Source organism: Mesoplodon densirostris, chromosome X, assembly GCF_025265405.1.
Source record: "Mesoplodon densirostris isolate mMesDen1 chromosome X, mMesDen1 primary haplotype, whole genome shotgun sequence".
In the NCBI taxonomy this organism is placed as follows: Eukaryota; Metazoa; Chordata; class Mammalia; order Artiodactyla; family Ziphiidae; genus Mesoplodon; species Mesoplodon densirostris.
This window is the reverse complement of record NC_082681.1, coordinates 40264052-40408230: the sequence shown is the minus strand read 5'-3', so window position 1 is coordinate 40408230 and position 144179 is coordinate 40264052. Positions and strand designations below refer to the sequence as shown.

The following is a 144179-nucleotide window of genomic DNA, read 5'->3' as shown; positions in this document are numbered from 1 at the left end:
ACACAGACAACAAAAGAAAAAATGAATTTGACTTCATCAAAATTAAAAAAAGTTTTACTACAAAGAACAGAGTGAAAGGGCAACCCATGAAATAAGAGAAAATATTTGCAAATCATATATCTCATAAGGGGTTAATATTCAGAATATATAAAGAACTCCAACAACTTAACAACAAACAACCCAATTCAAAAATGGGCAAAAGATGTCAATAGATATTTCTCTAAAGAAATTATAACGATGGCCAATGAACACATGAAAAGATGCTCAACACCCCTAATTATTAGAGTAATGGAAATCAAATCATGAGTTTCCACTTCACACCCATTAGAAAAGCTCTTTAAAAAAAAAACAAAATTAGAAAAAAAACACAAAACAGGTGTTGGCAAGTTTGTGGAGAGATTGGAACCGTTGTGCCTTGCTGGTGGGGATGTAAAATGGTGCAGCCATTGTGGAAAATAGTATAGTGGCTCCTCAAAAAAATTAAATATAGAATTACCATAGGATGCAGCAATTCCACTTCTAAGCATATACCTAAAATAATTGAAAGCAAGGACTCAAACAGATATTTGTACATTAATGTTCTTAGTAGCATTATTCACAATAGCCAAAAGGTAGAAGCCACCTACATGTCCAGCAATGGATGAATGGCTAAACAAAATGTAGTATATACATACAATGGAGTATTATTCATATAGTCTGAAAAAGGAATGAAAGTCTGATAATGCTACAACATGGATGAACCCTAAAGACATTATGCTAAGTGAAATAAGCCAAACACAGAAGAACAAATAATGTATGATTCCACTTATATAAGATACCTAGAATAGTCAAATTCATAGAGACAGAAAGTAGAATAGTGGGTGCCAGGGTCTAGCGGGAGGGGTAATGAGGAGTTGTTGTTTAACGGATACAGAGTTTCAGTTTAGGATAATGAAGTAATTCTGGAGATGGCTATTAGTGATGGTTGCTTAGCAATGTGAATGTACTTAATACCACTGAACTGTACATTTTAAAGTGTTTAGAATGGTAAATTTTATGTTATATATATTTTACCACAATAAAAAACAAATTTAAAAATGCTTTCTGTCTACAAAAATGTTTCCCAGCCTGCCACATTTACACTGGCCTCATCCCAATTTCCCACTGCCCAGGATTAAGCAGCCTTCCTCCAAATCCCCCACCCCTGGCCCAAATCAACTAAATCGCCATGACACCAACCCACTGGAAATAATTTCTTTGTTGGGATAAGTTTCCCAGAGATTGGAATGTCCCTGGTGATGCCACTGTGAATCAGACAGAGCTCTGCAGTTGCTCTGCAGGCCAAATAAGTCCTGAATGTCCCCGGACAAATCTCCCCTCCTCCCTACATCCATTTTGTTCCCCACGAAAATATTTATTATTACCATTTATTTGGCATTTTAAAATTTACATCATACCTTCTCACGTAAACTCTTACTTTTGATAAAACCATCTTGACTTGCCCAAATTCTCATAGCTACTAAGTGGTAGAACTGGGACTTCCTGAACCCAGACCTCTCTCATGAGACTCCTCCCTCCTTGACTGTCTCACAGTTATGTGGCAACATGTTCGAAACTGAGCTCATCAGCTCCTCCTCCAACCTGCTTCTCCTCCTGTGCTTCCCATCTTAGTGAATGGTACCACCATTTTGTCCAAGGCAGAAACCTTGGAGAGTCATCATTGATATCTTCCTCTGCCTCTTTAAATATATATATATATAATAATCTTTAAATATATATTCACTCTCTCCACCCCACTGCCATCTCCCTAGTCCAATTCACCATCTTCTCTCATCTGGACTCCTGCAATAGCATCCTAAATGAGCTCCTTGCCTCTTCACAATTCATTTTCCAAAGAGTATCCAGAGCAATCTTTCTCAAGTCAAGTCTGATCATGATTCATCTGGGCGTTTTGTTCATTTCTGCTATTGTTGGCAGTGGAGCTTTTTAAAAAAAGAAATATTTAAATAAACCCAGATAGATTGATAGATAGATAACAGATAGATAGATAATAGATAGATAGATGATAGATAGATATAGATAGATAGATGATAGATAGATAGATAGATAAAAGCAGAAGTATCTTGTTGAAGTGAAGGTCAGAGGCCTGAATCCCTGAATATTTTATGTCTCCTACCTTCCCTGAGGCACCAAGGATTCTGCAGAGCAGGAGTTAACAACCACTAAACCACTAATTCTACAGGTTAAAGAAGCTCATCAGATGAAGCTGTTGTTTACCTAGTTTCATTACTCATTTCTGCTACTCTTCTCTTCTGTTTTAATTAGGATAGGCTAGGTTATGCCACATAACAAACAAACCCCAAATCTTAGTGGTATATAAAATAACAAAAGATATATCTCACTCATCCTACTTGTCTGATGCAGGTCATCATGGACTCTGCTCCACCTCATCTTTATTCTGGGAGAAACGCTGATGGAGCCTCCACCACCTGGAGCATTGCCTGTCACCATGGTAAAGGGAAGATAGCCTGGTGGCTCTTACTCTGGCAATTAAATGCTCAACCTGGAAATGACAGGCATCACTTCTGCTCACAATTCATTGGTCATCCCTGGACACAAGGGGGGCTAGGAAGTGCTATCTTACCATGTACTCATGAGAATAGGGCAGGAGATAATTGTATTATTTGGCAAAAAGCACCAATGTCTACCCCACCTTCATACCCTTACTCTAAGTCAGAGTGGGATATCTAAAAGTTTTTAGAATGTATACATGCTGTTCTTTTTGACCTCCTCCCCCCAGTCCTTCTGGGAAGAATCTACTTGATCTTGTAGTTTCAGTTCACACAATATGCCTCTGAGGAGCCTTCTTTCTGTCTTATCTGCTTCTGTTTCTCCCTTCCCAGTCCAGGGCAAGTGCCCTTTGGTTGTGCTCTCCAAAGCTCCTTGTTTCCTTCCAGCATAAATCTTATCACATTCTCTGAATGTGACTGTTTATATAATGTGGTTTTTTACCCACAAAATTGTATATTGCCTGATGTCAAGAACTGTATTCCCAGTGCCTAGAGTGCTTTCTGGCACATTGTAGTTTCTCAATAAAGGTGGAATGAATGAATGTTTAGAGCTTTATCTCCTTGGTCCTAAGCCTTTGCCCATTTGGCACACCAAGCTGCCTGGATCAGAGGAGGAGTTGAAGCTGAAAACTGCTTTCCACTGTGAGTTGAGCAGATCTGGAACTGGCGTAGAAAGTAAGGGTATGGCATTTGAAACTTGAGCTTCATTTATGAGCTAATCCTGGGACACACACTTCCTTGGGTGTAACTGGGGTTAATGAGGAAAAATTGGCTATTCAGACAATTTTATGTTCACTAAGTGAAGAGTGTCATGGAATTTAGACTTCTTCCACAACAGACTCTGTCAAGGAGTTTCTAGCAGCCAAAAGATACATGATTTGGGAGGTAGAGTTGAAGCTGATGTTCTGAACTCTTGTTGTTTTGGGTTTTAGAGTTTTCTTTGCAAATTAGACGTTAGACATCTTGACTGTGCTTGCTCTTACCTAGGGATATGGATGTGCAGCTCAGGTCATTTGTCTGAAAATCTTTACTAGAACTCGACTGGCCTCTTTAGTAACAAAGAGCTCACCTCCAAGGGCAGTACTTAGATAAAATAAAGTCTTTGAAGACATGCTCAAACTCATAGTAATTAGAGAAATACAAGTTTAACTAAGCAGCTCTCAGACTGGCAAACATTAAAAAGCTGATAATGTGTTGATGAAGATATGGGGTTATAAGAGCCCTTACGTTCTGCGTAATGTAGGTTGGTTCGGCTGTTCTGGCAAAACACCTCTCACTCAATGAATATTTACTGAGCACCATCCATGTGTCAAGTGCTGTTCCAAGTGCTTAGGATATAAGCAGTGAACAAAACAGACAAAAATCTGTTAAAATCTTATGATAATCACTATTTTTTATAAGATAATAAAATAATGCATAAATTATTTTATTTATTAGATAGTTATAAGTGATAAGCTGAGAAGTTAAAGCAGGAATGAGGGATATGAAATGCTACATGGGGATTGAAATTGAAGAAAAGGTGGCCAAGAGAGGCCTCACTGGCTTGGGGTGGGTCATATAGCTAAACTAACTTAGTCATATTAAATATACACATTTACTATGACCCAACAATTCTGCTCCTGAGTATATATATCTAGGAAAATCCCCACACAAGCCCATAGGGGGATATATATGAAGATGTTTGTGGAAGTGTTATTTGTGGTGGTGGAAGGTTAGCAGAATCGTAGTGGGAGCCCTTGACTGAGAGAGTGGATAGGTAAAATACGGTGGATGCATGCCATGAAATATTAGGCAACAGTTTAAGTAACAGGATAATATATGCTTGGCAACATAGATTGATCGAGAGCATGATGCTGAATGAAAAAAGTAAGAAAGAGAATGAGGTATATAACATAGGATCGCTTATGTAGATGAAGAATCCATGCACACAATACAATACACAGTTTGAAAGAATAGATTCAAACAAAAAAACGACATGTTAAACGTATTAGAATGGCTATGGGGATGAGGAGAAAAGGGGAATGGAAATGGGTTATGGGGTCTAAAAATAAGATAAAATGAACACAACTCAATATGTTGATTTGGTGTTTAGAGAACCCATATTTCTACAACCTGAGAGTCAGGTGTCTAATTCACTTGCCTCATGTGAGCTTTCATTTCCTCAGCTATACGGGAACAGTATTTCCAGTCTAAGCTACTTTCTGGGGTTGTTGCAAGACCAGTTTGTTGATGTAGGCAGGGACTTAGACAAGTTTAAAGTGAGCACACTTATCTCACACAAACAATCATTATTGTTGTATGGAATGAGCATTTGTTGTTTGCCTTCCTATCATGCATTTCTACTTTGTCCCTTCCCACCAATCCTGATTCCTATTTGGGGAATACATGTAGTTTTGAGGCAGCTGACTATTCCCAGGTGGAACACATGGCTTAGGATAAGCCAGTCACTCATTCCATCCCCTGGCCACAGTGATTGATTTGGGGTGGGCACTTGACCCAAGCTATTGAAATCCCATTGAATCTCAAGACTTTGGCTGGGAATACTGGGCGTCTTCCTTGTTTGGCATGAATGGGGTAGTATGGGGCTCTGGAAGTAGCAGCTTGGACACAAAACTTCTTCAAATACTGCAAAGCACAAAGAAAACTGGATGTGTCCTGAGGTTGGGTTGGTACATATCTCTACACCAGATGGAAATGTTCCCCAGAAAGTGCCCTGAAATGGATTGTTCAAGGTTTTCAGCAGTTCCACACTGCAAATGATGTCAGCTGCTCCTACTTGGAATGAGGAAAAAAGATATCCGCTTTCATACATTTGTTTCCTGATCTGTAGTTGACAAGAGAAAGAATCCTGGAAATAAAATTGTTGCAGGTACCTGATGATTCCAATCCTTTTGCCACATGTGATGAAATAGAGACCTTGGTTTGTAAAGAATGCCCCTCCAGAGGGGCGTGGGCTTCCGAACTGAATGCCGCAAGGGAGCACATGAGGAGCCTCAGTCTGGAGTGTCCTCTGCTCAGCACAGCTTCTTAAGATTCTCAAGGCTGAGTCTATGGAGCAAATGCTTTGGAAATGATACAGCAGCCAAAATGCTAACGAAGAGTGTTACATTCATCATCCAAACTGCTGCTTCCCTTCGGTGGCCTTGCCTTCTAGACAGAGGACTTTGACACCCCCAAGCATTCTTCGTACAGTTGGTTTCCCAGATTTGGGGTAGCCAGGCAGGAAAAGGGAAGAATAAGTCTCCAGAATGGCAGCTCTTGCTTGTCACACATAACATCAGACTTGTCCAGGACACCGATCATGCTTACAGGGCATGATGGAGAATACAGAAGTTTGAGACATGGGTTATGCCCTCATTCAACAGTGTGCTTAGTTAGCAAGACAGGAAATACAGAGTCACTCATCATGCTTCTTCCAAAAACATAGATTATTTTTTGCCTAATTTACTCCTACTTATCCTCAGCTCAAATATCACTTCCTCAGAGATGCTTTCTCTGGTCAAATCCCTGTAATAAAAACTCTCATAGCTCCATGTAAATCTCCTTTGTAGCACTGATCACACTTACATTTTACATTTACTTGTTTTTACAGTTGCTTTTGTTTTTTTTTAAGATTAAAGGCAGTCTCTCTCACTAGACTCTAAGTTTCTTAAGGGCAGAGATGGTCTAAGTCTTTGTTGTTTAACAAGCACATATACAACTTTTACTATGTGTCAGGCAATTTTCTCAATAGTTTACAAATGTTAATTTATTTAACTCTCGTAGTAAGTCCATCAGGCATTATTATTGTTATACATACGGAGGAAACTGAGACCCAGAGAGGCAGGGTAGCTTGCCCAAGCTCACAAAACTAAGAAATAACAGAGCCAGGATTCAAACCCAGGGAGGCTGGTTCCAGAGTCAATGCTCTTAACCAGCAGTCCCCAACCTTTTTGGCACCAGGGACTGGTTTCATGGAAGACAATTTTTCCATGGATGGGGTGGGGGTGGGGTGCTTCAGGCGGTAACGCGAGCAATGGGGAGCGACGGGGAGCGGCAGATGAAGCTTCGCTCGCTCACCCACCGCTCACCTCCTGCTGTAGCCCGGTTCCTAACAGGCTTCAGACGGGTACTGGTCCTTGGCCCGGTGGTTGGAGACCCCAGCTCTTAACCATTATGCTCTAGCCATTTTGCTCATCATTGTATCTCCAGTACCTAGTGCAATGCCTGACTCATATATGCTCAATAAACATTTGTTGGATGAATCAATGGATCTTGTCCTTTGTAACCCTAAGTCAGGCAACCCCCAAAATTAGCCTAATAATCACACATTGATCTATAACTCATATACGTCAAACTTACATTTCAGTATGACAACATGATACAGCCCCCTTTGTGATTTTTCGGCATTAGTTTGGGTTTTTTTTTTTCTTCTTTAAATTTTATTAACCTGAATTTCTTTCTATTTAGCCAATTAACATGGAGTATCTGAAAATTAATTAACTAAAACAGAAAATATTACATAAAGAAGTTTCAACTACTGGTATGGTCAAGTAAGCTCCTATTAGACTTGGCCCTCTTGCAAATTACAGACTAGGGTTTGGCAAACTATGGCCCATAGATCAAATACAGTCTACCACTTGTCTTTGTAGATGTAGTTTTATTGGGACACAACCACATCCATTGGTTTATATATATTCTGTCTCTGCTTTCATGCTGTAATGGCAGAACTGATTAGTTGTGATAGACTATATGGCCCACAAAGCTTAAAATATTTATTATCTGGCCCTTTATAGAAAAAGTTTGTCATCACCTGCTCTGGAAAAAATACAACAAATAATGACAGGAAGGCACTGAAGAGTAAGCAAAATGTTTTGACCCTTGGAAAGAGGGAAGGTAGGGAGCATATTTCCCATTTTTTTTACTCCTTTTAACCTGAGGGTGGACTAAAGGTGGGATTGTGAGTAAGTTAACACTCTAATAGAAGGCCAGCAGCCTTTCTGGTATGAAGAATTGAAGGACAGAGTGCTGGGCAACCATAACCATTGGAAAGTGAGGGGGAAATTCCAGAAAGGACAGAGCCAGAGATGAGGAGCACCAAATTATGCCCAAGTCTCTGACTTACCTCTGAAGCATGCGTGTGTAGGACAGATGCAAAACAGCCCAGCTAAATAACCTGAGTTGGCAGTTTGAGTTAATTTACTGCCAACACAAAAGTATCCATACTCTTCAGGGAAATATATCAGAATCTCAGAGCCTCCATAACTTAGCATTCAGAATCTTGAGGTTATAATACAAAACTGCTTGACATACATATGAAGAAACAGGAAAATGTGATCCAATCTCAAAAAAAAAAAAAAAAAAAGACAACAGTGGAAACCAGCCAAGAGATAACCACAATATTGGAACTAGTGGACAAGGATTATAAAACAACTATTATAACTATGCTTAATGAAGTGAAGAAAAATATGCTTGCAATCAATGAAATGTTACAAAATATCGGCAGGAAATTGATATTATCATTTTTTAAAGAACAAAAAGGAAATTCTAGAATTGAAAAATACAATATATGAAATAAAAACTCACTGGAGGGGCTTAACAGCAGAATGGAGATGACGGGGAAAGAATCTGTAAACTTGAAGATAGAATAATAAGAATTATTTAATCTGAAGAGAGGAGAGAAATAAGATTGAAAAAACTCTACAGAGTTTTAGAGAACTATAGAGCAATACCTGAAAGGTCTAACACAAATGTAATTGGGGTCCTAGGAAGAGAGAAGAGAATGGAGTGTCCTACATTTTTAGTATCCATTTCCATACATGATCCTCAGATATTTGTCTGTACTAATTAGAAGAAACTCAAGTAGTTCTTTTGGAGTGTAGTATATCTCCACATGGGTCACACATTGTACCTGTGTTTACAGACCCAGAACTCCTTGAGGAAGAACCCCAGTATACTACCGAAAATGTATACTGCTAATTTTTCTCCCAACCTTGTGCAAAGGGACCTATGACTTTTTACCAGGGTAACTATACCTTGAAGAAAGGAAACAATCAGACTTTTCAGAGACTACTAGATACTAGTTCTGAACTGACACTAATTCCGGGAGAACCAAAACATCATTGTGGTTCACCAGTCAGAGTAGAGGCTTATAGAAGTCTGGTGGTCAATGGAGTTTTAGCTCCAGTCCATCTCGCAGTGAGTCCAGTGGGTCCCTGAATCCATCCTGTGGTTAGTTCTCTCATTCCAGAATGAATAATTGGAATAGTCATTTTAAGCAGCTGGCAGAATCTCTCCCATTGTTTCCTTGAGGGCTATTATGGTGGGAAAGGCCAAGTAGAAGCCACTAGAACTGCCTATAGATAGTTTTGGGAAAATAGTAAATCAAAATCAATATCACATTCCTGGAGGAACTGAAGAGATTAGTGCCACCATCAAGGACTTGAAAGATGCAGGGGTGATGATTCCCACCACATCTCCATTCAACTCTCCTAGTTGGCTTATGCAGATGACAGATAGATCTTTGAGAATGGCAGTGGATTATCGTAGGCTTAACCAGGTGGTGACTCCAATTACATCTGCTGTACCAGATATGGTTTCTTTGCTTGAGTAAATCAACACATCTCCTGGTGCCTGGTATGCAGCTATTGACTGACAAATGCCGTTTTCTCCATCCCTGTCAATAAGGCCCACCAGAAGTAGTTTGCTCTCAGCTGGCAAGGCCAGCAGTACACCCTCATTGTCCTACCTCAGGGGTATATCAACTCTTCAGCCTTATTTAATAATTTACTGCATAGGGATCTTGATCAATTTTCATGAGATATCACATTGGTCCGTTACATTGATATTATGCTGATTGTACCTAATGAGCAAGAAGTGGCAACTACTTTAGCCTTATTGGTAAGACATTTGCATGTCAGAGGGTGGGAAATAAATTGATTAAAATTCAGTGCCTTCTACCTCAGTGAAATTCCTAAGGGTCCAGTGATAGGGAGCATTTTGAGATATTCCTTCCAAGGTGAAGGATAAGTTGTGGCGTCTGGCTCCTCCTACAATCAAGAAAGAGATATGATGCCTAGTCCTCTTCAGATTTTTGAAGAAACGTGTTTCTCATTTGTAGATTACTCTGTCCCACTTGCCGAGTGCCCCCAAAAGCTGGTAGTTTTGAATGAGGGGCCCAGAACAAGAGAAGGCTCTGCAACAGGTCCAGAGTGCTAGGCACACTGCTCTACCACTTGGACCATATGCTCCAGCAAATCCAGTGGTGCTTGAAGGGGCAGTGGTAAGTAGGGACGCTGTTGGGAGCCTTTGACAGGTCCCTATATGTGAATGGCAGTGCAGGTCCTTAGGATTTTGAAGCAAAGCCTTTCCATCCTGCAGATAACTGCTCCTCTTTTGAGAAACAGCTCGTGGCCTGCTACTGGGCCTTAGTAGAGACTGAATGATTAACCATGAGCCACCAAGTCCCCATGCGAACTGAGATGCCAATAATGAGTTGGGTGTTGTCTGACCCACCAAGCCATAAAGCTGGGCATGCACAGCAGCACTTTACACAGAAGTGATACATGCATGATCAGGTCCAAGCAGGCCCTGAAGGCACAAGTAAATTACACAAAGAAGTAGCCCAAATGCCAAGGGTCCTACTGCTGCTACTCTGCCTTTTCTTCCCAGCCTGCACCTATGATCTCATGGGGAAAAGAAGACTTGGGCTTGGTTTACAGATGGTTCTGTATGATGTGCAAGCACCACCCAAAAGTGGACAGCTGTAGCACTACAGTCCCTCTCTGGGACATCCCTGAAGGACAGTGGTGAAGAGGAATCCACCCAGTGGGCAGAACGTCAAGCAGTGCATCTGGTTGTTCACTTTGCCTGGAAAGAGAAATGGCCAGACAAGCGATTATACACCAATTAATGGGCTGTGGTCAATGGTTTAGCTGGATAGTCAGGGACTTGGAAGGAACATGATCAGAAACTTAATAAGAAAGAAATTTGGGGAAGAGGTATATAGATAGATCACTCTGAATGGGCAAAAATCATTAAGATATTTGTGCCCCATGTGAATGCTCACCAGTGACCTCAACAGTGAAGGATTTTAATAATCAAGTAAATAGAATGACCTGTTCTGTGGACACCAGTCAGCCTCTTTCCCCAGTTACTTTTTCCATGGCCATTTGGGCTCATGAACAAAGTGGCTATAGTAGCAGGGATGGAGGTTATGCCCAGGGTCCACAACATGGACTTCTACACACCAAGGTCAATCTGTTTATGACCACAGCTGAGTGCCCCATCTGCTAGCAGTAGAGATCAACCCTAAGCCCCCAGTATGGCATCATTCTCTGGGGTGATCAGCCAGCTACCTGGCAGCAAGTTGATGACATTGGACCACTTCCATCATGGAAAGGGGAGCATTTTGTTTTTACTGGAATAGACACTTACTCTGGATACAGATTTGCTTCCCCTGCATGCAGTGCTTCCACCAAGACTACCATCCGTGGACTTATGAAATGCCTTATGCACCATGATGGTATGCCACACAGCATTGCTTCTGATCCAGGAACTCACTTCACAGCAAAAGAAGTACAGCAATGGGCCCATGCTTATGAAATTCACTGGTCTTAGCATGTCCCTCCTCCCCCATCCTGAAGCAGCTGGCTTGATAGAACAGTGGAATGGCCTTTTGTCCACGCAGATACAGTGCCAGCTAGGTGGCAATATCTTTCAGGGCTGTGACAAGGTTCTCCAGAAGGCTGTATATGCTCTGAATCAGCATCCAATATATGGTGCAATTTTTCTGATAGCTAGGATTCACAGGTTCAGGAATCAGGGGGTAGAAATGGGAGTGGCACTGTTTACTATTACCCCTAGTGATCCACTAGCAAAATTTTTGCTTCCTGTTCCCAAAATTTTATGCTCTGCTAGCCTAGAGGACTTAGTTCCAGAGGTAAATGCTTCCACCAGGAGACACAACAATGAATCCATTGAACAGAAAGTGAAGACTGCTGCCCTACCACTTTGGGTTCCTCGTGCCTCTGGGTCAACAGGCAAAGAAAAGAGTTATGGTGTTGGCTGAGGTGACTGATCCTGACTACCAGGGCAAAATTGGACTACTACTCCACAATGGAGGTAAGGAAGAGTATGTCTGGAATATAGGAGATCCCTTAGGGTGTCTCTTAGTATAACCATGCCTTGTGATTAAGGTCAATGGAAAACTACAACTCAGTCCAGGCAGGACTACAGTACTAACGGTCTGAACACTTCAGGAATGAAGGTTTGGGTCACCTCATGATGTAAAGAACCACGACCAACTGAGGTGCTTGCTGAAGGCAAAGGTACAGAATGGGTAGTGGGAGGAGGTAGTTATAAGTACAAGCTAGGACCACATGGCTAATTACAGAAACGAGGGCTGTAACTGTCATGAGTATTTCCTCCTTATATCAAGGAGAAGAGCTAACATCACTCAAGGACTTTACCTTCTCTTCTGGGGAAGGAATTAGTGTATCTTCAGTTGTGTGCAGGATGGTTGTTTCATGTTAGGCAGAATTATGACTTTGTTATTGTCTTTATTTGGAGATTAAGTATGGTTAAAGGAGATGCATATGGATACCAAGTTGACAAAAGGTAGACTTGCGATTAAAGGTTAATTTTATGCATTAGCCTGACTGGTCATTGGTGCTCAGATTAAACATTATTTCTGGGTGTGTCTGTGAGGGTGTTTCCACATGTGGTTAGTGTTTGAATCAGTGGACTCAGTAAACTGCCCTTCCCAATGTAAATGTGCATCATCCCATGTGGAGAAGGCCTGAATGAAACAAAAGGTGAGGGAAGGAGGAGAAATTTGCCCCTTTTTTCTTGCCTCACTGTTTGAGCTGGGTCATTTCATCTCATCTTCTCTGGCCCTTGGACTGGGTTATACATAATCAGCTCTCCTGGTTTTCAGGCCTTCAAGCTCAGACTGAATTATACCACCAGCTTTCCTGGGTCTCCAGTTTGCAGATACGGATTCTGGGATTCCTCCGCCTCCATAATTTCATGAGCCAATTCCTCATAATAGATACATATTATTTTATATATAATATAAATTATATAATACTTAACATGTGTATTAAATATATATTAAATATAATGCCTGCCTATCACCTATCTATCTATCTATCATCTCTCTATCTATCTATATCTGTCTATCTATCTCTATATCCTATTGGTTTTATTTCCCTGGAGAAGCCTGACTAATATATCAACTATATGCTGGCTATTTGAAACCCACTTTAAGTATAAAGGCACACATAGGTTAAAGAGTTAAAGGATGGAAAATGATATACCATGAAAACACTAAATGAAAGAAAGCTGGAATAGCTATATTAATATCAGATAAAGTAGACTTCAGAACAAGGAATATTACCAGAGATACTGAAAGACATTCTATAATTATAAAGGAGTCAATTCTCCATGAACATATAACATTTAAAAATATGTATGTGTCTAAGAACAGAGCTTCAAAAATTTGAGGAAAAATTGATAGAAGTAATGAGAAATAGACAAACTAACAATTATCGTTGGAGCCTTCAACACTTCTCTCATAGAACAAGTATATAGAAAATCATTAAGGACACAGAAGACCAGAATAACATTATCAACAACTTGACCCAATTTCCATTTATAAAACACTTTACCCAACAACAGGAAAATAAAAATTCTTTTCGATTGCATAAAGAACATACACCAAAAGAGAGCATATTCTGGGCCACAACACAAACCTTAAGAAATTTAAAAGAAAAGAAATAATGCAATGATGATTCTAACAGAACCAATCTAAAATTCAATAGCAAAGATATCTAGAAAATCTCCAAATACTTGGAAATGAGAGAACATACTTGTACATAACCCATGGGTCAAAGAGGAAGTTTCAAGGGAAATTTTTAAAAATATTCTGAACTGAATGAACAAAAATAAAAATACAACATGGCATAGCTGTGGGATGCAATTAAAGCAATCTTGGAGGTAAATTTACAGCAATTAATGTTTATATTAGAAATAGATAAGACCTAAAATCAGTAATCTGAACTTCTTTGTGAAACTAGAAAAAAAGAGCAAATTAAACCAAAGCAAGCAGAAGAAGGAAATAATAAAAACAAGAGCAGCAAGAGGGAAGAGATATGGGGATATATGTATACATATAACTGATTCACTTTGTTATAAAGCAGAAACTAACACACCATTGTAAAGCAATTATCCTCCAACAAAGATGTTAAAAAAAAGGAAAGTAGACAGGAGGTGAAAAGTTGTTAACAAGTATAGGAAAAGTAATTAATGGAATTTATGAACACTATTTTTATTTGCACTTCTGTCCATATATAATAAATAACTTACACTCACCTTCAAAAAAAAAAAACAAGAGCAGAAATCAATGAAACGAAAAGCAAGAGAAAAATCAGTGAAACCAAATTCTGGTTCTTTTAAAAGACCAATAGAATTGACAAAACTCTGGACAGGTTGACCAATACAAAAAAAGACATAAATTACCAATATCAGTAATGAAAGAGGGGATATCACTACAGAACCCACAGGCATGAAAAAGAAAATAAAGGAATACCACAAAGAACTTTCTGCTCATAATTCTGCAATGTAGAGAGAATGGACCTTGAAGGGTTCTGTATGTGTTAAACAACTGAGTATACAGTTAAGAGTGCACAGACCAGAGTGGCCAGAGATAATTTATTCAAAAGGATTACACTACAGAGGTAACAACTAAAAGCCATTAGTCCTTCTATTGATATCTCACTCAAGAACTGACATTTTGCTAACTAGCAGATTGCATGTCAAACCTTTTCTATTGGTGAAACTAATGTTCTAGTATGATGAATGTTAGAAATGGGCTCTTCTTTGTAAAGTGAAATGTATTCAATATATGTGGATTAGGTATAATAAATTGAAGACACTCCCTATCTTTGCACGAACAGAGTATAAGAATCCACCAAGGCTTTTACCCTATTAAAACCTCCATAGGCTGACATGAATGACTTAATCTCAAATGCGTCCTGCGCTCAGCCATTAGGTGAGGAGGATTTCTGACTGCATGGTGTCAACTAGAGGATATGTGCTGTGTCTTTCATAAGGATGTGCTCAGAGCACTTAAAAGGACAGAGACCTGGGGCTTCATCAAGTTTATGGAACAGGTTTCATGATGTGTTGTGCCTACTGTGCTAATAAATAAGGTCTGTATGAGGCAGAATTTTATCTAAGCCCTTGTTTTATTAAAATCTGGCATGGAGAGCGTAGAGGAATAGTTCGACTTCTCTGCCTCAAACTGCTTTGCCAGCTATCACTATTTACCAAATAATAGTTGTGCATTACCAAGCGACATAGGTCAGTTTGCATCAGCTAGCTAGTATTCTAACCATTTTGTGTTCATTAACTCATTTATTTCTCAAAGCAATGTTAGGAGACGGGAGCAAATAATATGATAAAACAGTAAGATGAGATGCAGAGAGATGAAATGATTTACCCAAGGTCATACAGCAAGGCCAGGGACCCAGGCTGTCTGATTTCAGTGCTGGTGTTTGAACCACTTCATTCCACTTCACTACCTGCTGTTTTTTATCATCATCTTGTAAGAATATACCAAGTCAGATAAATGATATCAATAGGAATCAGCTTTCTGTGGAGCTGAGGACAGCTTAAATTCATAGGCTCTGGGTATTGGAGGTATAAGGGGTTCAGATATGGGGAGCTTAATATGGCAACTGTATTGACCTCAATACTCCTGATGACATTTGTGGTTGTTTTTTTTCAAATAACACCTTTATTGAGACATAATTCGCATACCATAAAATTCACCTCTTAAAGTGTACAATTAAGTAGTTTCTAGTGTGTTCTGAGTTGTGTGTCTCTTTTCTGTTAGCTCTGTTTGGGGAATTTGGTTCTTTTGTGTTTGTGACAGTAGTCAAACTTTGATCCACAGCCTATTGTTTGGCCATCTTCGCTCCCCAAAGTCAAACCCTGGGTGTTCCACCAGCTTCCTCAAGCATGGATCTTTGCGGAAGTCATCCAAATGAGCATTTAGGGTGACTCCCTGAAACATGCACATTTAAATTTTTTTTCTTTTGTCAGCTATTAACTAGCCCTACCCAGACCTCCTACGGAAAATACACCTGTGAGGTAGATGGGAGAAGCTCCACCCTACCTTACTGGCCCCAAAATATCTTTGGTATGAAACTTTTAAAGAGATTAAACTTCCTGTTTCAATCATTTCTTCTGGTTCAGACAGTGGTTCTTAATCTGAGGCCACAATCCTTAAGTGAACCAGAGAGTTACCATGAGGGACCTGAAAATCTACCTGTGGATGAGGCATTGTCTTTATTTTGGAAAAATATGTCTTACACGTATATTTACTACTTATTTATAAAATATACATGGCTGCTGTTGTGATTAATAAAGCACAGAACCTTCTAAACATGTAGCTGAATTCCTAGTAACTTTTCATTGTATAGTTTCTCAATCAGCAGATATGAAAGTACAACCACCATCATGAGATAATCAGAGAGTTTTGAGCCACAGAAGAAGTCACGTAGACTCAAAAGAGTTGAGGAATTACTGAGTTAAATAATGAACCTACTTCATAGAATATAAGGTTTTCACTTAGTAGGACATCAACTTATCTGCAGTCATTAGTACGGTAGTCTGAATTCATTGGATTTCTTCAGGGTAGGCAACTGAACAACTCCACCCTAAAATCAGAGTGGGGATCAAAAAACACCCCAAGCAAGTCTAGTGGGCTAAAAAGGTCAGCCTTCGGGGTGCCATGTGTGCTTGGGGAAATTGATTCTTTTTGTATTTGTGACAGCAGTCAAACTTTGATGGATTATTGTTTGGCTGGTACCACTCTAAAAAGCCAAACCCCAAATGTTCTCCAGCTTCTTCCAGTGTTGGAAGACACTCAAGGGGAAACAAAAGGATGCTGAGCACCAAGGGTGGAAGCTAAAAGGGAGGAGGGAGCTGCCAAATACGTGACCAAGACCAAATCTGCTCACTTAGTTTGTTGGGAGTGCCAGGAGATAGTAGTGTCTATCCCAAAACCTTAGCAGACTACTTGAGACTTCTTTTGAACTTCTCCTTTCCCTTTTCTTTCCCAGGATCTCCTTCCCCTATACTTGCTTACAAACCTTTCCCATCCCATCCAACGCAGAGTCCCACTTTCTCTCCAAAGCTGTTTAGTGAGCTCGAATTGTCTCGTGTTTTTCTGGAGGGGTTCCCTCTTCAACATTGCCAGAGTGTCTCAATATTCTTGGAGCTTGTCCTCAGTTTCCAAAACTTCAGGGCATCCCACAGGCCACAGCTCTGACTTCAAATGCACACTGACCTTTTCCTTTCAACCAAACATCCTTCTCCTTCCCCGTTGCATTGCATTAAAGCCTCCTCAAGCCTGATGTCTTGCTCCAGGCATCCCCCTGCCTGCGGCTTGGGGTTAATATCTGGTCCTTTCCAATCCCACCCCATGTGAGTGTGTCTTTGTTTCAGATCCAGGAGAGTAATCATACTCAGACTGGGTCTCCACTAGCCAAAGCAAAAGAGACATTTGAGGAAACAGTTGGCCAGTTCCTGCAGAAGGGGGTTTTGGGTTGCCTGACAACCAACTGATTGCCTCAGTTCTCCTTTCTGCCTCACATGACCTCAGGGCCATAAATGGCTACTTTCCTTGGTGCTAACAAGGCAAGTGTACAAACGACTTTAGTTGCTTGAGAAGAGGCTGTATCCCAAGAGGTACTCCTGAGAACTTATTTTCTTAGAATTGCAGAGTAAAAGGTTCCTGAGAACTGGGTTGAAAACTTTGTGTCTGCCTCTCTCCAACCTCTGTCTGACTGCCACCTAGTGGCATATGAGGGCGGGGGGGGGAGTGAGGGGGTAGAAGTGGGAGTGGTCCACAGGGTGCAGTCAATAAGTGGGTGTTTTGTCTCTGGAGAATTTGAAAACAATAATAGAATCGACTAAAAATTAGACTTATTATCACCATGCTCCAGCAATTCTAAACAATGTCAGTGATAAAATACTTCTCACTTCGGTATGTCACTTCCCCCACTCCAGCACCTAAGCAGTCCCCTTCTCCCCGCTGGAGAGCCGTACTTAATGCTGACTTTTCAGGTAATCCTTCAGATTCACATCTATTCCCTTCATCCAAATTTCCCTGTCTTGATGAAGGGAATAGATGTGAATCTGAAGGATTACCTGAAAAGTCAGCATTACATATAAAACTAACACAACATTGTAAATCAACTATACTTCAATAAAAATAAATGAATAAAAATTAAAAAAAAAAATTCCCGTCTCTTGTGTTCCATCCCTTTAGGGCTCTGCTATCTACTTTCCTTGGTGGAATTGCTTTTTAGGGGAGGACTTCCAGTGGCTACCCCGCTCTCCCTACCAGGAGCGCCTATATGAAAACAGGAGTCACCTGAAGAATCAGTGCTTTAGTTCAATGCTTATTCAAATTCTTTTAAAGCAGTGAAACCTTGTTTGCAAACAAAATACTGTGTGGAACTCCAACTCCTAAGTCTTCTTTAAGCCTGTCCTTTAATGTCATTTCCTCAGGGAAATTTTCTTTGCTCCTCCATGATAAGGTCAAGCCCCCATGATCTACATTCTTGTAGCACCTTGGACTGATTCTTTCATCCCACCTGGAATCACGTGTTCTCAGGTAGACCTTGACCTCAGTGTGTGCAAATGCCAGGTTTCTCTTGTTCACTGTTGAAACCCCAGAACCAAGCATAGCACCTGGCCCTCTGCAGGTGTTCCATAAAGAGCTGATGAAAGAAGGAAGTCTACCTATTACTATAGCCTGTAAGTAAATGAACACTGGATGGCCAAGTCGCATGTCACACTGTGGCTTTTATTGACATCATGGTCAACAACAACCTCCAGATCATTTTTCAGAACCGAAAAAGTGGTCAACCACGTTTTCCTAACTTGTAGTCATGTGATGACATTTTAAAACTAAATGCAGCAGCCCCAGCTCTCAGTTTCTAGTGGGTAAATTTATTCCTCCCCTCCTTGGCATTAAAATCAGGTTCTTGCTCTTACTGAGTCCTGGCTGAAGTCCTGTGGGGACATGCCCTCTCCTTTTCTATACCAGGACCTTTTAGCAATCCCAGGTTGGCATTTCCTTTAAAACCAGGCTCCGATTCCACTTTCTGCCTGACCTAGACTGTTTTCCCCTTTCTCTGAACTACTAGAGTTCAAGAACAAATGGTTCATCTAACTTTAAAAAAACCCTGGAATTTACTGTGCACTTGTTACATGCCGGTCACCATCATGAGCACTTTACATGATCTCATTCAAATGTCACCACAACCCTATGAGGTGAGGATTATTCTTCTCCCCATTGTACAGATAAGGAAACTGAGAGTAAGAGGTGTAGGAAGCAAGGAGAAAGGGAAAGAAATGTGAAGCGTTTGCATGTATTAGCTCCCTGTCTCCTCCTGGTTTCCTGATAGGAGTGGGCTCCCTGCAAGGTTTGACTCCAAAATTCTTATTTTATCTTTCATTTTGCTGAGCCTTTAAACAGAAGTGAACATCTTGATCACAGGACTGAAAATGGCTAAAGCCCTTCTGCAGTGTTTCCTCGGGCAGCTATTCGGACAGGAACAGTAGGAATGCCTTGCTTACTCGGTGCCGCCTACTTCCTCCAGCCCCCCCAAATATCAACCCTCCCAACACACACACCCCTCCCTCCTACTGTCTCCATTGTCAGAAGGTTTTCGCTCACCCCAGCCCTCTGCCTGTCATCTTGTAATTGGGGAATTCATTTCAGGGTAATAAAGAGTAGTAGTCTTTAGAAGTGAAAAGGTACCTGAGGGTTAAGCAACTCTCCTTCACGTCACTGAGCCTGCTTCCTTCATGAAGGCCCAGACAGCTGCCCTGAAGGAAATCAGGTTCTGATTGTTGAGTGAGGTAGCTAATGGTGGAGTCCAAGGTTCTCTGAGGAGCGAGGCAAGCCTGGGTCTAGGACGGCGGGATGTGAAGAGGGGATGACAGCACGGGGGACCCGGAGAGCATGTGTGATGAAATGGAGAGACGAGGTTGGCAAGTACAAGCTTTGCCTTCTTTGAGATTTTTGCCTGGAGCCTGCTCTTCACCCCCCTCTCACCCGCCCCACCCAGAAAAGTGAAAGGAAACTCCCTGCTTGCTCATCTCTCCACCCCTCTGCCTGTGCCCCCAGGACAGAGCTTAAGCAGGTACTAATTAGTGCTCTATATAATTTGGCTACGTTCAAAGTTCAAGAGGCTTGTGTGGACTGGCCTGGAGATCCGAGCATCAGATAGAATGTTTCTATAAGAAAAGGCACGCTGGATTCCAAATTTTGGGCCAATATTTCATTCCTAGATTGGGGACTGCTTATACTTGGAGGCAACTCAGAACGCCTCTTGTCTACATTAACTTGAAGCCAGGCCTTGGGTTTTCTGTACTGTCCATTTTGTGAAGGCTCTAGATACACCATGTGGGAGTCTAAGTATTCACTCATACACATATAGACATGAAAGTTTTGTAATATGTACTGTAGCTATTCTAAATCTTGCACTACGATATAGATAGTATATATAGAAATATAGACACTATACTTATCCACAATATTGAAGTCTAAGCAAGAATCCTTCACAGCTGTGAGGCTGATACCATAAATGCAGGGACATCTTGCTTTAAGCACCAAAAAATAACCTCTATGTGTAAATCCAATATTTATCAGTGATTTTAAAAGACACCTTATGCCATAATGGAAAATAATATAAAAAAATATATATATATACCTGAATCACTTTGCTGTACAGCAGAAATTAACACAACATTGTAAATCCACTATACTTCAATAAAAAATATATATACAGATGAAATAAATAAAAGACACCTTATGGAAAATCATTTTTCAAGGCAAACAAACACTTTTTCATTTGTATTTGTTAACCCAGATTTTATTCGTTTTCCTTAGGTACAGAGAAAATGTCCTGAAGGCTGGCCTCACCCTTGGATATTTAAGTAATCCCTGGACTGCTTTCTTTCCCAGCTGGAGAAAGAATCTCATCACATTGACTATTCACTTGGCAAATATTTATTGAATGTCTGGAAGTGCTGGGCACTGAGTCCCTGCCCTCTCAGAGCTTTCCAGACTTATCAGGGAGACTGTGGCTGGGCAAATGCTTTAAATTTTAACACATGAAGGCATGTGAAAGGTGAATGCACTCAATGTCCTCATCTCTAAAATAGGTCAATAATGGGACCTATCACATTGGGCTGTGGTGAGGATTAACTGGGAAAACATACATGTCAATCGATGACTACAGTGGCTGGCACAGGGTAAGTGTTTTGGTTGTTATTTCCTAGGAGAAGAACGAACTGTGCCTGAAAGAGGTGGACAGTCTGAGATGAGCAACGTGAGTCTTAAAAATTGAGTATGTGTTCGTGAAGGAGAGACATCAGAGGATGAATGTTCCAGGCAAATGGAGCTGTGTGCCAAGGCACAGAAGTACTAAGGACACAGTAGGTACCTGGAGAATGGATTTGGCATGTTGGAGGATAGAGTACATAGGGAGAAATGGAAAATGGTGGCAAACTCTGGGGAGGAGCAGGCAAGGCTCCAGAGAGGAGGTGACATTTGGACCGGGTCTTGAAGGATGAGTAGGAGTTTGCCAGGCAAAGAAGAGGGAAGAACATACTAGTGGTGGGAAAACATACACAAAGGCACAAACTTGTAAATGTGTATGAAATATTTGGGAGACTTCATGCTGTAGCTGGGGCTCTGCATTCAAGGACTTCTCTCTTCCGCTTGGAGGTTTCAGAGGTATCTGAACTTGTTTGGCAGACTGGTGGGGTTGGGCCCCCTGAAGTCAATTTGCACGAGGGATTCATTGGGGAATAAAAGCAGTACATGTGCACCAAAGGAAAGAGGGATGAGGGGAACAGACTCACATCTGTCTTACAGGCTTATACGTGCAGACCTCAGAGATATTGCAGGTTCAGTTCCAGACCACTGCAATAAAGCAAATATGGCAATAAAGCATATTACACAAATTTTTTGCTTCCCTAGTGCATATGAAAGTTATGTTTACACTATACTGTACTCTATTAAGTGTGCAACACCATTATGTCTAATAAAACAATGTGCATACATTAATTTAAAAAGACTTTATCGCTAAAAATGCTAACGACCCTCTGAGCCTTTGGTGAGTTGTAATCTTTTTACAATAGTAACATCAAAGATCACTGATCACAGATCACCATCACATATAGAATAATAATGAAAAAGCTTGAAATATTGCGAGAATTACCAAAATGTGACACAGAGACAAGGCATGAGCAAACGCTGTTGGAAAAGTGGCACTGAGAGACATGCTTGAGGCAGGGTGGCCACAAACCTTTAATTTATAAAATACGCAATAGCTGCAAAATAAATAAAATGAGGGTGGCTGTGTTCAGCAGAACCTCTCCATATTGGCAACTGAGAATAGCTGAAAGGGGAACCTAAAGGGCTTGTTAAAGGCTTGTTTCCTTGAGAAACTCCAGGAGACTCTGAAGCACAAGAAGACTGTGCTTTGGTCCATATAATATGTACTCATCAACTACATGTTAGCTGTTTAATGTAAGGTGGCAAAGGTTAACATCGCAGGGGGAGGGAGGAGGGCCTTCTCTCCACTTGTGCACGGGATACGGTGCCACTGTGGAACACTGAGGACTCCAGAGCAGGACCAATGTGGTGGCACTTCTAGGCCAGCAGAAGGAGCACCCTCGGGCAATATCACAGTTGGCGGCTGTGGTGACCATCACGAGACGTGTTCTGATGGAGGCAGCGGATGGCCATTTTTTCCAGCAGTACCTCTCACAGAGGATGACCAAAGCAAGAATGAACCAAAAGGGTGGGTAATGTGGTCGCAGGCAGGACTTGTCCTTGTGCCCTTATGAGATGATCTTGAGGGCTTTCTGGGAATTCCTTGCGGGGGTGGGTAAAGACTATATAGGGAGGAAAAACCCTGTGAGAGGAAGATAAGAGCAAAAAGCAAGAAACATGGGCTACATTTAGGAGACCAAATTGATAGGACTTGCTGAAATTTGGATGTGGGCGATCAGGAAACGGGAAGCCTGCCAGATGGAGCCAAGGTGTCTGGTTTGCATGGGGTTCCCCCAACGGAGGCGGAGCAGTATTGGGACTTACAGCCCATCATTCCAGAAGAAAGTATGTCAGGTATAAAGAGAGACCAAGCCAACAGAGATGACAGGAACGAGGTGTAGCTAATTCACAGTAAGGGGATGGCAACCAAAGGCTAAAAAGCTGTCCAGGCTGTGGGTCAGGAATTGAGTTTCGAGGGCTCCTCATGGGGGCGTGGCTTCTCATGTAACCCACACAGCAGGCTCACCCTCCTTTCCCATCACCTTCCACCTTTTTCTCTCTATAGGACCCCTCCCTGCAGTATTCACACATGGCCAAATATCTCCCATATTTAAGACAAAGCTTTCCTTTGACCTCATATCCTTCTCCAGCTACTTCCTTCACCTTTTCTCTCCACTCTCTGTAATTGAGCATCTCTAACTTGTGACCTTGAGCTGCTGTCTCCAATTCCTCATCTCCCCACTCACTTCTGGCCTCTGCTCCTCTCACTTCTCCAATATTTCACCACCAATGACTTCTGTGTTGCTAACACCAATGCGCCCTTTTCTGTCCTTACATTGTTTGACACTGCAGCTCTCTTATATCTTGGCTTCTGTGATAGCAGAGATTTAGCTGGTGTTAGGGGTTTGAGGGACTTTAGTTTGGATCAACATATGCGACAACACTTTTACCCTGCTCCCTATGCAAATTTGCCACTGAGCAGCAGACCCATAATGAGGCCCTCCTGAAGCCCAAGTCAATGACCTTCTGTCCCCAAGCTCTTAAAGTCTTAACCTAAATAGAAGCCATAAATCAATGGCTGTTTTCAGTGCCATGCCATTTCTGAACACCCACGGTCATGAATGAATGCTCACTACGCACAAGACACTGGTCTAATCACTTCACATGAACTGACCAAATTAAATTTCACTGCAAGATTGAAGGCAAAGGGTGACAGTGCTACTATTATCCCCATTTTATAGTTGGGGAGACTGACACAGCTGCTAAGTGCAGAGCTGGGATTAAAAACCAAGGTCGGCTGACTGCAAAGTTCTCACTCCTAACCACAAGGCGGTAGTGTGAGAGGGGCGTCAAGCTGAGCGTGCAAAAGCCGGGCCTGGGCTTCCCTGGTGGCGCAGTGGTTGAGAGTCCGCCTGCCGATGCAGGGGACATGGATTTGTGCCCCGGTCCGGGAAGATCCCACATGCCGTGGAGCGGCTGGGCCCGTGAGCCATGGCCACTGAGCCTGCGCATCCAGAGCCTGTGCTCCGCAACAGGAGAGGCCACAACAGTGAGAGGCCCGCGTACGGCAAACCAAAAAAAAAAAAAAAAAAGCCGGGCCTGCCCCTCACCTGTTACCCAGTCCAAGGTCAGTACTGCCCAGACTCAATCACTCACACAACACTCCTGCACAGGATTTTTCCAAATTAAGTTTTTTATTAATTTAAAAATCCAGAAATACAGTGACTACATAAATAAGTACCATATTTAGGTACATGTCCTGTGAGAAGAGTGAAAGGGTAATACTGGTATGTTACTCTCGTTTACATGTTACTTGTTAACTAGAAAATGGCTACAACTGCTAAATGGTGCTTATGGGCTTTGTTGTTCCAAGTGTTTATGGTATAAATAAATACACAAGAAGAACCACATCCATTCCTCTCTACTAACTGCAGGCGGCTTGGCCTCTTCTCTCTCGGTCCTACTCTGTAGGCAACACTGAACACTGGAGCTTGGCAAAGGTGTGTCCCAGTGCCTGGGGGAAGGAGTCTATCTAGGGAAGCTCCCTGGGTGTTCCCTTAAGGTTGAGCTTTCAGAGAACACCTGGGTGGGAAGGCTTTGCGGTGAGTCATCCGCAAGGGGAAATCACTGCTTTGCTTCAGGATCCGGTGACTCGTTTCCACACTACGGGGATATTGCCACCTCTGGGAGGGAGGCAGCAGCTACTTAACCACGCCCCCAACCCCCTCTCCCACCAATAATGCTCTGTGGCCTTTCAGCCCTGGATGTCCTCCTTCCTTCCCTCCCCTCCCCAGCCCCAGAAGAATGTGTCTAAGAGGCTCGTCCCCTGAAGGCCTGACCACCAGGTCCCTGTGTCTCTTTTATGAGAATAGACTCCTTTATGCCAGCTTGCCATAAAGACTGGACCTTTTACACTTTTCCCTATTGGTGTCAAATAAGGAAAAAAATGTTCCTCTTACCTATGGTCACAAAGTAGGAAACATGGGATTTCTCAGTCCTTAATATTTAAGTAATCACTAGAGTTCATCCATGGCCCTTCAGAGGAGATAAATCTAGAAGGCAGGCTTGAGATCCCTGCTGTGGAGAATTTATAGTTTTCCCACAAAGATGATTTCTAAAGCCAGGCCTCAGAATGGATCATCTGGGCTCTGGTATTAGGCTGCAAAGAGACATTTTCGGAGCAGCCTTCTCTGGGATCCATGATTCAGATCCATGCTTGGTGCATGAGAGGAGAATGGTAGGAAGGTTTAGATCATTATCAGAATCCCCATTCCCCAAATGAGCAATAATTCTCCTAACTGAAGCTCATGAGGACAGAAACCCTTTGCCAAGTAAAAACCAACTCCCATAACTGGAGAAGAAGGGAAACCACCCTCTTAAGAAGCTTCTAGAATTTTATCATCTAACCAAAATTTGTGGACTAGAGAACTATGACTTCAAGAGAATAAGCGAGGATTGAGCTGTTAATTGGTGAGTTTTGTTGACTTGAAAACATACGGCTGGCCTTGCTGACTTCTATCAACTCCTTTGCTCAATAACTCTTTTGTCTTATATGGATTCAGTTTCTGAAAATTTTACCCAATTCTCACTCCTTTATGGAGGTTCGGGGAGAAAAGAGAAGTGTGTCATTATGGAAAAGTTCTTTCCCCCCTCAAAGTGAAGGCAGCCAGGAAATGGTGTTCCTGTTCCTTCCCAGGGTTGGTGCCATCAACAACCATACCACAGACCCAAGGGCACAGGCTTCTGTTCACAATTCCTTATTCATCCTCCTGGGTACCAACCGCCTCCAAGCTACTTGAGAGCCAGGCGAGGGAAAGAAGGGGAGAGTCTACACTGGCCTTGCCTCAGAATGAAGGCTGTAGTTCACTGTGCATGTGTGTGTGTGCGCATGTGTGTGTACACGTGTGTGTGAAGATGGGGAGTTAATTTTTTTAAAACACGAGACATTCTAAAATTTGAAGAGCAGAATTTCATACAAATATTTTCTCTGTACTAAAAGACTCCTACTAAGCAATTCCCTTCTCTTTCTTTCACTGGAATAACTTTCTAGATAGAAACCCGGGGGTTTTGTTTACTCTTTAACCCGTAAAGAAATGCGATTCTCCCAGAAACTAGAGCAGGGTTGCGGCGTTCTAGCCCTCTTCCTACCACAGAGAACTCAAGACTCTTCTAGTCTCTTTGGAGGAGACGTTTAAGGGCTGACACACCACTCCAATAAAGGAGCAAGTTATGCTGTGCATGGCGTGAATAACTGACTGCATTTGAGTTTGGGGTTTTAGGGCACTGTTGACTTAAGCAAAGTAAGCCTGCAGTCCAGCCGCAGCTTGAGTTTTCTTGCTATACTCTATCCAATACTGTCTGTCTCATCTAACAGTGGCCCTTTTCAGACCTTTCCAGGTACAAAACCTTGACCAAATCTTCAAGCTCCGTTCGGCACACACGACTTGAACACATCTGGCTGATCTGGGCTTCTCCTTCAGTGAAGATCTTCCACTGGCCTAAAAGGCAAACGCAGAGTGGCCCAGAGACGTGAGAGGAGGGCAGAGCCAATGAGGTGTAGAACCGATATACCCCACCCTTCCCCACGCACTCACGGACCTGCCAGGGGAGCTGGAAGATGAGCATCCCGTGATTTCAGCAAAACAGCCCCTGAAACACTTTTCTGGTGACAGATACGGAAAATGGGCCAGGGAGTCTTCATTTCAACACACAGCGTTTGTAAGAATCCCAAGAATAATACAGAACTGCCTCCTCAGGAGTAAAACCTGAGTATTGGGTTGGCCAAAAAGTTTGTTCGGGTTTTCATAAGATGTTACGGAAAAACCCAAACAAACTTTTTCGATGACCCAGTATGGTTCTTGGGATTTTTACAGTTTACTTAGCATTTGCGAATTGCTCCACTATCACGTCGTTAGCTATTAGGTGGCTCACTTGGCAGCAGGTCAGATAAGGCACTTTGGAGACCAGTACTTGGTGCATTACTGGGGCTTTGCTTACTCTTTGAGGCCCGAATACTAGTTTGGGTTGCTTGATTATTTACTGCTCTTTTCTCCATTCCTGCCGCCCTCTGTTAAAAACTGCTCCCCTCTGCTTTGTCTTATGCCCACACGCTGGCCTCACACCACCTTCAGCAGCCCTTCCAGCCTCCTATGGCTCCGCAGAGAGTTCCAGCCTCACATCCGCCACGTGATCCCTCTCTGCTCTGGGTGAACACGGCCGCATCCCTTCCGTTCCTTGCCATCCCTGCTCCTGTCCCCCTCCACTCCCTGTTGTCTCTTCCCCCACCCCCTGGAACTGTCCATACTTCCAGCGTGTCCTCACCAACTTCTCTATTCCCCCTTCTGCCATGCTAACTGAGCAAGCGCTTTTGACTACACACCCGTGCTGAGCACTGGAAACCACCCGATGCCTCTGGACCATCCCTTTCTAACTTTCCTGGTCCCTCAGTGGTAGGATTTTCCTTCCCCTGCTATCATCTTGCTCTGTCGAATAGCGTTCCTAACAAAATGTCTACCCCAGATGCCCTCTTCAGCCTTTTCAATCCTGTGCTCATGGTGTTGCAACCTGGAGAATTCCGCGAGTCCAAGGTCGGCAAGCACCTCTTAATCCAGAACCGTTGTTGAAACTCTTTTCTTTCTCTCGCCACAGGAGACCATGCCCCACTTCCTTACGGCCTCCATTTCTCTGCTCCTTTCTCCCTGGGATTCTTCACTTTTCCCTATTCTCTCGGATTCGATGGGAAAGGAGAGATGGATCAGGCAAGGAAGCAGCTTCTACCAAAGCCCTACGGTGTGCCAGGATCTGACAGGCACACTATATACAGGAGTCAGGCTTGCTCTGCTCTGTCCCCAGGTGACCCTGCGGGATCATCTCATTACCTACGTCCTTCAGAGGCACACATCATCTACCTCCATTATGCACCCTAAATCCTAACTGTGACGGGAAGACTTTGTTTAAATCATCTTTCAAGTGCCCCAATGCCTAGCACAGTGCCTGGCCCACAGTATGAACAAAAATATGTTCTTTGAAATTAATTGGTAATTTCATAAGTCACATTATTGATCCTATAGACTCTGCCTCTTTATTCCTTACAAGAACTCCCAGCTCCTCCATTTGAATTCTCCTACTGTCCAGTTGTCTACCTGTCTCCTGCAGAATGAACAATTGACCTCATCGACCCTATGTCCAGCTGCCTATTGGATAATGCTGCTCATATGGACTTCAAGCATCTTAATCTAAACGTGCTTCAAGTAAAACTCATTTTTGTCACCAATGCCTGCTCATTCTCCAGAGTTTCCCACTGGTGAACGGTATAACTATTCACCCAGTCCATAAAGTTGTTAATATTGGAGTCATTCTAAACTCATTTCTCTCTTTGATCCTGATCTTGATGGTTTAACCTCAGCCCCTCACAGGGACCCCTCCTCCCCTGTCTAACCGACTTAATACAGTCTAATAGCTTCCTACAGACTATCACCAGCTCTCTCACTAAAAGCCCATCTGCCACTCCATTCAGCAAGTACCACTTTCTAAAAAACAGACCTGAATGCATCGTTCGCTTGCTTAAAACCCCCCACTGGGGCTCTCTGGTCTGGAGACCGAGTTCAACTTCTCAGCATGGCATACTGGGCTCTTTAGAGTATGGCTTCTCAAAGTAGGTACTTAATAAATGCATCTGACAGCCGAGAGACATCTTTCCAAAGCCCTATTTTAACACCACTACACTGTGTGTAAGTTTGCAGCAAGCACCCACGCTCCTTCCAGGCTCTCTAACTACTTCCTACCTCCAACTCTTCTCAGCTTTCTGTGCACCCTATGTGGCCTTTGTAATTCTTCCTCACCCACACCCACCCACCCACCTCCACATTTCTTGTTTGCTCCTGTCAGAGTCTTCTCTTAGGTTGCACCTTCTCCCTAGACTGATTCCCTGACCTGTTGCCCAGTCACACCCTTCTCTTTCAAAACCCACCTCCTCCCTGAAGCCTTCCCGACTAAGCCCACCTGGCTCTCATCTCATTGTTCTTTGCAGATTCCCCTGAGCACTTAGGTATTTAACTCTTTAGAAGTATACTAATTCATAATGAAGGCATTTTCATGTTCTGTCTCGCCCATTAGAATTCCCTGTGGATAGAAATTCTGTGGCTTTTATTCCTTCGGAAGTGCTTACCCCCCCCCCGCCCCTCCCCACGCAGTGCCTAGCAGGATCTAGTCCCAGGCTCCATCTAGCGTAGAAAGTGGGAGAGCTGCAAGTATGCTTGAGTGTCTGAGTGCTTTGAAAGAAACACGACCAACCGGGGCAGTTCCAAACAGTCAAACAGAGCTTTGATACAACACAAGAATCGATATGCAGGCATCTTCTCTCTTTCTCTCTTGTCCCCACCACTGAGGACATAGCCTTCCAGATGTGAAGTCTCCACAGATAAGACCAGACCTCCCACCCTCCTGAGACTCTGGGTTTAGTCACCCACAGGAGAGGGAGACAATATCCTCTGATGCTGACATGGACCATGGCTCCTGTTCAGTGAGAGCACTGAAAACTAGATGTGTTTTCCAGGGAGGAGTAAAGAGAGTCACAACTTACTCAGTGTTGTCCTGGTCACCAGCTTGAAGTGATGGAGCTCCTCAAACATCCTCTTGGAGATCTTCTCAATATGGAAGTGCTGGAGGATGCCTGGGGCCAAGCACAAAGTGGGGCAGGTGGTCAGGCGCTCTCTATCTGGAACCACCAACCCCTTTTTCTGGTTGGGCTGAGCATATCATCTCACTACTGGGGCTTAGGAGTCTCGAGCGGGGCTGTGTGGTCTGCTTAACCAGGAACTTGGACGGCTTGAGGGTTATAATTGACTCCATTGGTTTCATTGGCTCACTGACCCCTCCCCTGGTTCTCCAGCGGACAGAGAGAAGGGAGACAGAGCTGCTGACTGTGGGACCCACTCCTGGGGAAAGCCACAGAGAATCAAGCATGGATGCTGGATGGAGTTTCTGCAGCCAAAGGCAGTATTAGACATTCTGCCCTTGCCCCTGGTCTGGGTAGACTATGTCCCTGCCAAGCCACTGGGCTACCCTCCTGGCTTGGCAGCAAGAACCAGCAGTGGGTCTTGCAGACAGGTTGTTTGTGTAAATGCAGAAGCCATCCTTATTCCTGAACTCACTAGAAAGCATATATTCCTTTGGGGAACAGTCACAGCTCCTTTCACTTTCCCTTATAAAAACGGGCAGAGCGAGAATAAGGGGGCTCCCACAGTCTCAACCTTGCCTGAATAGCTTTTATCAGAATAACACGTGAACAACTGAAAACTGCCTTGCAGTTAAGGAGCAATGTTACCAGCCCACTTAAATAATCCTCAAGAGGTCTACAGGGAGCAACGGACATGGAGCCTGGGTTTTCCTCTGTCCACTATGCACAGATCTTGATTACCCAGTGCTGAGAACAAGAGCTTATTTAGAGGCGCCACTAGCAAGTTGAAAAGCATCCATGCATTTCTGTGAGGCGAGAGATGTGGGGCGATGGATGCATAGTGAGGTCATCGCTAGGGAAGCCAACAGAACAGTGCTGAGTCCTGGTGACCAGTTACAGAGGAGTTAGGGAGTTAGAGATGGCAAATCAACATTCCTGGGTCTAGAGCAAATATAAACAGGGATGGGCTTCCCTGGTGGCGCAGTGGTTGAGAGTCTGCCTGCCGATGCAGGGGACATGGGTTTGTGCCCCAGTCCAGGAAGATCCCACATGCCGCGGAGCGGCTAGGTCCGGGAAGATCTCACATGCCGCGGAGCGGCTAGGCCCGTGAGCCATGGCCACTGTGCCTGTGCGTCCAGAGCCTGTGCTCCGCAACGGGAGAGGCCACAACAGTGAGAGGCCCACGTACCTCAAAAATAAATAAATAAATAAATAAATAAATAAATAAACAGGGATGAGCCTTATATGTGTGTTGTAGCATATTTTTAAAGGGGTAGAGAGGAACTTGTTCTTTTGAAAAAGAAAGAAGGGAGAGAAAAAAGGCCCACAAAAGCTAGAGCAGTTGTTTCTCAAAGGATGGGTCCAAGTGCCACTTGTATCAGCATCACCTGGCTATTTGTCCATACTGGGGGCTGACTGAATTCACACTTCTTGGACGGGGCCAGGTAACTGGGTTTTTTTTTTAATAAATTTATTTATTTATCTTGGTTGTGTTGGATCTTCACTGCTGTGCGTGGGCTTTCTCTAGCTGCGGTGAGCGGGGGCTACTCTTTGTTGCAGTGTGTGGGCTTCTCATTGTGGTGGCTTCTCTTGTTGCGGAGCATGGGCTCCAGGCATGTGGGCTTCAGTAGTTGTGGCACAGCGGGCTCTAGAGCACAGGTTCAGTAGTTGTGGCGCATGGGCTTAGTTGCTCCATGGCATGTGGGTTCCTCCCGGACCAGGGATCAAACCCACGTCCCCTGCACTGGCAGGCGGATTCTTAACCACTGTGCCACCAGGGAAGTCCCGGTAACTGTGTTTTAAACCAGCTCCTTGTGTGATGCTGAAACTTATTCAAGTTCGAGCGCTCTGGAGCCTTATGCGGGAGCCAACTGAAAAAGGATGTGCGTTATTTCCCAATTGAAATCTCACCTCTACACTCGGATTCCTAGAAAACTTGACCAGACTAGATCAGCCCTAGTCTCATAGCTATGGGATGGTTTGAATAGCTGCAGGGATGATGTTTTAAATTTGTCTTACTGCAGAGTACCCAGCATGGTTCGAGAGACTCAGCTGTGCACTGAATGACTGCATTTTCATGCTTGTTGAGCTTCCTCTGGGAAACAATGGTAGACTACAGTTTGGGAGTTTAAAACCCTGGCTGTACATCAGAATCACCTGCGGAGCTTGCAGAACAAACCCTTAAGCCAATCCTTAACCCTTAACCCCACTTGGCCAATTAGTCAGACTCTCTGCAGGTAGGCTCAGGGATTTGGTATTTAAAAACCTTTGCAGATGATTCTGATGTGCAGACAGGGTTAAGCAGCACTCCTCCAGCCTTGGTTGTGTGAGAAAGACAACAAAACCCAAAAGTCAATACTTACTTTTTAGCCCAGGTCCTGGTTAAAGCTAAAGGCCACAACAGCAACGGTGGGAGTCATATGTTAGTTTCTAAACAATCAGGAAATCTTCTGACCCAGAGGAACAGGTTGAAGCAAAATGAAGGTGAGTCTTCCATTCCTTCCCTGTGTCCCCTTTACAAAAATAGTGCCAAGAAATTAATGTCGTCTGGCTCACCCTTTCGAATGGTCCAAACGTGGACCTCTACCTGAGGCGGTCTCTCTGTCTCCAGTGCAATTTTTCTGGTGGTCTCCCCATCTTCCATGAACACAGACTCATACACGGGCATGGTTTCTTCTCCACAAAAGTAGCCTTTGCTGTCAAAGCTTTGGCCAGGAAGTTCTTCTGGAATCAGGAGGCAAGTAGAGATTTGTCATGGTTTTCCAAAACTAGGAGCAAACCTCTGTATTTATGCATCTCTTTGTTCATAGCACCACACAAGCATCAAAAGTGGACAATCTACAAGAACATTCCTACAGAGATAGAAATCCCACCCATATTTCACTGGCTCAGCTGTGGCTGCCCCTGTAACAGCCACGAAATCACAAAGAAGCACGTGACTTTCAAGTCCGCGTGATGACAGAACACTGGCCCCAAAGCTACACTGGATCCACCACCACCACATGAGAAGTGGATCTTCGCAAAGAGGAAGAATGTGACGAGGTACAAACCTGCTGGGCGCTTAAGGGAACACAGGATTTTCGATGCTGGGTCAGGATCATGGTTGGGCTAGCTCAGTGTTGCCAACAGAGACCCAAGGAATGGGCTGACAGAAGGCCTCGGTTAGCTTCCCTGACGTCAATTAGGTATACTTAGAAAACATTTATGACACTCATTTATGTGCATATACTTGCCCAAAGGATCTATCCAAATTGGCTTGACATTTCTGAACGCTCTTTTGATTTGTTTGTAAGCGGAATGCTAATACCGGATCAACACCAGTGCCAAAACCTAGATGTCAGATTAGTCATATGTATGCTATGCCAAATAAATGGTTGGAAGACACAAAAAAATTGGTCAAATCCCTCAACTATGGATCATTTAAAGTATAAACTAACTTGTTGGATTTCAGCTTCCAGGCATAAAGGTAGCAGCCCCCTCTTACTCCCCACTCTGCTCCACCCTCCTCTTTCCTCAGCCGCTACTGAAAGAAGTTTCCCTTGGTTGGTTATCCGTGACTTAACTTGCTTTGCTGGCCTTGTAATCAGCACCCTCTTCAGCTGTGTACTTAAAGTGTAACGCTCAAATCGGGAACAACGAAGACAAGCTGAGGACACCCTGAAAAATTCTGAATATGTGCAGAAGCCATCTGTAAGCACATCTGATGAAAGCGTTGGGTGTTGAGTGCTTTGGGCCCATGACTCTAATTAGGGGGACTCATTGTTAGCCAATCAGAGGCACTCGGACTAGAGGTTGTAATCAAATTGCTATTGCATGTCTCTTGCTGACCTGATTAGCTCTCCCATCCCCACCACCATTTTGGCACTGTAAGGACAAAATCCTAGTCTTCTCTGGATGATTCCAGTTTGGATTACTCAATTCGTAGATTATCCTAGAGTCAAGCTCTCTTTCTCCTTTTGGCTTTCTTTTTAGTTATTTAATTACTCGGTGGGCTGGTCTTTGTTGGCGATGCATTAGGTGATGAAGGGACGTGCACTAGCGTTTTCCAGTAGGTGGAGGGGGGAGGAGGTCATGGAGTATACAGGAACCTCTATGTATTTAATTACCACCTTTAGAATGAGAGCCGGGTTCCTGTGTTAAATCTTGCTCACCAGCTTAATACTAGCTATAGCTATCACAGCCATATGAAATCCATGATGGCACTGGAAGTACCTATCATACACTACAAGTTCTCCCAGTGTCCTGAAGAGTTATCCTGCCCCACCACTCCCCCTCCAAGAACTTAATTTACTCACTAGAAGGGATCTATAAACAACAAAATCCATTAGTGACTCAGCCCTGGCTGGCACATGAAAATATTAAGAGTAAACAGAGCGTGTCTTTCGAACTACCTACTCGGCAACCTCTTCATTCCACATCGTCCACTTCAAGGTGCTTCCTGATCACTGCACGTGAACCTACTTTCATTTCCTTCTGGGGAAGTATGCCATGCCTGAAGTAATTTCTGGGCATTCCCACTTCCCACGAGAATGCTCCTGTCCTGAGCCCTCCAGAACTAAGAAATTGAGAAACCACTCCGTATGGAAGTGGGGATGACTGATGCAGGAGATGTAATATCCCAGCCCAGGAAACAAACTTGAAGTCTTACCAGGGGCTTTTTATGCTGTAACCCAAAAGGAGTGTGTCATTACGGGAATTCCAGGTATATTGGGGTGGTATGGTGGGGTGGAGAGGTGAGTTGGGGAACCTTCAGGGAGTAGAAGTCCTACACAACCCTGCAGATGGCCACTGACACATGAAGCAAGGCCAGCCTCTACCAGAGCAAAGACAAGAGAGAGAGGTGAAACTCACGTCCTTTATTTTGGCCTTAGTTTGTTACTGGAGGGGCCCGCAATCATTTGTTCTAATGAAACTTTTGGCTGGATCATCAGTGAATTTTATTTGTCTCTTTTCCCTTCTCAATGTGAATGACTGAATTTACCTTTCTTTTTGCTGTCGATCTTCTCCTCTCACTCCTTTATTCCTTTTCCTCTGTGTCCTGTGTCATTTTCTAAGAGGCTGAGGATGTCATGATCTTCCCTTTCTGACCCCTTCACATCACTCAGAACTCTACTCAAACATCGTTCTTCAGAGAAGCCAACCCTGACCAGCCTTTTGAAAGCACTTCACCCTGCCTGTGCCGTTCACTATCACCTGATCCTGTCTGTTTTTTTCTTCCCAGTACTCATCACCACTGAACATTACCTTATCAGTTTGTGTTCATTGCCTTTCTTCTCCCACTAGAATGTAAAGAGCATTACTGGCAAGTAGCCTGAGTCTGTCTGCTTTATCTCCCTATTCTCAACACCTACAACAGTGTCTTGCACACAGAAGGCACATAATATGTCTTTCCAGATTGCATGATGCGTGAACAAGTGCATGCCCCTTGAGGATCTGAAGTTGCTGAGTACCCGGGCCTCTGTGGATAGTGACTCGTGCAGGGCAACGTGACTATTGGGAGACTTTCAATTTGCAGATATCCATGTGTGGCTTGCTGAGGGCAGGTGACAGAATGGGACAGACACTCTCTCCTTCCATGTTGCCCAGTAAGTCCTCTATCTCTACACGTCTGAGCAGCACGGGAAAGTGGGAAAAGCCACTCTTCCAGAGAAACACATTGTCAATGAGGCTCTTCAATATACTGCCAATTGGGTTTCTGAGGGCAGTGTTTTAAATAATAGCCTCTATTACTTTTTCTAATTACAAAAGTCATACACATTTATTGTTGAAAATTTAGAAAATACAGATAAACAAAAAGAAGAAAATAAGAACTACCCATCATTCAGTCACCCAAAGATGGCCACTGTTACATTTTGCCATATGCCCTTCCAGTCTTTTTTTTTTGGCTAAGCATATTATCAATGCTTTCTCTATTAAAGAGAAGAAAACTGAGGTGTATAAAGTGAGGTTACTTGCCCAGAGTCACAGAAATAGATAATAAAACCAAGGTTTGGAACCCAGGTCACTTCCAGCCCATTGTTTTTTTCCAGGCCAGCAGAAAATGTTGACTGATTAAAAAAAAAAGGCAAATCAGTTACTTAAGTGTTGGTTTTGACACACGAGCTTGAGAAAAATACAGTCTGTAGTATTGGGGTGACAGAGTACTGGATTGATGATCAAGCATTCTAGCCCTGGCTCCACCACTGGTTTTCTGTGTGACCTAGATCATAATACATATTGTTTTCTAGCTTGCAGATTTTGTACTTAACAGATATATTGCAAATATGTTTCTGTGCCATTAAATCTTGTTCTATAGTGATTTTTAATGGCTATATAATATGCCACAGTACAGATATACCATAATTTATTTAACCATTTCCATACTGGTGGACTTTCAGTTTGTTTCCAATAATTCGCTATTATAAACAGCATTGCAGCAAAAATCCTTGTTTGTATATCTCTGTACGTCTCTGATCACTTTCTCTGGATTTCTAGGAGTAGAACTGCTTAGCCAAAGAGTATGAACATAAAGGTTTTAATAAATGCCACCATCTGAAAGGCAATGCCCTGTCCTGTGTACTGTGCTCACACCTTTTTGATTCCTTCACTCTTATTTGAATCACGTACAGCAATACAATCCTAACCACACAAAGAAATGGGATGCGTTCTGAAGGTGTGAGATTCAAATTGGAATATTATATAGTGGGAGGGTTTATCTTACCTGGGTAGTTTAGGTAACTATTAGTTTGTGTATGAAATTATCTTGTTGTATTACTTTTATGATGATAGGCATTAGACCCTTGACAGGAGAGAAAACTGTGCTGGTAGAACTACTTCCAAGTGACACTAAAAGGCCTGGGGATCCAGTGAGGTGGCAGACTTGGAAGTTACAATAGGTCATCATGGCTGGGTGGCTGCCATGTTCATATCCTCAGAATGTGCTCTCTCCGTGCCCCTAGTGAGTACATTTCCTCAACAATTTTAATGCCCCAATTCTCCACTCCGCATCAGATAGCTCCTGTCCTTCCTACCCACACTCTGCCCCTACTCTGCCCCTACTCTGGAAGATGAAGCTTGTGACATTAAGAAAGATTTTGTTTGTGCCATAAATCAGTGCTTCTCAAACTTTAATGTGCATTGCAATCACCTGGGGGACCTTGTTAAAATGCAGATTCTGATGCAGCAGGTCTGGGGTGGGACCTGAGAGTCTGGTTTTCTCACTAGCTCCCAGGTGCTGCTGGTCCATAAACCACACTTTGATTAGCAAAACCATAAACTACGCTGGGCCTACAGCAGTGGTTCCCAAACTTGTCTGCAAATTAATATTGTGTGGGGATCTTCTAAAATTCCAAACCCCAGGCCACAACTCAAATCAATTAAATCATAATCTCTGGGGATGAGACAGGTATTTTTTGTTTTTTTTTTAGTTTTAAGAGTTTATTTGAGCAAAAATTGGTTCAAATTGGGTAGCATCTAGTCTAACAGATAGAAAGCAGCTCCAAGGAGCTGTACAAAATGAAAGACTTTTACAGGCAGAAGGGAACAGGAACAAGGAAGTTATATTTGGGAAAAAAAGCGGATTGGTTATTGCCAGGGCACTTTCCTTTAAGGGATGGCATGGGTCTATCAGGCAGGCGACCTCACTAGTGTTGATCAGGTGACTCCTGATTGATTGGTGTAGGATTTCATTTCTGGGAGAGTGAAAATTGATTGTCTCGATTTGGTGACATGGGGCTTAGCAAAATTGACTCCATGTTGGGCCTGTTGTCTTGTTTTTAGCAGAAGAGACCACCTGGTCCTAGTTTCCGTCCTCTGTCCATCCTGGCATCCTTCCACACTGCCCTCTGGTCCTTGGTGGTCCAGCCACACTGACGGCCTACTCATCCCCGGGCCTGTCTAGTCCTCAGTTGTTGGTCCAAGAGACACAGGTATTTTTAGAAGCTCTCTGGGGGATTCCAATGTGCAGAGAAGTTTGGGAACCATTGGCCTACATGAAGATGCTCAAAATACATATATACTGAATACACTGACAAAGTTCATGTCTGTCTGCTACTCATGAGGAATTGCCTAAACTGAATAAATGATTTAGCTCTCTGCCTACACTTAAAAACATTTGCTTTTTTAAAAAATATTTATTTATTTATTTATTTGGCTGTGCCGGGTCTTAGATGTGGCACGTGGGATCTAGTTCCCTGACCAGGGATTGAACCCGGGGCCCCTGCCTTGGGAGCGTGGAGTCTTAACCACTGGACCACCAGGGCAGTCCCTAAAAACATTAGGTTTTTCATCTGTGTTTACAACAGTGCTTTGCAGGTAGATATAAGAAATGATAAACTCATGTGCCTGGAAGTGATTAATTCATTCAGTCCTAGAATGTTAGAGCTGGAAAGACCCTAAGAAATCTACTCTAACCCTCTCGTTTTGCAGAGGAGGAAACTGAGGCTCAGAGAGGTGAAGTGACTTGTTCTAGGTCACACAGGAAACCAGTGGCAGAGCCAGGGCTAGAATGCTTGATCATCAATCCAGTACTCTGTCACCACAATACTACGGACTGTATTTTTCTCTAGCTCGTGTGTCAAAACCAACATTTAAGTAACTGATTTGTCTTTTTTTTTTTATCAGTCAACATTTTCTGCTGGCCTGGAAAAAACAATGGGCTGGAAGTGACCTGGGTTCCAAACCTTGGTTTTATTATCTATTTCTTTGACTCTGGGCAAGTCACTTCACTTTATACACCTCCGTTTTCTTGTCTTTAATAGAGAAAGGATAATATCATTATAGCATTTTAGAATTGGAAGGAAGCTTAGATATCAACTATTCCAAACTTTTCATTGTATAGATGAGGATGATGCAGCCTAGAGAAGATCTGGCACATTTCCAAGGTCACCCAGCAAGTTAGTTATTAGGACCAGAACCCACTCTCCTTCCACTATGCCTTTCTCTGAAAGGGAAAATGAAGGCGATTGTGCTTTGATGAGTTAAATGGTGATATAAACAAAGGGTGCTATTGTCCTTCCTAATAACCACGATAACCTAATTTCTCTACTATTTAGAAAAGCAAGGCTTAAGTTCGGCCCTTAGGGCTACGTGGGACCAAAGGTGTGGCAGACACAAGCAAATCCCCAGCCTGTTTCCGAGAAGTCACTTTCTTCCAAGCAACCATCTTATCAGCCCTTCAAGAGAGGAGAGAACTGTAGCTTGTTGTCAGTTATTAGTAGAACTATTACCATTACAATTATATGGCAGGTTGTGGTTATGTTTCTGATACTCAAAGAACATTGAGAATGACTATGTGGGGATCTCAGTCAACCAAAGGCAGGGCTTCCAACCAACGCACCTTTTGCCTTTTTACCTGGACACACCTTGCAGCACTTTCCATCTATTTTTTGAGGATACTTGCAGGGGTATCGACTGGGGCAGTGGATTTTCTTGCACTCTTGCTTGGTGATATTACAGGTGCACAGCACACACTCCACAATGCCAAATGCCCGGAGGTTTGGGTGCCAGGACTCGCCGTGGGAATAGGTCTTTCCATTGGAAACACACACTGGAAGAGAACACAGGACTGGAAATTAAAGGCTAGGGAGCTGAAATGGGCCCTGGTGCTCAGAGCCCAAGACCTGAACCCCTTAAGACATCAAGCATCCTTTGTTCTTGTTGTGCCCGTGGAGATGTGTTTACAGAGCAGCCTCTGTAACCAAAATACAGCTTGTGTCTTGCTCTCCTGTCAGCAACTATTCAGGATCTTCAACAGAGGCCTCTGGATGCCCACAAGGGCCTGACACTTAGTAGGCCATCAAATAGTATGTTTTAAATGGAGGAATGAATGGATGCATGAAAGCAGAGTTCTAGCTGTCCAGGGTGTCTGATAAGGAACCTCTGCTAGAATGTAGTGTTCAGACGTGTAGTTCCATAGAGGATTGGGATGGCCCAAGTGGATGTGCTTCTAGGCATGAAAATCTCCCAGGAAGGTTTGCTGTCCAGGGAGACTAGATGCAAAAACTACTGGTCTTCTCAAAGGGCCAAGTCTTTCCAGATCCTGAAGCAAATCCATTCAGAATGTCAAATGCTATGAGAATCTGATCTACTAACACAGATGGGTACGGAGCTCAGTGGTGCTGACTTACTCTCTGGAGTGGGAAGGAAGGTGCTGAGACAAGACTGAGAAGGAAAGGACCCACCCCTCCCGGGTAAGTGGTGAAAGGTAGCCTTTTACACCTCTAATCTTCTGGCAATGTCCTGTATCCTCATAGTAGCTGCAGAGATTTGGCTACAGCGAATCACTGACTTCTCTAGAGATACCCTTTGGTGGTCTCACATTTGCTGAATGGAAGAGAAGTCACCAGCTCCATGTTTTCGGGGGGGGGGACGGTTTGCAAGAGCAAGCATCTGGGCTGCAGGCTGAGGGGCCTATGAAGGGAAGGAGTCACAGGAACATCCTTCAGTGCAAACCAACCAAAACATATCCGGCTTTGACTGTAAGGCACGGAGCTAAGCTCCAGTATAAGACCTGCACAGAGCCGCAAATAGGGAGGTCTGAGAATGAGTTTTCTCTTTTTTGAAAGTGCTGAGACATTCTGGAGATTTCCAGCCATGACGGGGACTGGGTGTGTTTCTCATTATTCCCATCACCTCATCATGCCCAGGGAGACCTGTCGGTATCCCAATCAACAACATCTCTAGGGTGGGTTGTATCACTTAAGGTGGGGCGAGGGTGGGAAAAGTAGCTCCACTTGGGGCGTTTCTTAGGAACTGACTGATTTGGCTGCAAGACAATGGCCTCAGAAGGATGAATCATTGGGCTATTTCTCTCATCAAATCCACTGGGTCACATTAGGAAATATGGACGATGTCGGCTGCCTTTTCCTGTCCTCTGCAAGAGCTGCTAGAGTACTAGGCGCTCTAACAGGTCAATCCATGTAAAGATTTCCAAGAACCTAAGCCAGAGAAACTCCTAATCGTACAGTGAGATAGAATAGGGGCTTGAAATCTAAACTGTTGATGGAATCACAGGACAAGATGGACCAGATGTGTTGTTCTCTCTCCCGCCAACCCCTCTTCTCTCTCCTCTCCAGACAGTGACACACCCTTCTAGACAACAAGATCATGTGGGTGCAGACTCCGCTTTGAGAAAGTTTAGGCTGGACTCTAGTTAAGAATGGTGGGGTCCTACTGCTTCTCCTCTTGAACTCTAGCAAGGGACAAAATAGATGTGTCTCAGAGGAACACATTGTTAGCAGGAGGGCTAAGGAGCAGGGCAGGCAGGACCCCCAAGGTTATATAGCCAGGTCCCCTCTCCCCTGAACATCTGGACTAAGGGAATAATCCAGACTGGGTAAGAGCCTACACATCAACTCTCTGGGGGGAAACACAGCCTTCTCCCCACGAACAAATTCTCAAGATGATTTCGATCATCCAGCTGGGGCGCTGGGAGTTGGAGATAGGGACAAGTGACTCTCCAATGAACTATAATAGAGAAAGGTCGGGAGAGAACAGCTGCATCCAAATCAATGGGGTCAATGAATAAATGTAAACTAGCTGGGGCCTTTGTAGGACATGGAGAAATCAAGGGATGAGCCTCTGCCCTGAAAATGAAGAGGCCTGTGGAAATTATGGGATTTAGGATTTTCAAAGACCATTTCCCCACACGTTTTTTAAGGCTTTAAAATACTTTCAGAGCAAATGGAATCTATTGAAGGCAATTTAGGATTGAAAATCAAACTGCATCTTTACCTAACTCCTCCTCCTCATTTCATAAATTCATATCAGAATGCCTTGGAATTTAAAAATAATAAATTTCAAATCAAACCCAGATCAATAGTAAATATTTCCAATTCTTCTAATACCTCACCATTTTTTATTAAGAGTTTTATTTTGAATGTTCTTTTTTTAAGTTTCAAAAGCAATTTAATTTTTTTATCTGTAATCTGAAATTTACATCTAACTAGTAACAGATGTGATCAACTGGCTTTGGCCTGACCAGCTTTGTTGAGATTTATAGTAGGAGTTCTTTGTAACGGATTGTTTTTCACCCATGTTATTCAATCATTTGGCTTAATAATTTATTACTTTTAACCCATTCAGAGAGCTGCCTTTGATTTGTTTTTCCTTTAAAGGAAACAAAACATGTTTGTGGTTTCATAAAAAGGAACCAGCTGAGCTTTTGCTCTGACGAGCTGGTTGACAGGATGCCTAAAGGAGTAAGAAGCAGTCAATTGTTTGATCGAATTTCTCCTCCCCCGCCCCCAGACCCCCGCTACTGGCCGGGAGGCGGCGGGGGTGGGGTGCACGCGGTGGCTGGAGAACTCTGTGCAGGAAGGAACGGTCCGTGGATGTGTGTGCTTGGCCGAGTGGGTGCTCAGCCAGGAGGTTTCTGGATTTCTCACTGGGTTACTCACTTCTAAGCATAATCTCCTCCTATGAATTAGAATCTCTGAGTGGGGAGCCAGGAATAAGTGTCTTTAACAAGAGCGCCAGGAGAAGCTGGGGCAATGAGGGGTGAGAATTGCTATCTCTATGGTTCAGATGAGAGCTTTAGAGGCGTTTAGAGCCGACTACCTCTGAATATTGGGTGTCCTGCTGGAAAACAAACCGCCTTTCATTCTGTTAAAGCCCCAGCAAACTTTCCCAAATGACCTTCAACCCACAGAGTCAACGGAGAAAATGCTGGAGGGTGCATCAGGTTCACTGCTTTCTCACCTTTGGTCCTTAATAAGGACAGATACTCCTGAAATATAAACTATGGTCTTTGGACTGTATTTAGGAAAGTCCTAACAGTCCTCTGGAGTCACTTGTCCACACTCGCTTGGTAGACCGGATGGTGAGTGATCCACATGAGAATGTCTGATATGTATGGGAGAAAGGGTCCTTTCCCAGCTCTGCAAAGACCAGGGCTGCTGAAGCCCCGACAGGGTGCAGTACCAAAGAAGCACGTCCCTTACCCTGGCCATGCTTGTGTTTGTTATTGATGACGATCTGCACGATGGTTCCTGACGCTTGCTGCGAATCCATGAGTGCTCCCCGGTGACTTCTGGCCCCGGGAAAGCGGGGCAGACCTCCAGCCTGTCGGCTTGGTGGGGGATCATAGTGCGAGCGGTGGTAAGAATGTCTCTGTGAAATGACAAAGGACAAATTCAGCCCCCCGAATCTACCAATGAGAAGACTGAGATGGACTTAGCTACCTTAGAATCTGTTTGATCGTTTTTAGTGATGAGCTCTGATCTTAACTGCATGTCCACCGAAACCAACAGAGAAATTGGGATGTGGCGGAAGAACAGCACTGGCAGCATGCTGAGATTTCTCTCTCTTCTGGCAGGAGACTGGACTAGATTCACAGACAAGCTCCTGAGGGAGAAAAATAGCCCAAAAGGGTAAAGTATCTTTCCTGCTCCCAAGAATCTCACCTTCAGGTTTAAGAATTTACATAGTCACCTGCAAGGCAAGGCAGAGTGTGACAGAGGCCACAGAAGAAGGATAAAATGCTGTGCAAATTAGGACGAGACAGAGAGCTTCTAGTTGCGGAGGGTTTGTGACCTGGGCCATGAAGCATGAGTAGACTTTTTACAGGCAGACTTGGTGAGGAATATTCCAGGCAGAGATTTCCAAGTTGAGAAGGTGTAGCAGAGAACATAGAGTCCATAAAAGGGAACAGCCGAAGGATAACATTCCAAAAGTGGGTTAGAGCCAGATCATGGAGGACTTGCAATGACAGGCTAAGGGGCGAGGACTTTATTTGGTAGGCAATAGAGGTGAGGGTGTAGAAGCCTTTCAGGGATTTATTTTTTTTAAGTACGTAAAAAAATCAGAACTGTGTTTCAAAAGCATTGAGCCCTGACAATGTGTACGGTGAACTGGATAGGAGGAAGAGGTGGGAGGCGAGTCTGGTCTGGATAACAGATAAAGAGACTCCAAATGCAGGCAGTGGCATGAGGGCACAGAGCAGGGCACAGATACCCCAGACGTTTTATAGACAGAAGAATGGACTGTGCAGGATGGCACTAGAATGTCAGCTCCACAGAGGTGAGGACTTTTGTTGTGTTCACTGCTGTATCTGCAGTGCCTAGAACAGTGTCCAGCATCTAGAAGGTGCTCATCAAAGCCTTGTTGAATGGACGAAGGAAAGCTGCAGCCCCTCATGAAAGTTTAGAGTCTTGTAGTACAGACAACCCCATCATTGCTCTTTCAGCAAGGGTTCAAGACACAAGATGAGCCAACTATTCTGCTGCCCACCCCTCGCCCAGGAGATGAAGTAAAATGGGGTTATAGGAGGATGGAATGGATGATGAATAGAACCTTAAGGCTTGAAGCCCAATAACACTGGGTTTTAGGGGTAATTGTCAGGGGTAAGGGAAGGGGGTGGGTACCACGAAAGAAGCTTTTGCAGGCAATTACAAAGGAATATCCTTACACTCAGTGATAGAAATAGCAAGGAACATTGAGAAGGTAGTTATGGGATCCCCTGACCCCACCATCCCCCAAAACATTTATTTTAGTTATGTTCCATAGACACACATGTTGCAAACTTAGCTTTCGGAATTATTATTGCTCTCCTGGTTAGGGGGTGGGGAGGCATGGGTGAGAGAAGGCGAGAGCAAACAGGAGCTGGAGTAAGAGAAAGAGAACATTATCCTATATCTAAGAAGAGCCCATGCTGGTGCGTTGCTATAAAAACTCACACAAATAAGAGTTTGCACCAATTTATTATCATGCGCAGAGACAGGATTCTCAGTGCAAATATTTTTCATTCCCACAATGGCTCATATGTCTCTTTCTGCCACAATCACTCACATTCCACAAAGGCCATTACAGATTGTTCTGTCCTTTCTGGAGTTTGGCAAAGTTTTCCCAAAGGAACACAGAGAGGACAGTTTGGCTGGTGGGTGTCCTACTGATGCTGAAAGGAGGGGGTTCGATGGGGCTAGAATTTGAAAGGGAAGGTCGCTGACCCAGGATAAGCTGCGAGTACAAGGAGTTCTCTGATTCATGAGGGTGAACACGAATTGAAAAGCTGTTCTTCGGTACCGGGGACTCTGATCCTGGACATATGATAAGGGGAGAAAAATGATTCAAGACACACAAAAAAGGAACACAGGGCTTTTGATCAGAGGCCAACCCAGCCCTCCCCAAACCTCATCTAAGTCTTTTATTTTACAGACAGAGAAACTGAGGCCAAGAAGAAGAGGGGTTTTATTTGGGGTGAGAGTGATAGTTGAGCTTTTGGAGATGGCAAGAGAGTGGGAGAGCAGGAAAGGAGAGAGGAAGAGGAAGAGGAGGAGGATGTGGGAGAGACCACATCTGCTTAAGCTCAGGGATCCCCAAACATTTGCTTAAAAGCTGCTCCAAAGAAAATTCTCTCCCATATAGAAGTCTGCTACAGTGTTCACAATCACACATGCCACTGGTCGCCATCTCGGCTGCACACAGAATCACCTGGGGAGTCGTAAAAACACTAATCCCACCCACAGGGATTCCAATGGAATTGGTCTGGGGTAAGGCCTGGGCATCAGGATTTTATATACTCCTCAGGGGACCCTAATTTGAAGCCAAGGTTGAGAATAACCGACATAAAGGATCTTCTGTTTCAGCCCCGGGGTTGGAGTGGTGATGTGTGATTTTGATTTAGGAGTAATGGCTCTTTCAGAGTTGCTCCCCTGAACAAATGAAAGAGGCTTACCAGGGGCCGCTCTGACCTTGGAACTTATAGCGAAGGAGAAAAAGGCATTAACGCCTTGGAGTTGTAGTGAAATTGGAGGTTATCTTTAAAACCAGCTGTGAATAAGCTGTTTGAGAGAGCAGGTCAAAACCAGTTAGGTAGAAGCGATCACACGTCTAGGCTTTGTTTTCTTCTGCTCAATATTTTGGTATTATTTGATTTACTGACTTGAAGGACTGTCAAATATCTTGGGCTTCTGAGATGGCTGTTACACAGTTCTTTCCTGGTGTTGGAAAATCTCTGCCATTGAAGAAGTTACCCAGGAGTTTCTTCTTTACTTGTTCTAAGGTCTAAGATATAAGGGTTTTATCGGCAGAAACAGGAAAACATGAAAGTTTAGAAATGGCCTCAGAAGTTCCTTCCTAGTTCTGATCCTGTGCTACAGTTTTGCAAGATGTTACCATTGGGGGAAACTGGGTAAAGGGTACAAGCCATCTCTCTGTGTTCTCTCTTACAATTGCAAGTGAATCTACATTTACTCACAAAATTAAAAGTTTAATTTAAAAAATGTCTTCAGAATTCATTATAATCCACACAGCCATGAGCACATTACACCTGAGTCATGAGTAACCTAGGACTATCCCTGTCTCGGAGACACTTAGGCCAGTTTCCTATCCAGAGCATTGTTCTGAAAATGTGAATGAGACATGGATTTTTATGTGTTTCATATTATTTCTATGCCAAATTCTTTCACTTTTCTAATGGTAAATCTCTGAGTAATCTACTGGGGGCAAAATCGGAGTTTGGCCGTTGTCCAAAACAAAATTATGCTTGCTTTCATGTTTTGGCTTTCCACCCTGTGCCTATTTCTCTCTCCTCACATTCCTCCCCCCCCCCACACACACACTTCCCCCGATGGTACAGGGACCAGTTCATATGAAGTTATGATCTGGAAATCAAACAGAAACCATTTCAGGTTTTTACAAAGTAGTCATCATTAAACCACTGGTTCTCCTTTCTGTGCACTTCGTAAAACTTGGTTAAAATGATGGTTTTGAGCCCACTTGGCAAAATAAACCAATCAGCTTTGTTTCTGTTGACCCGAGGTTGTGATGGTTCCCTAGGAATAGGAACAGTCTACTAAAAGGGACACTCTACTGAATCAGAAATGTGTTTTTTTTCTCCCATGTGGAAAGTTGGGCCTGCAAATGCTATTCAGAAGGGATTCTCCAACCTTCTAATAAGTTTGAAGAATTTCTCTCTGGTTTGGGACAAAGTCCTACGCATTAACATTAAGGAAAAGCCCCCCCCCGCCCCCAGCCTTTGCAACACACACACATACACACACATTTCTCTCTACCTTCCACGCCCATTCATTCACCACATATTTATTGGGTGCCAACTATGTGCCAGGTACATACTTTTCTGTTACTACAGATGCTATTTATTATTTAAATCATATCCCGCAATATCTATCCCTTGTAGAACAAAGGAAAATATTTATTTATAATAAAGTGGAACCATCTGGACATTGTGGCCTACCAGGCACAAATGTTCATTTCTAAAGATAAGTCTTGAACTCCTTTGAAAATCTATAACTCTTTCAAGGCCCTGCCTTCTATATCTGACCTCTTTTGCTACGGGAAGTATCAGATTAAGTCCAGCCCTATGACCAGCAGTTTAGGAAGAACAATGAGGCTGAAAGACAATGATGGAGGTGGGGGCAGCATGAGACAAAGTCAAGAAGACTAATTAATGGCATTACCAGCAAGATCACTGAGGGGGCCATAGTGCTTAGTGTTGGGGGCTAAGGCGCCCAGCTTAAGGTGACTGAGACCTAACTTTGGCTTAGAATGGCATCTGGTTGACAGCTACCAATTTAGCCACTCTCGACTTCCTACCATGATTAAAAAAAAAATGGGGGCTGAGGAAAAGAGGAAATTCACAACACAGAACAGGGAGACTGACATCATCTCCCATCAGGATCTGGAAGGAATCTCACTTAGTATAAGGCAGATACACTGCTGGATGGAGAAAGTCTTTCCTTGGGGTCTATGTTAACCCACAAACTGGGAAGCCCACGCTCTCTTGCAGGAGTGCTGCTTTTTTGAGATATCCAGAGTATTATTCTCCACTCCATTCACAAATCCTTCTCCATTCATTTGGAAACAAGAATGTCTAGAAAAGAATATGACTAGACAATAAAACAAATACAGATCCTTTCATCTCCTTGCTGAGGGTGTTGGCGATCTGGGGGCTTGCAGGTCAGAAGTGGCACATGTGATGGCCTTAGCCACACTGTGATGTAGATACTGATCATTTTATTAGGTCCTGGATCAACACCTTCTTCCATACCCTCATGATTCTTGGGCCTGACCTATAATTTCATAGACTCTTGCACTAATATCCAATGTTTGTTGAGAACTAATTTCCAAGGTTTTAAAAATCATTTAAATTTGATTTATTACAAAACTAATACATGCTCATTGAAAAATATCAAATAATACATAAGATACAAAATAAAAAAATCAAACGTTACCTTTCCTCCTGCCCACTTGCACCCCTCTGAGAGTATCACAATTAATATATTGGTATGTGACCTTCTAGATCTTTTCATATGCATTTACTCACATGCATACACAATTTTTACATAAGGCAATGATAGTATAAATTGTATCCTGCACCTTGTTTTGTTTACATACTATATCTTGGCGATTCCTCCACTTTACTACATTTTGACGTACCACATTCTTTTTAACAAATGTATGGTGTCCTATAGATTGGGTGTGTTTAACCAAACCCCTATAGATAGCATTTAGGTTGTCTCCATTTGTCTTGCTTTTATGAAAATAATTCTACGTTGAATGCTCTGTATACTTCTTTTGTATGAGGGTATGATGAATACCCATTTTTTGCAACGAATGCCTTGGTACATTTTGTACTTTTTGTACACTTTTTTTATTGGATGAAAGATTCTTTAAATTCTATAGTGTTTTACCATTTTCAAAAGTTTCACACTCATGATTTCATACAATCCCATATGGACTCATATAAAGTCCTTTAATGTGATAGATCCTTTGAACCGGAACATCTTTTCTGATTTTTAGAGGTTTGAAGTGTTGCTCTACTTAGACATGTATTTCTTGGAGGGATTCTCTTTTGTTAATTATTTCAAAATAAAAAGGAATAAGAGACGCTACTACTATGCACAAAGAGATGCCCACTCCTAAGGCTTATTCTGAGATTAGCACCAAGAATAGAAATGAGAAGATGTTGCAGGTTGAGAAGGGGAATCTGGCTGCTACCTTTCCTTTCTTCCAGCTGTATGACTGAGAGCCTAAGGCCTAGGGGAGGTTTCTATGGCCATGTCCAAGGTACCTGTGCCCAAAGGATGGGCTGACCTACCTTACGATCCCACAGAAGGTCCTCACTGTTGAGGCTGGGGGTGGTGACTTGCCTTCCTTACAGAAGACAAAGATTTGGCAAGTCATCCCGAAAGGGTACCAACTTCTAATCTAGATGAAGGGTGCCTAAGGGCTGGGCTATGATCTCTTCATGTTCATGTCCTTGCCCCAGTTACCAATTATACAATGCACTTAAATGGTTCCAGGTTGGTGATGATGGCATTCACACTTCTGAGGAAAGGGAAGAAAAACGGTGTTAGAGATGGGCCCTTTTATGGCATTGCTGGGACAGTACCCATGGAGGGAGGGAAGTCTGGCCTGATGCTGTGAAGTATTGAATTATTTGAGCTGTTCACACTTACTGCTTCTCTGTTGGCAGGCTGCCTGAAGATATCACCATCAGAATGTTCCCACGACAATTCTCCATCCCCTGTTTATTAAAAAGAAATAAAGAATTATACATACATAGAAGGGGAAATATTAACCTGTGACCCAGTAATATTTTGGGTTCTATGATCCCAAGGTTCTTTACACATTTTAGCTGTTGTGGCTGTCCTTCAAACAGCAATGTTGAAAGATTTCTCCCTGGGTGTGCCTCATTTTTCAAGACAACTCCGAAGAAAGTTGCCACTTTCTAAAACAGACCATCCAGCAATCTTACACAGAATTTGTAAAATAAAAGGGAAAATAATCACTTTCCACTGTAATATAGCCATCATTGTCACATTTGCTTATTTTATTCTGAAGATAGTTAAGTCTTTTACAGGCCATATTCAACTTGTGTTTAAACTACCCTTCAAAAGTGAGAGTTTTGAGGATTTGGTCTGTCATAGTTTGTTAAATTCACCATTATGCCTCTGAGGAGTTATGACTTGATCTTAAAGTTAAGGTAAAACTTGCTGTGGTTAGAGTGTTTACATAACCCATATCTTCTATTTTTGCCTGAGACACCTTTCTCTGGGTCTCCACAACCCACTTTTTGAACAGCGAATCCCTATCATTGCTGTCTTCCAGACTAACTGCTTTTAGGGGGAAGATTTTACTTTCAGCCTTGAGAAAAGCAAACTCACAACAGATATGGATATTACTCAGCTGATTAAATATAAAAAATAAGAGGATAATCTCCAAAAATACTGTCTTATATTATCTATGACCAAACAAGCAGATGGGAAGAGCTCGGTCTTAGAGATATTTGTACCACTCTAAATGAGTACTATTTATGTGTGTGTTTGTGTGTGTGTGTGTGTGTGTGTGTGTGTGTGTACCTGGTTGAGGATAATCCAATATCTACTCAACCATATATTTCATGGGATAACTCGGAATACAAAAATGTATAAACATTAAGAATTTTCTATTCTAATTCATCTCCCAAGCTTTCAAAACCTAACTCTAACTAGTAATGTGTTACTGGTTCAAGTACTGTTACTGGTTTAGGGCTGGAAAAAGACCTCAAGATTAATTTGATACCAATATTATCATCGGGTAGTGACATAAAACATAGCATGGCTTAAACCTCCATGATTCAAAGATCATCTTATGGAAAAAATTATGAATTTTGAAGATTTAACTATGATTGCTACATTCATCTTCCTAAAACATCACTTTGATTATATAATCATATCATTTCCTGATTTAAAAAACCCTCAGTGGGTCCCCATCTAAGACTCTCTATTATCAGCCCCCACCTCATCTTTACTGAGCACCTACCTCTTACCCAACTATCTTAGCTACTCTACAATGGGAACCCTTTGACCTCTTTACTCTTCACTGAAACTGTGGCCCCCATTCTTGGTTCCATGTTTTTGCTCATGTTATTTTTCTTCTGAAATTACTTTCCCAGCTCCCACACTCCGTAGCTCCTGTATGACTATAAAAACCATGAAGGTTTTCCTCCTCTACAAAGTCTTCCTCAAGTTCTCTCACATATTTCTGATTGCCTAAAGGACTTAGCATTCTGTAGCCTTAGAGATGTACAGGACTTCAGGCATAATTTTGTCCAACTGTTCCATGTAACAGGTGGAGAAACCAAGGCTCAGAGAGAGCAAGGAGCTATTTACTCACATAGCGAGTTGATGAGAGCTTACAACCCAAATCTCAGATTTCCTGGCTCCCAAATAAGTATGTCTATTCTATAAGAGCAGGGTTTATTAATTTGTGTTATTAATGGCTCTATCACCATGATCTATAACGGTGCCTGACACATAATAGTCACTCAATAAATACTCATCAAGTGATAGAATTGGGAGGCCTTCTCTTATCACCTATCTAAAATTTCAAATCCCCTCTGATACTTCTTATCCCCCCTCTTTGCTTTTTGATCTTAGGACTCAACAGTATCTTACAGTTTATATATTTTATTTGTTGTCTGCTTTATCCCACTAGAATTCTCCTATGAGATGTTGATGAGACAAGGATCCTGCCTTGTCTCCCTAAAGAGACTGTAAATCCCTTGAAACCAAAGACCATGTCTTAGACCTCCCTCTGTGTCACCTACATCACTGGTTCTCAAAGTGTGGTCTCCGGACCAGCAACATCAGCATAAATTGGGGACTTGTTAGAAATTCAAAATTTTGGACCCCACCCCATACCTAGTAAGTCAGAAACTCTGGGGTGGGGGGTCAGTGATCTGGGTACACATCAGGTGCTCAGTATATGTACTGAGTTGAACTTCAGTAAAAAAATACAGAATTAAGTACTTAGCCAATAGCATACTTGCCTCTTCCTGGTTATTCCATGTCTGAGTAAAGATGGTAGACAAAGATTACACTCAGACTATCTGGAAACCCTGACTAACTTTGTAAGAGTGAAGATGCTTTCACCTTTGTTTATGTCAAAAAATAATGCCCAAGTCATAATGGCCATCATTAAAAAGTCCACAAATCCTAAATGTTGGAGAGGGTGTGGAGAAAAGGGAACCCTTTTACACTGTTGATGGGGAGTGTAAATTGGTGTAGCCACTATGGAGAACAGTATGGAGGTTCCTCAAAAAGCTAAAAATAGAGTTGCCATATGATCCAGCAATCCCACTTCTGGGTATATACCCAGACATCACTATAATTCAAAAAGACACATGCACCCCAATGTTCACAGCAGGACTATTTACAGTAGCCAAGATATGGAAACAAACTAAATGTCCATCAACAGATGAATGGATAAAGAAGATGTGGTACATATATACAATGGAATATTACTCAGCCATAAAAAAGAAGGAAATTTGCAGCAACATGGATGGACCTAGAGATTATCATACTAAGTGAAGTAAGTCAGAAAGAGAAGTCTAGACAAATACCATATGATATCACTTATATGTGGAACCTAAAATACAACACGAAATAGAAACAGACTCACAGACATAGAGAACAGACTTGTGGTTGCCAAGAGGGAGGTGAGGTGGGGGAGGGAAAGATTGGGAGTTTGGGATTAGCAGATGCAAAACAGTATACACAGGATGGATAAACAACAAGGTCCTACTGTATAGCACAGGGAACCATATTCAATATCCTGTGATAAACCATAATGGAAAGGAGTATGAAAAAGAATATATATATATATATATATATATATATATATATATATATATATATATATAACGGAATTGCTTTGCTGCACAGCAGAAATTAACACAACATTGTAAATGAACTATATTTCAATAAAATTTTTTTAAAAGAAAATAATAACACCCAAACGTCAGTTAACATACATTGAACACTTCTTGGGTGGAAAACCTGATACTAAGGCAGAAGGAGAAGAGAAATCAGGGCTGGACCCTTGCCCTCAAGATATTTACAACCTGTCTGGAGGTGACAGGAAATCAATATAGAAAAGAGCCTAAAAACACACAGAGTAGCAACTGGAAACACAAATGGAGTATACATGCTTAGGAGCTATTGAATGTGTGGAGTGAGCAGTCAGATGTAATCGTGGAAAGTATCCCCAAAGAACTGTTAAGTCATGTTTTTAGAAGTAGATACTGTAGGGTATAAACAGTCATATGGGCAGAAGGTATCGCCAACTGGAGGGAACGGCATTTGCAAAGGACCAGAGCTTTGGAAATAGCAAGTCACATAGTGGACACAGCAAGCAAGGTGTGGCTTGAGTGGAAACTTCAGAAGTGAAACAAGAGAAAGGGGGTTGGTGGAGAGATAGAAAGGAAAGGAAGGAGGGTGGGAGGGAGGAAGGGAGGGGGATGGGTTGTTGAGATAACAGGGTGGTAAATAATTCCTGTACGGAGTTCAAAAAGAGACTGAAGAATTCATATTTGATCCCATTACCAATTTTTAGGTAGAGGTGCCTATGGTATAAATGATATTTGTGGAAGCTTATCCCGGGAAGGGAGTGCTGACTGGTTGGGGAGTAATTGGAATCAGGGAGGCCAATCAGGAAGCTATTGTAGTAACATGTGATAGGCCATGAGAATCTAGATGGAGAAGAAGGGGGTGAATCACACTACTGCAGATAACAAGAAAATGATAAGACCCTGATGGAATATTTGATAAAGGAGGAGGAAAGCAAAGGAGAAAGTATAAAATGACTCTAGGTTTGCAATCTGGAGAGCTGGGGAATGGTGCTGCCCTCGACAGTGACTGAGTGGGTATGGACTTGGATTTACTTGCTCCGTTTTAGCTGGCAGTGGTGGGTCTAAGCTATGTCCTGACCCAAATGAAAATATGGGACCAGAGAGAAGATTTGAAACCAGAAAAGATTTGCCAGCAAAATGGCAAAACAAAATGTAAACGCTATAGTGTGTGGTTTCAAGCCTAATCGAAGTAGTCGAAAGAGAACAAATAACAAAAGAAAAATGAGAGAATAGCTCTCCTCATCAAATGCCCTTTTTAAATGTAGATTTAATGATTGGTATTGACATGAAATGTTTATTCAGCATGACCTTCTAAGAAGCTCAATTTATTGCATTTAGACCCTAGAGTCTTAAAATGGCTTTTAAAGAGTATCTTTAAATACTTAATAGTCCAGACAGAATCTTAAAGCAATATAGAATCATACAGTCCCTGTTAAATAAGCAGAGAGGCAAGATAGCAAAGCAACGAGGCAAGTGAGTTACCACACAGACTATTAAATACCCTGTAATACAAGTTCAGATGAATGTGTCATAACCACCTAAACATTTGCAGACAGTTATGTGTACCTAAATTTGAACTATTTCACTTCATCAAAAACTACTGGAGCCATTACTTCCGTGTGTGTGTGTGTGTGTGTGTGTGTATTCTCAAGTAGCATTGCCTTTGAGCTTTCAAAGTCTTCAAAATGGCATTCTCTAAGCTTGCACGTTCTATAAGTAGCCACTAAAGGTTTCAACATTTTAGTTATTTTATACATGAACCATAGTTAAACTTGAATTATCTTCTTAGATGTTCACATTAGTGGTTCTTTAGACTGGGGCAGCGTCTATCTGGAGAGCTGAAAATAGGTTTGTCCATTTACAATCTTATACCTTATACCTTAGATATTATAACTTAGATATACATACATAAAGTACATAAAAGAAAAAAGTAGGCACCAAAGCCCTAGAAAAAAACCTGTTTCTGTGCTGTTTTTCCTGATTCACTGGACAAATTATCTTGAGTGAGAGGAAGCCTCTTTTTTCAGCCAAGTCATTAAAAGAAAAAAAAAAGAAAAACAATGATTCTAATGGAGACAGATGGATTCTAGTGAATTCCGAGAAGCAACAAGATGTAATTTTAACCAATTTTTAAAACCAAAATGAAAAACAACTCTAGTGTACTGTATGTCAAACAATATTCATTTAACCTTAAAAGCCACATGTGTTGTTTATTCAAACCTCAATTATACTCTGAGTGGTACCCTATGGAGATGGAATGGCTTGGCTTTCTGGTAATGGGAGAAATGGAGAACAAGTATTTGAAAAATGGTCAAGAGCTAGGCTAAAATTCAGACTGTTTATAACTCCCATTGCTCCCATTAATCTCTGGTTGGCCGGAGCAGGTCACAGAAGTAAACCCTGTACTCTCAAAAGGACTAAGTGTACAGAGATTATGAGATACCATGAAGATAAACCTCAGACAGCAAAACTACGCCAGCATGTGGCCAGTTCTGAACCATACACAACATCATAAATAGGGTGTCCATAGGTCCTGATTTATCTGGGACAGCCCAGTTTTATGCCTGTTTCTCTGACAGGCATAATTATTAAGATTGCCTCTCTCACTTTCAAAAGTGTCTCAGTTTGGATGATAAATTATATGGTTACTCTAATCATAAGGCAGATAGAAATTTTAAATGAATCCCCAAGACAGGGGGAAGTGATCTCCGTGACAAGGGAAACTGATCTCTGTATTTTCAGAGGAACAAGTTGATATCAGCAGAATCAAGGCAAATGGTTAAGGTTTTTTGAGGAAAAGTGGGAAAGGGCAGAGAGGAAGAAACTGATGGTGAAGTCTCCACCTACTACGTGCCAGGTTCCTTGGTGGGCCACTTTACAGCCAGTACTCAATACCCAAGCTGGAGGCGAAAGAGGGAATGGAAGCAGATGGCTCTGGGGAGGCTTCCATCAAATATCTACTTCTAGAAATTCTGTGGAGAGGGAGCAAGCATGCTGAAATTTGAGGGAAGCTTTAAAGAACACTGGTATAAGGATTCGCCATTGGTAGATATGTGAGCTCCCAATAATGATATATAGTATTGAAGATGCCCTCCAGTGTCTCATAAAGTGGACAGTCATTTTTTTTTTAGAAAAAACCTTGTTGTCAAATAAAGCACTTTATTGCCTGGGCTGCCAACACAAGCTCTTAGCATTTTAAACAAAATATCTGCTTGAGAAATACTAAGACACAGACAAGGGAGGTGGGGGGACTCCTGCCCACAGTGGCAAGCCAAATCCAAAGAAGAGTACTAAAGTATCTAGAAAAATCAGAAATGTGTTTCTGTAAAAGTGCATTGTGAGAGTGCATATGTTTGAAGGAAGGCATCATGGGAGAGGGAATAAAGAAACTTAGACAGTGCCCACGACCTACATTCTGCTCTTTCAATGGAGATGTGGTTAAACAGATCCAAGTTCATGGTTAGAAATGGGGTCTTTGTGTCCCAGAGTGGTCCCAATGAATCTGCTGGAAGTGTTAGCATATCTGGCCCCTGCGAGCACAGTCATCACAAAGTCTGCTCCTCCCGGTAGCCTCAGCGTTAAGAGTGCCGGAGGTTGCTTCACATCCCCAAGCTGAGAGGCATCATAGTAATAACAGCAAAGAAAACAGCCTGGAGCCAGACTGCGTGGGTCCAAATCCTGGCTCTGCCCCTTCTCACCTGTGTGACTCTGGGCAAGTGAATGAACCTCTCTGTGCCTCAGTTGATAAAATGGAGACAATAATATCTATCCCATAGGGTTGTGAAGATAAAATGAATTAGTATATGCAAAGAGCTTAGAACAGCTCCTGGTACACTGTTATGTCAGTGTTAGCTATTATTCCCCCTCCCTCTTCTTCCCATCTTTTCCCTCCACTTCTTCATTCTTCTCAAGAGTAGCTTACATAGGGGAAAACCCAACTTAAGGGACCCTCACAAGGGTACTATGCGTTTAACAAAGGAAAGCGTCTGTATTAAACAAGCAAGTGAAGCCTAGCAGAAAGAGAAAATTTATGCCCACACCTAGAAAAGGAATAATATCATTTCTAAAGTCAGGGTCCTGGAGATACCCCCAAAATTAAAATGGCTGCAGAGATTCCTTCAGCTCATTCCTTCTAAACTAATGATTAGACTTCTCATCATTATGCTAGTCCTCTCCTCCTTTTTATCTTTATTTAGAAAAGGAGTTTGCGTTTTAATTAAACCTCTTTTTCTCTCTTGGCTTTAAGTAATGCTTGAGAGGACAGATATCTGCTTCTTTGGGAGGCAGTGCAATTTACATACTCATAAAGTGGAGTGGTAAAACTCCAAGTACCCAAATAAAGTACAGTCCTGTGCTACCGCATTCATAAATGGAAAATAGCAAGCAGGATGGAAAAGGGAAACTCAGTGATCCACCAATGTTTACTGTCTTGTCAACCTGGAAATGAAAAGCAGTCAGTTTAAGGTCCTTCTTCTTTCCATTTTGGCTTCCTGGCCCCATCCAAAGAGGACTGGACTACTTGGTGGGAGAAGGAGACGTGGGTCTGGTTTTAATAGCCAAAGCTAAGGGAAAAGTGGATGTAGCTATTCCAGCAATTTGCTTAAACCAACTGGATAGTTATATCAATTTTCCACTTTGCCTGTGCCATGGAGACCTGGACTTTGTAAGTTCTTACAGTTATAATGTAGATAATATTCAAATATGACTCCTCTGCCTGACATCACTCTTCTTTCTCATGTTTCTTTTTCCTCTGTTTATACTGTCAGTCAAGAAATCAGATTAATTTCCATAAATGTTGAAGTCTAATTTCATGAAAACTATTCTAATAAGAGTAATGGGCATACCCAGCGGTGTGTTTCTGGGCAGTCATGGCATCCCTTGAAGTAGTTAGAAGGACAAGGCTGAAAGAAGAGTGGCTTTAACCACCCGTGAAGAAATAATTGCTCTGAAATGCTTCACTGGGAATTTCTTATTTTTATTGTAGAGCCAGACTCATATACACATGAAAAACCCTCCAACCCAGCAACAGGATGGGGCATTATTGACCTTGACAGGATATCCCAGATGGCCAGTTAAGAATCATCACTCTTAATTTGTTAAACACAGTATGAAAGTCAATGCTGTCCCATCCACCGTCTGAGGGGTTTTCTGTCCAAGAAGAAACATTCTAGACATAAAAGACATGCCAAGAAGGAACATGATGACCTCAGAGGGGTGGGAGTCCTGTGATAGTCAGCAAGCACGTGGAGGTGAATTCTGAGTACACGGGATGGAAAGAGAACAAAGACCACCTGAAAGTTTCTATAGAAGGAGAAAGCTTCCAGTTGGGGTTTAGAAGAAGAGGAGAGGTAGACAAGGATAGAAAATCCCTAAGATGGTCCCTAAGATGAACATGAATGATTCACTTTTGAAAAGGAATTACTAGTGGTAGTCAGACTTTTCTATAGCTATAAAAAGATTGGAGTGTTTCAATACATTTTGAAGTTTAGGTGACACATACAAAGTAGTGTTTCTCATTAGCAATGTTTCCTTCCTATCATTATGACCAGGAGATGGTAGTGTTTCTGTAGAAAATGTGGGCAAAAACAAAAAGAGCTCTAGACTGATATGTGAGGATCTATATTTGGAGTGTTATTTTCTCTAGTTTCCTGTGATTTTGAAAACTTTGAAAAATTTGGTAGATTTTTGTGATGTTAAAAAAATAAAATATCTCACATACCACTTCCCTTGAGATCTCTGGGTTCCAGCCAAGATGGCGTCTGAGGTGTAATTTTGCTGCTTTTTGGAAAGAGACATCAAGAGTCTTACGTAAAATGGCAGTTATCTTGAACACTGACAAATTGCTTTTAAACAGTTGCTTCCAGTTTCAGTCACCTTGAAGGAGTTAGCAAAAATATCTCAATTTCATAAAAAGAGATTCAATTTTCATGCTGGGCTCACTGGAGATGTTTTGGATAAATGGGCTTGGGATGAGTAAATTGTGAGGTCAGTTATTTCTCCTGCCTCCATCCCTAGCCAGGACTGCACTTGGAGTGCTTGTCAAAAGCTTTTCATAACTGTGGCTCTTTCCTTTTAACAAATCCATCACAAACTATATACTTAATACTATGCTAGGGGAAACAAAGGAAGAAGATGGTCCTTTCCTTATAGAGTTTCCCAGTTGAGGAGCCAAGATCCATAAAACAGTGAACAATACAAGAAATATTTTTAAATGCTGTATTCTACAATCAGACCAAGCCCTGAAAGTGGTCAAACAAGGAGACCAATGAGGACTAGAGTGATCAGGTAAGGCTATTTAGAAGAGGTGCAATGTCAGCTGGGGTCTTGAAAGATGGATAGGATCCTAATTGGTAGAAGAGAGGTGGGAAACTATTCCAAGCTTGTGGGGATTAAGAGTCAAGAGAGGCACATAACAGGACGTAGGATCAAGATGGCAGCATAAGAAGATCCTGAACTCACCTCCTGTGGACATACCAAAATTACAGCTACTTACAGAGCAACCATCTCTGAGAGTGACCTGAAGACTAGCAGAAAAGATTTTCCACAACTAAAGATATCAAGAAGGAACCACAACGAGACAGGTAAGGGGGTGGAGATGCTGTCCAGTTGGGACCCACGCTCCTGGCAAGGTGACCCATAAGTGGGAGGGATATAAACACAAATGTCCTACCCAAGGAGTGAGGGCTCCACATTGGACTCCTCAGCCCAGGGTTCCCACACCAGGAAGACAAGCACTCAAAACATCTGGTTTTGAAAACCAGTGGGGCTTACATTTAGGAGAGCTGGAGGGCTGAAGGAAACTGAGACTCTGCTCTTAAAGGGTGTGTGCAAAAATTCATTCGCTCCAAGTACCAGAACAGAGGCAGCAATTTGAAAGGCACCTGGGTCAGACCAACCTGCTGATCTTGGAGAGCCTCCCAGAGAAGCAAGAGGCAACTGGGACTCCCCTGGAGACAGAGATGCTGGTGGCAGCCCTTACTGTAAGCTCATTCTACTGTGCTGATACTGGCACTGGCAGATACCATTTTGGAACCCTCCCTTTAGCCTCTTAGTGCTGGGGACCACCCAACCCACCAGTGCACCCATAGCAGTCGTGAGCCGCCAGGTTGCACAACCAGCCATGCCTGAGGCCTGCCCTACCCACCAGTGTACCTTCAGCATTAAACACCAGATTGCACAGCCAGCCAGGTCAGGGGCCAACCATGCCTACCAGCGCACCAGTAGCAGTTAGCCTTGCCACAACTGCATGTAGCCCATACAGGGGACACCCGTGGATCATCTGGCTCTGGAGACCAGAGAGAACCATGTTGTTGGGTCTCATAAGACATCTTTTACATAAGGCCATTTCTCCAAGATCAGGAGACATAAAGTCCCTACCTAATACATAGAAATAAACACAGATAATTAGGCAAATTAAGGAGACAAAGGAATATGCTTCAAACAAAAGAACACGACAAAAACTCAGAAAAAGAGTTAAATAAAATAGAGATAAACAATCTACCTGATAAAGAGTTCAAGGTAATAATCATAAAGATGTGCACTGAACTTGGGAAAAGAATGGAAGAACACAGTGAGAACTTCAACAAAGAGTTATAAAATATTAAAAAAAAATCAGAGCTCAAAAATACAATAACTGAAATGAAAAATATGCTAGAGGAAATCAAGGGTAAATTAGATGATACAAAAGGATCAGTGACCTGGAAGAAAGAGCAGTGGTAATCAACCTAGCAAAACAGAAAAAGAAAAAACAATTTTTAAAAATGAGAATAGTTTAAGGGACCTTTATTACAGCTTTAAGTGTACTAAAATTCACATTAGAGGTGTCCCAGAAGGAGAAGAGAGTGAGAAAGGGGCAGAAAACTTATTTGAAGACATAATGGCTGAAAACTTCCCTAACATGGGGAAGGAAACAGATATCCCGGTCCAGGAATCACAGAGAATCCCAAAAAAGATGAATCCAAAGAGATCTACACCAAGACATATCATAATTAAAATGGAAAAAGTTAAAGAGAAAATTTTAAAGGTAGCAAAAGAAAAACAACTAGTCACATACAAGGGAAAGTTATCAGCTGAATTTTTAGCAAAATTTGCAACCCAGAAGTGGGTGGCAAGATATATTTAAAGTGCTGAAAGGAAAAACTTTACCACCAAGAATACTCTTCCTGGCAAGGTTATCATTCAGAATTGAGAGATAAAGCATTTCCCAGACAAGCAAAAACTAAGAGTTCATCATCACTAAACTGGATTTACAAGAAATGTTAAAGAGTCTTCTTTAAGTGGAAAAGAAAAGGCCACAACTAGAAATAAGAAAATACATAAAAGAAAAAAAAATCTCACTGGTAAAAGCAAATATATAGTAAAGACAGTGGATCAGCCACTTAGAAAGCTAGTATGAAGGTTAAAAGACAAAAGTCAACTATAACTAAAAAAAGTAGTTAATGGATACACAAAGTAAAAAGATGTAAAATATGACATCAAGAACATAAAACATGGGGTGGGGGGATAGTAAAAATGTATTGCTTTTAGAATGCATTGAAACTTAAGTGCCTATCAGCTTAAAACAATCTGCTATATATCTAGATCAACATATAAACCTCATAGTAATGACAAACCAAAAACCTACAAGAGATACACAAAAAATAAAGAAAAAGGAACCCAAACACCACACTAAAGAAAATCATCAAAGCAAAAGGGAAGAGATTAAAAGAAGAAAGGAACAGAGATAACTACAAAAACAACCAAAAAACAATTAACAAAATGGCAATTAAGTACATACCTATCGATAATTCTTTTAAATGTAAATGGTTTAAATGCTCCAATCAAAATACATAGGGTGGCTGAATGGATGAGAAAATAGAACTCATCTATATGCTTCGTATAAGAGACTCACTTCAAACCTAAAAACACATAGGCTGAAAATGAAAGAATGGAAAAAAGATATTCCATCCAAATGGAAACAAAAAGAAAGCTGGGGTAGCAATACTCATGTAAGATAAAATAGCCTTTAAAATCAAGACTGTAAGAAAAGACAGAAAAGGCATTACATATTGATAAAGGGGTCAATCCAACAAGAGGATATAACACCCACCAATATTTATGCTCCCAACACAGGAGCATCTGAACATGTAAAACAAATATTAACAGACAAAAAAGGGAGAAATTGACAGTAATACAATAATAGTAGAGGACTTTAACACCCAACTTACATCAATGGATAGATCATCCAGACAGAAAATCAATAATGAAACACTAGTCTTAAATAACACTTTAGTCCAGATGCACCTAACAGATATATACAGAACATTTTATCCCACACCAGCAGAATACACGTTATTTTCAAAGGCACATGGAACATTCTCCAAGAGTGATCACATGCTAGGTCACAAAACAAGTCTCAATAAATTTAAGAAGACTGAAATCATACCAAGCATCTTTTCTGACTAAGTGGTATGAAACTAGAAATCAATTAGACAAAAAAAAGTGGAAAAAAACACGAACATGTTCAGACTATACTACAAAGCTACAGTAATCAAGACAGTATGGTACTGGCACAAAAACAGAAAGATAGATCAATGGAACAGGATAGAAAGCCCAGAGATAAACCCACGGACATATGGTCACCTTATCTTTGATAAAGGAGGCAGGAATGTACAGTGGAGAAAGGACAGTCTCTTCAATAAGTGGTGCTGGGAAAACTGGATAGGGACATGTAAAAGTATGAGATTAGATCACTCCCTAACACCATACACAAAAATAAGCTCAAAATGGATTAAAGACCTAAATGTAAGGCCAGAAACTATCAAACTCTTAGAGGAAAACATAGGCAGAACACTCTATGACATAAATCACAGCAAGATCCTTTTTGACCCACCTCCTAGAGAAATGGAAATAAAGACAAAAATAAACACATGGGACCTAATGAAGCTTAAAAGCTTTTGCACAGCAAAGGAAACCATAAACAAGACCAAAAGACAACCCTCAGAATGGGAGAAAATATTTGCAAATGAAGCAACTGACAAAGGATTAATCTCCAAAATTTATAAGCAGCTCATGAAGCTCAATAACAAAAAAACAAACAACCCAATCCAAAAATGGGCAGAAGACCTAAATAGACATTTCTCCACAGAAGATATACAGACTGCCAACAAACACATGAAAGGATGCTCAACATCTTTACTCATTAGAGAAATGCAAATCAAAACTACAATGAGATATCATCTCACACCAGTCAGAATGGCCATCATCAAGAAATCTAGAAACAATAAATGCTGGAGAGGGTGTGGAAAAAAGGGAACACTCTTGCACTGCTGCTGGGAATGTGAATTGGTACAGCCACTATGGAGAACGGTATGGAGGTTCCTTAAAAAACTACAAATAGAACTACCATATGACCCAGCAATCCCACTACTGGGCATATACCCTGAGAAAACCATAATTCAAAAAGAGACATGTACCAAAATGTTCATAGCAGCCCTATTTACAATAGCCCGGAGATGGAAACAACCTAAGTGTCCATCATCGGATGAATGGATAAAGAAGATGTGGCACATATATACAATGGAATATTACTCAGCCATAAAAAGAAATGAAATTGAGCTATTTGTAATGAGGTGGATGGACCTAGAGTCTGTCATACAGAGTGAAGTAAGTCAGAAAGAGAAAGACAAATACTGTATGCTGACACATATATATGGAATTTAAGAAAAAAATGTCATCAAGAACATAGGGGTAAGACAGGAATAAAGACACAGACCTACTAGAGCATGGACTTGAGGATATGGGGAGGGGGAAGGGTAAGCTGTGACAAAGTGAAAGAGCGGCATGGACATATATACACTACCAAACGTAAGGTAGATAGATAGTGGGAAGCAGCCGCATAGCACAGGGAGATCAGCTCGGTTCTTTGTGACCGCCTGGAGGGGTGGGATAGGGAGGGTGGGAGGGAGACGCAAAAGGGAGGGGATATGGGAACATATGTATATGTATAACTGATTAAATTTGTAAAATTAAAAAAAAATTAAAAAAAAAAAAAAACACGAACATGTCGAGTCTAGACAACATGCTACTAAACAAAGAAAATCAAAGAGGAAATTTAAAAATACCTTGAGACAAATGAAATTGACAACACAACTTTGCAAAATCTATGGGACACTTCAAAAGAAATTCTAATAGGGAACTTTATAGTGATACAGGCCTACCTCAAGAAACAAGAAAAAATGTCAAATAAACAATCTAACCTTACACCTAAAGGAACCAGAAAAAGAGGAACAAAGCCCAAAATTAGTAGAAGGAATGAATAAAGATCGGAGTGGAAATAAATGAAATAGAGACTCAAAAAATAATAGAAAAGACCAATGAAACTAAGAGCTGGGTCCTTGAAAAGATAAACAAAATTAATAAATCTTCAGCCAGACTCATCAAGGAAAAAAAAGAGAGGGCCCAAATAAACAAAATAAGAAAGAAAGAGGCAAAGTTACAATTGACACCACAGAAATACAAAAGATCGTAAGAGATTACTACGATCCAATTTGTCCAGCAAATTGGACAACCTGGAAAACATGGATAAATTCCTAGAGACACAAATCTCCCAAGACTGAATCCGGAAGAAACGGAAAATCTGAACAGACCAATCACTAGCAGTGAAACTGAATCCGTAATCAAAAAACTCCCAACAAACAAAAGTCCAGGACCAGACAGTTTCACAGATGAATTCTACCAAACATGTAAAGAAGACTTAATACCTATCTTCCTCAAACTATTCCAAAAAACAGAAGAGGAAGGAACACTCCCAAATTCATTCTATGAGGCTAGCATTAACCTGACACCAAAACCAGACAAAGACACCACAAAAAAAAGAAAATTACAGGTCAATATCCCTGAAGAGCATAGATACAAAAATCCTCAACAACATACAAAATGCCCACTCTTGCCACTTTTATTCAACATAGTAATGGAAGTCCTAACCACAGCAATAAGACAAGGAAGGGAGACTAAAAACATCCAAATTGGAAGGGAAGAAGTAAAACCATCACTATTTCCAGATGACATGATACTATAAATAGAAAACCTTAAAGACTCCACCCAGAAACTCTTAGAACTATGGCATTTTTCACAGAACTAGAAAAAATAATCCTAAAACTTGTATGGAACCACGAAAGATCCAGTATAACCAAAGCAATCTTGAGAAAGAACAAAGCTGGAGGCACCACACTCCCAGACTTGAGACTATACTACAAAGCTATAAGTAATCAAAATAGTATGGTACTGGCACAAAAACAGACACATAGATCAATGGAAAAAATAAAGAGTGCAGAAATAAACCCACACTTATATGGGCAATTAGTTTATGACAAAGGAGCCAAGAATATACAGTGGGGAAAGACAGTCTCTTCAATAAATGATGTTGGGAAAACTGGACAGCTACATGCATGAGAATGAAACTGGACCACTTTCTTACACCGTATACAAAAGTAAACTCAAAATATATTAAAGACTTAAATGTAAGACCTGACACCATAAAACTCTTAGAAGAAACCATAGGCAGTATGCTCTTTGACATCAGTCTTAGCAATACTTTTTGGATCAGTCTCATCAGGCAAGGGCAACAAAAGCAAAAATAAACAAATGGGACTACACCAAACTAAAAAGCTTTTGCATAGAGAAGGGAACCATAAACAAAAAGAAAAGGCAGCCTACTGAATGGGAGAAGATATTTGCAAATGATATATCTGATATGGGTTTAATATCCAAAATATATAAAGAACTCACATATCTCAATATCAAAAAAATAATCTGATTAAGAAATGAGCAAGGGACCTGAACAGGCATTTTTCCAAGGAAGACATACAGAAGGCCAACAGACACAGGAAAAGATGCTCAATATCACTAATCATCAGGGAGATGCAAATCAAACCACAACGAGATATTACCTGACACCTGTCAGAATGACTATTATCAAGAAGACAAGAAACAGTATGTGTCGGTGAGGATGTGGAGAAAAGGAAACCCTTGTGCACTGTTGGTGGGAACGTAAATTGGTGCAGCCACTATGGAAAACATACAGAGGTTCCTCAAAAAATTAAAAATAGTACTACCATACAATCCTGCAATTCCACTTGTGGGTATTTATCAGAAGAAAACGAAAACACTAATTAGAAAAGATGCATGCCCCCTTATGTTCATTGCAGCATTATTTACAATAGCTAAGATATGGAAACAACTCAAACGTCCATCGACAGGTGAAGAGATAATGAAAACATGATACACACACACACACACACACTGGAATATTATTCAGCCATAAAAAGAATGAAATCTTGCCATTTGTGACAACACAGATGGACCTTGAGGGCATTATGCCAAGTGAAACAAGCTAGACAGAGAAAGACAAATGCCGTATGATCTCTTCTATGTGGAATCTAAAACACAAAACAAACAAACAAAACAAAACAAAACAGAAGCTGACCCATAGATACAGGGAACAAACTAGTGGTCACCAGAGTGGAGGGGGGGTGGGGTGTGGGTGAAATGGATGAAAGGGATGAAGGGGTACAAACTTCCAGTTATAAAATAAATAAGTCACGGAGATATAATATACAACATAGGGGATATAATCAATAATATTGTAATAACTTTGTATGGTGATAGATGGTTACTGAACTTATTGTGGTGATCATAAGGTACATAAATGTTGAATCGCTATGTTGTACACTTGAAACATATAATATTGCATGTGAAAAAAAGAGAGGCACATAACAGGGCTGAAGGTGGGGAGGAACATGGCATATTATAAAAAGAGAAGTGTCAGCCTAGTGGAGAAGGTGTGTGTGTTGGTGTCAGAGAAATGAGGATGGGTAGTGGGTTAAGGAAGGGTCCAATTGTTTGACAGAGGGCCTTTAAAAACAAGCTGCAGAACTGAGATTGGATAATATGGTAAGAAATGGTAGACACTGGCCAACATGATCAAGTAGTTCCTTAAGAAGCGAAGTATGAACTTGAGTATATGCAGCGGGTGCAGTGCAGGAAGGACAGTATAGATACTCCTACAACATAGAGTGGCTGGTTTCATGGTGGGATCAGAAGTCAAGGATCCTGGGAGGATAGGACTGCCACCAGTTATCCCCCCAACTTTTGAGTCAATCCTCCCACACCCTGCGATGCAGAGAGCAAAGAGGAATATGGTGTGAGTTGAGGCCGGAGAGATGGTCTTTAGAGTCTTCCTTCACCTCTCTGAGTAGATCGATCCCTGTCCATTACTGGCTTTTGTAACACCTTTCCTTTGCAGCATGTGGCACAGTTGCGATTTTATATTTACTTGTCTTGACATTTGATAAATGTCTGTCTTTCCCACTAAACTCTGCAAGGACTGGTTCCAGTCCCAGTCTGTTTTGTTTACCACTGTATCTCCAGTACCAGCACAGTGCCAGGTACTCAATGGTTGCTCGAAAAATGTTTGCTGAATGAAAGAAGGTAGACATTTACACTCGGGCCTCTCTGAGCCTAGAAAGAGAGAGTGTTCCCCTGTGGTTGGGAATAGGGAGGTTGAGGCCTTGATGGGGAAAGATGGGCAGTGCGGTTATGCTCTTGGGATTATCTGCCTATACCAGTGTGCCACGCATGTCCTCTCTTTCCCTTTACCCCCCTGCGGGAGGAGGGGCTCTTGTCACACTCCTCTGGATGGTTCCCACCAAACAGCATAAGAACCTGGGACTCCAGAGCCAGGCCAACAATGTTAAAATTCTAGCTCTGCCACTTATTACCATGTATCCTTGGGCAAATCAATTAACTTCTCTGCCTCAGTTTCCTCACCTGTAAAATGAGGAAAATAATAGTCCCTACTTTGTTGTGAGGAGCAAATGAGCTGTTACACACATGAGTGCTTAGACCACTGCTTGGCACAGAGTAAGTGCCACATATGTACACTGTCTACCAAATACAGGCTTGGCTCTCAATACAGCAGATAGCTTACCCAAAATATGTCTCCCTTGCCTAGAGTCCAAGAACACAGCCTTCCCCTTTGCTTTGGCAAGACAGGAAGAAGCCAAGAAGCAGAAATGATCAACGGTGGAGGGAAGCTGGGAGTGAGGCCTGCCTGCCCAGAATGTGGCCATGGTACAGTCTCTGAAGAGATTTTCTTCTTCTGATAAAGTTTCCCTTAAGGTTCCAGTGGCTGTTTGCACTATGCTTCCAGTCCAGATGAGGTTTGCTGAAATGCCAGCAATGACACACACCCTGCCAACACTCTCCTGACTGTCCTAGCCTCAAAGACATGTCTAAACAACTGAGGCTAGGGTTTAGATTCAATCCATGGCTAAGATTGCTGCCTGACCCAGGAAGAAAGGCACACATTAGTGTTTGGTGACAGTGCAGAGAGCCCGCTTCAATGGGGCCCTTTATATGAAGGTTTGCAAGTTCAGCACTCAAGAAAGTTATTTCTTCTGCAGTATTTTGCCTGCAATTAGGGCAGCCCGCATAGGGGAGAAGTGCGTCTGGGTTGCCTGCTGTATGAGTAATATGCTTACACAAGGTATACCTTTGTTAAAAACATCATTTCAACAGAAAAAAAAATAACTAGGTGCTTCAGAAATAAGGACTTCAAGGGAGATTCAATCACATTATATACAACTGAAATATATAAAGAAATTAAAGACAGAGAAAAAAGCATCAGTTTTATGAAAGTGTAGGATTTAGTCTTTAGAGGGAAAGATGAAAGAGAATGGTTTATTTAGGCTGGAGAAAAAAAGACAAAGAGAGAACTTAATGAATTGTCAAGTATGTGAAGGGGCAATACATGATCAATAATAACTAGCTTTTACCCGTTGCTTCTGAGGACATAACAAAAATAAAAGAAATTTAAATTGTGACAAGAGAACCATTGAGAAGATGGTTAGTCCCAGGATGTGTTGCCATGAGAAGGACTAGAAATATAGTTCTGTATATGGAGATTAAGTAAATAAAAAGGCAAGACTATCAGAGATAGAGAAGGTACAATTCTACTTAACCCCAGGGTAATAAATAGAGTCATTATTATATTTTATATGATCACTTGTTAAGCAATAACTCTGTATTGGACTTTCTCTTAGCTTCTATGTCATCTCAGTTAATTTTTACCACCTTTCCATAGGTTGTAGATATCATCTTCACACTTGAGAGAACCGAGGTCCTGAATGGTTCAGTGTCTTGCCCAAGGTCACATCACTAGTGGACAGTAGCTCTGCCAGGTCAAATCTATGTCCTTCTGGCTTCAGAGCCTACCTCCTTTGCATTATATTGCCGATTGGATGCAATAATATGTCTTTTTGCAGTTTCCTTTCTTTTATGAATTGCTCTTCAGTTTAGATTTCACATTATTTTTCCCCAAGCAAAATCACCTTAGCCCAACAAATGGATTGTAGCGATTAGCTGGTTATATTAGTAACTACGTGTACACCTCTGCTAAGAATGAACTCTCCTGGGTGTGGAGAAAAGGGAACCCTCGTGTACTGTGGATGGGAATGTAAATTGGTGCAGCCACTATGGAGAACAGTATGGAGGTTCCTTAAAAATCTAAAATTAGAGCTACCATATGATTTAGCAATCCCACTCCTTGGTATATATCTGGAAAAGACAAAAACTCTAATTCGAAAAGATACGTGCACTCCAACAGCCAAGACATGGAAACAACCCAAGTGCCCATCAACAGAGGATTAGTTTAAGAATATATGGCATATATATATATATATATATATATATATATATATATATATATATATATATACACACTCACATATATACAATTCCATTACGTATATATAATGGAATATTACCCAGCCATAAAAAAGAATGAAATATTGCCATTTGCAGCAACATGGATGGACCTAGAGATTATCATAATAAGTGAAGTAAGTCAGACAGAGAAAGACAAATATTATATGGTATCACTTACCTGCAGAATCTAAAAATATAATACAAATGAATCTATATACAAAACAGAAACAGACTCACAGACATATAAAACAAACTTACAGTTACCAGAGGGGAAAGGGGGTGGGGAGGAATAAATTAGGAGTATGAGATTAACAGATACAAACTACTAACATAAAATAGATAAGCAACAAGGATTTACTATATAGTACAGGAAACTATATTCAATATCTTTAATAATAACCTATAAGGGAAAATCATCTGAAAAGTATATATATATATATATATATATATATATATATATATATATATATATATATATATATAAAATATATAACTGAATCACTTTGCTGTACACCTGAAACTAACACAATATTGTAAATCAACTATACTTCAATTTAAAAAATGGACTCTCTTCCTTTTGGAGCAGACTCAAATTAAGTTGGGGCAAAGATGAGAAAGGAGGCGAGGAACAAAATACCCAGCTTTACTGGCAGAAATGTCACAGCTATACTGAGAGACAGTACACACACTGTGAGAAACAGGTATGGAAAGATCCAGGGCCTTAGTGAAGCATAAATCAAATCAGGCTGCAACTAATTCCATAGTGACTTGTGAGGGCTGGTACAAACAGCACAGTAAAAAGGATGAGCATGTACGGGTACTACGAATAAGGAAATTTCTTTCTAAAAGAAATATTAATTAGAGTGTGCTAAAGTGAGGTAGGGAAGAAAAAACAATGTGGAGGATCGGGAATGACAACAGGTAATTTCCTACTGACCATGAACCAATGTATAGCCAGTACCATCTACCATAGTCAATCAGTAATTCAGAGGAAGAAAAAACACAAATAATATCCTATTTGAGTAGCATCTAATTCAAACCATGACTAACTTTCTGGCAATATTTCCAAGCTAGTGTGCATTCATTCAAATAACACCTACTCTGTGCCCGGTGCAGTGGGGGGAAAAAGATGAGCCCAAAATAGTTTCTGCCTTACGGAGCTTACACATTAGTAGCGATGATAAGACATGGGCACACATAATAAAAGACAAAATGTGCCGGGGTGATAAACTCTACTGGAGAAGCACAGGTGAGGCCCTGAAGAGTCCGAGAGATGAGGGAGTTGACTCCTAAATGACAGGATTTAAAAAAAAAAAAGCTTCCTGGAGGAGGTGGCATTCGAACTGGCCTCTGAAGGAGAAGCAGGATTTAGGGGTGGAGAAACTGGAATGAAGGTGGGAATGCAGAGAAGAGACAAAGGCCTTCCCGCTAGTATTTATTCAAATGTAACCTGAGGTCTACCTGTGTTAGAATCCGAGGAGGCTGCATTTGAGCTAGGTCTTCAAGAACTGGCAGGATTTCCACAGGCAGAGATGGAGGAAAAAGATTTTCCAGAGAAAGGCAACATTCCCTCCTCTCAGGGTTACTACTGTACATGTTAGATATAACCTAGGAAGCCGTTTTGTCTCCTTTTCCTCCCAGCCTTATCATGAAATGGCTGCTGTTCATTCACCCCAAACTGGCTTGCCATATGGTTGGAATTAGATGCTCTGACCAATCAGAGATTGACATTGGTTACTCTTCTATTGGCTTACTCAGGTTTCAGACTTTTAACAGGCTCAATTTAAGTGTACTAAATTCAGATGTAAAGCCATCATTTCAGGCCACTCCCAGTCATCTATGTGGTCTTTGGAATGGTTTCTCAAAGTGAAAACCTATTGACCACCTGCATCAGAATGGACAATGGGCCCTGTTTAAATGCACATCCCAGGGCCCCTTCCCAAGGCCACCAAAACAATCTCTGCAGTTGTGCTCCAGGGATCTGAATTTCAACAAGTCCTCCAGGTGATTCTGAAGCACACTAAAGTTTGAGAGATATTGAGGGGCAGAGGAGAGAGTAAAGGCACAAAGGTAAGAGAACAAAAGAACAATGTGGGTAGAACCTGAGGTGCAAGAATGGAAGAATGTGGGCCTATAAAGGTAACTTGAGGCTAGAGCATGAAAGGCCTTCACTGTCAGAGTCGGGGGTCGACAAGTATGCTGCTGGCAACAGGGAACCATTCATTTTAGTGGCAGAGTGGAGTGGTTAAGAGCTTGGAGTCCGGAGCCAGACTTCCAGGGTTCAAATCTTAGCTCTTTGCCTCACCGGCTATATGACCTTGAACAAGGATCTTAACCTCTTTCTGCTTCAGTTTCATCATCTATAAAAAATGCGGATAACAATCATACTCCCCACACAGGGTTGTCACAGGATTAAATGAGTTCATATCTGTAAAGTGCACAGAATTGTGACTGGCATAGAGTAAGCACAATATGTGTCAGCATAAAGCCTTCTGAGTAGGGGTGTAGCATGCTTAAGGCTATCTCTTTGAAAGATTAAGCTGGCAGCAATGTATAGGAGTCAATTACCTATTTGCTACCAGCAAATCCTATCATCTTTTCTCTCTAACTCAGTGGCTGTCAACCTTGGCTGCACATTGGAATCACCTCCCTAACCACCCACTCCATGCCCAGTCTGGACATAAATTTACCAAAATAATTCCAATATTCACCCATAGCCGAGAGCCAATGCTCTAAATATACAGTCGTCTCTCAGTATCTGCAAGGAGTTGATTCCAGGACCTTCATGGATACCAAAATTTGAGGATGTTCAGTCTCTTATATAAAGTTGCATAGTATTTTCATATAGCTTACATGCATCCTCCCACATACTTAAATCATCTCTAGATTACTTATAATACCTAATAGAATGTTAATGCTATATGCATAGTTGGGAATACAATATAAACACCATGTAAATAGTTGCCAGCACATGGCAAATTCAAGTTCTGCTTTTTGGAACTCTCTGGATTTATTTTTTTCTCTGATATGTTGGAATCATGGTTGGTTGAATCTGTGGACGCGGCACCTGCAGATATGGAGGGCCTACTGTATTTCAAATTTCTCCAATTTTCTTTATTAGTTCTCACTATATGCAAGACAGTGTCCTAGGTCCTTTTCCTGCATTATCTCATTTAAACCTCCCAACCACTTGGAGGTAGGTGCTAACATTATTGTCACTGTAAAGATTGTTAGAAAGGTGAGTACATCCTGGCTCATGATCACCCAGCTAGAAAGTAGCAGGGCTGGGATTATAATCAAGGCAGCCTGGTTCCAGAGGCCCCCAGTCTGAACCACTACTCTACACTGTGTCCCCAGACCAGAATCCCACTCTCTCATACCAGAGAGACTGCTAAACCCATCCTCCTGGTCTCTCCACTTGTCTTATTTCCTCCCTCCAATCTAGTCTGAACACAAAAACAAGTGAGATCTTTTAACACATCAACTAGATCATGTCATGCCCTGTGCACAACCTTCCAGTGGGTTCCCAATGCACTTAAAAATGGAAATCCAAACTCCTTCCCATGGCCTTGAAGGTCCTGCATGGTCGGACTCCTTCCTGTTCACCCCTCCAGTCTCATCACATGCCAGTTATGACCACAATCACTATACTCCTACCACACTGGTCCCTAGGCTCCTTGAATGCTATAAGCTCTTCCCTGCCTGGTCCTTTGAACTTTCTTTTCTTTCTGCCTGGAATGCTCTCCTCCCAGGACCTTTGCATGGATGACTCCTTTTCATCTTTCAAGTCTGAGCTTAAATGTCATCTCAGAGAGGCCTTTCCCACAATTCAACCTAAACGCCTTCACCTCTTTTTTTCTATCTTTGTCCTTTGTTTATTTCCTTCACAGTACTCACACTGTTTATATTTAGGTATTTGTTTGCTTCTTTGTTTATTATTTGTCTTCTCAGGTAAAATGTGAGTTCCATAAGAGCAAAGAACATATCCTGGCTGCTATGTATGCCACATACGGTTGTACAGGTTGTGTCCTGCACAAGGGTGCCTCAGCTAAGGAGGTACATTCACAAGGATTTTCTGGCAAATGGCAGTCAAGTATCTTAAGTAAGGGCATCCTTTTTTGTAATTCACATAAAGATGCCATATAGTCTAGCAGTGCCCTGTATGTCTACTATATTTACCATTATGTATCCAGCTTCTAGCAAAGGGCCAAGCGTATAGTAGACATTCAATAAGCACATTGGATGGAAGGAAAGAAGACAAAATTAGGAGGAAAAGCGGGAAAAGGGGGGGGGGATATAGAGGACCGCTGATAGATTTGGTAATTTGAGAAGAGGCAATAAAAGAGAAATTAAAGGTGATTATGTTTGATTTTGGAAACCTAAAGAAAAAAAAATTGGTACTGTCATCAAAGAAATGAAACCCAAAGAAGAAAAAACTGGCTTGAGAAGATGGTGATTCCATTTTGGATATAATTTGAGAAGGCGATGCCTTCCATTTTGCTTTTATTAAGTTTGTCACCACTTTACCGTGGGATTTAAAAAATACACCTACATCTGCCCTGCCTAATCTTCAAAATGGTCACATCAGTGCTTTGGGAGGCCCATTCTTCCTTCTAAGGCTGTGTATGGAAATGCCATGTGTTTTACAATACAATAATGTAGGGGCCAAACTAGAAGGGATTAAGGAAGGAGAGACAAAGATACTCACTTTCACATTAGATGACTCTCACCCCTCTCCCCTGGCTGCACTCCAGCCCAGTGCAGTTTCTTTCAGGGAGTGACCCTTAAAAGCAGTGCTTTTATTTTTTCCTTTTGTGATTAAAAGCACCCTTAGAATCTAAGGCTACCATAGAAAATTCCCTTTCCCTAGGACACTGGACAGGTATTTTCCTCTTCCAAATCTCGCTACTCAGGATAGCGGCACCTGGGGTCTTGGGAAACAGGATACCTACCTCTGCACACCCGGCAGCAGGAATCAGGAACAGAGACTGGGAATGCACAGGTTAACTTGGGGCAAGTCTTGAGACCACAGTACACATTGCCCTCCTGCCAAAGAGAAACAGAATTAAGGTCAGAAGGAGCTGGAGTACATGTAAAGGCTTTAGCTCAGTACCTGGGATGAGTAGGGGCTCAAACGTCCTTCTCCCATGCTCTTCCATAGTCAGTTATATGCACTTCCTAACTTTTATGATGCATTATATTTTTTCTATTTACTATTTCTCCATGCCAGAGACTAAGTCACAGAAGAGATGGAGATTCTCATCAGGCATGCTGGTCTAAGATGAAACAAAGTAGTCAGTGTGAGGGCTGCCGTGAGACTCCAAACCACCAAATACAGTCTTGCCCCTCTCTCCTCTGTCCATTCTGGTCCATATCGTGCTTCAGCTGGATGTTGGGGCTTTGGGGGAATGCAGATTTGCACAATAGCTGCCTTCTGTAACACTCACTAGAGTCTCCCTTCCAAAACAAGTAGACAAGCTCTTTGGGGTGATACAAAACTATAAAAGATCATCTAAATGGACAGCTCAGTCCAGCACAAGGCAAGGGAGAGGATCAAATGCACTTGCTGGTTACGTTTGTCCTTGCATAATGTTCATTCCCTAAAATTCTATGTTCCAAACATCATTCCTTGAACCTTGACCTTAGTTCTTAGAAGCATACGGTTCTGGAGCTAGGAGGGTTCCTGAAAGGTCATTAGGGAAGCATGGCTACGACCAAATTCTCTCGAACTACTGAGATGCTATATTTTTACTAAAAATCCCTAAGCAAAGAGATTCTTTAGCTTCCCTTGTCAATCCAGTGTTTCATACCCTTTATAGGCAGAAAAGTTGTTTCTACATCTAACTTCATCCCCTCATACTTCAGCTTAAACACCCATTTTACTCCATTTTTCTGGTTCTATTTATTACATTCTCTGGGCTGCACAAGTAGATGATGATGTAATCAGTATACCTTATTCATGAAGTATACAATTCTTTTGACAAATAATGTCACAGGAATCATCATGATCAAGCATTTGTCGAGAGACTTTTCTCATTGCAGGGCACCAGGAACTGACTGGTTAGTGGAATATTTCAGAGATGGGAACCAAGAGACACCCCATTTTCTTGTGAATTGGACTGAGTGGCCCCAGGTGGTGCCAGTGGCTTTTCCGCCCATGGCATTTCCAAGGCTTATCAAATAACTGAGTTCTTCAGATGAAGGCTCTGGTGGTGTAATTATTGTGAAAAGAAGTACAGATCAAGATTATCAGCTCATTTTTGTCCTTTTAAGTAGTCCTAAAGTTTTAAGACCGGGATATGACTGGGTCTGACCTCTTCAACAGAGTTGATCAGGGTTGATTAAGGTCAGGAAGGCTCATGATTTAGATACAATTCATCTTCCAATCAAGCACCCTACAGTGTAGGCTTAAACTAAAAGTACAAGTATGGAAGTGCTCTTATTTGGGTAGGGGATAGCAGGGACATTAAGATACAGGGTCTTACCGAACAGCTGCACTGTGTGCATTGGTTGGGTTGCCGGTTCTGAAAGAGCCCTTCAGCCATGAACAGCTCACCGTGTTGGTAAGTGGTCCCGTTGTACTCACACGACTTGCTGGTCACCTTATTGTTCACTGGGGGTAAGGAGTCTTCTGGGACAGGGTGGAGAAAAACCACACCAAGTATTGGCATCATTGCAAAGAATTTCACAAATCCCAACAGCAGATGGGGCTGTACCACACAGAGGGAGTTAAAAATAGTCCCTAATTCAGTGGCTGATGACTTAGATAATATTAAAGCAGCCAGAGAGGAATAACAAATGACATGTGACTATCCATCCATTCCTTCAATTTTGGGGCATTTATTGAGCACCTACTACGTACCAGGCACTGTGACAGGCACGAGAGAGAGATCAGTGAAGAAGGACAAGGCCCCTGCCTTGATGGAGCTAACAGTGTTAGATGAATAAGGTATTAACTTGCCTGGAAGGAGGGAGTCTTTTCTGATGAGGAACCACCTATTATAACTACCCTGGTAACTTTACCCCCTCCCATGTTTTATAACACTTGGTATATGCTTGTATGCTTGTTCTAGCCTCTGGAGTCTTTGCTTCTTTTTAGTCTCTCCACCAACATTGCCCCCTCCTTGCCACTCTTTTCCATCTACTGAAGTCCTGTCTGATTCTGAAGGCTCAGCAAAAGTCCACTTTCCTCCATGAAGCAGTCCCTAACAGCTCCAGCCCACGATCTGCACCTCTCAAAGCATCTGATATCTGAAACACACCATTTGGCACTTGAATATTACTGTAACTCATATTTGTGAATTATAGTCTCTTAGCCAACAATTTACAAAGAGCTTTCACATACATTATTACAATGGAGCCTCATAAGAACACTGTGAAGCAAGTAAGGCAGATTCTTATCTTCATTTTTCATTTGAGGGTGACAAGTCTCTGATGTTGAATGACTTATCTGAAGTCACAAAGGTAGTGAGTGATGAAAAAGGGAATTGATATCTGGTCCTCTGTGTCTAAATTCCATTTTTTCCTACCAACCCATATATACACTTGTATATATTGCTTTTTGAAGACTTGGGACTCCACCTTACACGTGTCTTTCTCCATGGAGTCTGGCACAGGTTTGCCATATAGCAAAAAGGTCAATGCACTTGGTGAGCTGACTCTAAGTGAATGGTTTTGAGAAGTCTTTTCATTGGGCTTCCTTAAAGTACATGCTGTGCACACACATACACACACACTAAATATCAATGAACAAGTGCCCAGGTTAAATTAACCATCAGTGTACAAATTAACAATAGATACAAGCAGAGCTTCGAAAGTACATGCTGTGGGATAGTGGAAGAACAGAAATTAGCGGAGTTGTGTGTTTCATTAGAGTGAGGCTTAAAAAGTTAGACCATCCTGGTAACTCTTCTACATTGTTGGTGGGAATGTAAATTGGTGCAGCCACTAGGGAAAACAGTATGGAGGTTCCTTAAAAAATTAAAAATAGAGTTACCATATGATCCTGCAATCCCACTCCTGGGCAGATATCCGGAGAAAACTCTAATTTGAAAAGACACATGCACCCCAATGTTCATAGCAGCACTATTTACAATAGCCAAGACATGGAAACAACCCAAGTGCCCATCAACAGACAATTGGTTCAAGAAGATGCAGTATAGGGACTTCCCTGGTGGCACAGTGGTTAAGAATCCACCTGATGGGTTCGAGCCCTAGCCTGTGAAGATCCCATATGCCGCAGAGCTACTAAGCCCATGCGCCACAACTACTGAGCCCACATGCCACAACTACTGAAGCCCATGCACCTAGTGCCCGTGCTCCACAACAAGAGAAGCCACTGCAATGAGAAGTCCGCTCACCACAATGAAGAGTAGCCCCCGCTCGCCGCACTTAGAGAAAGCCGGTGTGCAGCAACGAAGACCCAACGCAGCCAAAAATTAATTAATTAATAATTAATTAATTAAAAATATGTGGTATATATTTACAATGGAATATTACTCAGCCATAAAAAGAATGAAATATTGCCATTTGCAGCAAGATGGATGGACCTAGAGATTATCATACTAAGTGAAATAAGTCAGTCAGAGAAAGACAAATATTATATCGTATTACTTATATGTGGAATCTAAAAAAAAAATTACTGTACAAATGAATCTATATACAAAACAGGAACAGACTAACAGACATAGAAAACAACTTTATGGTTATCAAAGGGGAAAGGTGGGGGGCAGGGATAAATTAGGAATATGGGATTAACAGATACAAACTATTATACATAAAGTAGATAAGCAACAAGGATTTATGGTATAACACAAGGAACTATGTTCAATATCTTGTAATAACCTATAATGGAAAATAACCTGAAATATAAACATATATATATATATATACACACACACACATATAACTGAATCAATTTGCTGTATATCTGAAAATGACACAATATTGTAAATCAACTACACGTCAATAAAATTTTTTTTAAAAAAGAGACCGTTCTTTCTTTCCCATCACTCAAAACTAATGAGTCCATTATATGGTGGGTAAATTATACCTCAATACAACTGTTTGAAAAAAAACAATGAAATTGTTCTCAGGATCTCATTGGAGTGCATTATTGTACTCAACAAGAGATGGAGAGAAAGCAAAAAAGAAGAAGACAAAACAGAATCAAAGAAAAGGAAACCAATTATGGTTATGCTTAATGCTAATTTTACACAAGAAATTTATCTTAACTTCTTCCTATTTATTATTATTGCATTCTTCTAAGATCCCTAATGGGGTGAGGGGAGAATTATGAAAATGAGGCTACTGATACCTCAAAAGGTTTGGTCCATGTCACACAGCTATTAATAGAAGAGCCAACTAAGAAATATAGTTTTCCTGCCTTGAAGTTTCCTGTTCTTTTCACACAGTGGGTGTCAAAACTGGAGGGCAGAAAGGAAATGAAATCGGTCCCTGGAAGAGATATCTGCATTCTCATGTTTATTGTATCCTATGTTTATTGCAGCATTATTCACAGTAGCCAAGACATGGAGACAACTTAAGTGTCCATCCTGTACCCCATATTCATGGACGAATGGATTAAAAAATTGTGAGATAGATGTATATATATATACACACACATATATACATATATACATATATACATATATATATATATATATATATATATATATATATATATATATATAATTCAGCCCTTAAAAGGAGATCCTGCCATTTGCAACAACATGGTTGAACCTGAAGGACATTATGCTAAGTGAAGTAAGCCAGTTACAGAAAGAAAAAAAAAACTGCATAATCTCACTTAAATGTGAAATCTAAAAAATTTGAATATATAGAAGCAGAGATTAGAATGGTGGTTACCAGGGGCAGGGAGGTGTGAGAAATGGGGAGATATTGGTCAAAGGGTACAAGGTTGCAGTTACGTAGGATGAGTAAGTCTAGAGATCTAAAGTATAGCATGATGGCTATAGTTAATAATACTGCATTGTATACTGGAAATTTGCTAAGACAGTAGATTTCAGGTGCTCTCATCACAAAAATAGATGGTAACCATGCGAAAAGGAGATGATGTTAATTAGCTTAACTGTAGTAATCATTTCAATCTGTGTATGTATATCAAATCAGCATGTTGTATACCTTAAATATATACAATTTTACTAAAGAAAAGAAAGTTTTTAAAAACTGAGGGGGGCAGGATCACTGAGTCATAATCCCAGCTTGGGTATCCACCTCCCATAACCCTGAACAAGTCACTTTACCTCTTTGGGCCTTGACTTTTCTATCTAAGAATAGGATATGGAACTCAAATCTCCCCTTGCATCTTTAGAGGGCTAACACAGCATGCAAGGAACTCCAGAGGCAAGAAAAGCCACCTCAGACTCTACGCGCTCCCTTCCCAGATTTTCCAAGGTGGCTGGGCTTCTAACCAACAATCCTTGGAACACATTCTGTGTTCCTGGCCGAAAACTGGCAGAAATCCAGTCTGAAGCAAGGCTGGCTTCAGGAGCCCTCAGGAGAATGCTACAACAGAAGTGACCAGGTTGCATGGCTTCTAGCCTCTGCCATTTCCCGTTTCGCATCAAATCCCACACAGCACTCCGAGGAGGAGTGGAGGAAGGACGCTGTCGGGTAAGCAGACCAGCACTCAGCCATCTGACTACAACTGTGTTGCCAAGAGGAACTGTTCCTTCTCCCCCATGAGGGATGATCTTATATGTAAGCAGAACTATAATTTCTGGGGTGCTCAGAAAACACTCCCTTATCCTAAATGTCTCTTACCACCTTTTCTCTCATGGATGCCTAAAATGCCATTGTTAGAAGTTCATTCTTTTGGATTAGGGATTGCTTTTTGGCAATCAGATTTTATAATCCCCAAACTTCTCTGAGAGGATACACATGATCAGTAACATCTCAGTGTGAATAACCTTGTGACAGACTTTTTCTCCCCCTTCAGAGCAACTGGCAAGCTTTACCAAAAAGTCTGTGGTCCTTTCCCACTTCCTTTGATACACCATTCTCTCCCTCCTAGTACTACCCCTCCTCCCACCCTCTGGAATCCAACATCCTCATGCTGGTGGCTCTCTTCTCCACTCTCCCTACCCTCAAATTTCTAATTCCTTAGTGGGCCAGTTCTTGGCTAGTCAGAAAGGCCACTTGTAAGTCAGCTTCCAGTGTTTATGAGATAAATGCAAACCTGCCCAGAGCTCCCAAGTAGGGTTGCTAATCTCCTTGACTCCGAGCCCTCCCTTCTTTTGCCATTGCTATTGTTACTCAGGTTCCTATTTTATTCTTGATGGCTGAGCCTGATGCCAGTGTTTCCAGTCTGGTTCTCTCTCATTCTAGTGGTGTAGTCCCAGCACAGCCACAGTCCATTCTGGAGGTGGTGGTGGAGAGGGTAATATGGAGATGAAGGTAAAGGGCTTGGAAGAAGAGGTTATGTTCCCTTTAATTCCCTTGAGACAGACAGACAGAGACACACACACACACACACACACACACACACACACACGAATACTATTCAGCCATAAAAAAAAGAATGAAATTTTGCCATTTGCGACAACATGGATGGACCTTGAGGGCATTATGCTAAGTGAAATAAGTCAGACAGAGACAGACAAATACTATATGATCTCATTTATACACGGAATCTTAAAAAAAAACAAGCTTGTAGATATAGAGAACAGATTGGTTGTTGCCAGACGCAGGGGGGTAGGCGGGGGTGTTGGGAATGGAACGTACATCATGGTGAGTATACTTAATAATATTGTACTGCATATTTTAAAGTTGCTAAGAGAATAAATCTTAAAAGTCCTCATCGCAAGAAAAAAAATTGTAACTATATATGGGGACAGATGTTAACTAGACTTATTGAGTTGATCATTTTGCAATATAAACAGATATTGAACCATTATGTTGTACACCTGAAACGAATATAATATACCAATTATACCTCAATTAAAAAAAACTACACCAAGATAACCATTTTTCTTATCAGATTTGCAAAAATCCAGAAGTTTGATTAATAAACTCTCTCAGCAAGGCTGTGAAGAACTGATACAAACACTACGGAGGCAATTTAGCAATATCATTCAATTTTAAAATATATGTATTTTCTGAATGTACATGAATATAACAAAAATTAAAAGGAGGTCCAAGGAAGAGTGTGAGGGATACACTTGTCTTTTATTTATTTATTATTTTTTTAATTTATTTTTTTTTTGCGGTATGCGGGCCTCTCACTGTTGTGGCCTCCCCCGTTGCGGAGCACAGGCTCCGGACGTGCAGGCTCCGGACGCGCAGGCTCAGCGGCCATGGCTCACGGGCCCAGCCGCTCCGCGGCATATGGGATCCTCCCAGACCGGGGCACGAACCCGTATCCCCTGCATCGGCAGGCGGACTCTCAACCACTTGCGCCACCAGGGAGGCCCACACTTGTCTTTTAAATAAATGTTTCCAAAGCTTATCATTTCATCTAAAGTGGAAGCAAAATAGTTACTCTTTTGACATGGATTCTGTCATAAACATGGCTTTAATATTCTCTCTGCTCGTTATATGTAGATATATTTTATTTCTCCAAACCACTTATAAACTATTTGAGGTTGTAGTTTATGGGCTCTGTTCCTTTGTTCATACCACAGTACCCAGCACAAAGCTAGGTGGAAAGAAGATATTTAACATGAACCTTAAGAAGAACTAAGGTTTTGAAAACTAATCTACTTTTCATGCTTATACCTGAATTCTATGGGAGAAAATAAAGTTGTTGATGTGGCAAATAAAATATATATATGTGTATTTTTGACCCAGCAATCCTACTTTTAAGAATTCACGCTACAGATATACTTGCGTGTGTGTGAAAAATCTAAAAGTTATTCACTGCACCATTGTTCGTGATGGCAAAAGGTTGGAAACAACTTCTGTGTCCATCAGTAGACATCTGGTTAAATATGTGGTGGCTCATTAATACAATGAAATAGTGTGTAGTCGTATAAAAGAATGCGTAAGCTCTCTAGGCACTAATACAGAAAAATAGATTATTAAATGAAAAAAATCACAAAGTGCTAAATGATTTGGATAATATACTGCCTTTTATGTAAAGAGAATATAATTTTTTAAGAGTATGTATTCATATTTGCTTATATTTTCATAAAGAAAATCTGGAAGGATACATAGGAAAATACTAAAAGTTATAAGGGGGGACCACATTTTGAGGAGAAAGGTAAGAATTGAATGGATGTGGGACAGGGGTGAATTAGACATCTTACTGCATACTTTTACATACACCTTTATGAACATAAACATATATAATCATATACACATACACACATATGCATTCATATTCTTGAATGATACAAATGTATTTCCCACTGAAAAATTAAATTTGAAGAGTGTATGTTTTAAAAAAACTCTAACTCAAGGCAAGGGGCTAAATTTGATGACCATTTTGGGTCCTTTCCAACCATGGAAAATCAATCCTACAGAGCTGGTCATAGTAGCCAGCTCTATTCCTACTAGTGGGACAGACCCTAGCTAGGACTCTTGTGTTCCCAGTGTGACTACAATGAGATGGTTCTCTCCTACAGACACTATTTAGCCCCTTTGGGGAGAGTGGGGGACTATTACACTGCTCTCTGAAACAAACTGTTTTAAATAAAGTCTGTAAATTTGAGCTGACATCTGGGCCTTGGCCCAGCTAGGAAGAAAGCAGGCAAAGAAGGGTGCTAATGGGAAACCTCCTGTGCTCCTCCAAGGAGGGAAGAACAGCTGGGCACTGCATCCTGGTCAAGATAGGTCAGAGCATACAGCAAGGGTGTGACACATCTTGCAGAATCAATGCATCCCAAACAGTGTGTATCTATAGTTTCCCTCCAAGAACCTTGCTCACCCTCTGAGGTCATGTGGGTCCAGGTGAGTTCTTCTTTGGGATGCTCACTGAAATCAAAGGTATTGCTTCAAATGGGTCCATGAGCTAAAGCAATGATGCCTACCATTTCGATTTCTCCCTGTCAGCGCTCCAAGCACTATCACTTCTTTTTGCCCTGGGTTGCTCAGAATGATGACTTATCTAGACCTGCTGTCCTTAGGCAGAGACCTATGATTTTCATATCTTCTCCAAACTCTCCTCCTCCATAAAACCTTAACTCTTCTGTGTCCCATCATATTGAGGCCTTGCTAGGGGGGCTTAGCACTCATCTTATTGACTAATTCATATCACGGTGAGAATGGAAGACAATGTTTGAAAATAGGTTATATTTCTAGATAATTAAATTGTAACTTAGGCCTTTGATGCTTTATCTATAATGAGATTGCAGAGCACAGGGCAAGGAGTGTGAAACATTCCAGAACTTAAGGCTCAATGCAGGGGCGTTGACTAAAAATACAGCCTCTGAGAGCTGTCCTAGTGGGAGGAAAGGCCTTATTTCAGGGTGTCCAAATTGTGTTCAAATTCCACCTCCACTATTCATTAGATCCCACTTATTAGCTGAGCAAGTCATTCAACATTCTTGAGCCTCGGTTCACACATCGATAAAATGGGGCTGATAATAGTACCTACCTCACAGGTTGTTGTGAGGATCAAATGAGGTGAGACCCATAAGTGCTCAGCCTAGTACCAGACGCATATTAGTGCTCAGTGAATGCTGTCATTGTTACATTACTATTAGCTGTAAATGATAGGGTTTCTGGAAGGCGGAAGGCAGAAAGCAGGCTGGGGCTGCCTAGTCCTTACAGTACCTGTTATAGGCTGAATGTTTGTGTCCCCTTCACCAAATTCATATGTTGAAACCCTAATCCCCAGTGTGATTGTACTTTGAGGTGGGGGTCTTTGGGAGTTGGGGCTGTCATGAATGGGATTAATGCCCTTATAAGAAGAGACAACGGGGAGATGATCTCTGCTCTCAGCCATATGAGGACACAGGATGAAGATGACTATCCACAAGCCAGGAAGTGGTCTCTCACCAGACACCAGATCTGCTGGCACCTTGATCTTTGACTTTCCAGCCCCTAGGACTGTGAGAAATAAATGTTTGTTGTTTAAGCCATTAGTCTATGATATTTTTGTTATAGCAGCCCAAACTGACTAAGACAACTGTCTTTCACTATCCTGTAGAACTTCTCAAATATTGCCAGATTCTGAGTGGTGACTAGAGAGTCACTTCTGAGCCCATCACGTTCACTAAGAATCCTTATATGGCTCAACTTCCAGCTGACTCCATTTGCCCTATCCCCCTGTCTCAGGGGGGAGCCCACCAGGAGTGATTTCTTTAGCCAAGCAGCTGAGTTCTGGCCAGAGCCATCTATCAAACCTATAGCCGCTGCTTTGGATTTCCTGAGGGTCCCAGAGAGGTGAATTTATGAGTCAGAAGGGTCACGAGTGTATTTGTGATTGAGTGGTCTTGAAGGGCAAAGAAACCAACTTTCCCACTGCATTTTGGCCATCATTTCCAGCCTCCTCTCCTGCTGCATGCTTTCTAGAGCTGCTAAACAAAAGTCACTGTTGATTGGTTTCAGTTTCATCTCTGTTTGGGTTCAGTATCTGAGCTGTTCTTTGGAAAGCGGTTCATAGTTTTCAGTTTAGAATGCCTCTCCCTTTCTCCCCTTCATCCATTTTCCTTCTGTCCACCCCTCACAGCCCAGCTGCAGTCTCACCTCTTCAGGGAAGGCTTGTCTAACTACTTCTGCACTCAAAGGTCGCTTTGGGGGAAGGGAAAATGATTGGTAGAGCAGACTGCTCGTGCCATGCTAGAGCTTCCAAAGGTGGCAAGTTCACTCTGTCCCTAACTCTCTTCTTCTCTGCTCTGCCAGAGTGCCTGACGTGGCCCCAACTTCAAGCATTAGTTAGAGTAGGGCCCTGCCTTTCCAAGAGGCTTAATAAGTTCATAGTAATGAATACTGAAGGTTGGAGCAGTTCCCCAATAAACAGCAAAATCTTGGGGGCAGGGAGGAGAACAAAAATCACAGTGAGACACCACTTTGCACCCACTAGGACAGTTACAATAAAAAAGAAAATAATAATAAGTGTTGGCAAGGATGTGGAGAAAATGGAACCTTTGTACACTGCTGGTAGGAATGTAAAAATGTCAAATGGTACAGCTGCTGTGCAAAAAAGCTTGGCAGTTCCTCCGAAGTTAAACCTAGAGTTACCATATGAAGCAGTAATCCCACTTCTAGTATATACTCAAGAGATCTGAAAGCAGAGACTCAAACAGATCCTTGTACACGAATCTTCAGAGCAGCATTATTCACAATAGTCAAAAGGCAGAAAGCGCCCAGTGTCCATTAGTGGAAGAATTGATAAACAAAATGTGGTGTATCAAACAATGCAATATAATTCAGTTAGAATGGATGAAACTTGAAAACATTATGCTTAGTGAAATAAGCCAGGTCACAAAAGGTCACATACTGTATGATTCCATATTTATGAAATATAGGCAATAGGCAAATCCCATAGAGACAGAAAGTAACTCAGCGCATGCCAGGAGCTGAGAGGAGGGGAAAATGGGGAGTTGACTCCTAGCAGGTATGGGATTTCTTTTTGGGATAATGAAAATATTCTGGAATTAGATAGTGGTGGTAATGGCAATATCTTGCAAATGCACTAAAACCAATTTAACTGTACTATTTAAAAGGATAAATAGGATGCGAATTATATCTCAAATAAAGCTGTTGCCGAAAATCCTGAACGACTAAACATCCTACCATGCAGGCACAAAGGCTGAGTATCAGTGTGGGGCAGGCCTGGACAAACTGAAGGTGTTGCGTACCCTGGTGACAGGGAGGCAGGTGACGAATAGAAAGGTAAATGACAAAGGGAGAACCACAGAGGGGTGGAGGGGGTCGATCCCAATTCATCATCTTGTCCATGGGGTACCCACCCTGGGAGATGGGGTAGGTCTGCCAGACAGCTGAGCTAAAGGAGGGGCGATGAGGGGAGGACCTTCCCGTTTTGAATCTTCAAGGAGACTCTTCAGCATGACTAGTGGCCTCCCTACTCCGACCCCCGGCCCAACCCCTGGTGGGGTCCCGGGCCAGGAACTTCCTGCAGCAGATTCAGCAGATCACTCTGCAGCTCAACAGACAGACACAACACTCTTCCCCAACCAAGAAGGTGCCGAGTGAGAGGAAACAGTCATCTGCCAGTCCAGCTGGACAGAAGAGAGGGGAAGAGGGCACTGAAAGCTCACACCCCCGGTGTGATCCCAGCTCGTCCCCTCCTCATCTGGAACCCCTCTGCAGGCTGTTTTTCATCCCACTTCCTTTCACGTTTCAGCTGCTGTCAGTCAGTAGCTGACCCTGCCTGAAAATGCCACCTTGTCAGGCAGATGAGGAGAAGGATGGCTTGAGGAGAGGCTTTGTGCAAGAGGTGAGCATCCCTCCGTGAGGCAAGGGGTGACAGCAGGCCGGGCACTCGATCTGGGGGAGAAAGGGAGCACGTGTATTCTTGGCTGGGTTGGGCCATTGACTTGCTGTGTGATGGGACCGCTGTCCCTTTGCATCTCTGGGCCTCGGTTCCTAAGGAACTTTCTGCATTCGTGAGTATGGTGAGTGCGTGTGTGTATGTAGGGGGTAATCGTTTCACTTGCTTCTACTTTACAGGGACGTGGAAGGAACAAACCAGATTCTATTTCTTGGAAAGGCCTGGGGAGAAAAGAAGCTACGTGCAACTTGGACAACTGATTCTGATTATCTCCAGCTTACCAAGTGCAGTCCGTCTGAAGGCAAGGAGAGATGTATAACTGAGTCTGCTCCAGCGGTCCGGCATCCAGAGCCTAAACATCCCATGAGGGTTCTGCCAACTCAGAAAAGACCCCTCAGCCTTTCAGGTAGGAGTTCTAGCCTGGCTGTGTCAGTCACCTGCCTGTGGGCAAGCACCCGGAGCTGAAGCTCTGGGTACGAAGTAGCATCACAGCACGGCCCAGCCAGGGTGATGAAGCACATCTCAGAGACGCATCCCCTCGGCTAAAGAACACTCTACTTCAGACCAGCCAGTCCCCATCCCCACTGTGTCCCTTGCCAGCTGTGCCCTGACTCATGCTAGACCCAACCACGCCCACAGACTACCCTCTGCTTATTCACATCCTACCCAGCCCTCACTATCCGTCAAACACACTCTGATTCCTTGCAGCAACTCCAATGGTCTGCCTGTCTGTACCCTACAGCCTAGCACCTGCTAACAGGTAGACTGCTTGCCGAGTGATCACCAACTACATAGCAGGTGGGGCTTCTGTCTTGACCTATCTCCTCCTGGCTCTAGCACTGGAACAAAGGGACAAACACCCAAATAGTGACATGTACTCGAATACTGAGGGTCTAATATTAATTTTGTTAAGCGATAAGTGTGCACCTCCAGGAGTGAGGTCCTTTTTCATTTAAGTCCTAGAGAGCTGGAGAGAAATAAATAGGATTCTCGAAAGTGATTCCGAAGTGTATTTTGAGTGTATGAGGGTACATGCATTCTTCTGGGAGGAGGGTCCATGGGTTCCATTAGATTCTCAAAGCATTCATGACCCAGAAGAGGTGCCCCCACTACTTTAATACAAAGCGAGGAGCCTGTGGGTTTCACCTCAGCAGTGCCGGATATCTGCAGGCAACTCAGTCCAGTTTCTAGGGCTCTAGGGCTAGGCACGCTTATTTTCAGCTTTCTGTGGGCTCAGAGCTGTTACTGGGGAAAGCTTCCCATAATCCAATCTTCATAGGGAACCTCTACGTTCTTTCCTGTCAAAATGTCTTCTTCCACTTTACTGAACAGCTTTATCATCAGCTCCACTATTCAGCTCATGGACCATTCCAATCTCCTTACATAAGCCATCTAGGGTTTCCCATGTATATCTCCAAGAGGAAACTGGAAATGGCCTTCTCTCTTGAGAGATGGAAATGAGGCCTAGAGCTTCCAAAGGGACACCGTTATTTAGTGCCAAAGCCAGGATTCAAACTTAGGTTTCCTAATTTTACACAGAGCCACAAAACCTGAGGGCAAGAGAAGCCTGCTAAAATCAAGTCCAACAATTGAGGAAGAAGATAAAACACAAATCCCTTTGTTTTCAGGGGCTAATTCCCAAATCTCGTATGTTCATCTGAACTTGGGTGTGTAGCCAAACAAAAAGAACCCCTTCTGCAGTGGATCTGATAGGTTTCTCTTATTCTTTTGCTACTACCTGATTTTTTTTTTAATTTGTAATTATCCATCGGTGTAATAAATGGACTTGCAGTTGACATGAAAATGTTAAATCAGTTCTTCTGTATGATGCCTAATTGTTAATGACAGGTTTTGTGGTAGCATGTGTGTCACTCACTGCCTTCCTCTTCTCCCTAAATAAAGAATGAGTTCTACTATTACTTGGTTAGTTCAAATCCTTTGGAAACCAGGCTTTTTTTTTTTTTTGAAGGTCAATGACCCTTTGAAATGGACAAATTAGTCACTACCCTCAAGCAGCATTTACAGAAACAATGTGAGGCATCTGGCCGAGACAGTGGGGAGTGCGGTCAAGCATTCCTTTGTATTGCCTACACCAGCATTTCCCAAGTCCGCTCTGCAGAGCACAACTCGTCCACAAGACGCTCTGTGAAAACAAAATTCTGTGCTTCAGATAAAGCTGGGAAAAGATCCATAGTCTCTGTTCACAATATACCTTTCGGCATGTTAAAGGATCTCAGAAATCCCACAGTAAAGAAACCCATTTAACTACAACCCAGCATTTTCTCCAACTGACTTTCCTGAGCCACCAGACCTCTTTTTTCTCATCTGTTTAACAGCTATGAACATCCCAGAAACACCCTTTGGGAAGCACTGTCCTATACCACATCCAATAACTAGATATTTTGAGAATCTGGATATTTGCTATCTCGTGGACACTATAAAGTACTGAATTCAGGACCCCTCTCCCACTTCCGGTCACTCAACCTTCAGCTGAGACCCAGCTGAATGTTTCTCCTACCGGGCTGCATAGCATCTCCTGCATCTTTTGTTTTCTTTCTTTCTTTCATGTACGAGCACTGCAAACCAAGAGAAAACGCCCCGTGTGAAATACTGTAGAGTGCTATTAACTTGAAACATACAGTCTGGCCCTAGGAGTTTGGATTGTTCCTGTATATGATGAGAAGCCAGAAGCCGGTGAAGTGATCTGAGTAGTGCAGTTATTCGATGAGATTTACATTTCTGTAAGACTGTTCTGGGATGACTGGAGTAGAGGCCGTGAGCTTGGAGGCAGGTCCTGTCAGGAGGCTAGTGAAAGAGCCTATTGCCATCACATTACAGACTAAAGGAAGAAAAGAGGCATTCAGTGCTTGAGGATTAATTGAGAAAACGTATCCCCAAACACGCTTTTTGTTGTGTTTGGAAAAGTGTTAGCAGCAGGCTTCAGAAAGTGGTCCCTGGAGGCCATTGGCAGAAGCTGCAGGGAAGGCGGTGGCAGATGAAGCCTCAGGGCTGCTGGAACATCTGCCATGTCACCAAACTACTAGAGGAAAACAGAAAAGTGCATGTTTCTCCTCCCAGGAAATCTTTTAAGAGCCAAAGCCAAAGTCCCTGCTGGGCAAAGAGGAACTTAGGTAAGCGTACACAATACAGAGAACAGAAAGGACATGTTAGGGAATCTAGATTCAAAAGGACTCCACTGCTGATTGCCATAAGGTGGTGACTGTCCCTCAGGAAACGGAGGCATGAATAGTAAAGCAATGTCAAGGATTCATGCAAATTTCCAGTTTGAAATTGGGATTCTTCTTTTGGCAGCCAGGTGCTCATACGATGGCCCCTCTCCTCACTGTAAAGTTATTAGTGGGGAAGGTGATCGTAGGGGTCAGGGATTAAAAAGTAAATAAGGTTTGTTACCATCTTTGCATTTACCAAGGCTAGAGAAGCAGTATGAGGCTGAATCATTGCTTTGGATCAATAATTCTCAAAAAGGGACCTCAATTCTCAAGCAGACCACGGTCTCTGGTGGGAGTAATTTCAAGCTCCACCCATTGGTCCAGCCTAGATTGGGAATCACTGAACAGAGTGAGAAAGGTCATTGATGGGAGTGAGGCATATGTGGACAATTTAGAGGCAGAAAAGAATTGACAGCCACAGTTCCAATAGCTGCAGTAATAGCACCAATAACATTAGCAACTGATCATTAACAACTCGTGCTTAACACTGTATGTTCACGTTCATTAGCTCTTTTCTCTCTACGGCCACCCTATGAGGTAGGGATTGTTATTATCTCCCTTTACAGATGAGGAGACTGTTAGGAAGTGGTCAAACCAGAAGTGGAGCCAAGGTCTTGGGCCCAAGGCCTGGAGCTACATGGCATTGCTCTCAAAATCTAGGTTGCACTGTCTGAAACTACAGCTGGGATAAAATGGCCCCCCACACAAAATCTTTTTTGTCACTCTAATTGCTTTTCCTAAGTTCTTCTCACTGTTGCCTCTGAAAAGGAAACCACTCTCTCTCGATCACACATTCAGGCACATAGAAGGGCTAAAACAAATAGAAGGTGGCTGATCAAAAGGAAGTACACAGCCACCTCACCTCATGTTAGCCTCAAACGGGTGGTCCCTTTTTGAGAATTATTGATCCAAAGCAATGATTCAGCCTCATACTGCTTCTCTAGCCTTGGTAAATGCAAAGATGGTAACAAACCCTATTTACTTTTTAATCCCTGACCCCTACGATCACCTTCCCCACTAATAACTTTACAGTGAGGAGAGGGGCCATCGTATGAGCACCTGGCTGCCAAAAGAAGAATCCCAATTTCAAACTGGAAATTTGCATGAATCCTTGACATTGCTTTACTATTCATGCCTCCGTTTCCTGAGGGACAGTCACCACCTTATGGCAATCAGCAGTGGAGTCCTTTTGAATCTAGATTCCCTAACATGTCCTTTCTGTTCTCTGTATTGTGTACGCTTACCTAAGTTCCTCTTTGCCCAGCAGGGACTTTGGCTTTGGCGGGTGGGTGGGTGGCACTGTAACCTTGGGTCGCATCTTCTTGAGAATGGTAGAGAAAGGGGATGTTTAAAAACTGCAGGTGAGGGGGCTTCCCTGGTGGCGCAGGGGTTGAGAGTCTGCCTGCCAGTGCAGGGGACACGGGTTCGAGCCCTGGTCTGGGAGGATCCCGCATGCCGCGGAGCAGCTGGGCCCGTGAGCCACAACTGCTGAGCCTGTGCGTTTGGAGCCTGTGCTCCACAACGGGAGAGGCCGCGACGGTGAGAGGCCCGCGCACCGCAATGAGGAGTGGCCCCCGCTTGCCGCAACTAGAGAGAGCCCTCGCACAGAAACAAAGACCCAACACAGCAAAAAATAAATAAATAAATATTAAAGGCAAAGAAGAAAGGGGAAATTGTAGATAGAGTAAGGATCTAGTTTAAAAAAAAAAAAAAACTGCAGGTGACCTTATTAGTTACTGGGCCAATGAAATCATCTTGGAACAGAACAATTCCCTCTACAGAACCTGAAAATGGCATTGGATGGCCAGCTCCTCTTCTCACAGACCACCAACCCTCTACTGAGATGAGGTATGGGGACCAGCAGCATTAGTGTCACCTGAGAGCTAGTTAGAAATGCAGAATCTCAGACACCGCCCCCCCCCGCCCCCCCGCCCGCCCAGACGGCCTTAATCAGCATCTGCAAATTCCCAGGGATCATGTGTACATTAGAGTTTGAGAGGCACTGCTTAGGTGGTCCTAGAGCTCATTTTCTTCAGAACCTTCAATAACGCCCTAGAAATGAGTTGCCTTCTCAAAGGTTAATGAGTATTGAGAAGGCTTTTCACTCCCACTTCTGAATGTTTGCGGACGGTGCTTGTTCCACGCTGCCTCAATCTATGGCCCATGGGGGTACAAATGCAAGCGATCTTAGAACTGTGTTCCCTGCCAACCATAACCTTTGTCTCCAAAACCCATGTCTACAAGAAATGGCAAAATACATATAATTAAAGACCAGGATCCTAAGGAAGTGAAGGTATCTATGCAAAATCACAAATACTTTGGGACTACAGCAGTGGTTCTCAACTGAGGGTGATTTTCCCCCAGGGGACATTTTTCACTGTCATGAGTTGGGGAGGTGCTACTGCATGGAGCAGAGCCCCCCTCCCCACAGCAACCGCCGCATTGTGTTTAGCCACTAAGATGTGGGGATTGTTAGGGCAATTAGCTTATCCTAATTCTTTTGTCTTTACTCCCTCCTCTAAAATCAGGAGCCATAAGTTTAATGTTAGCCCATAATGTTGCATTAATATCACCTACTATCACTAGGTACAATTCACTTTCCACCTCCCTCTTCCATCTTGACAACCGCTCTCCATAGCACGAAGGGCAGGAACTGCCCAGAATCAATATGCCGAGAACTTCCTCTCAGATTCAAATCCCCATTAAAAGCAAACCAAAGTAAAATCACACCCAGAGGCCTGAGAGGCCCAACTGTTCTCAGACCCGCTGCCCAAGGGCAATCAGTCCTTGGATCCAAAGGCCTGAAGAACCTGTCCTGACTACGCTCATGGCTGGTCTCCACAGCCTTTTAAGGAATGATTACTGTCCCAATGCTTTAGTTCCTAAGCTATCTCCCCATGTGTCAGTGCCAATGACCAGCAGGATGGAGGGAAGCCAGGCAGGGTTGGGCAAAAGAGACCTTAGGCCAGATCACCTAAGGGCTAGGCAAGGAAGGATATGAAGAAGAAACCTGGGAAGGAGTTCCTGGAGTGTGTGGTAGACATTAGGGCTAGTCATCAATATTCCAGCTCTCCTCCTGCCAGGCACACGGCAGCACTGTACTTCCCTGTGCCCTAGAAGTCAAAGCGTGGCCACGTGGCTTGCTCCAGCCAATGATCCACGAGCAGAAGCAATCTGTGTCACTTTTGAGCAGAAGCCCTTAAGATCCAGGGCACAACTTGCTCTGTTCCCTCCCCAGGCCACTGGAATTAATCTCCAGATGGCAAGGCTCTGTCAGCCAGGGTCTTCGGATGAGAATGACATGTGCTAAGCTGAGACAGACATGCAGTGTGAGTAGGAATAAACCTTTGTTGGTTCAAGCCACTGAGATCTGTAGGTTGTGACTGCATCGGAATTCAGCCTATTCTGATTGTTATAGGGTATCCAACATTTGATCAAGAATGGACTTTCATATTCAAACTGGGAAAGATGAAAAATACTCTGATTTTTATCTCTCTTCCCCCAAAGAATTGAGGACAAAACAGAAGTCACTTCCCCAAAGTGATACTCATAGGCCCTCAAGCAGCTAAAACCAGGTCTCCCCTACTAACTGGACTTAGCCCATTGTGTCTAGAACAGGGATCATGGGCCAAATCTGACCTGCAATTTGTCTTGTAAATAAAGTTTTAGTGGACCATACCCATTCACTTATATATTGTTTGCGGCTGCTTTCGCACTACAGTGGAAGAGTTGCTGTAACAGAGACTGCATGGTCTGCAAAGCCTAAAATATTTATTATCTGGCCCTTTGCAGAAAAAAAATTCCCGACCCCTGGTCTAGAAGAAGTCAAATGAAAACGGATCCATGGAGTGTCTGGAAAAGAAATCCAACATGCATTGCCACTCGGAGTAAAGAGTACATACTCTTAGTAGCTATGTAGCCGTGAGCGTACACAGATCAAGAGTTGGTACTGGCAGGATTTTAATGAGTGCTTCAGGCCTTTTTGGAGATAGAGAAGCAAAGGGAGCCCCGATACAAATGACTTCCAATAAGCACATCTTTATAGTTCTGTTGTTTAGTAACCCCTCTCCCCTAGCATTGGGGTGGGGACAGGATCAGAACAAAGGATATACACAGTATATGTCAGGATTAGTGAACCTGACAGTCCTCAGGATGACTCAGTGGAAAGTTGCTTAAGTGCTGGCTCAAAATGATTCACTGCCTAGAGATTCCATGGCAAGTGAGATGCTTAGGCTAAACTGGGCGGTACGGTTTGTCCACCTCCCTGAACTCAGCACAGGGCAAGCAGGCCGGCCCTAAGTGAGGGAGCAGGCTCTTGGAGGGGTTGATGAGGGTCTCAGCCCACTGGACGCAGCGTCTGCTGTGGCCACTGGCTGCCCTCTGGGGGTGGGGGTGTATATGGTGTGGCTGGAATGCTAGGAATTCTGGGCTGGCTTAGCAGGCACTCCAACTGGCTTGGTGTTCTACATGCTCCAAAGACTTTCTCCAGTGTCCTTGGCATCCAATGACTATACTTGGGCTTAAGATTTTTAGGGATGGGCGGGTCCCTGGAAGCCTTCTGTCTCAGCACTGGATCACTCCTTCTTTAGGTGGTACCAGCAAACGAGCTGGCCATTCCACTGCAGATGGGACGCAGGCCATTTGCTCCCTTCCTTGGCCTGGCTCTGGGCAGGGCTGCCTGGAGGAGCCAGCTGCTTAGCTGAAACTCAGCTTTAGGTGGCTGTGAACAGGTTTTGCTTCAGTTCAGCTATTGCTGAGTTACTGTTGGTGGCTCTGGGTTGGGGGTAAAGGCCTGGGCTGGGAAACAGGGAGAGAAGAAGGGAGATGAGCAGATACTTTGCTTGGACCTATGAGTTAAATTGTCTTCCTTTTCAGCAGTTGATTCTGAAGTTAGCTTGGAGGGGTGTTTTCTCGCCATTTCTAAGGTGACCAGTAAGATATGGGGCCCAAGTCCTACTTGTGGTACCTTTAGTTCTTAGGTGATTGTGTTTGGCCAGAGGAAAAGTGGAGAAGGGATGGAGTCATGCCCGATGTTCCTGGTTACCATGAAGTCTACAGAATTCAGAATGCAGATGGGGCCTGGAGTGCAAGAGCTACATCATTTTCATCAGCCTGCTAGGCAGGTTTGCAAGGTTCTCTGGTCTATACCCGAACACCTGCATAAGCCATGGCCACATCCGCAGAGCAGAGGCCCCGCCTCCCTCGGCTGAGATAACGTGAGCTCTGGCTAACTCAAACACACTGACTGAGACAACAGATTTTCTTGGAAAATATAACATAAAAGATAATACATAACAGGAAAGGCTTAGAGAATTAATTCATTCCCCAAACATTTGTCCAGAGCCTACAGTGTGCCTTGGCACATGAGGAGATAAAGATACTTGGGTTCCAGATTATTTTCAGTTATCAGGGGATTCATCTCAGTTACAAGCAGTGAAGAGAGTGGAAAGGAGGAGGTTATTTGTTCTTTTGAAACTTCTCTGCAAGGGAGATGGCGCAGAAGCACAGTCCAGGAGGCGAGGAGACCTGGGTTCCAGTCTCCCCTAATTATAATGAGCACTGTGGCTTCAGGTAAGTTATAGAGTCTTTCTCAGTCTCCCCATTTGTCCAATGTGAGGGGAGGGGGCTGGACGAAAAAACCCTTCAAGACATAATTTTCTGTGGTCATAGAATATAATTCCTGCCCTCAAGAGGTTTAGTTGCAAGACACTGAACAGACACATGGAAGGTACATCCTTAAATTTAATGCAGCAGAAAAGTATGCAATAAATGGTCTAGAGTCATGCCATCTACTGAAGAAGCCACTGGTCACATGTGTCTACTTACATTTAAACTCACTAATGTTAAATAAAATTTAAAATGCAGTTCCTGAGTCATACCAGTCACATTTCAAGTGTCCAACAACCAAATGTGCCAGTGGCTGCCATATTGGACAGTGCAGATGTAGAATATTTCCATCATTGCAAAAAGTTTTACTGAACAGCACTGGTATAGACAACATGCCCCAAAGATGTCCAGAGAACACAGAACTTCCCCCCCACCATGACTCCTAGGCCTGGGCTCATTGCGTGTTTAGCTATGAGAAACGCTGACCATCCCAGACAGTGGAACTCTGCTCTGGCCACCATGGTTGCCCCAGTCAGGGTGCTCAGCCACTCCACACTTCCTCCACTGACTGCTCCTTTGATCTTTCTCCAGGGCCTTTGGGAAAGCCAGAGCCTCCCAGTCCTCTCATGAAAACTTCCCTATTAAACAGACCTATGAAGAATCTAGATAATCCAGCAATTCATGCATCTTTTAGAGCTCCCTGGGCTATTTGCCCAAGAGCTATGGTATGCAGAGTCTGACAGAGCCAGTGTGATTGATCAGTGAAAGTCAGTATTGTATTTATTAGTTGGAAGACGTGAGCAAGGCCAGCACTGAGGAGAAAGTCCTTACATGCTCCCTCCACAGCACTAATACCATGAAAAAAATTATCCAGTTTAATCCCAAAGACTGATTTCAAATCAAAACAAAGCAAAGCAAAACAAAAGGAACAGTGAGAGAGGCACAAGGACTCCCCAGGGTTCCTCTAGCTTGTGCGATGGGTGTGGGTGTGAGGGAGTGAGTGTGGTGCAGTGTGTACATGAGGGTCACGGCGGTGTGAGGGGGGGATGGTGGGGAGGGTAGGCAGGCTTGGAGGCTTTGGGGGTGAGGGCTAGGCGAATGTGCTCTGACTCAGAGGAGGACTCTCCCTCCGCTTGCTTCTCTCAGCGGGGAGAGGAGAATTTCACTTGTGTCAAACAACCTCATGCCCAATTCCTCTGAAGGGGGGCAGGGAGGACAGTGTCTAACACAGAGAGTGTTAATGGCTGCTATTCTAACAATCTAAACTCACTGCCCCAGGGTGCCAGGAGAAACTAAACAGTCTTAACTGCAAAGGGTGCAATTTTAAAAAATCAAATAAATAGCTGAAGGCACACTCACACTGAACTCGTGCCCAACTCGGTGTCAATCAACAAGTTTCCACTGAATGCTGGACAAGCCACCCCCTCTTCCAAAAAGAACACAGAAAACATTGCAAGTTCAGTTTGGGGGCAGCTGGATGATCTTATGTATCCTGTCCTTCCCAGTTTTTTTCCCCCCTTTTGCTCATTCCTTCTTCAGCTAAGACTTTTGTTCCCTCATCCAGCCCCTCCCAAGCTGATTTCTTTCTAATGCATCTCCCTGGCTCTGGCCCTCAGTGCTATGCTGCTTCTATTTTGTGTTCCCACACATGAGGACAGACCTGCTGACCTGGGCCTCCAGGCAGGGCTGCCCCGTCTGCACAACAACAGCTTCCCACCTGCCATGTGCCCCAACTGGAGACCGAGAAAACAAACCCAGATGGACACCAAATTATGGCTCCATTTGCCAAAATTTACATTTTGATAAGCCACATGCTGAAAAAATCTATTGTTCTAGGCTTAGGATGTGGTCTAGGCAGGCACCTATTTGAAACTAGCCAAACACGGCCACTAAGTCTTAGCATAAAAGCCTCATCTCCATCCTGGCCAGTGTGTTCCTACTTCCCCAGACTGAACCCTGGCCCTGTATTCTAAGATAATGATGAGAGCTTGCATTTATGGAGGGCTTACTATGGGCTGGGCCCCATGCTAAGCGCCTTACGTGTACTAATTCATCTAATCCTCACAACAGTCCCTTGAGGCAGGAACTACTTACCTACCCACTCGCACACACACACACACACACACACACACGATCTCACCCACTCAGACACGCACCTCACACACGCGCACACTGGTACTGAGTGCGTGTCCACTGAAGGAAGCCTCTCTGCCGTCTCCTCAGTGCTCGGTTCTTAAAAGTCCCCACCCCAAAGTCTCTCCACTGACATCTAGAATTCTATCGGTTGTGATTTCTTTTAGTTAAGCATTCACCTTATCTGTTGATAAAGAGCGAAGCCCCCCCGGAAGGGGTAACCCAGCCTCCTTCCCACCAGGTGACAGTGACAATGGGAGAGCTGAGTGGATGGGAGAGAGGGGAGCATGTGGAGGACTGAGAGAGAGGAAAGGGGGTGCAAAAAGATGTCTGGGAGTACTAAACACAAATGTCTCCTCCTCCCAATGTCTGCAGTGAGCTGGGTGTACAGAGTAATGTCAAACTCTAGGACAGGGCTTCCCTGGTGGCGCAGTGGTTGAGAATCTGCCTGCTAATGCAGGGGACATGGGTTTGAGCCCTGGTCTGGGAGGATCCCACATGCCGCGGAGCAACTAGGCCCGTGAGCCACAACTACTGAGCCTGCGCGTCTGGAGCCTATGCTCCGCAACAAGAGAGACCGCGATAGTGAGAGGCCCGCGCACCGCGATGAAGAGTGGTCCCCGCTTGCCACAACTAGAGGGAGCCCTCGCACAGAAACGAAGACCCAACATAGCAAAAATAAATAAATTAATTAATAAACTCCTACCCCCAACATCTTCTAAAAAAAAAAAAACTCTAGGACATATGAGGTCCTTTGAGACTAGGCCTCCATCAACCTGACCTTTCCAGCCTCTTCCTTCCTGCAAAGTCCATACTCACTCCAGTCATGCCCCCACCACATGCCTTTGTGCATGCCCTCCCCTTCCCCCTTCTCCAACTGGCAAAGTCCCATTCATCTCTCAGAACCCAGCTTGGATGTCAAATGTGGACTCCTCTCTTAGGAGCCTGGCTCCCAGCTCTTGTACAGGATCTCTCTCTCCTGTCTCTGTCTGATGGGCCTGCATCCATAACTCTACTGGGGTACTCATCATGTTATGTTGTAATGATTTCGTTATGCCTGTCTCCTCCACTAGATTGTGAGCTCCTTGCAGGGACTCTGAAACCTCAGCACCATACGTGGGACCCAGCCCCAAGCTTGTACTCAGTGAAATGAATGAATGAATGAGTGAATGAATGAATGAGTAGACGTGCACCATCAACTCTGGTTGGGAGGAGACTCCCTTTCCTGGGCTTCTCTGGGTGAGGCTGCTATCCAGTGTTTCTCAATAGGGTCACCACTGGAATTTTGTTGTTCCTGCTCACTTCTTCACTGCATTGTGTTCCTACTCACTGTGAAACATTTAGCATCCCTGGTTCCTGCCCACGAAATGCTAAGGACATTCCGCAACCACTGTGATGACCAAAACAGTTCCTCAATATTTCCAAAGCCACGAGGGTGGTAGGGTGATCCTGCCTGGTTGGGAAGCAGCACTACAGCAGTGGTTTCTACCCCTGATCCCGGTGGTCTAAGAGGCCCCCTGCAGTACGGTCATGCTGTGCTCCTGCACAAGGTGCTGGATGATGGACTCCAGCCAGGATGTGAATTAGTAAGAAAGTGGGGAGTGAAGCAGCCCTGGCCTGCTAACAGGAATTATGGCAGCCTAATCAGCACACAGCAGTACAAAGAATCCTGCCCAATGTTTTTACGACTGGGGGCAGGGGGAGGGGTCAGACCTAGCCAAAAAAATTAAAAACCCGTAAAGCTTTCAAGGCAGCCCAGAGATTGTTACCTTGTCTCTGAGTGCATTCTCAGCATTGCCCCCATGTTTCTGGCAAGGCTCACTCTACTTTGAAAACATCAGCATTACTGGGCATCACCCTCACTCAGGGCACCTCTGAAAATCTAATTAGAAAGAAATAGAAAAGAAAGGCAGAGGTGATGCCATTTATTTTATCCTTCTGCCTGACACTCATTAAACCTGTCACCTCTTTCCTTTAGACACCCCACAGCTTTTTTTTTTTTTGCTTATTTTTTTTAGTTTTATTTTATAACCATTTTAAAAAATTGAAGTATAGTTAATTCACAATGTTGTGCTAGATTCAGGTGTACAGCAAAGTGATTCAGTTTATATATATATATATATATATATATATATATATATATATATATATATATATATATATATATATATATATATATATATATATATTCTTTTTCAGATTCTTTTCCCTGAGGCTGGAGACATATGGTCAGTGCCTGGGCACGTGGCTGCTGTCATTGGGCTCTACGGGAACAAGTACCGAGTTTCAGGCTTTGCCCGCATTCTCTCTTAGAGATGCAATCTGGGGACTCAGGATTTAAGTTCTTTCTCTCCCCTGCGGTACACTGCCTTGCATATATATATATATATATATGCACCTCTTTATACTTTTCAAAGCAATTTCACACATCCACTTGGCTTTCACTGTCAATAAAAACCTTCAGAGAAGGTAGGAATTATCACTCTTATTTTGCAAGTTGAGAAAACAGGCACAAAGACGCTAGCCGGCTCTGTGAAAGTCCCACACTGAATTAGGGGGAGAGCAGGGTTAGACCCCATCTCTTCACTGGCTGTGTGCCTTCCTGCCTCCCCCACCTTGATAGCACAGTACAGCCTCACCTGGGGGGAGGGAATGTCATACCCATACAACCGGAGCTCTCTCTCCATCCCAAATGTGGTCCTGATTCTGGAAGCCAAATGGGCCCTCTAGTCAGTGATATAGACCTAAAGCCAGATGGCTTCATCCAGATGCCAACACACTGGTGCACTCTGCAGCTTGGAAGTCAAAGCCCCAAATGCCCCCAAATACCTTCTTCCTAGTTCCAAGGGCATACCTGAAGGACAGAGAGCACACCCTTCTCCAGACTTTGGTATTGCTCTGCTTTGTGCAAAAACAAGCAGACAAAACCCAGACCAAACCAAACCACACAACAAGAAGACCAAAATAATATAGACAAGTAAACACAAATAGTAGTCCCCAAACAGCCATATGCACATACACAATCTTCTGCTCAATTGTAACATTTAAAGGTCTTCTGGTCACCTTTTGCCTCCAATCATAATCACCAAAACAAATGAAAATGTAGTGCCATTTAAAAATATGTTATGCTGGGAAATACAACTGACAGACCTAAAACATAAATGTACAGTTGAATTGAGGATTATAAAGCCAACACCCTTGTAACTACCACACAGGTCAAGAAGGCTCCATCGCTCCCCACTGGAGGTAACCACAATCCTGACTTCTGGGACAATCACTTCCTTGCTTTTCATTATAGTTTTATTACATTTATGCACCTCCCTCAACAATATAGTTTAGTTTTGCCTGTTTTGAACCTCATGTTAATTGAATCTCATTACATGCATTTGTGCATGTCGGTGCATCTTGCTCTTACTCAGCGTTAAGCTTGAGATATAATCTACTGACTTTCAAAAGACTTCTGCTCCCCTTATTTAAGCCTGGAAATCCTTCCTTGTACCTAACTTTTTATGCTGAAGCTCATTTTTGCCCACACTCCCCGTTTGGAGATGGAAGGAGAAAGCTAATCAGCATCCTCTAAGACCCATTTATCTTTCTGAAGTTTGTTGAAGTCCCTTTAGTCTTTCTTTCACCAGGCTCAGTAATCACACTTTTCCTTCAACATTGCCTCATAGGTTTGATACTCTAATCCTTTAATAATCTTTCTAATAAAACCATACTGAATAGCTCCAGACGTGACTGCCCTCAGAAAGCAATCTCAGAGGAGGCCCTTTCGGAGATGTACTTCTCCAGGTAAAGGGAAACAGGGATACAGTTCTACCCCTATGGATTTCTCCAAAAGATAACAAAACCTGCCAGTAATCAGCTCCTAATACATGATGCTCTCTGAAGTTCCCTGGGAAACATTAATAATGAATATGTCTGTCTTTCAAAACCCAGCATTTCACAGTCATTACTGGCAGTTACTGCTTGTCAGACCTGTCATTGTCAAAGACAATGCGGTCTCTGCAGTCTTCCTCATCCTATGAAAACTATGCTCAGAAAACCAACATTTGCTAGATTCTTCTAAGACCCCTTGGTTATCTCCTGACTTTGCTTTCTCATCTCTACCACCAGCCTCTTCTCAAATTTCTTTTCCATTCTTGTCCCCATTTAAAAAAGAGACATGCTACAACATGGATGAACCTGGAAGACATTCTGCTAAGTGAAATGAGCCAGGCACAAAAGGAAATATACTGTATGATTCCATTTATATGAGGTTCCTAGAGGAGTCAGATTCACAGAGACACAAAGTAGAATGGTGGTGGCCAGGAGCTGGGGGAGGGGGAAATGGGGAGTGGCTTATAAGAACGGAGTTTCAGTTTGGGAAGATGAAAAAATTCCTGAGATGGATGGTGGTGATGGCTGTCCAACAATGTATGTGTATTTAATGCCACAGAACTGTACAGTTGAAAGTGATTAAAATGCGAAATTTTGTTATACATACTTTGTTACCGTAAAATTTTTTAAAAATAAAAAAGAGATTTTTTAAAAAGAAGGAAGGAAGAGAGGGAGGGAAGAGGGAGGAAGGGAAATAGAGAAAGAAAGCGAGGAAAAAAGCAAGCCCCATTTCCCTGCCCGTCTTGTTCCCTAACCCTAACCCCCATTTCCCTCCTATTGAAATACTAAAGGAATACCGCCTATAAAAGGTAGGGTGGTGAGCCGTGGACTCTGGTTTGGCCTTAGATCCCTGAAGGCAGGATCTTGTGAATGTGAAGAATTCAAAGCTGCATGAATTTGCTAAAGGAAAGAAAATGGAGCTTGCAGGGACACTCACCTTATCTCTCTGTTTTAAAAGTAACCTCTACTCCCAAGTTTGAGGTCTTTCCTTTTCTCCCCAATTAAAAAAAATCCAACCAACCTTCTTCCTCCCCCTCCTGCAGACAACTTTGATTTATCCCTTTCTTTAAAGATACAGTACATATACTTCATAGACTCTCTCCAATTCAGGGAGTACAGCCCTAAAAAAAAAAACAGAAAAAAAAAAAACCCTGTCTCAGCAGTCACATATCTATTGCTGGACCACTTCCCACTCTCTGGGTCTTAACGTGTATGTGGCAAAGACAAAAGACAACACATCAAGATATCTCTAAAACAGACTAATTTATGGCCAAAAAAATGGAGTCCTGTGAGGAGGTAGGTTTTGGAACAGATTTTAATAACTGTCACCCCCAATCTGCCAGTTTCTAAAATCACTTTTAGGGAATAGCTGACAGTGTGAAAAATCTAGATACAAAAATCAGAGGAAAATCAGTCTAATAAAGACTGCTATTTATCTTAGTGGCTGCAAATAATCTGGTAAATCTTCTGGGCTATAGTTATTTTGCATCCAAAACCCTGAAGTGAAACCCTTTGGCTCTAGACAACAGATAGCAAGGATATTTGGTTACTTCTGAAACATATTGGTTTTAAGTTAAGAACCCCAAAGTGAAAAACTTGAGAGAGTTAGCAACTCATCCTAGAAACCACTGTGTCTTCTGCCACGAATACAGAACTTATCCTTGATATTACAGAGAGGCTCCTCCTTCACCCCTACCCCCCACCCCGCCCCTGCCCCTGCATAACTCTTCCAGGTACCCAGGTTAGTGGCCTCAGGATCTTCCCCCACTCACCCCCCCATTCACTACCATCAGATTCTGCTTTCTAGATCCTGTGTGCTAGTTACATTAAAAATGATTAATAAGAGTTATCACCTCCAAAGATAGATGAATTCATCAAGAATCAAAGTCTGAATTCAAAAGATGAAGCTGTAAGATTTTAATAGCATTTCAGGTATCAGGCAACCTGGCAGGGAAGTAGGGTGGGGTGGGAGAAGGGGAGCCTGACACTATGCTGGCTGGACAGGTCACGGGAAACTAAGGTAATCATCTCCTGCTCTGCTTACTCAGAAAGCAGGCCCTGGTTTCTGGATCACCCCTACAACCAGGAAGAAAGCTCACTAAAGGACATTTTACTAATCCTTTCCTTAAAATACCCTAGATGTGACTCTTATTTCAAACTAAGTTGAAAACAGACTAAGCTGAAAACACTGATTTTATTTCAAACTATGTTGATTGCTTTTCCCTTTGAGAGTTTCATTTGTTTATCAACAGAAATTCCTGGGCTAATTCCGAGAAATGCCATTCATTTCTCGCCAACAACAAGTCACGGACAGTGGGTGGGGTAGAGGGGTGAGCTCCCCACGGAGGGTCCTTCTTTCTGGACCTGACAGCCAGGGGCTCTGAATGTGGACGATGGCAGACGAGAAAGGCTCTGGGTGGGAGCTCTGGGAAAGCAGGGAGACCAGCCAGAGGGAACAGTGAGTACATGTTACCGCGGGGTTGGTCCTGGAGGAGTGTCACATAGGCAAAGTATGTTTCTGGGGGTGCCTGTGCTCCCCATTATCAGAGAAACAACGTTGTCAAGTTGCCCCCAGCTCTCTGCAGATGCACAGGGCCTTGCCCAGGATCTTGCCCAGGACTGCTCTATGCAGGCAATGCTCTCACCTCAAGATCTCCCCTGGGCCCTGTTACCATAGTGACCCGTCCCCCATCCAAGTGCAACAGAATTACTTGAGGCGCTTGTTTAAAATGCAGAATACCCACTATAGCCCAACTGAATCAGAATTTTTAGTGTAGGGCCCGGGAGTCTGCATTTTATTAAATCCCTTTAAGCACACTAAAGTTTAAGCAATATTAATTTAGGGTCTTGTTCTAAAACGGCTTGCTACTCTAATGAACTTCTCCAAACTAAGATACTGTATTTACCAATAGCTTATTGCTGTAATATAAACAACTTTTAGAAATTGAATGGCATAATCCAAGACTTCCTAAAACATATACTAAAGAACACTAATCCTGCTAATAAGTACTCTACAAAAACCAGGTCCCATGGCTGAATAAGTTTGGAAAATACTTCATCCCATACACTCACTTATATATTCAGAGTGCATATTAACATACTAAAGGCTTTGAGAAGTCCTGCATTAAAATAAACCTGTCTAACTTTCTCTAATCCAGAAACCCTCGTTTATTTGACCATATAAATGTTTTCTCTAGTTAACCCTATTAATTGTCCCATAAAATTGTGTTCCTTGCAGCAAACTTTGGGAAACAATGTCTTAACCCAGAAGAATGATTGTAGTGGTGGAGGTTTCTTAAATATAGCAAGCACGTGGGAGATTTATTTGGGACAAATGGGGCTTTTCAGTATCCCTCAGTGATGTGCCACCTTCTTCACCTTTACATGGGGCCAGCTTTGATTAACGTCCATTGAAAGAAATAGAAGAGTTCTGCTCTACCATGACAGAAAGCCATAGTTTTCCTAAATGTCTTCTTCTTGTATGGCATAAGGGCTTCTAGAATGCTAACAGGAAATCACATTCTTTTTCAAAAAGGAACTAAATCCCCAGGGTGTACCAGAGATAAAAATCACCTCACCTGGCAGAAGGCAAGTGGGATGCCACTTTCCTGGAGAAGTTTTAACCCTTTATACTCTGCAGCGTTCAAAGACCAAGTGTATGAGGAAAACAATGGAAATAAACCATGGAAGACAGTGAAAGAGGTCTAAGAGGTAAGACGGCAATCAGTATAGACATGGAGGATCTACCCATCAACAGTGAACATCTGTGTGGCCACCTCTCAGTAATCAGTACAAGAATGCTAACGGTGACAATAATAATAATAAAGTAAAACCTCTGCTATCCAGAGACCAACATTCCAGAACCCTCAGGCTTTTGGATAGCTCTATACCCAGAAAGAGTTTTTATAAATATACCAATCTTTTGGGAATTCCCTGGCAGTCCAGTGGTTAGGACTCTGCGCTCTCACTGCCAAGGGCCTGGGTTCAATCCCTGGTCAGGGAACTAAGATCACTCAAACCATGTGGCACAGCCAAAAAAATAAATAAATAAATACCAATCTTTTGCAGGCAAAGAAATGACCCTTGATCAATCATCTTGTATACTACGGCTTTTGTAGTTCCCTTACAAAAAAGGGAAAATAATATGCTAATTAGCTGTTATTATGTAAAAGGAATTGATCTTTTTCAATCAAACCCAGGAGGCAAGTGAATACAGAATTCAGAAAAGAGCAAAAGGAACGAGCAGAGCACAATGGCGATTAGACATGGATGATGGCAACAGCAGCAATCAGCAGCAACCATGAGGATGGCAGCAGACACTCAAAGAGATGAATCAAAAGAAGATGGGATAGCTTTAAAATTTGGGAGAGGTTCCTCAGTAAGTTAAACATAGAATTTCCATATGACTCAGAAGTTCCACTCCTAGGTATATACCCAAAATAACCTAAAACATATGTCCCACAAAAACTTGTACATGAATGTTCATAGCACTATTCACAGTAGCCAGAAGGTGGAAACAACTCAAATGCCCATCAACTGATGGATAAACAAAATGTGGTATATCCCTACAATGAAATATTATTCAATCATAAAAAGGAATAAATTACTAATGCATGCTACAACATGGATAAATCTTAAAAACATTATGCTAAGTGAAAGAAGCCAGATGCAAAAGACTACATATTTTATGGTTTCATTTACATGAAATGTCCAGAATAGTAAAATCCATAGAAACAGAAAGCAAATTAGTGGTCGCCAGGGGGCTGGAGCAGGACAGGTAATGGGGAATGACTATTTAACGGGCACAGGGTTTTGTTTTGGGGTGGTCAAAAAATTTCAGGAACTAGGCTAGTGGTGATGATTGCAGTAATATTGTGAATGTTCTTTTTTTTTTTTTTTTTTTTTGCGGTACGCGGGCCTCTCACTGCCGTGGCCTCTCCCGTTGCAGAGCACAGGCTCCAGACACGCAGGCTCAGCAGCCATGGCTCACGGGCCCAGCCACTCCGCGGCATGTGGGATCTTCCCGGACCGGGGCATGAACCCATGTCCCCTGCATCAGCAGGCGGACTCTCAACCACTGCGCCATCAGGGAAGCCCATGAATGTTCTTAATGCCACTGAATTGTACACTTTAAAATCATAAATTTTATGTTATGTGTACTTTACCACAACTAAAAATAGATAAGTCTCCCCCTTTAACTTTGCCCTTAAAAAAACAAACAACTGGAGGGAGCAAAAAAGGCCTGTCTACCTGATTCCTAAAACACTGGAAGTCACAGACATGGAGACAGACATAATCCTAAAACTAGACTCCCTTTTTATATAAATGTACTGGAACACAATGTGCAGACAGGCCAGCGATTACAGACCAAAAAACAGATTCAGAGTGTCTGAGTGCCATGCAGCCCTCACTCTAAACTGTCCAAGGCCAAATGGCATATAGCTACCTCCTATCTTATGTAGTCTGTTTCTGCTATAGTATAGATTTGTGTAATCCAAATTTGTTCATATGTGAGTGGTAGATAAGAGAAAGATGTTGGTATAAAACAGAAATTGCATTGGTTCATACATAATTTTCCTTAGCAAATTCATATTTTGTACCATCAAGTGACAGCAACTGAATGCGAAGTACACTAACACAACTGAAATCAGCGAACCATGAAGGAACACAGTACTCTATCCTATTCCTGTTCACCTCACATTCTCCCTCTTGGCTCAGTTTGGCCGTATGCTCGGTCTTCTAAATGCTTATCACGTGATTCTTTCTGATCTTGTGCATTTTTCTCTTGTCTCTATTACTCAGCGGCCTCAACCTTTCCTTATACCCCTTTCCTTCAAGCTAAAGTCACCATTTTAAAGGATGAAGTCTCTACTGACTGTAACATTCTTTATTAGAAATCTAAGGTGACTTTTTAAACCATGCTAGTATTTTATTAGTACAGTTGTTTTATTAGTACTCTAGTTACAAAGTTGCGTAAGTTTAGAGTTGTTTGCTCCAATCCTGTTTTTTTCCTTAAGCTTGTTATTTTTCAGTGTACAGTTTTGCAGAATGGGAGGATTTTCAGAAAAGCACATATCGCATTATAGCAGAAATGACTGTATTCACTAGCTAGCTCACTACCCAACTCCTGTTGAGAGAAATGGCATAGAGCTTCCAGCATCTCCTTACGGGAGCACACAGACTGTAGTGCATCTGTGGAAAGGTTATTTCCTTACCTGGAAATAACCTGGAATGTGAAAGACTTGGGTGAGGAGTGCCTCTCTTGGCAAAACCACACTGTCACTCTCTCTCTTAAAACCATATCATAGAACTAAACCTCCTCATACCTAGCTGAAAAGGAAACACTGGATTAGGTCTCTGGTAAGAGATCAAATCAGATATTTTGGCAAATTTATAACAGCTCTTTCATGACCTGGGAATGTTGGAATACCTCTAATGGAACCCAAGTTTATTCATTCTGAATAGCAAATTCTTAATGGAATGGCCATTTCAGAAAACTGTTAGTGGAGCTTCCCTGGTGGCACAGTGGATAAGAATCTGCCTGCCGATGCAGGGTACACAGGTTCAAGCCCTGGTCCAGGGAGATCCCACGTGCCATGGAGCAACTAAGCCCGTGTGCCACAACTACTGAGCCTGTGCTCTAAAGCCCACGTGCCACAACTACTGAGCCCACGAGGCACAACTACTGAAGCCCATGGCCTACAGCCCATGCTCTGCAACAAGAGAAGCCACCGCAATGAAAAGCCCACGCACTGCAACGAAGAGTAGCCCCCCGCTCACCGCAGCTAGAGAAAGCCCGCGTGCAGCAACGAAGACCCAACACAGCCAAAAATAAATAAAATAAGAAAATAAATTTTTAAAAAAGAAAGAAAACTGTTAGATAATATCATGATTTAGGCTCCTGGTCACTATAAAAGTCGTCTTTTGGTGATAAAAATTATACATAAAGAACAGAAGGAAGCAAGTCATATTCTTTCTCTCCCCCTTCCCCCTTTACCACTCAACTCCCCCAAAAAAGAAGATATGGAATTCCATTCCTACAAATCTTTCATCAGGGACAACAGAGACTCCTGCTTAGAGACTGGGATGAATTTAATGACCTTTATCACTCCTGTGCAGTCTTGACCTGTTCATTATCAATGTTCTACCTTCCACGTAGCACCAGTCTCTGGACCCAGTAGAGCCCTGTGGTATGTGACCAAGACTTGATCTCTGCCATGGAGGCCTGGGGAAGTGCTGGAGAAAAAGTTTTCACTTGCTCTTCATGGGAATTGGTATCGATTTCTCTCGTAATTCTGGAAAAGCAGTCTGCATACTCTGATTTCCACAGGTCAGCAGGAGCTACAGGAGACAACCTCAAATGCAAGTGAGAACCTTGGAAATTTCAGGGGGTAAGAAGTTTAGAAAGCAAGAGTCCTGGGACACACAGAAACAGATAGGGGGTGAAGTCTCCTCTGTTCCCGCCAATGGAAGATGGGCTCTAGGCATGGCAGGTAGACCCTTCCCACAAAGTCCATCACTACCCAGTAAACACTCCCTGAAGTTGCTACTGCTGTAGGATAGTATGTAAAACCTTGCATATATGCCTTCCTTGTTTGTTTTCCCTTTTTGATATAGAACTTGTTCATCATCTTGGCTTTAAATATTCTATTTTTCAGTGAAGACGTTTTCATCACAGTGCCTTCCATTGGCTTAAGACAGAAAACTAGAGCCCCTTCCTTTGACCAAACATTCCTGTGGCCCTGAAGGCATGAGTTTCCTCACGTCTAATAATCACTGGGGTGGAAGGAACACAGAGGACTCATCACATCCATCGCCCTGTCTCAAAGCAAAACTGTGCCAACTCTCTCAAATGCGTGGGTAGCTTTTTATTTCCAGAAATATGCAGGAAAGAGACTAAAGTTCTCCTTAGTCATTTATTCTAGGATTTAACAACCACTGTGTCCCAAAGTTCTTCTTTTATCAAACTCCATTCTTCTCTGCTATGGTTTAAACCTGTTTATTCTTGTTTTATCTTCAACAGAAAAAAAAATAGCTGGTTTGCATTCCAGCTCCATATGGCATAGAGAGCACATGAGAAAACGCCCTGCTATTTTCTGAACAAAGAAGAGTGAGAGACAAAATATAAAAGTAAACATAAATAAATAAATAAATAGATAAAACTGCAAAACTGCAAAATCATCCTCAGAAACAAAAGTAAACTCTCTATGAAATAAAACACAGGCAAAAGTACAGCAATAAATGGGGGCCAAAGTGATATGGTCCACTGGCAGCTGGGACCAGATATAGACAGTTATATTCAGACAGCTGAGTAAGAACTATGGCCTATAAATGGCTTCCTATGTAAAGCTGGGGACTAGAGTCACACTCCTCACATGTAAACAGGGGCTGACATAGCTCTGCCCACCCAAGATGGCTCCCTCACATGGACAGATTGTCCAAGATGGGCAGCTGCAGCTGAGGTCCCAATCCAAGATCATTATCAGGGACTAGCCCTGCATAAGAAAACAGAGATAGAAATAGACCATCTAGATATGAGGAAGCCCAAGTTGGGACACCAACTTATGACCTGGTTTAGTGCTAAGTGAACTATAAGGCCTGAAACTGCTACCACAAGAAAGGAAGGACTTATGCAAGAGAAAAACCCCACGGATGATGAGTTTTTAAACAAAAATTTTAGAAAACAAGGGGAAATCTGGAACTAAGAAAAGCTATCAAGAAACCCAATGAAAGTGAGAATTCACAGCTGAAAAAAAATGGATATTTGAACGATCAGAAATGGACTTTAAATAAATATTTAAATACCTTAAAGAAATAAATAAGAGAATAAGACCCCAAGAAACAATAACAGGGGTTTTATAAAATGGCAATTTGTAGATTTTTATATATCAATAATTCAAAACACAGTTATTGGGGAAAATACAGTTATTAAAAATAAAACAACAAATAAAACCCAACAGATAGTCTATATAGTAGGCATGAAAAAGCTGGAGAAAGAATTCATGAATTGGAGGACAGAGTTGAAGTAATATATCATTCTAGGGAGTATTCCAATATATCATTAGGGGGAAAAATAAAGGAGACATTAAGAGACTCAGAGTGTAAATTAAATGAGCTGCAATGACATATACCAAAGACAAGATTAAGAATGAACAAAAAGAGAGAAGGAGAGGTAATTTTCACAAAAATAATGACTTAAAATTGAAGAGAAATTTGAGTCCTTTGGCTGAAAAAAAATCATGTGCTGAGCAGGCTAAATAAAAACAAATCATACATCAAAACACCTCATTGTGTGCATCAAAGAAAACAGAATATCTTAAAAGCTAGAAGAAGAAGAAGACAGATTACCTATGAAAGAACTATAATCAAAGAGCAGACTTCTTATCCACAAACAAAGGAAGTCAAGAAACCATTTATTAATATCTTCAAAGTGCTGAGGGAAAATAAACATGCACCTATAATTTTATACCCAGCCAAATTATCATTCAAAAATGAGGGCAAGGGACTTCCCTGGCGGTCCAGTGGTTAAGACTCTGCACTCCCAATTCAGGGGGCCCAGGTTTAATCCCTGATCGGGGAACTAGATCCCATATGCATGCCATAACTACGAGTTCACATGCTGCAACTAAGAAGTCTGCATGCCACAACTAAAAAAAAAGATCCTGCCTGCTGCAACTAAAGATCCCGTGTGCCGCAACTAAGACCCAGCACAGCCTAAATAAATAAATAAATATTTTAAAAACATGAGGGCAAAATAAAGACATTTTTGCATATAAGGATTAGGGAACTTCAGTATCACTACCCACAGAAAGAACTGTTAAAGGTTACAGTTAACAAGAAAAATGAACTCACAAGGAAGTGACCTGCAAGAACAAGAAGGCAAAGGAAATGAACAGCTGGTTTCTATACTCCATAAAATGGGCTTTTAAAGTCTTAAAGATAACGGTGTTTATTTCTTTCCATTTTATCTTTTCTAGGACGTATGACCTCAATTCTTTTCATACTTTCTTTTTCTCTCAAAAGAACTGCTAGCTTATACTTTCCGTTTTTCTCAGTAATTGTTTCCTGTTACGCAGCTGGGGTAGATGACAGCCATCTTCCACTCTGTGCGCTTCCACCCTATGCTCTGTGTCTGGGCCCTGCCCCAACCTCCTTCCCAGGAAAGAACAATTTCTGCACAGCCATTTAGATCAATTCCTATGACATTAGACCACTTTTAGAGACTTCTGGGATAAGCAGCTTTTATAAGGCTATTTGACAGGCAACCTGCCAGATGAAAAAAAAGAAAGAATCCTCCCATACTACACCCTTGTAATCCAATTTAAATAGAAGAAGCAAATAAACACACACAAGAATGGTAAACTTCATTGAGGGATTTATTTTATTTCAAAGAACAACTTGTCGGTTGATGATATGCCAAGTCAGTCTCTCATATCTTGAAGCAGATACTATGGTCACCAATACTCAGAATGATAAACCTGTGACATGGCATGATCTTTTGCCATCTGGGAAAGAATCCCAAAGAATCAGAGTGTATTTACCAATGTAAGAAAGTATAAGTTATAAAGGTGCTGACAAAAAGGGCTTGGGGGTTTCTTCTCTATTCAACAAAATCTCCATTCCTGTAACATTTCAGTTAACCGAGTTGTCACTGAACCTCATTCCTAGCCTCATTTCTAGCATTTTTGCCCTGACACTTTTGGTTTCTTTCTTGTAAGTTCGGGAAGTTCCTCACTACTTTTAAAAAGCAGCATTTATGCCAGAGGCTAGTGGTTCTTCATGTTTTTGGGGTCATGAACACCCCTTTAGGAATACCAATAAAGCTATGGATCTTCTCTAAAGGAATTTACACACATACATTGTTACACCAAAAACTGAAAACATTTTAAAAGGTTTGCTAACCCCCTCAAAGTCCACCCATGGACCCCAACTTTGTCCTCAAGGGAAACAGAATCAACTCACAGGACTACAAAGCTTCTAATGCCTATATGGCAAGATGATCACTTACCTAGGGCTGCTGTCAGGCCCATGGGCATTCTCTGAATCATTCCGTGCTTGCATGCCTCTGGTGTGGGAGCCAGGCCCCAGACGTGAACAAAGTGTCACTGAGACAGCCCCTGCCTCAAACACCCTAGCCACAAACCATGAAGGTAGACGTCCTAATAGCCTTGGGAAAAAGTCTCTGCCTGCCTTCCCCTTAGCCTTGCTCTGAACAATGTATACATAATAACTGTACAGTCTGGAGCAGGCAGGCAGCTTTATACTGTCATAAACCCCACTGGTTCAGCTCCTTTGATTTTTTGAATAGCCCCTCATCATTTAGAAGCTATGCTCAAATGCAATTCCAGCACTAATTGTGTAGGACACGTGCCTCCATGCTACACCTCCCCTGGTGTCTGCTGCCCACAGCAGGAAGAGGCTGCTTATGGAAGAAAAATCGCTGGGCCACAATTCCCTTCCCCCAGTTGACATCCACCTTCAAATGATTAAAAGCCTAATGAAAATCTGTTACTGGGTACCCAATAACTTATTACAGCCTTGAATAGCCCACTTGGGCTATAAACAGTATTTAGAGGCCAGTGCACGCGCCGCCTGAAAGTGTCCTATTGTTATTCCTGTCTGGAAGTTTCCCCTTCTGAGGAATTAGGGAAAAGGGGTGGGTTGGTGGAAGAGGGAGAGCCAGGAAAGAAAGAGGCGAACTGGTTTACCTGGGCAGCGAGGGCAGCAAAGATGAGGAATATGCACGGGAGAGAGGCAATGAAGGCTTGGACATCTGACTCGGCTGCAAAGCACATTCCCGTTCTGAAAGAGAGAGGCAACAACAATAACAAAATAAATGTTTTTCAAGGTCACTGGGATCATGCCAGTTTGGGAAACAGTCATGCAGGGACTCACCCAGACAGTGAATAACACATTCCCGAGAAACTGAATGAAATCAGCATTTTCTTTCCTTTTCTCATCACTAGCACCTCCGCTGGGTTGGTTGATAGCTTACTGGCATATTTTTCTAAGGATCACTACTGCCCCAGTTTTCAAAGCCTCCCACAATTACTGGGAGGCGTCTTCTGACTTGGCTCTGTGACGTTTCTACCATTCCCCAGTCCTTCACGTCTTTTCCAAGAGCCTAGTGTGATTTCATAATCACCTGCCCAATGTCATGGAAGGAAGGGATTAATGAGCAATGGGTCCCTTGAGCTGCTACCCACCCCTGGGCAAGGAGATAGCCCTAGCACATGGACCCTGGATTCCACATAACTCTGCCTTGGTCCCGAAGACTGAGTGCTCCCTCTTCTCATTTCCTTTTCAAGTCAGAATTTTGCTGAGAACAAGCTAGAGTTTGGAATTGAACTGATTAGCTAGTATGACTGGGGGAGGGGGCGACTGGGTCCCTGCCTGATTTACAGTGACAAGATCCCTAGCTCTGACAGCTTTCAGCCATTGCTAGAACAAAGGAAGACTTTGGAAATCAATTTTGCATTAACATTTTCCATCTATAATTCATTTGAAGTACGGGTTACTTGTATCCATCAGGCTCTTGTGGGGGAAGAGGGTAATGAAGAGGATGTAGACAGAAGATGCCTAGCACTTGAGCCATTGGCACTGGGATCACAGTAACATTTTCACTGCCCTGCAGATAGCAAAGCCTCAGCCCCCAAGGGTTAGCTGTCCATTTCCAATGCGTTGGGTCAAGAATCTGACACAACCATGCCATACCAGGCAGTTAAGCAGTCTCCAGATGCTCTATTTAATAACTGCCCTAGCTATTCAAAGAGGCAGGCTTCTTTTACCCAAATTTGAATCACCTTACCACAAATCTTTTTCTTTTCTCATGTATTTTCTAGAATAAATTTTTGGAGCATTGCGTTTGGAAACACCACGGAGCCTCCTTACATGTCACACTCCTCAGAGCCAGGTGGTGTCCTCTTGAAGCGAGATCACCAAAGCATATCAGAAATCACTGCACCTGGCTGAGGTCTCAACTGATTCCGCCTTAATGCCTAATACTGATTTCTGTTCTAGAGTTAATAGATTAACAAAAATAATAACCATAATGATAGTGATGTTATGCAGTTAGCATTTCTCGAATATTGACTGTGACCAAGCACTGTTTTAGGTGACTGAGATGGATTAGTGAATTTAATCCATACCATAACCCTATGAAATAGGTAATACCATTATACTATTTTAAAGGAGATGAAGTTGAAGGAATCTCAGAGAGGTTAGATAACTTGCTGAACATAACACAGCTCAGAAGTGGCAGAGCCAGGCTTGGAAGCTTGGTCTCTCTTGATTCTAGAGCCCTGTGGCCTGTTAAGACCACCTAATGTTGCCTGAAGGTTAGGTTCCCACAGGCTCAAAATTCTGAAAGCCCAAGTTTCTATTCAAATGGCAAAAGAATCAGGCTTGCAAGTGAGTGCTCCTGTTCTACCTGGGCGCTAGCGAGGAGATGCACTTCATCCATGAGGTCTCAAGTGAGAGGCTAGTCTTGAAAATTCTTTCTATATGTTCAGAATTCTCAATCCTCAAGGCCTACTACAAGGCCTCCTTTCCCAATTGGCTGAATGCATTGGTTCTCTACCAGGGGCCATTTTGCTCCACAAGTAACTTTGGCTGTGTCTGGAGACATTTTTGGTTGTCACAACTGGGGTTGATGCTACTGGCTTATAGTGGATAGAGGCCAGGGGTGCTGCTAAATATCCTACAATGCACAGGACAGCTCCCTACAACAAGAAATTATCTGTCCCCAAGAGTCAACAGGGCTGAAGCTGAGAAACCCTGGCCTAGTATATGATGGTAGAGGCTTGTTTGGAAAGATGCACCATAGCTGTGGTCCTGGGTCAGGGCCATGGAAAGATGGGACTACCTGCTTTGGCTATTGCAAACATGGCATTTAAGCTGTACAAATGCCTCTTTGAGTGACTGGACTGGAGCCAAGGCCAAGCCAAGAGAACTCTAATCCTCACAAGGTTCAGGCCAGGGTTTCACAACCTCAATCCTAATTACAGTCATTGGCTGAAATAACATAAAATACACTCTCCATATGAACCAGTTTATAATCTGTCCTAATCTCTTCTCGAAAGGCCAGGCTTGAAAGTGGTATTCAAAAATGATACTGTCTCACAATCCAGGCATTATATTGAGCTTTCTCGTCCACTCCACTTTTTCCAAGTCCTATATCATTTGGCTAAGAGACCATTAAGTATCCATCTATAGCAAATAACTCATTGAGATCCCATGAAAATCAAGCCAAAAGGCAACAGAAGAAAAAGATAGGAGATGTGTATTTTTCCTTACAATCTGCTTCCTAACTTCTTTTACGTTTTTATCACTCATGCTCCCTGGCCATCTAGGCACTTGAAAGCATCTCTGCATGCTGAGGAGCAAAGTAGGAAATCAAATGCCATCGGAGATTGTACCTCAGAGCAGATGCAGTTCACGCAGTAAACCAACCCATAAGGTTCCAGGTAAGGATGCCATCTCTCACCCACTCTGTACTTCTTGTCTTGAAACACACAATATGTCTCTGAATCTGTGAGGGAGGAGATAGAATATGCCGGTTAGAAAACATGGACCAATCACAAAATCCAAAGGCAATCACAGGTTCCATCCATTTTAGTGTACATCAAGAGAAGAGGCACAGGGAATATTTATAGAACCCCTATGATGGCTCAGTATTTTACATGCTTTCCTTATTTGATTCTACAATGACCCAGTAAGGTAGGCACTATTAGTCTCTCTTTTTTTTTTTTTTTTTTTTTTTTTGTGGTACGCAGGCCTCTCACCGTTCTGGCCTCTCCCGTTGCGGAGCACAGGCTCTGGATGCGCAGGCGCAGTGGCTATGGCTCACGGGCCTAGCCACTCCGTGGCATGTGGGATCTTCCCGGACTGGGGCATGAACCCGTGTCCCCTGCATCGGCTGGCGGACTCTCAACCACTTGCGCCACCAGGGAAGCCCTATTAGTCTCATTTTATAGGTGAAGGAAATCAAGAGTCATATAACTAGTTAGTAACTGACATGCAACTCAAACTCAGGTTTGCCTGACAGTGAAGCCAAAATCTTGACTACTGCTATTATAATAGTAAGATAAGGGAGCATGTCCTGTGTCTTTTTGGAAAAGGTTGTGCTCCCTTGCTTTGGAAATGGAAGCTAATGTCTGAAATGCTGATCTATCAGAACATTCTCAGAGCTGCCTGGTGGTGGTGTAGAGTGATGAATTAAACACATTGTGTTAGGTCCCTATAAAAGGCTTTGCTCACACATGCTAACATCATTCCATCATTAAGCAAATATTTGGGCACTTGATCTTTGTTAGGCACTATGCTAAGTGCTGGGGATAAAATGCTGAGCAGAAACACACACAGTCCTTGTTCTCATTCAACGTATAGACTTCTTGCTTCAACAATTCTCAATTAACTAAAAGTAATGTTTCCTTCCCCTTTGCTGGAATATAATTTTTCTTAGCCACAGCTTATCTTGTACCATAGTTACTTGAGCACATATTGTGTTACTTGTCTTATTTTACATCTCTCATTTCTCCATTAAGGTAAAAGGTCCTCGAATGTAGAAAACATTTATTCTTCACTCTCCATTTATCACATGGCCCAGCACACTGTGGCCAATAACTGTAAGCAACTAACAAATGACTAGTAAATGAATTTCCAAATCATGTGGTTTGTCTTCCAATCCCATCCTCTTCTGTCTCCTGCTTCCCATCCTCCTTCCCATCATACAAGGTCAAAATAAACTGAGACACCTCTTGTTGCAAGCACATTAATTTCCCCACACACTCCCCAGTAGATACTGCCTTGTTGATCAAAATTGAGAGAATAAAGACAGATAAGCAAGAAACAAGAAGAAGATATTTCCAACAAATAAATTATTAATATAAATACAGTGTTAGCATCTGGAATATTTTCCAATTATTCAAATCAATAAGTAAAGGACCAACCAATCCAATAGAAAAATGATCTAAGCACATGAAGAGCAATTTAGAGAAGAAATGAGAGCAGGCAATAAACAGGAAAATATGTTCAACCTCATTAGTAATCAGAGATTCAAATTAAAACTACACTGAGATAAATGCCTCAAGTGTCACTTATTGCTTCAAAGACCCTCTGTGATTCTTTCCAGCTTCCCACAAGATAAATTCAAATTTACTTTTCAAATCTTTATTTCCAACTTCTTCAGGACGATGAACTGGGAGTCAGAAAATCTGGGTCTGAATCCTAACTAGCTCTAGTTCTGTGGCATTGAGCAAGTCATTTAACTCTGTCAATCTCAATTTTCAGCATCTATGAAATATGGATTATATGTTTCTCAAGCAAATGTTGGAGAATTAGATAAAGCTCCTTGTAAATTATAAAGTGCTACAAAACGTAGAGTGTTATTTTATAATAATTGATTATTTTCTAATTAGAAAGGTAATGCCTGCTCAGTGTAGAAAATTGGAAAACACAGAAAAAGAAAAAATAAAAATGTAAAAGTATATATAAAAAAAAAGAAACATTCCGTTCACACAATTCCAGCACAAGAAGAAACCACGTTTAATATGTTGGTAATTCATAAATTGCCTGTGGATTGAAGGAAAAAAATCAAAAGGGAAATTAGAACATATCTAATAATTTAATAATAATTATAATAATTTAAAGTATCTAGTAATTTAAAAGAAAATAAAACCACAGCATATCAAAATTAGTGGGATTCAACTAAAGAAGTACTTAGAGGGAAATTTATATCACTAAGTACCTATATTGGAAAAGGGGAACAATCTCAAATCAATGCCTTAAGAAACTAGAAAAACGCAGAACAAAATAAACCAAAAGTAAATAGAAGGAATGAATAATAAAAAAACAGAAGTCAATGAAATTGAAAACAAAATCAATAGAAAAAAATGAATGAAACCAGAACCTGGTTCTCTAAGACAATCAATAAAATTGATAAACTTCTAGTAAGACTAACAAAGATAAAAAGAGAGAAGATGCAAATTACTAATACAGCGACAAAAGAGAGGTCTTTATTATAGATGCTATAGATATTAAAAGGGCGATATTATGAATAATTTTACACCAGTTAACATCTTAGATGAAATGGATGAATTATTTGAAAGACACAATTACCAAAGCTTACTCAAGGAAAGACAGATAATCTGAATAGTCCTACATCTTCTAAAGAAAGGCAAAGAAGCAGCATAGCCAAAACAATTTTGAAAAAGAAAGATGTTGGAAGACACACACTATGTGATTTCAAGGCAATATAAAGCTAAAGTTTTCAAGATAGTGTGGTGTTGGAAAAAGGTTAGACAAATATGCCAATGGAATAGGATGGAGAGTCAAAAAACAGACAAGGACCCACACTTATGGGTCTATTGATTTTCAACAGAGGCTTACCAAAAAACTGAGTAGAAAGTACACAAAGTTCCCACATATCCCCACTTCACCTCACCCCCACTTTTTCCTGGCATTAAGCTCTTGCATTAGTGTGGTACATTTGTTACAATTAATGAACCGATACTGATATATCAATATTAAATAAAGTACATAGTTTACATGAGAACTCACTCTTTGCATAGTTCTATGTGTTACGACAAATGTATAATGACATATATCCACCATTATAGTATCATACAGAATAGTTTCACTGCCCTAAATATCCCCTACTCTGCCTATTCATCTTTCCCCCACTCCACTCCCACAACTCCCGAAAACCACTGACTTTTTACTGTCTCTATAGTTTTGTCTTTTCCAAGATGTCATATAGTTGGAATCATAGGGTATGCAGTCTTTTTAGACTGGCTTCTTTCACTTAGCAATATGCATTTAAGATTCCTCTATGTCTTTTCATGGCTTGACAGCTCATTTATCATTGAATAATATTCCATTGTATGGATGTACAGCTTGTTTCTCAATTCACCTGTTGAAGGACATCTCGGTTGCTTCCAATTTTTGGAAATTGTGAATAAAGCTGCTAAAAACACTTGTGTGCAGGTTTCTGTGTGGCATAACTTTTCAACTCATTTGCATAATACCTGGGAGTGTGGTTGCTGGATTTTAGAGTAAGGCTACATCTAGCTTTTTAAGAAACTGCCAAACTGTCTTCCAAAGTGACTGTACCATCTTGCACTCCCACAAGCAATGAATGAGAGTTCCTGCTGTCTCCACATTCTAATAGGTATGCAGTGGTATCTCATTTGTTGTTTGAATTTTCAATTCCCTAATGACATTTGAAATTGAGCATCTTTTCATATACTTGCTTGCCATGTATGTATCTTCTTTGGTGAGGTATCTGTTTAGCTCTTTTGCCCATTTATTAATTGCATTGTTCATTTTCTTATTGTTGAGTCTTAAGAGTTACTTGTATATTTTCAGTACAAGTCCTCTATCAGATATGCATTTTGCAAGTATTTTCCCTCAGTCTGTGGCTTGTCTTTTCACTCTCTTAACAGTGTCTTTGGCACAGCAGAATTTTTCACTTGTAATAAAGTCCAGTTTATCAACTTTTTCTTTCATGGAGCATACTTTTGTTGTATCTGAAAACTCATTAACAAACCCAAGGTCACCTAGATTTTCTCCTATGTTACTTTCTGGAAGTTTTATAGTTTTGCATTTTAGTTCTTTGATCCACTTTGTAAGTTATTTTTATGGTCATCTTTTGCATGCAGATGTCTAGTTGTTCCAGTACCATTTGTTGAAAAGAGTATCCTTTTTTCCAATGAATTGTCCTTGATCTTTTTGTTGAAGATCAGTTGACTATATTTGTGTGGGTCTATTTCTGGGCTATGCTCCACTGATCCATTTGTCTATTCTTTCTATGGCATCACATTGTCTTAATTACTAAAGCTTCATAGCAAGTCTTGAAGTTGGGTAGTTTCAGTTCTCTAACTTTGTTGACGTTCTTCAATATTGTGTTGGCAATTTTGGGTCTTTTGCCTTTCCATATAAACTTCAGAGTTACTTTGTTGATTTCCACAAAGTAAATTTCTAGGATTTTGATTGGTATTTTATTGAATCTATAGATCAAGTCATGAAGTACTGGTATCTTAACAATACTGAGTCTTTCTACCCATGAACATGGAATCTCTTTCCAGTTATTTGATTTCTTTCCTGAGAGTTTTGTAGTTTTCCTCATATAGATCTTATACACATTTTGCTAAATTTATATCTAAGTACTTCATTTTTGGTGCTAATGTAAATGATTGTTTTCAATTACAAATTCCAATTGTTCATTGATAGTATATAGGAAAACATTTGACTTTCATATATTAACCTCATATCCTTAAACCTTCCTATAATTGCTTGTCAATTTTAGGAGGGTGTTTTGGCTGATTCTTTGGGATTTTTAAAATAATCATGTCATCTGCTAGCAAAGGTAGTTTTACTTCTTCCTTCCAAATATGTATACACTTTACTTCCATTTCCCACCTTATTGCATTAGTTAGGACTTCCAGTACAACAATGAATAGGAATGGTGAGAGAGGACACCATTGCCTTGTTCTTGATCTTAGGGGCAAAACATACAGCTTCACTCCATTAAGTGTGGTATTAGCTGTAGATTTTTGTATAGATGGTCTTTATGAAGTTGAAGAAGTCCCCCTCTATTTCTCGTTTGCTGTATAGTGTTGGCTTTTGTCAAATGGCTTTTCTGCATCTTCTGATATCATCCTGTAGTTTTTCTTTTTTAGCCTATTGATGTGATGGATTACATTAATTGATCTTTGAATGATGAAACAGCCTTGCATACCTGGAATAAATCCCACTTGACTGGATTTGTCCTACATTGTTTGATTCAATTTGCTAAAATTTTGTTGAGGATTTGGGCATGGGAGATATTACTCTGCAGTTTTCCTTTCTTATCATGTCTTTGTCTGGTTTTGGTATTAGGGTAATACTGGTCTCATAGAATGAGTCACAAAATGTTCTCTCTGCTTCTATCTTCTGAAACTGATAGTAGAGTAGTACTGGTATTATTTCTTCCTTAAATGTTTGGTAAAATTCACCAGTACATCATGGCGTGGTGCTTTCTGTTTTGGAAGACTGTTAATTTCTTTAACAGATATAAGCCTATTCAGATTGTCTATTTCTTCTTGTGTGAGTTTTGGTTGGTTGTATCTTCCCAGGTATTGGTAAGTTTCTTCCTAAGTTATCACTATGATGGCATGGAGTTGTTCATAATATTTTTTATTATGCTTTTGGTAGTAGTGATGGCCTTTCTTTCATTTCTGATATTAGTAATTTGTGCTTTCTCTCTCTTTTTCTTAGTTAACCTGACTAGAGGTTTATCTATTTTCTTGATCTTTTCAAAGAACCAGTTTTTGGTTTCATTGATTTTTCTCTATTGTTTTCCTGGTTCACTTTCACTGATTTCTGCTTTAATTTTTTTAAATTTCTTTTTTTCTGCTACTTTGGGTTTGATTTGCTCTTCTTTTTCTAGTTTTCTAAGGTGGAAGCTTAGATTATTGACATTAGGTCCTTTTTTTCCCCCTAATATATTAATTCTATGCTATAAATTTCCCTCTAAGCACTGCTTTCACTATATCTCATGAATTTTTATGAATTATATTTTTATTTTCATATAATACGAAATATTTTGAAACTTCACTTGAGACTTCTTTAACCTATGTGCTATTTGGAAGTATATTGTTTAATCTCTAAATATTTTGATATTTTACAGGTATCTTCACGTTATTGATTTTTAGTTTAATTCCAGTGTGTTCTGAGAGCATACTTTGTATAACTTATATTCTTATATATTTGTTAAGGTGTGTTTTATGACCAATGAATGTGGTCTATTTTGGTGAATCTTTCATGTGAGCTTGAGAAGAATGTGTATTCTACTGTTGTTGGATGAAATACTCTGTAGATGACAATTAGATCCAGTTGATTGATGGTGTGGTTCAGTTTAACTATACTATTACTGATTTTCTGCCTGCTGGATCCTGTTAATTACTAATAGAGGGTTGTAAACGTCTCTAATTATAAGAGTGGATTTGTCTGTATCTTCTTGCAGTTCTGTCAGTTTTTGCTTCACATATTTTAATGCTCTGTTAGGTATACACATAATTTTCCTTGCTCTGAAGTCTACTTTGTCTGAAAGTAATATAGTTACTCCCACTTTCTTTTGATTAGTATGTGTTAGCATGCTATATCTTTTTCCATCCCTCTACTTTTAATCTATATATATCTTTACATTTAAAGTGTGTTTCTTGTAGACAACATATAGTTGGGTCTTGTTTTTTTATAAGCCACTTTGATAGTCTGTCTTTTAATCGGTGTATATAGACCATTCACATTTAAAGTGATTATTGATACAGTTGGATTAAAACTGACCATATTTGTAATTATTTTTTATTCATTTCCCTTGATTCTTCTTCTTTGTGTGTGTGTGTGTATTCCACTCTTTTTCTGCTTTCTCTGGCTTTATTTGAGCATTTTCTATTATTCTATTTTCTCTCTTCTCTTAGCATATCAATAATAATTATTTTTTAAATTTAGTAGTAGTCCTAGAGTTTACAGTACACATTTACACTAATCTAAATCCACTTTCAAATAACACTATACTGCTTCACCGTTACTGCAGGTACTTTATAGTAGAGTATTCCCAATTCCTCTCTCCCATCCTTTATAAAATCTTTGTCATTCATTTCACTTTTCCATCAACTATAATCACTCAGTACACTGTTGCTATTATTATTTTGAACAAACTTTATTGTTAGATCAATTAAGAATAAGAAAAATAAAAGATTTTTTCTTACCTTCAATTATTCCTTCTATAACACTCTTCCTTTCTTTATATAGATCTGAGTTTCTAACGTATATTATTTTCTTTTTTCCTGAAGAACTTCTTTTAACATTTCTTGCAAGGCAAGTTGATTGGTGAAAATTTCCTTCAATTTCTAGGTTGGTGGATTTTTTCTTTCAACAATTTTTATTTATTTATCTATCTATCTATCTATCTATTTATTTATTTATGGCTGCATTGGGTCTATAGTTTTCTACAGTTTTAGAAGTTTTAGCCACAGCAATCAGGGAAGAAAAAGAAATAAAAGGAATCCAAATCAGAAAAGAAGAAGTAAAGCTGTCACTGTTTGCAAATGACATGATACTATACGTAGAGAATCCTAAAGATGCAACCAGAAAACTACTAGAGCTAATCAATGAATTTGGTAAAGTAGCAGGATACAAAATTAATGTACAGAAATCTCTTGCATTCCTATACACTAATGAAGAAACATCTGAAAGAGAAATTAAGGAAACACTCCCATTTACCACTGCAACAAAAAGAATAAAATACCTAGAAATAAACCTACCTAAGGAGACAAAAGACCTGTATGCGGAAAACTATAAGACACTGATGAAAGAAATTAAAGATGATACAAACAGATGGAGAGATATACCATGTTATTGGATTGGAAGAATCAACACTGTGAAAATGACTATACTACCCAAAGCAACCTACAGATTCAATGCAATCCCTATCAAACTACCAATGGCATTTTTCACAGAACTACAACAAAAAGTCTCACAATTTGTATGGAAACACAAAAGACCCCGAATAGCCAAAGCAATCTTGAGAAAGAAACACAGAGCTGGAGGAATCAGCCTCCCAGACTTCAGACTATACTACAAAGCTACAGTCATCAAGACAGTATGGTACTGGCACAAAAACAGATATATAGACCAATGGAACAGGATAGAAAGCCCAGAGATAAACCCACGCACATATGGTCCCCTTACTTTTGATAAAGGAGGCAAGAATATACAATGGAGAAAAGACAGCCTCTTCAATAAGTGGTGCTGGGAAAACTGGACAACTACATGTAAAAGAATGAAATTAGAACACTCCCTAACACCATACACAAAAATAAACTCAAAATGGATGAAAGATGTAAATGTAAGGCCAAACACTATAAAACTCTTAGAGGGAAACAAAGGCAGAACACTCTATGACATAAATTCTCTGGCATCTTTCAAGATGTTCTCTTTGTCTTTGATTTTCTGTAGTTTAAATATGATATGCTTAGGTATAGGTTTTCTCATATTTATCTTGCTTTATATTCTCTGAGCTCCCTGGATCTGTGCTTTGCTGTTTGTCATTGCTTTTGGAAAATTCTCAGCCATTATTACTTCAAATATTTCTTTTGTTCCTTTCTCCTCTCCTTCTGGTATTCCTGTTACATACACGTTACACCTTTTGTAATTTTCCCACAGTTCTTGAATATTCTGTTGAAAATTTTAGATTATTTTTCAGCTTGGGAAGTTTCTCTTGGCATATCTTTAGTTCACTGATTCTTTCTTCAATCATGCCCAGTGTACTGATGAACTCATCAAAAGTATTCTTCATTTCTGTTACAGTGTTTTTGATTTCTCACATTTCTTTTTGATTGTTTCTTAGAGTTTTCATCTCTCTCTTTACATTGCCCATGTACTCTTACATTTTTGCCTACTTCTTTCATTAGAGTTCTTAGTACCTTAATCTTATTTATTTTAAATTCCAAGTCTGATAATTTCAAAATATCTGCCATATCTGAGCCTGGTTCTGATGCTTGATTTTTCTCTTCAGATTGATTTTTTTTTTTTTTGGTCTTTTAGCATGCCTCATAATTTTTTGTTGAAAGTTGGACATGATGTACTGGGGAAAAGTAACTGAGGTAAGTAGAGCATTAGCGGGAGATTCTATGTTAACCTAGCTAGGAGTTAGGCTAATTTTACTGTTTTTTTGTAGCCATGATGTCAGAGGCTAAAATTTGCCTAGTGTCTTTGTTTATCCCCTCCCCAATGTTTTTGGGTTTCCCTAGATCTCCTTCTTAAATAGTGTCTAAGTATTGCAGTCCTTTCCATCTCCTGTTATTATACAGGACTCCAATTGATGTGGTAGTAAATTGTGAGGGAAGGAGGAGTGTTCTATAATCATATAATTAGCTCTCAGTCTTTCAGTGATCCATGTCCCTGAGCTGTGACCTTCAAAAGTGCTAATTAACTTTGCTCCTCCCCATCAATGTAGGTGAGACAGGACGGTTAGTGGAGGTGGGTATATATTCCTTCTTCCAGGTTGGTTAGGTTCTGATAAAACCCAAATCAGGGACTTCGCTGGTGGTGCAGTGATTAAGAATCCACCTGCCAATGCATGGGACACGGGTTCGAGCCCTGGGCTGGGAAGATCCCACATGCCACGGAGCAACTAAGCCTGTGCACCACAACTACTGAGCCTGTGCTCTAGAGCCCGCGAGACACAACTACTGAGCCCACATGCCACAACTACTGAAGCCCGTGTGCCTAGAGCCCGTGATCTGCAACAAGAGAAGCCACTGCAAGGAGAAGCCCTTGCACCAGAACGAAGAGTAGCCCCCGCTTGCCACAACTAGAGAAAGCCCCCGTGCAGCAACAAAGACCCAATGCAGTATAAAAAAATAAAAATAAATAAATAAATAAATTTATTAAAGAAAAAAAAATCCGTTAGGCTCTGGTAAAATCACTTCCCTTGAGGCCAGGCCTTAGTTATGGAGAACAAAGTGCTCTGGGCTTATTTCAAAATGGTTACCTTTTCCCTCCTCTCCCTGAAACAGTTAGGAATTTTTCACCAATCCTGAGAACCTGGTGGGGATTCTGGAGGTAAAACTCATGAAGAAAGTGTTTTTCTCTACCAAGCTAGAACATGCTCCTTTGCCAGCAATTAGTCAATTACCTGCTAAGTGCTCCTACCAGGACCCAGCAGTGGTAACAGTATTAGCCTGTCTTTCCAGTTTTCAGAGTAAAAAACACAAGGCAGTTTGCCCTGTGACCTCAATTTTCTGATTCATTTAAGAGGAGTTGTTGATTTTCACTTCCTTAAGCTTTTTGCTTATAGGAGTGACAACTTCGAAGCTCTTTACATGTCAGACCAAAAACTGGAAGTTCTTTCTAGTCTCTAGTCTCTTTCCTGTGCATAAAGGTGTATGAAGTTTTTTATTATAAAATTAACAGCATATACAATATATTGGGTTGGCCAAAAAGTTCATTCCATTTTTGCATTAAAGTTTTCCCATTATGGGAAACCCCGAACGAACTATTTGGCCAACCCAATACATTTTGTAAACTACATTCTAAAATTAACACGTTATGGACGTTTTTGTGCCATTAAATATTTCCCCCATACCACATGCCTAGTAACATGATTCTCCACTAACACAGCTGAACCATAATTTCTTAACCCATCCCCTATTTGGGGGTATCAAATTGTTTCCTTCTCTTTCTTTTTAAAAAAAAATTCCATGAAAAATATCCTCATATATAAGGACTTCCCTGGCAGTCCAGTGGTTAAGGCTCTGCACTTCCACTGCAGGGGGCCTGGGTTCGATCCCTGGTCAGGGAACTAAGACCCCACATGCCATGCGGTGTGGCCAAAATATAAATAAATTTAAAATATATATATTCTTGGATATAAACCAGTGTATGCAATACTGGTTATTTTCTTAATATAAATCCTTAGAAGTAGATTTATTGGGTCAAAGGTTTTCAGTGCTTTTAAACTCCTGATCTACATTGTCAAGCTGCCTTCCAGAGAAAGTACACTAATTTACTTTCTGATTGCACTGTGTGAAAATGTCCAACACAGGATATTTTAATTGCTTAAAACTTTGCAAATTTGGTGAGGGAAGTGGAAACAATATTTCTTTTTTTCTTTATCAGGAAGGTTGAATACATATTCATTTCTAGTAAGTACTTTTATTTCCCCTTTTATGATATTACCATTATTATTATTAATATTGTTACATTAAGCTATATTCCTGGACTAAATGCAAGTGCTCAAAACCATTTATTAATTAAAAGAACTCAGAAAAATCAAAATTACTTTGCAGACATAACTTGTATATTTTTCAGCCAAGTCTTAGGAATACAATTTTCTTGGTACACACACAAATTAGACTTCTGCTCCATGGTGTTCTAGAATAGAGTAGGAAAAAATTTTAACAATCCCTGCATCTTTAACTGAGGAGAGACAATCAAGAATTTCCCAAAGCAAACATCTAAATGAGGCACCTTTTGCAAACTTCCACATGTTGGTGAGAGGAGGATGACTGTTTCTCTATAATAAATTTATAATCTAAATGACAAACACCTAAGTTATTTGTATTTCATATGTACAACTTATCTAGACATTTCAGAAAGAATCTGAGTATATGCTTAGAAGCAAATCCATGAAGGAGCCTACTTAAGTGGCATTATTAGGCTAGCATAAATTGTCTTACTTGTATGGTTCTTCAGCCACTTACCTTGGATGGAGGTAAGCTAGAAATTACTTTGTCGATTTAAATCCGCGTCGCAAAGTAAGATGGAAGCTTGTGTATTATGTATTTGATTCTGGATTATTCTGTCAGAAATAATTAGCTCACTCAGAAGCTGACATCAGATCTACGTACTAAAAATATGAAGTTGGATGAGCTTTCATTATCAGCGATGTGATCTACATGGCTGTGTGATTTATTCCTTTCTTGACGAAAAAGAAATGGGATAATAAAAGATAAGGACCCCTGAAAGATTAAGCAAGCACTAAAATAAGACATGCTATTAAAATATGGGTTTCAAGTGCATTCACATACTTTTAATACTCACATCCAAATTGTTAAAGATTCTAACTTGCAGGAAAGTCTGTTTCCAAAGGAACAGTATACAGCGATGCCACAAGGAGGGTATTCTTTATATATACCTTTTAAGCAATTTGCTATCATTTCTCTGAAATATCTTTAAGATAGGTTATTTCATGGACACTATTAAATGGATCCTTTCAGTATACCTGAGCTCACCACTATTCATGAAAACCGCAAATAATTCAAATAACTTGCTTCAGCCAATAGGTTCTGTTTGTCCCAAATTCAGCCTCTAAAGAGTATTGATAGACAATGTGTGAAACTGAGTGATCTAAATTTTCCTGCTCCAAATTTGGCTCAAAGGCTAAGGAAGTAGATGATAAATGTAAAAAGGAGCCAAGGAACCAGGTCCTGAAAAACATAGAGCCAGATGAGAATGATGATAATAGTAATAACAAAAACAACAACAAAATTTGTTGAACACTTCCTATGAGCCAGGCTCTGTTCTAAGGGTTTTACATCCATAAATTCACTAAATTCTCCCCACAACCCTACAAGGTAGATCGCATTATTAGCCCCATTTTACAGATGCGGAATCTGAGGCACAGGGACGTTTGGTAACTTGCCTAAGTTGACATGACTAGTCAATGTATGGAGCTGGAATTCAAACCTAAGTAGTCTGGCCTCAGAGCCAAGGACTGGAACCACTATAGCATTTTGCCTGTCCTGCTACATGGCTGTAAGGTGCATGTCACCCACTTTTAGAACTTGAAAAATAATGGGCTTCCACACATTCTTGCCTAACTTTTTCTCAAAATACCCTTCCACCCTACCTTTGAGACACAGCTTTGCTCACGTTTTAAAGAATAAGGTGTTGTCTGTAGTGAAGTCAAGTCATGCTCAAATAGATTATATGAGATGGTACAGCTGGCAGACTTCATTCTGCATTTTTTTGGGTATCCATCTCAATGATAAATCATAAAGTATGAAATAGTGCCCATGCTCTCAAAGGCTATGAAATCTAGTTGGGAAGACAAGAGTACCCTAGCTAAAGGTTCTTTTTCATTCTCTTTATACCTATCAGCACTTTCCTCATAATACTCACATGGCATTTATCTCATATTACAATACTAGTGTCTTACAAACTATGCCTCTTGAGGATGAAAATATCTTACTCAAACACTAACTTCAGAGAGAAACCCGACCATAAATGCAAATATAATGGTCTTCATCAAGTACCTTGGTCCTGTTACCTCAGAAACATGGGGTTTTGTCAATTATGCCCCAGACAGAAATCCACTTATTCCTGGAAGGAGCAAATTCAGGAACTGAAGGCAGAGACAAGGAGCTAAACAGTAACGTCACTGGTGCTATTAAACAATGCTTCTGTAATTACTGACACTGATTTTTTTTCTATTACATAGCAAAAGTAAACACTATAATCTTTAAGACATTTTTTACCATGGCTGTCCACGACTGAGCGGTTAGCACAGTTATAGCTGATCTCTCCATGAGTACACCGAACAATGATCAATTTTCAGAAACTACGATAAAGTCCATTTCAGCACATGCTTATAAGTCTGAACTTCTAAAAACTTTTTGCCGTCACCCAGGAGTGAATTTCATGAGTTACATAGCATCACTGACCACACCTAAAGTTCCAGTATATCATCTTGGACAAGAAGCACAAGTGAGCTGATTTTACGGAAACAATGATGCCTCGCCAAATTCAAGGAGACATAGGCAAGAAAAGTAAGCTTATCACTTGCCAGTACCTGAGAGATACCAGCTGGAGAACTCATGACTTACCACTAACTCATGGTATCTGTTGAGTAGAACTTGATCCCAAAGGAATTCCAACTAACATTTGAGATGGACCTTCAACCTGCATCATCATAGCTATTTTTCAAATGGTTCAGCTGGCCCTAATTAAAAGTGGCAATCCCTGCTACTTTAGGGGCCCCTGTTAACAGAAACAATGACGACAAAAAGTAAACAACAGAGATGTGCCACTCTGCCATCAATGTTTTGCCCAACCATTACTGTCTAGCACCCAGGACCCAGGTCAAAAGGTCAATAACTTCATCACCAGTCTAAAGGCAAGAAAATATTCCCATGAGCTGTTTTTGATAAGAGCTATTACCGTAGACACATCATCATGTAAGTATTACAATAATATTTATTTTATTATAACGCATACAGTCAGTAGAAAGGGAGAGATGAATCTTGGCTGTTCATTATATGAGAGAACAAATCAAGTAAACAAATTCCTTAAGAATTTATTTTTTTTAAAAAGACTACTATAATAGTGAAGGAAAAATTAAAGGCCCAAGTACTTTCCTTCTGTCATTCATCAAACTTGAAGCAGAATGGAGGAAGGGCAGGATGTAGTAGTTACTACAGAAAAAAAAGGGTCCTATTTCTCTGGAAATTGGGTTTCTAGAATTGAAGTCTCAGTCAGATTTCCTCAGGGCTTTAAGACTTCATTTCCAGGCTGTGGAAGCCAATGAAAAAGGAACGCCAGGAAAAAGCCAAGTTCTTCACTTTGAGTATACAGCTTATTCCTCTTTATCTGGGGGTTAATTACCTTATTCCTATTTGTTGGATCATTCGTCCAAAATCAATTCAACTTAATATATATTGAGTGGCCTATGCACACCATGGCCTTCCCACTACCTGCCTTTCCTACTAGCCTTTCTATTAGCAGGTGGGCAGACTCAATGAGAAGAAAAGGGTCCATATTTCAAAGAGGTCTGACAGTTGAACAAGGCGACATTATTGGCTAAGTTGAAAAATGGAGATTTTCCATGAAATTTCAATTCATTATGCCCTTCTATCTCCCATTAACATGGATAACTGGGACTTGATGGTATTCTCATTAGTCTTTACTATGAGGCCATGGGAGATCCTTTTACAGAAAGGCTGTTCAGCTGGTGAAACCTGATCTGAATAATTCTTCTGGCTAAAATCATCTCTTACTTGTCATCTGGCATAGGACTTTGGGCAAAAATCAAAGCTCTTCTTCAAAAAAGACAAATTGTTTTTTCTATCAGCACCTCAGCTGCACAAGTCTCTGCTAAAAGGGGTTTACTTTCTGCTTGGTCAAGAATTCAAGTTGTGCTCTTGAAGTTTTCACAACAGGATCAACTTTGCATGTTCTGCAACTGGCATTTAAAATATTCAGCTTTCGCTTTAGACAACATGAGTTATATCTCCACTACAGGTGAATTTTAGAGAATCAGTTGTTAATTGGCGTAATAAACCAAATTCACTACAAGATAGTGCTTCATTTTTATAAAATAATATGTATGAACAGCTGAGCGTAGAAAACAAGACCAGAAGCCTATATGCCAATTAACCATGATTAACGTAAATGTTGAGATTACCAATGACTTTTGTTTTCCTAATACTTTTATGTACTTCTGAATGTTAAAAAATGAGCATATGGGCTTTCCCTGGTGGCGCAATGGTTAAGAATCTGCCTGCCAATGCAGGGAACACGGGTTCGAGCCCTGGTCCGGGAAGATCGCACATGCCGCGGAGCAGCTAAGCCCGTGCGCCACAACTACTGAGCCTGAGCTCTAGAGCCCGCGAGCCAAAACTACTGAAGGCCAGGCACCACAGCTACTGAAGCCTGCGCGCCTAGAGCCCGTGCTCTGCAACAAGAGAAGCCACTGCAGTGAGAAGGCCATGCCCCGCAAGGAAGAGTAGCCCCTGCTCTCCACAACCAGAGAAAGCCCACGTGCAGCAACAAAGACCCAACAGCCAAAAATAAATAAATAAAGAGTTGCCACAGGTATATTTTTTTTAAAAAATGAGCATCTGTTTTTAAATAGAAAAAATAATGTTAATATAAACTTTGCTTAGGGCATCTGATAATTGACAATCCAGTCTAGTAGACATATTTAAACAACCATTTGTATAAAATTTACATGTTCTAGCCATCAATTAACTTATATCATCCAAAGTTAAAATATCTGGGCCACTTTTCCTTAGCACTTACAGAAAGACTTTTACTGAGTTAAAATTTAATACTTGCCCTCTTCCTTTACAGAGGGTTAATAAAGAAATGCCGAACACAATTCTTCTCTCTTCTATGAAATTAAGGTTACAGTTGGTGTCTTTGTACCACCCAGAATGTGCTTCATGCAAACATCCCATCATTAATACTGTTTGAGTAACTGGGAGGTGGGAAATAAATCTCTATAGATGAAACTATAATTTTCTCTTGCCCACCAATGGAAAGTTTCTCTTTTTATCTTTTCAGGACTCATAAGCCAATTTAGAATGTGAATAATGTACCAAAGCAGGTGTTAAGAACATCTACCCTTTCTACTTTCCTCAGATTGCCTCCATTTTTTTTTCATCTTTTAAAAAGTCATCTTGCAACTATTCTTTCATATATAACCTGTATCTAATCTTTTTAGAAGTGGGCAGGCTATAAATTTTAAATGAATAAAATACTCTTTGCAACAATCTTGTGTCAATAATAAAAGTCCGGGTGTGCTCCAAGTATCTAAAACCAGAGCCTTGGTTTCCCTTGTCCCACCTCCCCAACCCCTATTCTGGCATCCTTTAGTTTGCTGTCCAGAAAGCAAGAATTCCTCTCAGTTACAGAGTAGAGGATCTTTAGTTCAGAGAGAGCATGAATGACTCAACCAATACCACACAGCAAGCAACAGAACTGACCAGAAACCAGGTCCCCCGACTTAAAGCACACTCCACTCGCCATTAGACTATGAGGACATTCCAATCCTACTGAGAAGTCAGGGAAATCTAAGAAGCGTGGACATAAAGGCACATATTTTTAACCTTCCTCACAAATTTCCTTTGGCTTAGCTTATTTAGGTTCCAGAATAACTTTAGTCCTAGTCTCTGTCTTTTAACTCTCAAATAGTATACTGCCTCTCTTAGGAATTCTGGTTACAAAGTTCTTTATTCACTTACTCGGATCATCTCATGTGTTAAGTGGCTGCCATGTGCAAAGGACTGGGCTTCTATTCAAGAGAATGCACTGGCTTCCTCAGAGAACTGCTAGACACAAACTGGTGTGGTGAACAGAACACTGAATTTGGAAACCTGGGTTTTCATTCTGGCACTGCCTTGGACTTGCTGTCTGGCCTTGTACAAAGTCACTTGACCTCATTAGGTTTCAAGTTTCTCATCTGAAAATTAAGGGGATAATATCATTTGGCTTGCAAGAGAGTTACTTGAATCGCTACCACTTATTAAAGACTGTGTGCCAGCCACTGTCACAAAGCACTCCACGTGAACAGTCTCATCAGTTCTTCAAATGATCATGTTGATGGTCGATACGCTATTATTTCCCCAACTGTACTGATAAGACCACTAAAGCTGGAAAGATTAAGCAACGTTCCCAAGGTAAGTAAGAAAGTCATGGAGCTGGGGTTTGTATCTACTTGGACTCCAGAGCTTCCATTCTCAACCCCACTGGTCCCACCCCCCAGTATAAAAAATAATTATGAACATACTTTGAAAAGCATTAAGCTATCTAATTTTAAGGTATTCTTTATTTATTCTACTTCCATCTATTTAAACCCCTAAGATGTCAACAGGAATACTCTTCTGCTAGCTTCTTTCTCTTGTCAAAAAATCACCTCGAACGTCCAAGTGAGAATCTAGAGGTGGAAAACTCAAGCCTTTCTGGTTGGTTTTCACAATAAAGAGGCTGCGTAGGCTCCATAAGGCCATGATCCCCATGTCTCAAATATTCTAAGTATCCTCTTCCTTCCCTTCACTCTTCTGGGGACTCGTCCTTCCTGGGAAGTTCAGAGGCCCATTTTCAAGCAAATACAAATGTTGGAAGCCTTTCTCCTGAGGAGAAAAATGAATGAGAATCTAGTCCCTTGGAAGATCCAGCTAACTCACCTTATAAAGCAGGAATGGACGCCATGAAATACACGAACCATTTCTCTCCCCAGGACGACTGCCAGCCTTGGCACAGGCTGGTCCATTTGAAATACATAATTGAATATTCTTAACAACTCAATTCTTCTACCTCACTTTGATCAATAGTTCATTACCTAAGTCAGAATTGCCAAAAGAGGCAAACACTTCAGCCTGTTTGTCCTATATTTGCATGAATATTAAGCACTCAATGTTATGCTTCTTTGAACTTCAAAAGAGCTTCCTGGCCTCTTTTGACTACAACTTTAACAACAGAGCATAATGGAGTTACACAAAGACCTTATCCCGGCTAAAGACTTCAAACCTTGCTGCTTCTGGACAGTAACAAACTTTTATATAAGCCATAAATGGCTCATTCATCCACTGTGATGCACAGTCAGTATTTCCTGGGTTCCTGAACCTGTCTTCCCTCCTGTGAGAGCACCGGAATTCTGGCTAATTAGCTACTAGCAAGTGGTAGCACCCATTTCTACTTTTCCTTGTGCAAACAGCTTTCTGCAATTAAAGCATTTTCTCCAGACCTCCTCAGATTCTACACCAATCTTTGACCATAACAGCATCGCCCCTCATTCCACCCTGATGCCTAAAACAGGAGAGCAAACAGGCTACAGAGCATCTGCCTTGACCTAGAAACTTACACTTGAACCAGCCCGTGAAAAATCAAAAACCTTGGCTTCCTTGGGTAAAATGGTATCAGGGAACAAAGAGAGATGGGAAGCTTTATTAACATTACACTTACATGTTTCCTGAAGTTTTTCTAGTTTTTTTTTAATTAAAAAAAACTTCTTTCTACTCCTTCCACCCCCATACCTATACCCTTCTCTAGAACTCGACGGTAGAAATATGGGAAACAAGATGTCCTTTTACTTTAAAGGACTTTTAACTGTTGTAAAAGTAGTATTTTCCAATTGTGGAAACTTTGTAATAAAGAGAAGTACAAAAATGAACAAAAGTAACAGTCGTGCACCTACCACCCAGAGATAAAAAAAATAGTTCCCTATTGCACACCACGCATGAATATAAATTTCAGATAGAACAGAGAATTATGGGTAAAACCCCAAATTATGGAAGCAGTAGAAGAAAATACAAGAATATGGAGTAGGAGGGAATTCCCTCATGGTCCAGTGGTTAGGGCTCCTCGCTTCCACCGCAGGGGGCACGGGCTCAATCCCTGGTCAGGGAACTAAGATCCCGCATGCCACCCAGGGCAGCCATAAAGGAAATGAACGACAGATCTGACTACAAGAAAATTTAAAACTTCTGTATGGGAAAATACAACTTTTACAAAGTTTAAATCAAATGGAAGACTGGGAAAATAATATGTGAAATACAAAAGTTAATAAAAACATTTGATGTTATGTTAATAAATAAGCTTTTGCAAATCAATAAGACACGCACCCAAATGAAAGCCAATTCAGTGAAGAAATACAATTGAATTAAAAATAATTGAAAAGATACTCCAGTAATAGGAAAATATCACAACAAAACTGAAATATTATTTCCCCTATTAAACTGGCCCTAAAATACAAAGATTAATAATACTTTCAGTGAAGGAATTAGAAATGGACATGCATACAAAGATGGTGGAAGCATAAATTGATACAACTTTTTTTGAAGGAAATTTGACAGATCTTACCAAGATTAAAACTGAACATACACTTTGACCTAACAGTTACTCACAAATACTTGCCTAAGTGCCTTAAGGCATCCATTAATGCCTTACTTATAGTAATAGCAAAAACTGGATACAACCTAAATATCTACAAATAGGGACTGGTTAAACAAACCATGACACACTCATATAATTGGGAACTATGTAGACATTAGAAAGAATATGGTACTGTTACACTGCAATGTTCTGACATGGAAGGATGTCCTGGACACACTGCTGAATAAAAGCAGGTTACAGAAAAATATATATAATATCCAATTTTTGTAAAAGAAAAAACCCTACAGACATGTATATATGTTTTTATAACACACAGAGAAAAGAGTTTGGAAGAACACACAGCAAACTATTAGTAATGGTCATCCCTGGGGAGTGGGATGGGTGTTGAGAGATACAGGTTCTTTATGAAGTTCAGATACTTTCATATCATTTTGTACAATGAGTATTATTAATTTTATAATTTAAGAAATTTTAAAATAAGTTAACATAAGCATTTTCCCAAGCTATCAAATTTTCAATAAGCAGTGTTTGAATGGTAGCATAATAGTACATTACATGGATCATTTATGTAACCATTTCTCACTGCTTCTAACTTCTCTTAGAGCTGTAATATAAATCTCTGTGCATGTAGTGTGTGTGTGTGTGTGTGTGTGTGTGTGTGTGTGTGTGTATCAAGGCAACATACCTAGGGCATATGCTTTGAGAGTTTCCTTTTAGTGGAGGTAACTTTGCAAGTGTCTTCGAGACAGTTAACTTGGGTGTGGCCACAAAGAATGATGCTGAGTGGCTCATTCAGGGAATGACCATGACCTTAGCCTCATTATCTGACTATAAGCCTGAAACACTAGACCAGAACTGGTCCCCTAGGCAATCTGTTACATAATCATTTTGACACCAACTGAATATCAAAGGGGCTTGGGACAGACTCATAAGCAGTAGGAAATGTCAGAGAGTGATAGTTTGGGGGGTCTGTCAATTGTTTTTCAATCATATTTTTCTTTGGTTTGTCAGTTAAGCTCTAAGTTGCATGGGCAATATTCCTCAATTCTTCACAAATATGGAAGGCTTCCCAGAAGAGACGGTCTTCTAACAGTTGCAAGCTTCCCCATGCTGCCAGTAAGTCCATAAGGGAAGTTTCTTCCTAAGAGAGGAAGGATTTTTAAGCCCAGCTGCTTGTGAGTTTAGCTGAGAATGGATGGACAACTTTTCTATCATATCCACTTAAATCAAGGAGGACTTCTGGAAGAGGAGGGTTCTGAGGTCGATTACATATTCAAGTAGAAGGAGAAGGAGGTCAGTTGAGGACTGCAAGAGAAGAGGCTGATCCAAGCTTCCTTACTGATACCGCGTCCTGCTAAACTTCCTTCTGTGCCTCGATCATACTAGGTATCACCACGGATTACTCATGTTTAAAAGCCTAATCAAAAGCACTATTTCTCCCAGGAAGGAGACTCACTTTACTATGAAAATCGTAGTGGGGCAGAAACACAGGTAACAATGGAGCAGGTTTGGCACTGTTCTCCCTGTCAGCAAGCCTCATGCCTGATATATTTAACTTATGCTGATAAAGGAGATAAATGTTTAAGTGATGGGCTTCAGATGCTGTTTCAGCTCCTACCAAGCATATTTGCACAGTTCCTTCTCATGAATAAGTTCAGTGGAGCAGAGAATGCCCCTCTTGGACCAGTTCCACTTTGTGCTTCTTTTGATGCAGCCAAAAAGGGGAACTAGAGCGATGGCTTTTCCTTCAAATTTAGGGCCAGGGTCCACCTCAGAGGTGGCTGCAAGTGGCCCAAAGAAGGTGAGGCTCACAGTGGGCAAAGGCAAGCAGAAAGCTCCTAACAAGAGCAGAGGTGTCAACGGTTACTCATAAATCTCCCAAATGTGGCCGCGAGGAGGGTTAATTACCCCCCTTTCCTGCCACTCTGCTTTCTCCAATGTGTCAGCCCATCACACGGATCGCTGACTTTCTAGAAATATTCCCTGGCTTTGCGGGGACGTTCCTTTCAATAAATGGCATCCAATTTGCTCACGGTCCCTGGAATCTCAATTTCCTCAAAGGATTTTTCATCTCAACCCAATTCATGTGAAGGTTTTTTCCTTCTTCGTTTTTCAGCAGAAGGGAAGAGGCAGAGCCTGCTTTACTTTTTTCTTTTTTTTTTTCTTTTTCTTTTCGGCGTTATTCTTTTTCATAAACTGAAAACCTTTGCTGAAGAGTCTGAAATTTGGGAAAAAATCCAGCTCATCTGTCAGATATTTCATGAATTACGTAAAATGGAATGAGATTTGTACAGTTTAGAACAGGAAAAGGAAAATAGGCTAATGTGTCATGTGTCCTATGAGATGAAAACTATATGATAATCAGAAAAACAGCCCCAAATTTAGTTAGCCCGATTCAAAGCTCCCATTCTTTTACCAACTCAGGCATAAACCAGTAACATTCACTTTCTTCTCTTAGAATAATGGCATGGCCACATTTGGGCTAAATCACAATCACTTCAGATTATAATCACATTTTCAAAGAAATTACAAGAAAGTATCTTGTTTTTAAAACTCAAGACACTTACGTTTTACTTGCTCTGTTTTGCTTCCTTCTAGGAAAAGAAAGAACAGCAACAAGGAGAAGATGTATCTCATGCTTCCCATCTTCCACATTTTTCTCATTCTGGCCACTGCAAAAGGCAACTTGAAACTTTCAGGGCCCTGGGTACTCAAGCTGTTGGGAAGAAAGCAGAAAAAAAGACTTAGAACAGATCCTCTGGAACTGATGGAGCTCTCTGATGCTTAGGCTCCTAACTTGCTGGGGAAAAAGTGCTGGAGAATTTACATAAGTGCAAGCATTGTTTTTCTGCTAAGAAAAGAGAACTTGCCTCTCCTGTCTTGCAAAGACTGTGGGGAGAAATTCAAGTGGATGAACCTACATTCCTATCCAACGCTGAGGCTAAATCCTTGCAGGCAAGTCATAGGAAAGTAAAAATAAATTTTGAAATCCTCATTTCTAAGGGAATTAAAGTTGATTTCTCAAGAGATTTTCTTTGGGAGAAAAGGGAAACTGGGGTTTGCAAAATGGCCATTTTGGCAAACAAAAATAATAGGCAGTGACCCAAACAATTTCTGAAATGAAAGTTAGCTGATCTTAGCTTCAAGACTACCGTTATTATTAATCCTTCAGGGATGAGGCACGATTGATCAATGCTTCTCCTGTGTCTCCTATGAGATCTATAAGGAAAAACTCTTCCAATGGGTGATTGGAAAATATTTAAATAATTCGAGAAACACCACATTTCAATCTGGGGTTAACATTGGATGGGAACTGAGCTCAACGATCTTTTCAGAGGGTCCAACCTAAATATTGAGTATAGGGAGCTGGATGGAATGCAAGATGATCATTCTGGAGAGCTGAATTGTCTTTGGGCCATGATGTGGATGCCACAGCTCTTACTTTAAACGCTATGAAGTTGGCCAGGTAATTTAAAATGCATTGTTTCAAATTACGAGTATGTAACCAAAGAAAAACTGTCCATAGAGAATGAGTTATGCTATCAGCCAGGATTTGCAGAACTGATCTGCCTCTCTACGTCCTCCCTGCTCCTTAAACAAGGATAAATTCTCCTGGGACATGTTCCTAGCCTTCCAAAGACCTGGGTTCTCATGTCTTGGTCCCCTCTGTGAGCTTCTGGCCCAGCTTCAATCATTGGAATGTCTACCTCTGTCCTCTGAGAGTTACCAGGTTCCACTGAAGCAAATCATTTCCACGAACGCTTTAACACAGCTACTCATCCCAGTGAGGTTCTTCCTGAGCCTACTTTAATAAGCTTATCCCCCAAGCCTCCAAATGAGAAAGACTTTTTTTTAACCACTGAAATCCAATTTATCACAATCACATATGGGTCTCAGGGGGGATTTTTGAAACCACGGTTTTCGGGTCTCCCCATGCAAGAACCAACCAGCTTGTTTTTCTTGTACAATGGTTGGGTGATTCGGTGAACAGTAGCATTGCCTCATAATTCAAGCTGGCAAGAAAACGGCTCTTAGAATTTTTTTGCTTTTCTTGGGTCTCAACTAATGGTATGAGTAAAGAGAAAAGTTGGTGACTAGAGAGCAATTAATCTCTTTTGGCGTTCCTGTCATCTGTTTGGCCTCCCTGGCTGGGATGTAGAACATCAGAAAACGAATCTCTTTATAAATAATCACTTTTGATTTACAAGATCCTGAAGTCCTGCCTTTGTATTCTGTGCAGAGCTATAAACCTGGAAGAGTTCCCTCCCCAGGTCTCCGTTCAATTTCTCTTTATCGCTTTAACTTTTTCTTTTGGGGGAGGGGGGCAGTTCAAGACATTTGTTAGGGCTGTAGCAATAAACACCAGCAAGCATTGCTCAGCAAGCATGCCGACTCTTACACTTGCAAAGAGCCAAACTGTCCTTAATTTTTCAAATTACACTTTGACCCAGTTAACTGGAGTTATTTCGGTATTAACTCTCTGTCTGCTTCACACAGGCCGTTGTGCCGTTGAACTTGCACTGGCTCTTTTACAGGTTACTTAGAAATGTAGCCATTGGCATATTTTGGGGGCATCCAGGCCCCAAGAAGAAAACAACAAAGAAAACAAAATTCTGGGACTAACACTGCAGAGTGGGAGAGGGTGAGTGCGCTTTACTAGAGAACAAGAAACAGGTCAGAACCTAAAGGAATGTATCCATTAAGGTGCCTTCGTGAAACAAGCATTCAGAAAGTTCATTTGCAACAAGCAAAGGGACCAAGGGCTCCCTGCCAGGCTGGGACTGCAAGGCAATCTGGGCCATCAAGTGTCAGGGGTCTGTCGGTTCACAGAAGAGGTCTCCTGGGTAGAACAGAATCAGAGACATTCCCAAAGGAAGGCTAAGGGATGAGCACACGGGCCAGCTCTTCAGGACCCACAGTGTTTCTTTAATCCTGCCGAGAGGCTTCAATGCCCTTGCAATCTCACATTCACTATCATCTGTGGGGCAGCCTCCAGGGTAGCAATTCTCTTTCCAACAAACAATAAGAAGACACTGGATTCTCAGGCCCATGTCCATCAGCTAAAATCCTCTCCCCGGTCTACCACCCAACAAGAAAAGCTCTGTTCACTGGTGGTAGGTTGTCACTGAAAAATGGCAGCTTCAGGCCAGGGTGTCTCTGGTCTCAGTCGAGATGCCTTCATCGCTCCTATGACTGAAGAACAATACCCTGCCATTTGGCTTGCAAAACTTACCTTGCTATCTATCATTTCATTTTATTCCCCACAACAACTCCACCTTCAAAATGGGCATCCTGGAGCCCAGAGAACTCAATTGCCCATTCTCATAAAGTTAGTGGCAGGGCCAGCAGGGACCAGAAGGCAGGCTTTCCAGGCCCTAAGTTCTGGCAACACTGCGTTGCTCCCCGAGCCTAGCGTCTCCAACCTAGACGCCAGTGGGCCGGGCCGGAAAATGGAGGCAGATATCCAGAGGGAGCATAGAGGAGCCTCTCACCCAGTCTGCCCTGTTTGGTTAACTTAAGCACGTATGAACTACCTACGGGTCCAGGGCACCTCAGCAAGCCAGCAAAAGTCTCGGGACACATGCGATCACTAAGGGGACCGTAGAAACCCGTTAGGTAGCTACCCAAGTGGCCTCCCCGCAGCTCCAGAGCCTGGAACTATGCAGGCCGAGCGAGAGTGGCGAGTTGTGAGTTCGAATCCGAGGCCCTCCGACCTGCCTTGGTCTGGCGCCCTGGGCTCCACCTCCAGCCGGGCCTCGGGCAGCTGCGGCGGAGAGCGGGTTAGGGTGGCCGGTCGGGGAAGTTCTGGGCGCCCTGGGGGAAGACGGCCCACCTGTGCAAAGGCTGGAAAGGAAGGGAGGGGAAACGGGCGCCGGACACCGCTCACTGACCTGGCCAACGGCCTCCTCCGTCTTCCACGCGTGCAAGCGCTCCGAGTTCCCCGGGGCGCTCCTCCGAGGACGGGGACTCGCAGGTTGTGGCGAGAGCTGGAGTGCGCGCGAGGGGGGAGGGTGGACTCAAAAGTGGGTGGGAGGAAAAACATCACCGCCCTCACACCACGAGGGAACAGCGGCTCGCTCGGCTCCCGGGGGCAGAGCCAAGGCGCGGGCGCAGCGGCCCGGGGCCACCTGCCCGCCCGCCGCCCGCTCCCCACTTGGCCCGAGAGGCCGGCCGCTCGGCGCGGGCGGGAATTCCGCGAGCAAGCAGCCGCTGCAAGCCCGCACCCCTTCTCCGCCCCGGCACCGCCGCTCTCTCCCCGCTCCCCCGACCCGAAAGTTAAGAAACCGGGAGAAAGTGTGAGGCTCAGCCGGCGACTTTCCCATCACGCAGCGCCCACACGGCACCCCCCTCCTCTGGCTAAGCGTGCGTTGGGGTCTTAAAGGGACCGCACATCTCCTCCCACCCCTCCACCCCCTCTGCGCTGGATGCACCTAGGAGCTCCCCGCCGCTCGCGCGCGGCCTGAAGACCCCGGCTACCCTCTGACTTCCCCGCTGGAAGCCCGCAACCCCCTCCCCTCCCGCACGACAGCCTCTCTGCGTGCACCTGGCCTGGTCCTGAGCCGGTGCGCGGGACGCAGGATGAGTTGGCCTCGAAAATTGTGCCCTAGCAGGCTGCTTATCATTTCCGGGCATCTCCCAAATCCACGTCGCGTTTAATGAAGTGACCAAGCGTTGGTGCCCTTAAAGGCAGGATGGAGATGGGTGTGTGTGTGGAGGGACAGGGGACGACTTAGAAATCTGCTTTCGCTCACAGAGGGCTCCTAAGCCCCACAGAAAGGGCCTCCACTAACTGTTAGGTGTCTTGAAGAAAACTTAGAGTGGCTCACCACAGCCATCACTGTTCTAAGAGTCCTTAGGATTTTGAGTTGGGTCAAGAACCCATCCTTGAAATCACAATAGTGCTGCTGATACCTTGGTGAGCCTGGGACAGACTAGTCCAAATTTGTGTTTATTCGATGAAGTATAGTTACAAAGAATTACCAGAATCCTCTAAGGGCCTGAAAGCGTTGCCTTGAGAGACAGTACCCATTTATATTTAAGCCCCTAAATTTAGAGAGAGCTGCAGGGCTTTTTTCGACATGGAACTGCATAATATGGATACTCCTAACATCTACATGCCACGTTATGGCTTACAGAGTGCTTTCATATACATCTTCATTACTTTTTAAACTCTCACAACAAACTGAATAATCTCTATGTGGCCTCAAGTGTTAGAGTTGGTGGGGACCTTCTGGACCATTCAGCTCAACCGCTTCCTGTCACAGAAGAAGAAATTGACGGAGGAGGAGGCCGGAGAGGTGATGTATCCAAGGTCACACAGCTAGTAAATGATAGATTTGAGATTCCAGTTCAGATTTCCTGACTTTCAATCCACTACTCTCTGGCTGTTATCTCTAGTCTATAGATGAGGAAACTGATGCTCAGGGAAACTGTAGCTTGCCAAAAAAAATCATACATCAGGAAGAGAGAACAAAGGAAATTTAAAACAAGAATAATTGTCCCTGGAAGTTACTTCATTTTTCTTCCTTCACAAGTGTTAATATCACCCAACTAGCCCCTGAATTGCTGGAGATGATTATTTCACTGTTAACAAAGAAAGGGGGGCCCTTTCTGAAATGTTGCCTTCAGGGCCCAAAATGTCTAGCTCCATCCTGCTGCTTGGGTAGCCATACATTTACATTGCCACATGCGTTCAATCTGTGCTGTCCTATATTAGTTTGAACGTGCTGATTTGTTGCCTTGTAACTGTTCTCAAGCCATTTAAGGCACTGATGTTTTGTCTCACTGCACTGAGTTCTTCAAGGCCAAGGACTGGTTGTTCAATTTCCTTTGTATCTACATCCCCCAACCCCCATCATCACTCCCAACATGCTGAGAGAGTATTCAGGAAAATGGGTTTCAGGGAACAGCCTGGGACAAACATGGATCTTAGCATTTAAAATCAGTAGACTCACTGAGATTTAAGAGCTCGTCTATTTGGCTACAACCACTGGCTCCCCTTGCTTGATGTAGTACTCTGATTACTGCATAACAAACCATCCCAAAACCTTAAAAGCTTAAAATGATTTATTATGATCGAATGGTTCTTTTCAACTGGGCAGCTTTTGCTCAGGATCTCTTGTACCCTTGGCAACTGTATAAGGGGGGGTGCTGGAATTCTCTAAAAGGTTCTTCATTAGTGTAAATGCTGGTGGTCCTTGTATTAGTTCCAGTCTTGATTTCTGAATTGGGAACTCCAACATGGGTCGTAACCTAAACTTCCTACCAGATCTTATTCAAGCTAAACTGATGATTATCTCTATGCCTTATTTTTCTCTACTTATTAAAAGGAGATTAGAGCATAGATCATCTCATATTCAGTCTTAAAAATGTTTTATTTTGAGATAATCATAGATTTATGTGCAACTGTAAGAAATAATTCAGAGGGATCTCAAATACCCTTCACTCCCAGTGGTAACATCATGCATAACTATAGTACAATATTACAAACAGGAAGTTGACATCAATACAATCCATCCACCTTATTCCAATTTCACCAGTTTTATATGCACCCATCTGCCTGTGTGTATAGCTCTGTGAAATTTTATCACATGTGTAGGTTGATGTGATCATCACCATAGTCAAGATGCTAAACAGTGCCAACGCCACAAGGGGCTCCAGTGTTACTCATCTTCTCTCCTCTTCTTCCTACTCCCTGGCAACCACCAAACTATTCTCCATCTCTATAATTTTGTCATTTAAGAATATTACATGGGGGCTTCCCTGGTGGCGCAGTGGTTGAGAGTCCGCCTGCCGATGCAGGGGACACAGGTTCGTGCCCCG

At 41.8% G+C, this 144179-nt stretch overlaps 1 protein-coding gene across 8 annotated transcripts; it reads right to left on the bottom strand.

The window, feature by feature from the left end:
* Positions 1-24110: 24110 nt before the first annotated feature.
* CHRDL1 (chordin like 1) lies at positions 24111-141622 on the bottom strand. 8 transcript variants are annotated; one of them, XM_060087706.1, is made up of 13 exons: positions 141248-141622; positions 137924-138072; positions 115616-115728; positions 112907-113000; positions 75416-75561; positions 73883-73976; positions 48970-49037; positions 44497-44586; positions 42493-42661; positions 38904-39098; positions 32129-32296; positions 29477-29566; positions 24111-26393 (listed from the first exon to the last, which is right to left on the bottom strand). In XM_060087706.1, exons 1-13 carry the CDS (start codon positions 141397-141399, stop codon positions 26263-26265), a joined length of 1659 nt encoding a protein of 552 aa, XP_059943689.1. In that variant the 5' UTR covers positions 141400-141622; the 3' UTR covers positions 24111-26262. The 8 variants fall into 8 exon arrangements, with proteins under 8 accessions (XP_059943689.1, XP_059943687.1, XP_059943688.1 ...); XM_060087704.1 differs by having other exon boundaries at positions 38889-39098; positions 141248-141621; XM_060087705.1 differs by having other exon boundaries at positions 38889-39098; positions 75416-75558; positions 141248-141620.
* Positions 141623-144179: the final 2557 nt, after the last annotated feature.

Coding starts and splice junctions, on each gene's coding strand:
- CHRDL1 (XM_060087704.1), bottom strand. CDS start 141,399: ATGTTTTTCCTCCCACCCACTTTTGAGTCCACCCTCCCCCCTCGCGCG. Junction 138,073..141,247: donor CGGAGGAGGCCGTTGGCCAG/GTCAGTGAGCGG, acceptor TCTTCCCAACAG/CTTGAGTACCCAGGGCCCTG. Junction 49,038..73,882: donor CTGCTGCCGGGTGTGCAGAG/GTAGGTATCCTG, acceptor TTTAATAAACAG/GGGATGGAGAATTGTCGTGG.